The 144,179-nt window shown below is 34.0% G+C and overlaps 7 protein-coding genes, 2 long non-coding RNA genes and 1 pseudogene across 22 annotated transcripts in view; 6 read left to right on the top strand and 4 right to left on the bottom strand.

The window, feature by feature from the left end:
- LOC122274669 overlaps positions 1-674 on the bottom strand; it is a 1,270-nt gene extending 596 nt beyond the window's left edge. The window contains exons 1-2 of the mRNA XM_043083684.1: positions 450-674; positions 91-177 (exon numbers count right to left, since the gene is read on the bottom strand). Coding sequence (XP_042939618.1) covers positions 91-177; positions 450-674 — 312 coding nt within the window. The remainder of the gene's footprint in view (positions 1-90; positions 178-449) is intronic.
- Positions 675-6,639: 5,965 nt separating this feature from the next.
- LOC122318199 (protein BONZAI 3-like) lies at positions 6,640-13,266 on the top strand. Of its 3 annotated transcripts, XM_043135395.1 has the most exons (7): positions 6,640-6,879; positions 7,045-7,867; positions 9,102-9,149; positions 10,202-10,350; positions 10,481-10,529; positions 11,565-11,704; positions 12,355-13,266. In XM_043135395.1, the coding sequence occupies exons 2-7, from the start codon at positions 7,709-7,711 to the stop codon at positions 12,452-12,454; spliced, it is 645 nt and encodes a 214-aa protein (XP_042991329.1). In that variant the 5' UTR covers positions 6,640-6,879; positions 7,045-7,708; the 3' UTR covers positions 12,455-13,266. The 3 variants fall into 3 exon arrangements, with proteins under 3 accessions (XP_042991329.1, XP_042991328.1, XP_042991330.1); XM_043135394.1 differs by having other exon boundaries at positions 6,640-7,867; XM_043135396.1 differs by having other exon boundaries at positions 6,643-7,867; positions 11,565-11,729.
- Positions 13,267-36,053: 22,787 nt separating this feature from the next.
- Positions 36,054-36,719, top strand: LOC122274668. The gene has a single exon (XM_043083683.1). It carries the CDS (start codon positions 36,054-36,056, stop codon positions 36,717-36,719), a length of 666 nt encoding a protein of 221 aa, XP_042939617.1.
- A 3,662-nt stretch (positions 36,720-40,381) lies between these two features.
- On the top strand, positions 40,382-41,695 carry LOC122274667. Its single transcript, XM_043083681.1, has 2 exons — positions 40,382-40,941; positions 41,056-41,695. The coding sequence occupies exons 1-2, from the start codon at positions 40,382-40,384 to the stop codon at positions 41,693-41,695; spliced, it is 1,200 nt and encodes a 399-aa protein (XP_042939615.1).
- Positions 41,696-51,170: 9,475 nt separating this feature from the next.
- Positions 51,171-57,413, top strand: LOC122274666. Its single transcript, XM_043083680.1, has 6 exons — positions 51,171-51,624; positions 51,720-54,937; positions 55,598-55,868; positions 55,935-56,031; positions 57,091-57,211; positions 57,363-57,413. The coding sequence occupies exons 1-6, from the start codon at positions 51,171-51,173 to the stop codon at positions 57,411-57,413; spliced, it is 4,212 nt and encodes a 1,403-aa protein (XP_042939614.1).
- Positions 57,414-74,166: 16,753 nt separating this feature from the next.
- Positions 74,167-111,168, top strand: LOC122274265. 12 transcript variants are annotated; one of them, XM_043083288.1, is made up of 14 exons: positions 74,169-74,519; positions 75,317-75,374; positions 82,845-85,968; positions 87,156-87,578; positions 88,250-89,092; positions 90,323-90,745; positions 97,234-97,395; positions 98,202-98,273; positions 105,963-106,235; positions 106,908-107,330; positions 107,930-108,091; positions 108,850-109,338; positions 109,634-110,455; positions 110,850-111,168. In XM_043083288.1, the coding sequence occupies exons 2-14, from the start codon at positions 75,346-75,348 to the stop codon at positions 110,922-110,924; spliced, it is 7,320 nt and encodes a 2,439-aa protein (XP_042939222.1). In that variant the 5' UTR covers positions 74,169-74,519; positions 75,317-75,345; the 3' UTR covers positions 110,925-111,168. The 12 variants fall into 12 exon arrangements, with proteins under 12 accessions (XP_042939229.1, XP_042939226.1, XP_042939222.1 ...); XM_043083287.1 differs by having other exon boundaries at positions 74,170-74,519; positions 75,341-75,374; positions 108,784-109,338; XM_043083286.1 differs by having other exon boundaries at positions 74,171-74,519; positions 108,784-109,338.
- On the bottom strand, positions 74,638-75,476 carry LOC122274266. The gene is made up of 2 exons (XR_006228264.1): positions 75,024-75,476; positions 74,638-74,741 (listed from the first exon to the last, which is right to left on the bottom strand). It is a non-coding gene; the product is annotated as an uncharacterized LOC122274266 (long non-coding RNA).
- Positions 111,169-127,480: 16,312 nt separating the features above from the next.
- On the bottom strand, positions 127,481-131,536 carry LOC122274664 (annotated as a pseudogene).
- Positions 131,537-139,989: 8,453 nt separating this feature from the next.
- On the bottom strand, positions 139,990-140,760 carry LOC122274267. The gene is made up of 2 exons (XR_006228265.1): positions 140,383-140,760; positions 139,990-140,055 (listed from the first exon to the last, which is right to left on the bottom strand). It is a non-coding gene; the product is annotated as an uncharacterized LOC122274267 (long non-coding RNA).
- A 1,139-nt stretch (positions 140,761-141,899) lies between these two features.
- Positions 141,900-144,179, top strand: part of LOC122274663 (ent-kaurenoic acid oxidase 1-like) — a 4,058-nt gene continuing 1,778 nt past the window's right edge. Inside the window, exons 1-2 of the mRNA XM_043083679.1 lie at positions 141,900-141,907; positions 142,036-142,516. Coding sequence (XP_042939613.1) covers positions 141,900-141,907; positions 142,036-142,516 — 489 coding nt within the window. The remainder of the gene's footprint in view (positions 141,908-142,035; positions 142,517-144,179) is intronic.

Here is a 144,179-nt window from a genome sequence, read left to right as displayed (position 1 = left end):
CTCAGCATAGTGTTATTGGACAGTTATTCCTATAAAAACATAATGAACAAATGCAATGCACTGCCACACAATGAGAGAGAGGTATCTTACTTGAACAACCCTATTGTGGTACTTCTGACTAAATTTGTGCCCAATTGTATCAAGAACCAAGCTACCAACACCTCCATCAAAAGAGACCTAGAAACAACCAATATTGTAAGATTCTAGTATTAGTATGGTAAAGACAATTCTACCTTGCCTCCACTGTTAGTGATTTAAGCAACACGTGAGTGGGTGAGTCGGCCAATGAAATAATTTTAAGTGCCTCCAAGAATAACACAACATATTGGTACTCAACCAAAAACACACAATTTCATAATAAAACAAGTCCTTGGAACATAGTTTCAGGAAAGGGTCTTGGGTAGAGAGAGAGAGAGAGAGAGAGAGAGAGAGAGAGAGAATGGAATTACTGAATCCAGTGTCCATAGAAACAGCAGCCCTAGAAAAAAATATAGAACTTGTTGTGGGCTAAAGCCAAGCACATTCCAGGCAGCAGGCCCTCCTAGAGCGGCAGCAAGTTGTAGGTTTCTTTCTATTGAACCAAGTGTTGCATCCACTGGTGACAAAAGAGACGATGCTTCAATTCCATTCAGCCTCAATTCATCCAAGGAATAAAGTCTTAGAGGCACCTGCATCATTGACTCCCTTGTATGGTGAAGAACCAATCTTTATCAACTTTGGACAAGTACACAGGGAGAACAACTATCTACTAGCGATATGTAGATACATAAAACTCTATAACAATGAATTATTACAATTCTATTTCCGAATCATAAATCAGACTACATCTTCGCCAATTTGCAGCTAGACTCGTCCAAGATTGCAAAGACAATTTTCCTCTATTTTGCATCAAGACAATTCGATATTTTTCATTTGAATGTTTTATTTTTACGTTCGAATGTGAATGCCTGTGAGTTGACGTTTGAATGTTTCATTCGCACATTATTGGGTAATTGTTCGAACATAAAACATTAACCTTTTGGATGGTTAATATATATGTCAATGCAGAATTGGTAGATCCAATGGTTTGAAGTCAGTAGGGGCAGAGGACCCTTCATTCCCATTAATGTTAGTGAAATAAAACATAGTTTAATTATGGTTGCTTGTTGTATTATGCCTTCTTTACATTCAAATCTCTCTTCTATGTACTAGAGAATGCCAAAAAAGCAAAAAGAAAAAAGGATTGACATTGTATTGATTTGAATTATAATCTTCTGATTATAATTCGACCATTTGATCTCGGCCTTTTGATTATGAGTTTTATAATAGTATTGTGTTTTTCACCATTTTGGTTTCTACAGGATATAATATAGTTTGTTGTTAAGTCTATTTCTTTTACAAACTACTTGAGGTCATGTTTGGGAAGTGAGGAGGAATTCTCCTGCCTTCACTCTTGTGTGGAAGGTGTAGTTTTCTTGCCATTGGCCAGGCTGTTTTTGTGCACAAACTGTTGTCTGCTGTTGCTTAGAAGGAAAATTTTTCTGCATGAAGGCTGTTTCAATCCCCTACGTCGGAGTTGAAGTGGTGCTAAGGGATTGTTTAGGTTCTATTTTAGCGAGTTTGATGAAGCCTATATGTTATTGTGTAGATCCTACAATTGCAGAAGCTTGGGGCATAGTCACTGTTGTTTTATTCTGTCAAGATCTTGGCTTAGACTAGTTAATATTTGAAGGTGATTCTATTCAAGTGGTCCAAGGCAGCTTCATAGATGGAGGGGGCAAGGCAGGGAAGCTAAACTGCTTGAGCTCAGACATAAATACTCTTCATGTTAGATTTCATTGGATAATTCAGCATGTGAAGACATAAATACTCTCCCCCTTTTAAACAAAACACAAAACACAATATAATTTGTTCAAAATTTTAAAATAAAAATAATATTAAAAAATTACTTTTTAATATTTTTATTCCAGTTTTCCTCTTTCCTTTTTCAAAATCCAATAAAACATCTTAATTCAAATCATTTCACTACTATTTACAAACTATTTCATTATTATTCACAAAATTTTCATCTTAACCGATTACCTAAATATGCAAGTCTTTTGAAGTGTGACTTTTGGTCGTCCTCCTGCTGCATGTACAATAAATAAATTTGTTTAGAAGGTTTGTGTAAAACCAAGTGTTATTCTTATATTAAAAGATGTATTTTGGTACCTTTAGAAGTTGAAAATTAAGTGAAAATGAGTCAACGACACATTGTATTTTCCTTTGGGACATGGCTACCGATTTTATTTTATTTTATTCTTCAACTATCTTGACAGTTAAAATTGAATGAGATTTTATCAAACAAACAGAGTAAATGGTACAATGTATCAAGAATTATTATTATTTTGAGATCAAAGTATCAAGAATTATTATTATTATTATTATCCCAATCAATTCATGTGATACACTTTTTTAAACTTTTAAGCATCTTCAAATTCATTGTCCTAATTGAACTTATAATTTTCAAAACTTCTATTTGAAAAATATTGTAAGTTGATTTTTTCGGTTAGATTAAACGATAATTGAAAGCTAAGTAACAAGGTCTGTTCTATTTTTTATAAATAGAAATTATTTATGCAGTTTTAAAATTTATAAATCCTATGCACTCTTTTTTAAAAAAGTCTAAGAAATATATGATCCATATAAAAATTCAACTTTTTTTAATGTTGAATTTCACTTTTTTTATTTTAAATATGCGCGAGACTTATATATCTTATAACTATATATAGCATTGTTAAAAAAATATATAAAAAAAAGTGTGTTACTAGTTAAAAGATATCAAAAAATAATTTACTTGAGTTTTAAGTTTTACCTAACTCCTTTCGGCGATAAAAAACAATTGTAAGTATATTATTATCATTATTTTATTAACAAAAAAAATAAATATTTTAATCATTTAATTTTTTTTTTAAAAGAAAAGACACCATGGATATAGAGGATGGCAATATATTCATTTCATAAATAAAATAATATTGCATAAAAATATATATATAATATAATATTAATTAACACTTCTTCTTTACCAGATCTACTGTACCATTACCAAAAAAAGAGAGAGAGAGAGAGAGAGAGAGAAAGATCTACTGTACGGTTCTCTTTATCATTCCCCTCGTTCTTTACTGTCGCCCTCTCTCTTTCACTCTACTTCGCCAGGTACTCTCTTCCTATCCTCTCCGTCTCAGGGTTTTAATTGGAACTTCCTTTTTCTCTGTTTTTTGTCTTTTAATCTCATGGACATTATTAACTGGGTTTGTTTAAGAGAAAAGAAAAGCCATTTTATTTTCTAATACAATAACACATAATGCATTCTTGTTTTTTCAAGTTTTTGAATTTTTTTTTTAACCAATTTAATTGAATCCGAATGTCTGAAGAATTAAATACAAGTCCATGAAGCCTTGATATAAATGACCAGTTAACTAAAAGCATTTGACTTTCTTATTCTCATTTTCTTCTCTTTTTGTTTCCTCCTATCCTAATTGTTTAATCCGGTTTGCTTTTGGTTAGCAGATAACGAAGAAAAATCTTTTCATTGGCAACGTGCTTGCTGGGAAACATCTTGATCAGGCAGCATCTTGGTTTGTGGAATATTTTTTTTGATAAGTAAGATCGTGTAATATGGAACATGAAAGAAACAAGGAAGCAGAGACTCCTACAGAAGCACCCACTAAATCAGAATCTAACACGAAGAAATAAGAAGATAACGAAATTAGATCAGACTCACCTGTCGAGGCATCTATGAAACCAGATTATAAAAGGAAGGAAAAAGAGGCATCTACTGGGCCTAAGTCACCAAAAAAGAAAACTTTGAAATCATTAAAGGCCGAATCAAAAATTGCAAAGAAGCCTCTTAAGACTTAAACTCCAGAAAAGATAAAGGTTGTCCACAGACTCAATGGAAATGAAAAGAGAATAATAAGCGTGTATTGAAGGGCAACATAGAAAGCTGTAATAGTGGAGAAGAGGTTAAAGAACTGAATTCTAGAGAAAGCAATGAGAAGAACGTCGTTAATGAAGAGCATATGGAGAAGAGCCATTAGCCTGATAATAACCAAGAGAATATGATTGAGTTGGAAAACCACAATCAAAAAGAGAGAAACAAGGAGGCCTCGAATGTCATACGGTAGTACTGAGAGTCAAAAAGAACAAACAAAAACATGATGACACTGATTTACAAAATTTTCATTTTATTTTATTTCCAAACATCCTCTCAGATGATGAGAAGAACAAAGAAAAACTCAGCGGTTTGATGTTAAAAAAAAAAATGTCTCTATCTCGACGTAGAATGATTTTGAGAATTACCGGATTTACTGAAAGATGATTTCCGTTTAATTATTTGGGTGTTCTCATTGTTTCGGGAAGACTTATGGTGGCACATTTTGAAGGCTTGATTAAGAAAGTTAGAGATCGCATAGATGGTTGGAAGACCCAATTGCTTTCAAATGGCTCTCGGCTGTTGCTTTTAAAGCATGTTTTGCAAAGCATTCCTATCCATAGCCTTTCTATTTTACACACTCCGAAAGTAGTTTGGTTCATTGTTTCTTTTGAAATATTACCATTCAGAATTTTTGTAATTTTTCCCTTCAGGCTAGGAATCTTAAAAAACTTTTTTGATTGGCTAAAGTTCATTCAACTCATATGTTACCTATCTACTCTCCTTAAGTCGCTAGAGTTGGTGATAGGAAAGTTCATGAAAGAGTAAGAGAAGTGTGGCCCCGTTATCAGAAGGAAACACTTGCTAGGGATCCTTATACAAATGGTGATTCTAGCATATTTCAGTTGCCATCTTATGAAAGGGATCATCAGTGTCTTGTATATAGAGACATGGCAACTCTACCAAGAGAGGAGACTCCTCGGGACTTTTACTCGGTTGGAAAGGACTATCGAGCTTATGGTCCTGTGGGAGAGCACTTCTAAGACAACCTGGCCTTTTACATATAAATGTTGTCTCCACACAAAGAGAGACTATTCATGCCGATTCTCTCTACTTGAATGATAGAGAGTACCATGCTTATGGTCTTGGTGCTAGACGTGAAACACCGTCCATTGTACCTTTTGCAACTGCAACATTTGCTATTGGTTCAGGCCCCTATACAAAGGATCCATACCATGGTTATCATTATGGTGTTTCATCAAGTTCTTATCCTATTGGTGGTACGCACCCAATTGAGAGTGCCAATTTACATCGGACAGAAACTGATCAAATGGGTAGTTTATACTCTACATATGCTGCCGATGCTTTACTGCACAAAGACAAGACACGTCATTATCAGACGACCCGCCCAGCTAAAGCGGTGCCTGTGCCAGTTTCGTCTCGATACTCTTTTGCTGGTCCATCATTCCTACACCTCTGACTGAATTTGCATCTTGAACATATGCATCCATTTGTATTTGGACTCCTGTTTATTGACTCCTGATGTGCATATGAGGCAATCTTCAGTTGCATAATGTATGGATGAGGGAACATGGGCTCCAAATTTGTACGAAACTGAGTGTAAGCGGCATTTTGGTACCCATCAAAATTCTTTGGATACCTTTTATCTTGTCAAAGATTCAGAAGTGCTCTTTATTAATATATTATTATTTTCTCTTCTTTCCTTTTTATGATCACAATGATACTCTTTTTTTTTTTTTTAATCTTCTTGAACTCTATTTGTCAATTGCGATTACTTTTGAAACAGATAAAAAAAATGTAGGACAATCAAACTTAGTCGATTAGTTGGTCAATGTTCTTGGGCTACCAACTGCACATTGTATGACATCTATTCTTGAATTTCAAGGTAGCTAGAAACCTTGAATTTATTTGTAAATTGGTTTGTGAGTGCTCTTAACTTCATCCTATACATTTGCTCAGAAGTAAAGTCCTCTTGGAGAACCAATTGGATATTCAATGGAAGGAGGGAAGAAAGAAAGAATTCAAATTCAAAATAAGAAGATTCAACCCTTTAAATATCTATTCTATTCATTTGTCACATCGAATTAAAATGAAAATGACCATTACATTAATGACTTGGAAGGTACATAGAGATTAGAGAGGATCATGCGCATCTATTGGTGGATTCTCCAAGAAAAAGTTGCACACAATCATTCAACACGTAATTCGTACCCATATTCTAAAGTGAAAGTGTTATACGATTTTGAGATATAGGAAATGGTAAATGTACTACAAATTTTACTTAAGAAAAAGACTCAACAAACTTGGTGTGAATGGTGATGCAGGAATGTAATAAATATTAATTTGACTTTTTTAAGCAAGAAAACCTATGAATAGGCATTTAATAAGTAACTTTTATCCTTCCCTCAACAATTTGGTGGGTAAGTAGATTTTATTTTATTTTCATATCAATAACCTTTAGGTTACTCCCATATCAATAACCTTGAGAAATGTGTAGAATCGTGATAATGTTTAGAATTTTGATAATGGGTCTCCAACATTTTTTATTATTTTTATTTTATTTTACTTTATTTTATGATTAAATAAATATTTTTTATTAATATTATAATTTTTTTTTACACTCGTCGAATCCAAATTTAAATCCGAATCGGTGGCTCTGGTAGAGCCCCTCAGTTCTTTTACAAGTGCTATCATTATTTATTTATTTACTGTGATTAAACTATGCCCAGTCTTCATCGATTCGAAAAATCTGAACGTTTACAAGCTATTAACACTTCACCTTCACCAATTGTCAGTTCATCTATGCTATTTCTCCCTACTATGAAAGGCCATTTTCAACATGACTTATGCTCGATAATATATTACCTTGAAGATCCTGTCGTGAGTGGTGGACGACAGTGGCAGCTGGGTTTCCACTTCTCTACTTCTTCTTCTTCTTCTCTCTTATGATTGGATTTTCTGTAATGGTAAGACCGTAGGTGTTCTGTATAATTTGGTCTCCCAAAAAATCAGTGATTTGGAATCATCTCTTCCCTTCCGTTTCCTTTTGTTTATGGAGATTTACGCTTTCTTTCTCATTTATAGTCAACGCTTATCTTTTTTCCCTTTATGATGGCACCCATGCATTCCAGATGTTTATAGCTAGTGAATTCCCAACCTGTTTCATGGGCTGGAATCATTCCATGTGCTTATATTGGCCATCAAACTGAGTGGCGAGTGTTGTACTTGAAAAGAATGACAAGTGACAATGGAGGAGGGAGATGCGAAGGTTAGGGCTCAGAAACCCATATCGGGTCTCGGGAAGCTTCGGAGATGGAGGGAATCCGAATGTAGAATGCGAAACGCACCGTGTAGCAAACCCAATGAACGCCCCGTATCATTTTCCACATGGATTCCGTCAGTTTTTCGTGCGCAACTTCCTGCGCAAGTCCCCTGCATCCATCATTTTCCTTTTTCAGTTTTCCTCTGTTTTGGTTTGACCGCATAATTGCTCGAAGGGGAAAAAAAAGTTGTCAAGGGAATCAGCGTTTTGTTGAGTCCTACGAAAGAAAACTGTTGTGGTTGTGAAGAAAACACCTCCTACTTCGTAAAAGATGCTACAATTTCGTAGGTTCTTGCAAGGAAAGAAGGAAGGAAACACTCCATCGTATACGTAGGAAATTGCTTGTTCTCCCCTAATAAATATAGCAGAGCAGAGATAGGCAATCCTCCACAATCACAATCCAGGGTTTTAAAAAGAGAAGAGAGAACGAAAACAAAAAAGGAATCTCATTTGGGCTTGAGAGAGAGAGACAGATGGGGAACTGCTATTCGGACGTGGAAGGAGGAAAGCAAGCCGTGGGTGGGGTCCAACAGAGCCCCACAGCTACCAACAACAACAATGCCGGCCACAACGACGCCGTTGAGTTCTTCTACAGGTCTCGGGGTCTCCATCAACGCTTCACCCGAGTCGAGGTAGTGACTGCCATTCTAACGCCTATATATATATATATATTACACGCACACAGAACTGTATTATGCATTTGTATTAGCTGTGCTGCTCTCTACTATCTACCCCACATTGGCTCAGACTCTTGATAGTCTTTACTCTGTTTATCCCCACGTTGGCTGAAATTCGTATCGTTATTTATTTTCTATCCCAGATTGGCTTAGGTTCTTACTATTCTCATTTTACTTGATTATTATGTTGGCCATTGCCCATAAAATACAATGAGAACAAGAATAATATGAATACGATTATTATTTTTTTAAAATTGTGGTTACTTTTTCTTCTCCAGTAAAGTTTCTCCCCTGTAATACTATTCTCATACAAATGCAAGGTACAAAACTTGATTGAAAAAAGGTTATCCAGAAAGAGTAAATAATAAATATTTTGTATTCGTGTTAGTGTTATGGTTTTGTTTACAATACATATATGTTTAAAATTATCAAAGAAGCCGTTTTCGTTGCATGGTAGAGGATCGGTTTGTGTGTATTTCAAAGGTGCTGAAATGTTACATCCGTAACGCTCTTCAAGCTATGAGTTTCGCTTGATAAATGAAGCATGTGGGGCATGCAGCGCAATGTTGCCTCTGATATTCTGTCATTTAAATGTTTGGCCTATTACTAGTTTCTCAGAATCAGGAATGGATAGCATGGTCGGGGTGCCATGTGTTTTGGCGCTTACATAAAGGATGATGTTTTGATTGACTAAATTGATACCCCACATAGTAACCAACTTCTTAAATTTAAGACTGCAGTAAAACGAGCTTGATATTTTAACGGAATATTAGTAAATTGGAGACTAATGAAGTTGTATGCAGCAACATGTTGCCTTTTAGTATTGTGCAGGAGTTGAATATTTCTCTTTTTTAAGTGCCAAAGGTCGAAGTGCCACCTATATTCTTGAAAAGGGTTACCTGCCATTCTTTCATCTCCAACAGATGGAAATTGTGCAGTTCTGTTGCCCCTTACTAGAAAGAAATGGGTGGAACAACGGCAAGCTCCAAAGCAGTATATTGCCTGACAAAAATTTTACAGGGGATGGGATCAGTTATTAGTATTATAAGAGATTTCGACATCTGGAATTGTTATTTTATATGCATGCGTGGCTCTTTTGTTTTTAGTTTCTTTTTATTTATGTATGTACTATTAACTCATTTGTTCTGCCTTTTCAAAATGTATTCATGTATTTTAATCTATGCTGCAGTTATCCCTATCAGCAATTAACTTGCGAGATCGTGACATCATTTCAAAGGTATTCCTCTAAACATAACCATATGTTTGATAGTGATGTGTACTGAGGGTTTATACTAGAGTCTTTCCTTTGCCGAATCATTTCTTTAACTGCTCTAATGTCCAAACCACACTTCGAATTTGTATGAATTCAAGACTCTGGTATAATATTTCTGGAGTTAACATAATTCTATGAATTAATCAGTTCTAAATTTTGAGATAACTATCACAATTTTGGTTCATTATGTTGAAGTACATTTTACTATGTGACTTTCACTCCAAGATACAACCAAAACTGAGGGGATATGGGCATGTGAGCTTATCGTTACTTTATGTTAAGCTACTATTTTTATACTTTCTATGTACTTGGGCTATGTCTATTTACCTATAAAAAAAAGTTTGTTACTATTTTGACAGTATTTTGTTTACATAAGATATTTGTAGCCATACTCTTGTAATGAGCTGGATTACTATGTATGTGGATCGATAACTGTCTTGGTTGGTATGGGTAGTTACTAGATACTGATGAAAAACCTGGGTAAGAAAACTACAATGCTCAGTGATATAATTTAGTTTGTTCTGTTTTTGGTGTTCTTAATGATATATTAGTTTGTACTTGTGTCTTGTGTTTACTGATCAGGAGGATATATGTCTTCCATTAGGACTTTCTCAAACAAGAAATGGATTTCAAATTTGAAGGGTTTCTTGCTTCTTCTGTATCTCTTCAGCTTAACCTTTGGATGACTAAATCCTGGACACCATTTTTGTTTGCTCAAAATTGCTAGAAAATGAGTTAACACCCCAAGTTTCTGGTGTTTTTCTTTCTTCTCAAGTTTATGAATAGTTTTCATGGGATTCCCATCCTGGTAGTGTTTGGTTTACATTTACCGTAAGTAGTATTTACATGGGTAGCGAGCTGAACTAATACTTCATGTTGACTGTTTTTGGAAAAAAAGGTGTTTATTTAGCTTTCAAGGTTTGAGTTTTTCAATATACAGTAGTTTGTTTATATGTGTATTTTGGTCAGGATTGTCTTACTGTTGTTTGAGCTAAAAAAGATATTGTTCTATTCAGAGTGATCCCATGGCAGTGGTATATGCGAAGAATATAGATGGAAAACTAGAGGAGTTAGGCCGTACTGAGGTTATACTGAATAGCTTGAATCCCACGTGGATAGAAAAAGTTACAGTTGCATTCCAGTTTGAGATTGTACAGCCATTGGTGTAAGCTTTACAAATTCATTTTAAGTGCTTATCTTTTTTGTAGATATACTTCTTTTTTATTACGGAAACTCCTGTTTTGATTTGACTGCTTTTGACTCACTCGCATTTCCCTTCTTCATTTTTGCTCCAGATTTCATGTATGTGATGTTGATACCAAATTTCACAATATACCTGTGAAGGTACATTATAGTTTCTACTCTCGAGTATCTAATGTTTTAAATCTTTGTACGTTATGTTTTTCCAATTATAATTTGTACCAACAATATACAAGAAAAAGTGTACATGCTAAGTTTTTCTGTAGTATCTCTTCCAATACTTTTTAAGTGCTGAATACTGCAATTTGCAACTTAGAACTCTTTTACACTGGGACTAAGAGCTGGGTATTGGTTTGTCTGAGAAAATATGTGTTAGTTAGATGACATTATACTTTCACTAGCCTGTTTAGTTGTATTTTTGTTGATACATGGTTAAACACATTGAATTGGCAAAAAACATTAATTCGAAAACAATAATAAACGACTTTTGGATGCCAACTGTATGTTCATGTCAGCCTAAGTTATTTGGACAATAACTTATTGTTTCTTCGTCTCTGATGCAACATTTTGGTTTGCATGTATTGGCACTTCCACAAAACAATCACCATCTTGTTTGCCCTCCTACAATACTATAATGAATCCCTGATTTTTGTTTGTTTCAACTTGTTTATCTCATCATTGTTTGTTCTTAAAAAATTTAATATTTATCTTTTTTTCTTTGTTTGCTTTTTTTCTTCCTCTACCACTTCTAGTTATGAATAGTGTCATAGTCAACTTCAACCAAATAAGTAAGAACTTGGTAAAAGCATTAGTTGAAAAAACACCGAGTATAGATTAACCATAACACATGAAAAACTGTTATATACAATAATTTTAGATATGCAATTAATAGGCTTAGAAGTCTTTATGGTCCTTCAAAATATTTTGTAAGTAAATGAAAACGATGAAAATCAAATGGATCGAGTTATCACCCAATACTCTTCATAATATTATGTGTTACACTTTACGGTGCTTTTTTTCTTCCTTGTACAATTGTTAACATAATGAAAATGATATGTACCGTATAAGACTCATTGAAATCAAGTGATTTTTCATTGTTGCATAGCATACGTATCATCCTTATGAAAACTACATGTTCATACTCCTCAAGTAATGCATTTAGCTTCTAATTTTCAATAGGTCAAAGGAGTTGAAGGCATCATGTCTGCTTATGCAAGTGCTCTACATAATGTTACTCTGGCAGGACCAACGTTGTTTGGCCAAGTGATTAAAATAGCTGCTCAAATTGCAAGCCAATCCGTTTCATACAACAGCAAAAAGTACTTCGTCTTGCTCATTATTACGGTAAATAGAATAGTTAACTTCATAATTTGATGCCTCTTTCCACCTTCAATCCTTCGTTTGGTAATCAAATAAGAATGGGGAGAAGATTGAGGAAGGAAGGAGAGAAAGGGGAGGGAGAAGTTGGGAGGTACTTCGTTCCTCTCAGCGTGAGGTTGGGAGGGAGAGTTTTTTAGAGACAGTTAGAGCTTTTTTGTGGGGAGAGAGAGAGCAACAAAACCACATTTTTTATTGCAATGCCTAGCTAGATAATTATTCAATGATGGAGTGAAGAAAGGATTAAAGGGTGGGTTTGAACACTGAAATTGTGTCTGATAGAGATGTTGCATGAATTGCTGTTGCCATGCACCATTGTCCTGGTCCTTTATTTTCCGTGTATTTTTTTAACTCTTTATGGATTAAACATTGACCAACACCAAACAGCTTGGCTCCTTCATTAACAACCCAAAAGTCAGTTCTACTTCATTTTTCGGTTGACGTTTGTATAATCTGTTTGGGCCTATTGACTTTTGTATCAAATGACATGAATAGTTTCCTTTTATTTTTATCTTGTTGCAGCTGTTCTATTTTTGCTTCAACCCCATCTTATAACTTCAACTATAACCTACTCGTTGTGTGGTATGTGCAGGTGGGCAGATTTTTGTGGTCCAGGCTCTTTTGGAAGAGCTACCAGGACAGTTCTTGACGTACATGCGGTGCAGAGATATCAAGCCACGGCCTCTCCATGAAACCCAAGTGTTTGGTACTTAAGTATAAGTACCAACTCCACAAAAGGTCGATATATATATCGACGACACACACAGGTTGGATAAGGGTCTAATAAGGTATGATATATACCGCTGATCAATAACAACTGCCAAGGTTTTCTTAAGGTTGTCCCATCGATAGATTGACCTGCTTGAAAGTAGGTATTGTTTCCTTTTTCCTTCATGGGTGTGGGCAAGGAGTTACAATTTAAATGCCAAGAGCGAAATAGGAGGGTATATGAAATTGTTCGATGTCCCTCTCTCCACCCTCGAAAGAAACCCCCACCGAGAGCCTCTTCTTTTGCTCCAAATTTTTTTTTTAATCCGCTCAAGCCATTAAAGGCCAGATACATTGTATTTCATCCATTCCACAATCTCACTTGCACACCACCAATGGAAGCATCAGTTCTTCATCAACCTCTTCCACCATCCAAAAGAAGTCTTCCGCATGTGCATGGTTGTCAAAAGCCATTTGCTGCACATGTAACAATTACCACATGCATGCCGCCCATATGGTATTGATTTTGGCCTTTTTCTTAAAGCCACTCTCTTCTAGTTGGCCTCTAGTTGGCTTACTAGCATTTTTTCCCTTATTTTCTTGATTTTTCGTCTTTTATTTCAAGAACTTTGAACTTCAAATCTAGGCTTCGATTGCAGCCATGCATGCACCACCCAAATGTCTCCTCATTCCAAGTGTAGAAGTGTCAAGTTGTATCAAGGATAAGTCCAGGATCGTATTCCACAGGGACAATGGGTTATCAGAGCGAATAAGATATTTGTGAGTAACAATTGAATCAAGTATGAGAGATGAAAATAAAATTCAAATGCAATGCAAGAAGATAATTGAAGTTGAACTTAGAGTTTCTAAAACAAACAAATTAACGAACACTTGGGTTGGGTATGAGACTCTCTTTATTTCAGATTCTAGATAATTTTCTCGATTAACAATCCAGTCAAGGCATTGATAAACGGAAGATAAAAAGTTATGCTCAAGTTTTGCAATATTTTTTTTTCTAAGGGATTCTCTACTTTACTAGCCAAACACACATTAACAAACAACTGAGAGAGGCCTTGATAGTTTTCAAGCTTTTGTTGTGCCTTACGTCAACAACAAAACAAGAGCAAGAGCCGCAATCTGTTTTCAATTTAAATCTGATTAGTAATGTAGTAAAATCAACAATCATCAACAAAATATTGCATTGATCTAGAATCCAAAACAATTAAATCTCATTCCACAACCCAAGTTTAAGAAATTAGTTACACATGATATTTCTAGTAATAAAAAAATAAATCTAAGTTGAGTCATGACAAAATCTAAAAAAAATATACGAATAAGATAAATCCTAAAGATGTTGCCACTTCCTGCAGGAGAACAAATACTAAAATAAGAACTGAAACGTAAATTGCAGAAAATAGAATGAAGAGCAACCATGAAAAATAAAATGAAGAAGCAGCCGAATAAAAATAAAGATACCGTCTGAAATGAAAATGAAATAAAAATGAAACTGCTGCAACACCGAATGAAAATGAAAGAAAGTAATAAACTCCAAGCTAAGCTACTGTTGTAGCCGAATAAAAAAACAAAAGAAAGTGCAAGAAAACTAAACTCGCTGCGCAAAAACTAAAACAAAAGAAAGAAAATAAAAATACAAACTAAGCTACTCAACTCTTAGCTTAAACAAAAAAAGAAAACAAATGAAAGAAAATAAAAATCTAAGCTAAGCTACTCTACGAAATGAAAGAAAAAAAAACTTAAGAGTTCCTAAACTAAGCTACCGAATTCCCCTTTTTCAAACGAAGACAACTCCCCCTTTTATAGCCGTGTGATTGGCTGCTGCATGTGTGTTGCTGTTGATCTTTTGCTGTCCATATGATTTTCTGCTGCTGTGTTCCTGCATGTGTCCGAATGCTTGGTTCTGTTCTGCATGTGCATATGTTTTGAATGGTCTGTATGCTATGCTTGCTGTCATGTGTTCTGCATGTCCGAATGATTACTGCACTTTTCTGCATGTGTTTTGTGTCCAACGTGATGATGCTTGTGTGCTCCTGCTGTTGGCTGTCCGAGTGCTTGGTTCTGCTGCTGTGTTCCTGCTGCATGTGTGCTGTCCATGTGCCTTTCTGCTACTTGCTGTCTGCATGTGCATGGTCTGTCCGAAAGCTGCTGTCCATGTGTTCTCTGCTGTTGTATGTTTTCTGTCCAGGTTGCTGCACTTTGGTAAGCTGTCCGAAAGCTGCTTGTGTGAGGTGTCCGAGTGATGATTGTGTTTCTGCTGTTGGCTGTCCATGTGTCCAGGCATGTTCAGGTTGCTGTCCGAAAGCTGCTGTGTGATTGTCATGTGAGCTGCATGTGTGAGTGGTTGCTGCCCGAATGTGTGGTTGCTGTCCATGTGATTTTTCTTGTGTAAATGGTCTACATGTGCATTGTGAATGAGTGTTGTCCGAACCACATGCTGGACTCCAACATGTTTACTGCATGTGTGAGTGGTTGTCCTTTCCTTCTCTTCTCCAACCGACCCCACACATCTCACACTCACTATATCACTTTTCAGCACTTCTACTTCAGATTCAATCTCTCGGCTGCACCATCAACCAACATCTAGGGCCCACGTAATAAATTCCTATCAGCTAACACAATTCCCTTCCACTCATTACTCTCCCTCTCTACTCACTTTTTCTCCCTTTCCTATCTCTTCTTTCCCTCACTTAACTCTCTTCCCATGTGCCTTGTCGTCCTCTTGAATTCCACCGGTCCTCAAATCATGCACTGAATATTTAATTAATCCCACAACTACTCCACTTAGCCTCTTGAAGAATCATTTAAATATTGAATCAATTTCCTTCAATTCCGGTTCCCCACTAACTTTGTTGAAAATTCATACACACTCATCCACTCTCCTATCATTTTATTCCACAGCCTTTCTTCTTTCAACTTTTGCACCCGCTCTTTCCACACATATTTCTAGCAGATCATGCACCGAATATACACAATCATTGATTCTTCATTTTGTGCTTTTTCAGCTGCCAAGCTTCCTCTCAATTAGTATGCATTTTTTATCATAAGTTCCAACCGAATCTCTTTTGAATTTTATTTAAACTGAAAATAAGAAGAAAGAAATAACAGTCAAAAAAAACTAAATTATCAAAAACAGACTATATATGTGAAGAAATATTGTCTCATTAAATCATAATTAAGCATAAACATGATATCAATCAATTAAAATTCACAACTCGTATTTATGCTTATTAATCATTTTTTTATCTAAAACCAATAATAGTGTCACAAAGAATTTAAAATACATTGGTTTTAAATAGTTAAAACATGCAATATTTCGGCTCAATCATGTATCAATATTATTCGACTGTGAGCTTTTACACCAAGTTTTTCTCTTATAACATATAATTGTACACATGGCCATTTTCTTTTGGCTGTAAGAATCCCAATCTAGAGTTCAAAGAGCTAAGCTCAAATAGAAGATTTATGATTTCGTTTTTCTTATTTTAGACGTAAGACTTAGTTAATCATCAATCTACCCTAAATTGTTTGGGAGAAAGCAAATTTGGATGTTATAAATTAAAGGTCCTAGCTAGTTTGTTAAAGTGCCTAGTTGAAATTTGAATACCTATTTTCCTTTAATATATGATGATTTTGGGACTTTATTTTTGAAAAACTATAAACCTATGAAACAACATAATCTAAATAATTAAACTATTTATCCAAAACAAAATATTTAAACACATATCCATGTTGGAGTACATCTACAACTACAACAACAAGTCATCTTTAATTAGCACCAGATAATTTAACTGATATAAATATTAAATCTTGTTGTATTCTTTTCACATTATTTCACGGCACAAATGAGAGGGATTGATAGAATTACAAAGGTGGAGTCTTTTTTTTGGAAATAAAAAGGTCATTTGCTTTGTTGTTTTTGAACATGGCATCTCCTTCTCTTCAAAACAATATGGGGATGAAAGAGAAATGATAAGAAAAAATTTCAGTAACAACAATAATAATAACTAGAAGGAGAGAGGAGGCCAAAAATAAAATAAATAAGGGGAAAGAGGGAAGGAGCTCAAAAAAATCTCTTTACAATTAATTCAAGAGTGCATGAAAAGCAAGAGAATAGAAAGTTAAATAAATTAATGTTCCATGGTCATCTTCCTTGGCAAAATCAAGAACTTATAAGAGATGCAGCTTTTCTAATCTAATAGTGGGCTAGGCAGTCGGGGTTGGAGGCCGTAAATAATAAAAAGGAAAATTATTCGTGCCTCACTAGGGCAGTATATTCGTTTCCGATCTAGTCTTGAACTCGAAAGTCTGAGTGAATTTGGACGGTTATTTACCTAAAACCCGGTTACGGATATCAGTTATTGACTCGGGTATCCGTAATTAGCTTTAACTGAAATGAATTTAAGTAGGCAGATGCGGCTGTAGCTTAAGGTCGTAATATTAATTCCCCCTTCCCAAATGCTAGAGAAAACAAAATCACTTCTCTCTCTCTCTCTCTCTCTCTCTCTCTCTCTCTCTCTCTCTCTCTCTCTCTCTCTCTCTCTCTCTCTCTCTCTCAGTTTGTATAAAAATTTCCTCTCTTGTTGCCCACTTTGGCTAGATTCGAGTTTCTGTGTTTGTATATCACTTTCCTCTCTCGTTGGTCATTGCCCACTTTGTCTAAATCCGAGTTTCTGCGTTTGTAGATGTTTTTGTATTTGTAGATCTACCTTTTTGGGTTTCTTTATTTTTAAAATGTTCCAGCAAAACCTTAGTATTTTTTCAAGCATTCGGTGATTTCTTCTATTATGCACGTCCAAGCACTAAACATCCTTAAATAAAAGATATGTCAGAATGAAGTGAGGATGGAGTAGACTATAAAAGGAGTGAAGGAAGTACAAATGGTTCGCTTTTGCTTGGACATCAATAAATTTAGTTTTCGCTTTTGTTCTCAATAGAAGGCAAATTTTCTTTCATAAGATTTTCAGTGTTTATTTTACAAATAAAGGCTGATCCTTTCAAAATATAGATGGTGGCTTGGCTGCCAACAAGCTATTTATCATAACTGAACCTTGGATGACCCCATTGATTGATATGATTATGGGGTATGATGCAGATGCAATCCAAGTGTTTTCATTTTTCTTTTTAATTTCCATTTTCAAAATTTCTCTTCCTGTAAGGTGTATCTAGTATTTTCTTATTTATTTTCCCTAATGAATTCTTACATATTGAAAAATATCCTTGCTTGTACAAGTGCTCCCAATGTATGTGTTGGGACTCTATAAACAAAGAGTGAGGTTTTATTGGATATTGGGGAAGGCAGAATGATAGCTCTTGAACTTTGACAAGTTTTAAGAATTATCTGTCATATATACCGTAGGACTATAAAGAATTATTATAAAAATAAACTTATAAATTGACACGATTTGATAAAATAAATTATACGTATTATTTTTTTAACATCTAATTAAACTAATGTTGCTATAATGGGATCCGGTATTTCTTAATGTAATGAATCAAGATGTAACATCTTTTTGTAGATCCAGTTAAACTAGTTAGTGTTGTTATCACGGGATGGGGTATTTCTTAACCACTGTTCCGATGAATTTTACAGCTGACGTTCCGGAGCTTAGAGATATTGCATATTGTGAAAATGGACAAGTTGGAAACTATATGGCACGATCAAGTCGCTGCAAGTTCCTTTTCCAATCTTTCAATCTAATTACATCATTCCAAAGTCTAACTTCCCTACATATACTCGTCTAGTATGATACTTGTTAGTTTGCCAAAACTCAAGTGGTTTTTGGAATGGGGTTCAAGATTTGGAATTTCCATCATTGAAACAATTGAAAGTTTTGGGAGTAACATGCAACAGCCAATTTTCACTGAGGAGGTAACAATCCAATCAACTACTCTTGTAAGAATCCCTGAATGATTGAATTTTTCTACCAAATCATTAATTCTGCAATGACAACAACATGTTGGAGTGAGTTGTAATATATGGAAAGAAATTCTTTCCTTTCTACGAGAGCATGATTATAGGAACCTAATTTGTATAGCCTAGAATAGAAGATTTATTCTAGTCATATATAATTGTAATAAACGATTGTGTAAAATGATGATGATTGAATATACAGAGTAAATATTTTTTGACATGGTATCACAGCCTAATCTTGGGCCTTCTCGTTCTAGCAATCCCTAATACTTACCTTCCCTTACCTTGCCAACCATGTCGTCGGATTCTGATACAGAGCACCACACTCGTGCATCTCAGTCCAATTCCATGTTTACCGAATTCACAACAAAAATCACTGAAGCTCTTACCAACATCCAAACACCGACCCTGTCCATCGAACCCTCTGCTACTCCGACCGGCATCAAGTTGGATGGCACCAACAATGCCCTCTGGTCCCAACTTGTCGAGATGTATATCTCAGGCAAAGACAAGTTGGGATATATCAATGGCGATATTCCACAACCACCTTCGACGGATTCCTCCTTTCTCAAATGGCACACAGATAATGCCATTATCAAAGGCTGGCTAATTAACTCCATGGATCCCTCATTAATAGGGAATTTCATTCGGTTTCCTACTGCAAAAATAGTGTGGGACTCCATTGCTACCACGTATTTCGATGGTAGTGACACGTCCCAGGTCTATGACCTTCGACGTCGTGTGACGTAGCTTAAACAAGCTGGAGGTTCTCTGGAGCAATACTACAATGCTCTTCAAGGGTTATGGCGTGAGATTGACTTCCGGCATCCTAATCCGATGGAGTGTGCAGTTGATATTCACAAGTATAATACCATCCTTCAAGAAGAACAGGTGTATGTTTTCTTGGATGGTCTTGACAACCGCCTGGACAAGATTCAGGGTGACGTGCTGCAACTTCGCGCATTCCCTACCATGGAGCAAGCATATACTCACGTCTGCCGTGAAGCCATTCATTAGACTGTTATGCTCACTGGCAGTGCAAATGTTGTTCCTGGCGCTGTTCTCTCCACCAAAGGACTTCAACTTGTGCCTGCCAACCACACGTCTATCGTGCACAATGGGAAACAAAATATCGTGCATTGTCTGAGGGCTTGAAATGCACTCATTGTGGCAATCAGAAACATACACGTGAAACTTGCTTTAAGTTGCACGGGTATCCTAATTGGTGGAATGATCTCCAGGCTAAGAAACGTCATGACACGGCCAGCAAAGATGAGGGTCTTGGTACCGCAACTGTGGCTAATGCAGAGCCTCACTTATCTTTTACACCATAGGTTGCCCACGGTTCAGACATTTCCTCCTCTCTTGACTTTGGTTGTGTTTGTTATAGTTCGTATTGTGATGATGACCGTGGTGCATGGCTGTTGGACTCTGACGTCACTGACTACATGACATTTGACGTTAAGGATTTCACACAAACTTCCTTGTCGAGACGTACCAATATTGCCAATGCTAATGGCGTTATTTCCCTTGTCACTGGCACGGGCACCATGACATTAACCCCTACTCTGCAGCTGCCTAATACATTACTTGTTCCATCATTATCTCATAAGCTCCTCTCCATAAGCCAAGTGACATTTGATCTTAATTGTATTGTGCTTATGTATCCTACCTTTTGTCTTCTCCAGGACATTCTCACCAAGGAGAGCATTGGGCGTGGTACTAAGAGAGGAGGGCTCTATTATATGGAAGACTTTAGTGTGCGCAGTGCACATCATATGCAGCATTCTGTTGGGGTCAAAGAGAAGGAGATCTGGGTTTGGCACTGTCCTTTACGTACATGAAACATTTGTTTCTAGATTTGTTTTCTCAATTGAAGCATTTTGATTTTCAATGTGAAATTTACATTTTAGCAAAGCGTCATAGGGTTTCTTATCCTTTGAGTCCGAATAAAAGAAATACTCCTTTCGCCTTGATCCACTCCGATGTGTGGGGGTCCTTCCCCAATTACTACTGTGTCCGGGTTCCGATGGTTTGTGCTATTTGTTGATGATTGTACCCTCATGACTTGGCTTTATTTGCTAAAACATAAAGATGAAGTTTTGAGTGTGTTTAAGTCATTTCATGTTATGTTAAACACACAATTTTCTGCAAGTTCAAGTGTTTCGATCGGACAATGGTTGTGAATATGTTAATCACCACTTTCGTGATTATTTCCAACACCATGGCATTCTTCATGAAACTTCATGTCCCCAAACCCCTCAGCAAAACGGTATTGCAGCGAAAAAACCGACATGTTCTTGAGACTTCTCGAGCTCTCTTACTAGGTGCCCATGCTCCTCATGTATTGGACTCATGCAGTTACCACATCTGTGCACCTCCTAAATCAAATGCCCTCTAAGGTGTTGGGTTTCCACACACCATTACAAGCTCTTGCGGCTCATACCCCCCTACCCACAGAATTCATGCTTCTGCCTCGTGTGTTTGGATGCGTCGCTTACATCCATCTCCATAAGAACCAAAGGACTAAGCTAGACCCGTGTGCTCGTCGATGCTTATTTTTGGGGTATGCATTCATCAAAAAGGCTATAGATGCTATGACCCCACTTCTAATCGCACCTATGTATCCATGGATGTCACCTTCATGGAAACAGATACCTTTTTCCCACCCAATTCTCCTTTTTAGGGGAGACTGGACAGGAAGAGCCGAAATGGATGGAACTAGATTGGCCGGGCTTGTCCAAAACACATGTGGAGCCGATGCAATCAGTATGTATTCCTCAAGCTCTTGAACATCAAGAAGTTAATCACGAAGCTGCAGTTTCTTCCCCCTCTATAGTACCCGACGACCCAACTCCTGAGAATATTCCTGAGGTAAGCTCTTTTAACGCCAACATCATGGAATCTCCTGCCGATTACCTCACAGGCACAATCGTGGCAAACCACCAAGCCGCTATTCACCAGACATTGAGGAAAGAAGATCATGATATCCCATTGCCAATTATGTGTCCACAAAGGGGCTAACCGAACCTCTCAAGACCTTCGTGCATGACATTTCTGCTTATCATGTTTCAACAAGGATGGAAGAAGCCATGGAAGACCTGGAGTGGACTCAAGCAATCAAAGAAGAAATAGAAGCATTAATGAAGAATTAGACATGGAACCTAGTGCCATTACCGAGAGGAAAGAAAACAGTAGGGTGGAAGTGGGTGTTCTCTGGCAAACACAAAGCTGACAAATCTATAGAGAGATATAAGGCAAGGCTCGTGACAAAGGGTATACACAAACATATGGTGTAGACTACCAAGGAACTTTCTCACCGGTAGCCAAACTAAATATTGTTAGGGTGTTGTTATCTCTTGCAATGAACTTAGATTGGCCACTACATCAGTTTGACGAGAAGAAAGCATTTCTTCATGGTGATATTGAAGAAGAGGTTTATATGGATATTCTTCCAGGTTACTCAGTGACCACGGGAACTAATGAGGTGTACAAGTTGCAGTGAGCGTTGTATGGGTTAAAGCAATCACCGCAGGCGTGGTTTTGGAGATTTAGCTTGGCAATGAAGAAGTATGGTTTCAAACAAAGCAACTCAGATCATACTTTATTTCTCAAGAGACAACAGGGCAAGGTAACAGCTCTAATTGTCTATGTCGATGATATGATTATCATAGGAGATGATAGAGAAGAAATATCATGCCTCCAAGGGCAATTGGCTAGTGAGTTCGAAATGAAAAATCTAGGTGGGCTCAAGTGTTTTTTGGGAATAAAGGTTGCTAGCTCAAACAGCATCTTTCTATCCCAAAGAAAATATGTCCTAGATTTATTAACTGAGGTTGGATTGTTGAAGTGCAAACCAGTAGATACCCCAATTGTCCAGAATCACAAGCTTGGGTTATATCCGGACTAGAAACCAGCTGAGAAGGAAAGATACCAACGGTTAGTTGGCAAACTGATTTATTTATCACATACTCGTCCAAACATTGCATATGACGTGAGTGTGGTGAGTCAATTTATGAATTGTCCAAGTGAGGAACACATGGAGGCTGTAACTTGGATACTGAAATACTTGAAGTCTTCTTCAGGGAAAGGGCTCATGTTTTCTAAGAATGATCATTTGGAAGTCGAGGGCTATACAAATGCAGATTGGCCGGGAACATCATAGATAGGAAGTCAACCTCCAGGTATTTCACATTTGTTGGTGGAAACCTTGTGACATGGAGAAGTAAGAAACAAAAGGTGCTGGCACTCTCTAGTGCAGAAGCAGAATTCTGAGGGATGGCCAAGGGTTTGTGGGAACTTCTTTGGCTGAAAAGCTTGCTAACCGAGGTTGGGTTTGCTCCCACATCCAAAATGAGTCTTTTTTGTGACAATAAAGCTGTCATAGATATTTCTCATAATTTGTTTCAGCACAATAGAACTAAACATGTGGAGGTGGATCGGCATTTCATCAAACATAACATAGAGACTTAAGACAATTCGATTCCCATTCGTCAAGTCTAAAGACCAATTAGCAGACAATTCGATTCCCATTCGTCAAGTCTAAAGACCAACTAGCAGATATACTTACCAAAGCCATGTCCAGCAAAGATTTCTACAACTCACTAGTCAAGTTGTACATAAGGGATCCGTATGCATCAACTTGAGGGGGAGTGTTGGCGTGAGTTGTAATATATGGAAACAAATTATTTCCTTTACACGAGAGCAAGATTATAGGAACCTGATTTGTATAGCCTAGAATAGAAGATTTATTCTGGTCATATATAATTGTAATAAACGATTGTGTAAAATGATGATGATTGAATATACAGACGAAATATTTTTTGACACAGTAGATTCGTGTTTTACCCGGGAGAGACTGTGATAAAAAAAGGTGAAACATTAGTGACAAAAACTTTTTTCTAACCAATTTCTCCCGTGGGAGGCTCATGGAATATTATTGGTGAGGTAAGCCACTTTCTCCACTAATAGTATAATTCGTGGGAAAAAATGACTTTCTTAGGACGTGGTTTGTGGTGAAAACTTGTATTTCTCGACGGAAATTTCCCATGAAACAATGTGGTGGCTTGGTTTAATGTTTTTCCCATGAAAAATTTTTGTGCAAATTGTGTTTTGCAGCATGAACCATTTTCCTCCCAAAATTGTTTCACCCATGAAACATTTTTGTGCGAAATGTGGTTTGCAGCATGAAACATTTTCCTGCCAAATATGTTTTAACCCATGAACTCTATTCATCGCAAAATTGTATTTGCCATGAAGAGGTTCAATGGAGATAAATAGTTATCAAGTAAAAAAAAAATGGTTTTTAATGGGAAAAATGTTGTTTGCATGAACTATATTCGTCGGGAAAAACTAGCTAGCTTTTCATGGGAAATACTGAAACTAGTAAGTGGAAACAAACTTTTCATCAGCACAACAGCTCTTCTCAAAAAACCTGTTCCCACAAAATTGACGATAGAAAAGAGTGTTCCCTACAGTTTTTTCCCACAAAGTATTACAATCAAGGCACTCAAATTCTCTAGAAAAAAAATGACAAAAATATCACAAGATACTCGAATTGAAGAATTACAACTATACAACAAAAGGCCATTCACTTAAAAGAAAACCAGCACCTGAATAATTCACCAACGACATAATTTTCTTCAACATCCATATATAACAGAATTTAAATGATTGTTTTACACTTCTTTCCACTGGCTTAAGTACCAGTCAATCAAGGCCATGACTATATACATCAATGTTTGCAAATAGGGGGAGTGGTGCCCAAGGGAAGCCTACATGGTCAGTAATTAATATAACAAATCCTGTACAGGAGCCATTGAACCAGATTACATAACAAGTAGGGGGAGTAGTGCACATGTGCCTAACTACATGTATACATATTTTGCATTCTAAACACATTACTCTTGTTCTGTACACATCATCACTTCTCTTGTTTGTTCCTATTCATCTCCATTCATATGTACAGCTAAGCCTCTTAATCCAGAAATATCACAAGAGCATAGTGTCCTAAAATTAAAAACCATGTACTTAACTGTATTAGCCAATAGAAAACATTGCTTACCGCTACTAGGACATTACTTTAGCAAATCAATCAAAGGCTTATACGAACTATGAATCAGGGACATTATAATGGCTAATTAAATCTTAACTATAGAACAATCACTTTGATCCAAGTGCATTGCTCAGATTTAATGAGTAACATGATCCCACCAGTGACTTATGTGGAATTAAAGACACATTTAAATACTGTTTTCAGTGAACATATTTGAAACTTGGCCCCAAGTATGTGGTTTACTTGGACTCACCTTAGGAGCCATTGAACAAGATTACATACATACCTCAAACTAAAACTCTAGCATCAATTTTCACATAAAACACACTACACCACAATCTATGAGAATCAATCAAAAAATATTTTAACAAAGTATAGATAATCACCCCTTCATAATAACCACAAGTCTTTACGAAAATTCAAGGAAATACATACACTGTCGTGAAATTACTTCCCCATATCCAAAAGTCAGATCATACACACTTCCTAAAACCAGACCCATTCATGAGCTGAAACCACTATTTCCCTTCTACTTCCAAAAATTTCATTCCCTATGGAAAACTTCCCACACTACACATCAAGATATTTGCCCCTCTACAAACTGCCATGGCCATTGGATTGATACAATCCACAAAAAAACCCACAAAAAATCAGCCTACTTCCAGCAACAAAGATGCCCAAGCATCTCACTAAGTCTCTCTATGAGCCTAACTATTTCCCTCTGTTAAACCCAAGGTTTCAAGATTTGTGTAATTATATATTTACACATAGATTTTGATGATAACAAATGAATTCAAAGAATAAAGGAGTCTCAAGCTCAAGTTGTCTACACAATTGAGTCAAGCACATCAAGGAAACAAGCATGAGCAAGAAGGGAACAAGTTCACATTAAAGTCATAGAGTAATGTTGTAAATCTCTTAAAAATTTGAAATTAGGATTAAGATTCAAAATTAATATTTTATCATAAAACATTAAAATACATTTTTCACATGTGCATGAATATTTTGAAAATTAAATTTAAAAATTTTGAAAGATGATTGATTGTATCTTTCACATGTGCATTACATGATTAAAGGTTTGAACTTTGAAAATATTAAAGATGATTGATTGTCATCTTTCACATGTGCATGTTTTATTTGAATATTTTCAAAAGTGATTGATACTTTTTTTGACTTATGCAAAAAGTAGATGTTTTTGTTTGAAAAATTTGAAAGTAAAGTATGCTCCTTTTGTCATATGCAAAAAGTAAAAAGATTATATTTGAAGTTTTTGAAAAATGAATGATGTTGTCTTTGACAATTGAAAAGGAAGAACCTTTTATTTGAATTTTTTGAAAAAGTGAATGATGTTGTCTTTGACATGTGAATCTTTTTAAATTTGAATATGAAGTCTCATATGCCTATAAATAGATCATTTGAGAGCTTCACATTTACAACACCAAGAGCATACAACATTCATTCAAAGCTTTCATTCTCTCTTCTCTAAGCATTGAGCCTTAATCCTTGTTCATTTTGAGAGAAATATAGTTTGCACTTTATTGTTCTTATTTCACTCATTAAGGAGTGTTTTCTAATAACCTACCCACTATCAGCTCTTGTATCAGTAAAGGGGTGTGTATAACCCTTGTGCATGTAGAAAGTGTTCTACACAGGGAATAGTTGAATCACCACGTGTAAGGTGATTGCAAGTGTAGAGGGTGTTCTACACGGATCCTTTGTAACGGTGTTGTTCAAATGTGTAATAGGTTTCTATCTCCACCTGAAGGAGGTTGAATAGTACCCATAATTTGGTCTATTTTACTCTTATACATTTCTGCACAAGTCTTATTTCATTCATTCTCCTCGGCCACATGCATAAATGTCTTGTTCTTCGTCATTGAAGGAGAGGGGTAAGTAATGACCATGTGCCCCATCCCTTGTGTGTACCCAAATCTAAACCCTAAAACGTCTTTGAAAACAGCCAAGACCGCTTCATCAACTTCCTCTTCGGGGTCTTTCTCAGCCAATTTCTCCATCATTAGATTCTGAATATCATATGAAAGAAAATCAGTGTAGATATTTTAATGCAGTATATAGTCCAACAAAAATTAAATCAAACATGGGAAAGTTCACATAATTGTGTTCAGTTGTGGCATTGATAAATTTTCCCTTCTGTCTTGACTAGTGTGTTTCTTTATAGAAAGCGACCATATTTGGTGCCGTCTCCCACTGCCACACATCATTAACAGTTATAGCTCATTAGATACAGTTCCATAACTGGAATTATAAATCAGAAATTGCTCTTACCTTATCTTCCAAAATCCTAACAAATGATTTCCTTCCGCCTGTATATTTCACCTTAAGTTTTTTCCTATTTGTAGTGTTTCTTCGAGACTTCTTCTGTTACACATTTTATTGTTATATCAAGTCCCAAAATATTATCTTACTGCTCAGAATTAAAAAGGTAGCAAAATAAATCCCACCCGAATGTACATATAAACAAAAACAATTACAACTTAAATTGCCACTAGTTTTTATTAAAATACTAATACCCATGTACCTTGAATGTTCCACTGGCCCACCTTTCACATAGCCACTACCAAACAGGTTGCTCCACCATTGATGTCCCACCACATAGGGCCTCCTCATGCGATGCATATTTTAATTAGACTTTATGTAGTTCATAGTGATATGCATTGTACTTATCAGACAGATACATTACAACAATTTCATTATAGTTGTCTTTTGCCCAATCCAACACAAAGTCTGCTTGCAAGTTGAAAATCTAGGTTAAAACATCTACCAATCAAACTCACATTAAAAGCAACATGTTATAAACTACATGTATATGTAATAAAGCCATAACCTAACACGATCAATCAACACTTGCTTCTCCTCCTTAGGTATAGAACTCTAGCTTGCATGCCTCATTTTGGCATATAATTTGACAATCCATGTCACTCGACCAGTGAAGATGAAGGCATTCTCGCACGATGGGCCTCTACAGCCCTCCTTTATAAGCAAAGGAATCTTGCCCACCTTCTGGAGGTGTTCAAATTATGTGTCCCACGCAGGCCCTCGGCCCCGTTTCTTATTGGATGGAACTATATCTTGAAAAAAAAATAGGATGCAATTTGAATGAGTCTACCAACTAATAACAGGAATAAATGTACCAACTCTTGAAGAAAATATTAATTTTCATCAATTTTCTGTATTGGAGTAAGAAATGGCATGCATACCCATAGTATTATTCCCCTCTCCACCCTGTTCGACACCCATGGACTCTTGTACTCCCACACCTGCTACTACTTGAGTCGATTCATTTGAAAGTGGGTCCACCTCATCCCGTAAATTCCTTTTCGAAGGCAATTCTTGTGCATCCGGGCTGCTACATGCAGATGATTGTGCTCTTGAGTGTCCACCTCACCCTTTCCTTTCCCCCTTTACAGATTGCCACATGCTTACCTTTACTGGAATTCAAAGGACTTTTGAACATGCAACCACCAAATCAATATAGCTAGAATATTGTAACATTTAAATTTAGACACTATGCTAACTGGAAACTTACAGCAAATTAGTGTAGCTGGAATATTGTAAACCAAGTTATCAACTACCTAACATCTAGCCTTTTTCATAACACAAGTTAAACTCACAATAATTTCTAATCCTAAGTTATAAACTAGCCAACATCTCGGTTTTTTTCATAACACAAGTTAAACTCACAAAAGAAATTAATAGATGGTTATAAACTAGATAACATCTAGTTATACTCATAACACAAGTTAAACTCACAAAAGAAAATAATACTGAGTTATATACTACCTAACTTCTAGCTTTTTTTCATAACACAATGTAAACTCATTTATACAAATCTGTACTAAGTTATAAGCTAGCTAACATCTTAACCTTTTTAGAGTCACTCAAGTTAAACTTATAAATGAATTTAATACTCAATTATAAACTACCTAACATCTAGCTTTTTTTCATAAGACAAGTTAAACTCACAAATTTTTAATTCTAAGTTATAAACTAGCTAATAGCTCGGTTTTTTTCATAACACATCTTAAACTCACAACATTAATTTATAGATGGTTATAAACTAGCTAAAATCTAGTTATACTCATAACACAAGTTAAACTCACAAAAGAAATTAATAGTAAGATATAAACTAGCTAACATCTGGCTTTTTTTCATAACACGTTATACTCACAACAGAAATCTATACTCGTGCCAAAAGCTAGCTAACATCATTCTTTTTTCTCATAACTCAAGTTAAACTCACAAAAGAATTTAATACTAAGTTATAAACTTCACAAGATCTAGCTTTTGTTCATAACACAAGTTAAACTCACAAAAGAAATCTGTACTGAGTTATCAACTACCTAACATCTAGCTTTTTTTTCAGAACACAAGTTAAACTCACAATAATTTCTAATTCTAAGTTATAAACTAGCTAACATCTAGTTATACTCATAACACAAATTAAACTCACAAAAGAAATTACTACTATGTTATAAACTAGCTAACATCTAGTTTTTTTTTTCATAACACAAGTTAAACTCACAAAAGAAATTTGTACTAAGTTACTAACTAGCTAACATCTATCCGTTTTTGTGATTACACAAGTTATACTCACCAAAGAAATGACTACTAAGTTATAAACTACCTAACATCTAGCTTTTTTTTTTCTTAACACGGGTTATACTCAACAGAAATCTGTACTAAGTTGCAAACTAGCGAAAGTCTATTTAAGTTATAAACTAGCTAACATCTAGGTTTTAGTTGATTACACAAGTTATAAACTAGCTCACAGAAGTTATAAACTAGCTTTGAAACGGCCAAGAACCTCTACTGAAATGTCACAGGTCCATGAAAACACTTGAAGGAAAAGGTATTATTTAGCCCCATACAGGATGTACTCCTTGGAAACCTAGAATTCAAGCCTATAGAATTTGCCCTTCTAACACTGTCTTTGAAAGCCATTTGATTTTTAGAAATGGTTTTAGTCTAGGCAAATCTATGTTTTACAACTTGTGCAACTAAAGAAATAAATTTTATACCAATGTTGTAATATGCAGCTAAACGGGAAATGTTGGGAGATGAGGGTGTAAAACCATGTTAAAAGCTGTGAAAAATATGCAGTGACACAGGGAAAAGAGAGAAGGACTCCTCGCATGGGTAAGCACATACCTGGTCACCTTTGGGTTGCATGGCAGAGGTCAAGAGAACTTCTCTTATCAGTGGAAGGGAGCCCAGGTAGGACCTAACAACAGATAGTTGTTTATCAAGCTGGAAGAAAAGAGAAGCTGATGAAAAAAAGAGAAGGCTACAAGGTAGTGCCACTGGTTTTCTGATGGTAATGAAGAAGGCTTGAAGTGCTTCTACTTTCCTCCAGCAAACTACCTAATCTTCTATCGCCAACTCATTTGATCTAAAAACTAGCCAGGTCTGCTGATGGTACTATTGGAAGTGACCCCTGGCACCTGGAACAAATACTTTTGGTTTTACCGTCCCTCCCTTTAATTTGCCCATCCTGCCTCTTCCCTTGTGCGTTAAATCCAGCTCTGCCGTGATGGCCTCTCAAACTCTTCATTTTACGTACCATGAACTGCACCATGCACACAGGTAATAATTAGCACTTTAACATATAAAAATTGAATAATTCAACTTTTACCATTCTAAATTCTGGTATATAATGTTTTGGTTTAGAGCATCCCCATCCGCATCTGTATCCAGCAATAAACTCTATAATTTTCAAAAAGTTATTCGGTTTTCATCAAAAGTCTTACTCCATCCCAATCCCTAAAACGGGAATGAGGTTTACGAGTGCTACAGAAGTTCCCCATATTTGGGGAATGACTGTACATCCTCAAATATTATTTTCGTTCTCTAGCCATCGTTGTCCCGCGTCTTCTTCTCTCTCGACAGTTGGGTGATCTCGTCTATATTGCCCCTCTCTTGGAACGTAGCCACCATTGAGTGCATCCTCTCTATCGGCAATTTTTGTAAGTCATATCCCTCACTCGATTTCTTTTCATGGCTGGATTCCCTCCTTCTCTCTATGGATTCTAAATGTTGCTTCTTCTTTTTTTATCTAGACTCTCTATGAAACAATCGCCTCCCTCTCAGAAAACCCGTATGGTTTCTTAATCTTATTTTTTGGTCTCTCTCCATCTTCTCTCCTAAAAAAAACCCACACATTTTCAGACCCAATTTTTCTTTTTCCCTACACATTTTTGCACCACTTCAAGCAGGTTGTTTTGTGTTTTCCGTGTGGTGTTTGGCCATGGATGGAGGCTCTGGTTCGATAGAAGAGGAACTCGTCACATGCCCTGGCATGTGTTTGATCTGGGGCTTCAAACATTTGGTTTGAGTTTGATTTTCTGGAAGTTTACATTGATCTGATTTTATGGTTGTTGGATATCAATTTCAATGAATTTCTTGTCACTTTGATTTGATTTTATGGATGTTTACATTGAGCTGATGGGGCATTTTTATTTTGTAAATCAAATCTGCATTATTTGAAGTGTATTGGCATGTTGACAAAATTTAGATTATGCATACATTGTGGCTAATAGGTGGGGAGTTGTAGTTTGGTTGAGCTAGGAAATTATTAGAATGGAAAATCCAAGTTGGAATTTGCCTAAGCAACACTGCCACTGCAAAACAGGAAAGAACTAAAATGGAGTTTGCTCCACTATGGGAATGTAGAGGCCAGGGTGCTGACAGGTCATTGGCACCACGATAAACTGCTTTTGCCTATTAGTTTGTATGCACACTCATGGATATTAATATGTTGCCTCAGGTGTTAGTGGCACACTTATGTAGGGTTGATTGTTTGTCTTTGGTGGGTCATCCAAGTTGTATTTTTAAAAAAATCCAAACAATATAGATATAGCACTTGTGTAGCAGTTGTTTCTTTGTTCCCTCATCGTGGTTAAGCTCTGCTTTATCTTTTTTCTTTTGGATCTCTAGTGATTTGGCAGCTAGGCCATGATGTTTGTGCATTTCCCCAATGGACTTTCATGGCTCTTGGGCTCTATGCCTCTGCTTTTATTTGCTTTGGTGGGTGGCCTTGAATATGTTATTGGGGTGATTGCAAGTGGCCTTGGAACAAATTAGAGCCCCCATCAAATTTAGTACCAAGTCGTCAGTAAATTGCAAATAAATAGCATGTTTAGGTGCCGGATGAAATTAGCTTATAATTCCATTTTAACATTAGAGAATGATTTGTGTGCCCAGTCTTGTGAATAAGTTCTAACAGCCCGACAAACCTCATATTTAATTTGGTTTCTTAATATGTGAAATAAGACTGGAAATTTGTCAATCAACAAAAAATACAAACAAAAAATAAATATTCGCCACCAGTTGGGAATTCAAAGAATATGTCCATCATGCAAGTCCATCAAATAGGCGTGGTTGCTATGAGAACCAATCCATCTGCACACAATATTAAACCAGTTTTTCTCTTACTCCTATTGGAATACAAATATGTGGTTGACCCAATCCACTGCCTTCCACTTATGGACCGTAATCCCATGGTCAGGGGTACATTCAAACCACTTTATCAACATTTATTTGCCAACTTCCCCCCAACCCATCATTCCCAATTTAATAACATCTATTGTTGATGGGAGTCCAATCCAACACAGAGAAAACGGTGTTCAAATATAAATTGGAAGTCATTAATAGTTGCCTTACAACATCAAAACTAGTGGTTAAGTTTCCTTACAACATAAAAACAATCATTGAAGACTTTCACCCACTGTTTCCTCCCAATATAATTTTCTATTGTGAAAACCCAGTTATGGGCCCTCTTTGTTGGTTCTACCTCCAAGGATGAACTGACAAAGTCCAACCTATTTTTAGTACTAGACATCCAACCTCATTTGTGATGGTGAGCAACCATCATGTATACACATGGAAAAATATATCTGAACTAAAGAAATTTCATTTCTACTAGAGGCCCTTCTAATGGTAATGCTCTAGTCTCAATAGATTTCCTCAATCGTTAAACATAAGGCCAAGCTGCAAGATAAAGAGATATCGCCAAATCAAAATTAATGATCGATGATGGTGAAACTATTATTGTATCTACAATAAACAATTGTAGCTAGCTACTATAAATATGTATATGGTCTTGATCTTAATGAAGAGATCGAGAAAACCATTTTCAATCATTCTCATTGTTAGTTCGTGGTCTAGAAATTAGATATGGAAATACACTTTGTTTCTTTAATTCTTTTATGAAAAGCCGCTAGCTAGCGTACTTGGGTGGTGATTCATTATTAATGTCTGATATTGCTCTTATAATCTTCTATAATATATATGTTGTTTTCTCTCAAGCAAGGTTGAGAATTCTGAGGAAGAAAGAAAATCATCCATAATATATATGCAGCAGCTGGAATGTCGCTTTCCAACGTAGTGTTTGTGAAACCAATAATCACGTTTCTTTCTTTCTTTTGAAGTTAATTGGGCAGGGAGCTTTCATTCCCGTTGTTAGTGAAATAAAACATGAGTTCATCTTTGGAACGGAAATTACTATGTTGTGGGTTTAACGGAAAGTAATAATTTTTTGACACATCAGACTTCCTCATAATAAATTTCTGCACTGCATCATAGCATATCAAAAGAAAACTCCCTACCTCACCCGTGAAACTCCCTCATCTTGTATATGTAGTAGAAATAACCATCATTTAATTTTTTTTAATATTATGACTATATTTTAAAAGTTTAAAAATTGTAATTATCTAAAAGTTATACAGGTAAATTTTAGCCAAAAAAAAAAAACAACTTATTTTCTATTTTGGGTTCGGCTTGCTTCCAATTAATTATTAATAGCATGATATATTTTATTCTAGTATATAGAAAACACCTAATAAAATACATATATATCATAATTTGATTTGAAAATAAAGTTTAAAATTTGAGTCTTACAAATTAATTCTTACAATTCAAATAATATATAGATAATGTACTCTATACACCGACTTGATCATAGAATAACTCTAGTAGTTGATCTCTTGTCATCATTGCCACGCCATTGGCTTCTCAAATCATAGGTGAAGATTAATTACTTTCTCCGTTCAAGTTCTTAATTACCAAAAACTAGAGCTAAACGACTAATTACTTTTATAGTGATCAGGCAGCCACATAAAATTGAATTTAGTGGTGTGTTAATGAACTTTAGCAAATAAAAATTAGAAAGTTAATTAGGTGACTAAACGACACAATTGGAGATTAATGAACTTTAATCTCCATGAATTGAACTTTCTTATTTTCAAAATTATATATATGATATATAATTTATATCTATAGATCGGTTTTCAGACGCAAACAATTGAAATCTAACTATCTTGCTTGATTTTAAAAACACTCTCAACCCATCTCATCTCATCATTATAATTTTTATAAATTTTCACATAAAATACAATAAACAATTCTACATTTTCAAATTCTAAAACAATAATAATAAAAAGTAATATTCTAACAATATTTTATTTAACTTATATATATATATATATATATATATGTGTGTGTGTGTGTGTATGTATGTAGCGTCAAAAAAAGCCCTAAATTTTTATAGGATAAGAAAAAGAAAAAACAATCCTAGTTTTTGTGTACGTAGTAGTGTAACTACGATGAATGTGGAACTTGCATGAAGGACCTTTCGGGAAATTGAAAATCGAATGGTTTTTTATGCATTAAATGCTCATTTAAATAATAGGGAGAGTGTAAGAGTTGATGACTAGGTGAATCATAATAATGGACCAAGCTGTGGAAAAGTTAGTAATGTAATTAATAAGTAGAATAATAAAATAAAAGAAACAATAAAATATTCATCCGAGCAAAGGAAATGCTTCATAAATTATCAGAAATTGATAACAGCTTATGTTTATTTGCGAAATTGATTTTTAAGTTGATCTTAATTGCGCAGTACTACACGATCTATCTGCATATAATATATATATATATATATATATAGATTATTGCATTAGTAATTAATTAATACACTTTTCATTATATATTAACAAGTCTGTATTATATATTATTAGTCACTTCAGAATTAAGGGTTGTTTGAATATTAAGAATATTTTAAAATATTGTAAATAATAGTGTAATAGTTTATAAATAGTAATGAAATAATTTGAATTAAAATATTTTATTGGGTTTTGAAAAATGAGAGATAAAAAGATTAATAAAATTATTTTAAAGTTAAAATATTATTTGAATATAATTTTTAATAATATTCTTATTTTAAAATTTGAAAAAGTTGTATTGTTGTTTTATGTTTTATTTGATAATTTAAAAAGATTGTAATGATTAAGTAATAATTAGATAAAAAATTAAAAAATTAAAAAATATTTTATGTTTGTTCGATTTTTATGAAACTCCCCCATCTTGTATCTGTAGTAGAAATAAACATCATTTAATTTTTTTAAAATATTATGATCATATTTTAAAAGTTTGAAAATTGTAATTATCTAAAAGTTATATAGGTAGATTTTAGTAAAAAAAAAAAAAAAGAACAACTTATTTTCTATTTTGGGTTCAGCTTGCTTCCAATTAATTATTAATAGCATGATATATTTTATTCTAGTATATAGAACACACCTAATAAAATACATATATATCATAATTTGATTTTAAAATAAAGTTTAAAATTTGAGTCTTACAAATTAATTCTTACTATTCAAATAATATATAAATAATATGCTCTATACACCGGCTTGATCATAGAATAACTCTGACAGCTGATCTCTTGTCATCATTGCCACGCCATTGGCTTCTCAAATCATAGGTGAAGATTAATTACTTTCTCCGTTCAAGTTCTTACTAAAAACTAGAGCTAAATGACTAATTACTTTTGTATAGTGATTAGGCAGCCGCATAAAATTGAATTCAGTGGTGTATTAATGAACTTTAGCAAATAAAAATTAGAAAGTTAATTAGGTGACTAAAGGACACAATTGGAGATTAATGAACTTTAATCTCCATGAATTGAACTTTCTTATTTTCAAAATTATATATATGATATATAATTTATATCTATAGATCGGTTTTCAGACACAAACAATTGAAATCTAACTGTCTTGTTTGATTTTAAAAACACTCTCAACCCATTTCATCTCATCATTATAATTTTTATAAATTTTCACATAAAATATAATAAACAATTCTACATTTTCAAATTCCAAAACAATAATCATAAAAAATAATATTCTAACAATATTTTATTTAACTTTCAATTATTATCTCATTTTATTTCATCTCAACTCACTATCCAAATCTAAATTTCATATATATATATATATATATATATATATATATGTAGCGTCAAAAAAAGCCCTGAATTTTTATAGGATAAGAAAAAGAAAAAACAATCCTAGTTTTTGTGTACGTAGTAGTGTAACTACGATGAATGTGGAACTTGCATGAAGGACCTTTCGGGAAATTGAAAATCAAATGGTTTTTTATGCATTAAATGCTCATTTAAAAAATAGGAAGAGTGAGGAGTCTCTTCTCTGGTCTAGACTTTAGTCGACCCTAGAGGTGGTGAAGAAGTGGGTTATTCGTAGAGATCACCTAAGGTCAATCGGAAGAGAAGAAAGGGCCAAGAATGGAAGGTTTAGAGGATATGTGGGGGCACCTTAGCCTCACGGAGGAAGAGGAAGTGATTATAGAGGTTGATAATGGAAGTGGAGAAGAGATTCAAAGGAAAGGTGAGAGGAGTATGATTGGAAAGGTGTGTTTTGAGCGTTATGTAGGGAAAGATGTTATTGGAAACACTATGGCTAGGATTTGGAGAATCAGTAAAAGGGCTGTGTTTCAAGAAGTTGAGAGAAACACCTTCGTGGTAACCTTCGCCACACATGCTGATAAGGAAAGAGTCCTTGAGGGCAAACCGTGGCTTTTTGACAACGTTTTGTTTATCCTAGTGCCTTATGATGGGATCATGCAACCAAGGCGGATTGCCTTTGATCATGAAACGTTTTGGATACAGATTCACAGACTGCCTCTGGGTTGTATGTCGACGGAATGGGGGAAATGGATAGGAGACTCAGTAGGGAGATGCATGGAAGTTGATGTGGAGAGTGATGGAGTAGGGTGGGGGAAATGTTTGAGAGTGAAGGTAGAAATGCTACTGTGCAAAGCTATTGTAAGAGGAAGGTTCATTAACGTCCAGGGAAAGAAACTATGGATCCATTTTCGCTATGAGAAGTTACCAAAAATATGCTTCACATGTGGGTGGATTACACATGGGGAGGAAGGATGTTCTGTTTAAAAAGATGACAATGGGGGTGATGGTCCCAAAGGCATGAAGTTTGGGTCATGGCTTCGTGCTGAGAACACTGGTCTGCGGCGATGGTCCTCGTTGAGTAATGGTTACTCCGGCAAAGGAGAGTGGAAGAAGGGCCCTGAAATGGGAAGTGACGACGAGGATAGGGAGGCAGAGGCTTCTGGAAGTAACATGACTCGTAGGTGGCCAGAGCAAGGTTTTGTTAAAGGGCAGTTTAGACAAATTGCACCCTACGTAACTGAATCTGAGGCTGCAACAGAAAAAGTAATGGGTGCAGAAAGGGGAGTGGGAAAGGTACCTATGGAACAAAAGGAATGCCACGCGGGGGAATCTGACAGTGGGGACCATGAGTGTGTGAAGGAGACCCCTCTACAGATGCAACAAAAACAAAAGCACGAAGGGGCAAGCACAACTAATGGGACTATGAGAAACCAATGCGTGGAGGACAGTAATGACAATGGGCCTGGTGAGACTGAAGAACAAAGATATGAATCTGAAGGTGGGCCTGGTGCACTCGAGAGACATGCACATGATGGTGGGATTGGAGGGCAGAGGAATGAAACTGATTATGGGCCTCTATGTCTACAACCACCCTCTCTTGTAGGCATGCATGAGGTAGAAGTGGTTGAGGCCCCGATACTTTCCTTGAGTCTGAAGGAGAAGGGAGTGGGAGGCAGGTGGAAACGTAGATCCTCTAGCAACAAGAGAAAGGTGGAGGTGAGTGACGAAGCCATATGTTTCTTGACAAAAGCTAGAAAGATAGTTAATGGTGACATACAAGAAAATACTACACTATCACAGAAAATGGTGGAGGCTGCTAGTCAGCCCCACCAAGTGTTATGAAAACACTGAGTTGGAATTCCCGTGGGCTTGGGAACCCGCTTGGAATTCGAAAACCTTCGTGACCTTGTTATGAAGGAAGATCCCGACATTTTGTTCATTCAGGAAACTAGACTAAGAGTTTCTGAAATGGACAAGTGTAAGCATCGAATGGGCTTTGCAAACTGTTTAGCAGTTAGTTGTGAGGGAAGAAGGGGAGGGCTGGCTTTATTTTTGAAAATAGAAGTGGATCTAACTATACTACAATACTCAAAAAACCATATACATGCTATTGTTGTTGAAAAAGAACAAGAGGGAAGAAGGTGGTTTTTAACAGGAATCTATGGCTTTCCTGAGGTGGCCAATAGACACTTGACATGGGCCCTTATGCGATCACTGAATGGTGTTGACAACTTGGGGTGGTTATTAATTGGTGACTTTAATGAAATCATACACCAAGCTGAGAAGTGGGGGGGAGTGGACAAACCAGAATGGCAAATGAAGAATTTTAGAGATGCTATAGATGATTGTGGTGTTAAGGACTTGGGGTACCAAGGATGTCCATATACGTGGTCCAATAGAAGAGGGGACTCTGAGTGCATAAGTGCTTGACTCGACATGGCACTAGCTAATGAAGCTTGGTGTTCAAATAACCCTTTGGCAAGTGTGGTACACGGTTCAGTAGCCTATTCTGACCATATTCCTTTGTGGGTGGATACGACTGGACATCAAACAAATAGGAGGGGACACAAACCTTTCAGATTTGAATCAATGTGGTTAGGAGAGGAAGGCTGCTCCAAACTCATCAAGGATTCATGGAGGGATAGGAGTAAAGAAGATGGTATGAAGTCCTTGATGCAATGGACTCAAAAGGTAGGGGAGAAACTGAAAGTGTGGAACAAAAAAAGCTTTGGCAATGTACAAGTCAAAATTGCTGAGGCAAAAGAAAAACTAAGTTTGTTACAAGAAAAGGATCCTGCAAGTTTGAATTCTCAAGAAAACATAAGTGCCAGGGAAGAAGTGAACAAATGGTTAGGAAGGGAAGAGGAAATGTGGCATCAGAGATCTAAGGCATTGTGGATTCAGGCTGGGGACCAAAACTTAAGATACTTTCACTCTAAAGCATCACACAGGAAAAAGAAGAACACCATAAAGAAGTTGCAGGATGAGCAAGACCAGTGGAAAGAAGGAAGAGATATGGAAGAGTTAGTGGTAAACTATTTTCAACAGCTGTTTTCTAGCTCAGAGGAGAGGGATCACACTGAGTCTGTTGCTAAGGTGGAGGGCAAAGTGACATCTCTTATGAATGAAGAACTGATGAAACCCTTTACTGCAACAGAAGTCAATTTGGCCCTTTCTCAAATGCATCCAACAAAGGCCCCAGGACCCGATGGTATGCCCCCTATCTTCTATCAAAAATACTAGAGTACAATAGGCTCTTCTGTGACTGAGGCTGTGCTGGAGTCTTTAAATACTGGTGTGTTTCCAAAAGAGTTAAACCATACATTCATCTGTCTTATCCCTAGAAAACAGAACCCCACTAAAGTAGCTGATTTTCGACCTATTAGCTTGTGTAATGTTCTTTATAAACTCATGTCCAAAGTTATAGCTAATAGATTGAAAGCTTTACTCCCTCTACTAATATCCGCTTCACAGTCAGCTTTTGTACCAGGAAGATTAATTACAAATAATATGTTAGTGGCTTATGAAATTGTTTACTTTCTAAGACACAAAAGAGGGGGAAAGAAAGGCTATATGTCTATCAAACTGGATATGAGCAAAGCCTACGATCGAGTTGAGTGGGATTTTCTGGAAAGAATCATGGTTCATAAGGGGTTTGAAGCTAGGTGGATTAATTTAATAATGAACTGTGTGTCCTCAGTCTCTTTCTCAGTTATGCTAAATGGTGTTCCAAAAGGGTGCATTAAACCTACTCATGGGTTGAGACAAGGGGACCCCTTGTCCCCTTACCTCTTTCTCCTATGCACTGAGGGTTTAGTCTGTATGTTAAAGCAAGCAGCCTTGAATTCAATGATACCTGGTATCCGTATCTGCAGAGGGGCTCCAGCCATAAACCACTTACTTTTTGCTGATGATAGTGTCATCTTCTGTAAAGCTGATGTCCAAACAAATCTTGAATTACAAAGAGTCCTAAAGAGGTATGAACTGGCATATGGGCAGAAATTGAATATGGATAAGACAAGTATGGTTTTCAGCAGCAATGTAAGTGTCCCTATGCAATAGGAAATAAGGAACATGTGGGGGGGTAGAGCTATTCAGCAGTATAAAAAATACTTGGGATTGCCTCCAATGCTAGGTAGGAAGAAGTCTAATGCTTTCTCGGAAATTAAGTCAAGAGTATGGAAGAAATTGCAATGTTGGAAAGAAAAACAACTATCTCAAGGAGGAAAGGAAATCCTACTGAAGGCAGTAGCTTTGGCTATTCCTACTTATGGTATGAGTTGTTTCAAATTACCAGACTGCCTGTTTAGAGAACTTGAAAGCTTGATGGCCAGATTCTGGTGGGGTAGAACAGAAAACAACAAAAGAATCCACTGGGTGAGTTGGAAGAATATGTGCAAATCAAAGTTTCAAGGGGGGGTTGGGCTTTAAAGAACTAAAACTGTTTAATATAGCCCTTCTTGTAAAACAAGGCTAGAGGTTGGTCACTCACTTAGAATCCTTGATGTACCAAGTGTTTAAAGCAAAATATTTCCCAAGAGGAGAATTTTTGGATTCAAAGCTTGGTCATAATCCATCCTATGCATAGAGAGGAATTTGGGATACTAGAGTTTTCTTAAAGCAGGGATGTCAAAGGAGGGTAGGGGATGGAAAAACTATTAGGATTTGGCACGATCCCAGGGTACAGAGACTTGTTGCATGAACATATAGGAGGAGAGAGTCAGGACAGCAAAACTGAAACAGTGGACACTCTTATCAGTGGGGAAACCAGATGGTGGGACACTTCAAAAGTTCAAGCTCTATTCAATCCAATTATAGCAGAGAAGATACTGAAAATAGTAATCTGTCCAGAGGGTTATGAAGACAGATGGATGTGGACTGAAAAGAGAAGTGGGGAGTTCAGTGTTCGTAGTGCTTACAAGCTGTTACAAAAAGGCATTTATGATGCAGAAGGGCAGAGTTCAAATAGTAGTAGCTTGAATAGCCTATGGAGAGCAATATGGAAGATGAAGTTGCCTTTGAAAATAAGGATTTTTGCATGGAAATTATGCAAGAACTGCTTACCAACAGGATTGAACTTAATTAAGAGACATGTTGATATAGATCCTAAATGTTGTTTATGTGCTGAACAGGATGAAGACTTGGGCCATGCAATTGTTTTCTATCCCCAGTTAATAGAGTTCTGGAAAAGCCAGCTTCCTAAACTGTTTGATATCCAAAAACCTTTCCATTTCATTGACCTAATCAATCATGTGCATAAGACAGGCACTACAGAGGAGTTGTAGTTTTTCTGTCTGATAGCATGGAGTTTTTGGTATAGGAGAAACCGAAAGATACATGATGTGGTTGTTCTACCTATAAAACAAGTTGTGGACCATGCCCTCTCAATTCAGTCCAATTATGCTTCCTGTTCTCAACAGAAAAACCTAAACCATACTAAATTAAATGGTTTTTGGAGTCCCCCTCCAGAGGGGTTTCTGAAACTCAATATTGATGGTGCTCTATTTTTTTATCAAAAGAAAGCAAGAGTTGGGCCAGTGCTTCGAGATGGAAGAGGTGAAGTAATATTTGCAGCTAGCAAGATAGAATGCTTTATAGAAGGACCAAAAACTATTGAACTAGTGGCAGTTTTAAGGGGCCTTCAGTTATGCATTCAATCGGGTATATCAAAGTTGATGGTGGAGTCAGATTGTAAGCTGCTAGTGGAAAAGCTGCAACAAGAATCTCAACAGGATGCCTCACACCTAGGAAATTTGACATTTGAAGTTAAAAGATTAATGTCTCACTTAGATGTCCGTTTATGTAAACATGTGAGTTGTTTAGATAACAGTGTTGCTCATAAGCTAGCTAGAATGGCTTGGAATGTAGATGATTTGGTTGTATGGGGGGAATCCGTACCAGAATCTATTGCCCATGTTATTTGGGTGGATAAGTTTTCTTGTAATCCCTATGCAATATAGAAAAGCCATTTACTATAAAAAAAAATAATAATAATAGGGAGAGTGTAAGAGTTGATGACTAGGTGAATGCATGATAATAATGGACCAAGCTGTGGAAAAGTCAGTAATGTAAATAATAAGTAAAATAATAAAATTAAAGAAACAATCAAATATCCATCCGAGCAAAGGAAATGCTTCATAAATTATCAGAAATTGATAACAGCTTATGTTTATTTGCGAAATTGATTTTTAAGCTGATCTTAATTGCGCCGTACAAGATCTATCTGCATATAATATATATATATATATATCTATACTTATATTATAAGTGAGAATCGATTAGCTACAGTAATGCACAGTAATTTTCCCTTTCCGTTTTAATCTATGTATTTTATAGTATTTGTCTTTTTTGCCCTTTTCGTTGGTCTTGTGTGTGTCCGTGTATGTCCGTGTAGTTGGGGTTTTATTGTCATTTGGGGTTGGGGCTTTTTGGTCATTTCGCTCCATGGGTTTAATTGTTTGGCTTTTCATTTCTGTCATTCCGAGTGTCCTTCGTCCATTCGGTTCTTCTAAGTTCTTCGGTTTGCTCTTTTCTTCTCTCCTCTGTTTCATCTTCTCGGGCCGATTGTTTGATGCTGGTTCTGAGTGTCCTTTGTTGGCTTTTTGATGTTGGTTCTGATTGTGTTTTGTTTGGTGTGGATTTGGTTTCGGCTGTTTTGGGTTTTCTGGGTTTTCAGATTTCGTTCCGGGTGTGTTTATTTTCCGTTTGCTTAGTTTAGGTTTTTCGGTTCTTTTTTTGTTTCTTTGATCTGTTTTGCCTTCTCCGGTGGTTTATTTCGTGTTGCTTTTCGAGTTTTGTAGATTTTTTTTTGCATCTTTTCCGTCGGTTCTTGCCTTTTCTGGGTTTTTGTGGGTTTTTTCGATTCTCCTTTTGTTTTTGGTTGCGGGTGGGTCCGAAAGGGGAGAAAAATTGTATCTTTTGTTGGTGTTCGATGTTGATTTGTAGTTCTCATTGTTTGTGGTTTTTCGGAGACTTCGAAAAGGAAGAAAAATGGGGTTTTTTTCCTATTGTTTGGTTGTGGGTGCCTTCGGTTCGGTTGTTTTGGAAACGAAGAAAGATGATTTTTTCTTTACAATGTGCTTGTATCTGTTTGTTGTGGTGTTCCTTTGAGTTCCGTTCTTTTGGAATTTCGATTCTTTTTTTATTGTAGGTGTGTTCTGTTTCATCTTCTCCGATCGTTTGTTTGTGGCCTTTTTTGAATGTTCATTTTTGGATTTTTTATTTGTTATGTTCGGTGTGTTTATTCTGGTGCTCATTGTGCTTTTTCGGTTGTCATTGTTTGTGTTTTTCCTAAACGTTGGAAAAGGAAAAAAAAAATTTGCTGCTCTTTGATTTTCTATTTGTGCCGTTGTCATTAATCGTGTTTTGTTTTTGGTATTGTATTAAAGTTTGGACTTATTTTTTGGGTTTTTATGCCAAAAATTTTTTTCCTGCCATGTCGGTTTGCATACGTGTTTTTCATGCCGTGGTCGATGATGAATTCTTTATTCTTTGCCTTTTTACCTGTGGTCAATGATGTTATTTGCCTTTTTTTTCACGGTTTTTATGCGGTGGTCAATGATGGATTTAATATTTTGGATTTATTTTCATTGTTGTATTTTAAAGTTAGATTATAGTTTAGATCTCTTTTCTGATTTTTAAGATTTTTAATCCGCGGTCAATGATGCATTTCATATTTTTAAAAATTAAGACATATCTTTGTATGTACTTATAGATATGTACATAATGTATATGTGTACTTATATTATAAGCGAGAATCGATTAGCTACAACTGTCTACATTAACTTTTGCTTTCCGTTTTTAAATCCTTTGTTTTATAGCATTTGTCTTTTTTGCCCTTTATATTGTCCTTCTGCGTGTCTGTGTTTGGGATTTTATTGGTATTGTCGGTTGGGCCTTTATGGTCATTTCAGTTGGCTGATTAATGAATTTTGGTTTTATTCGATTTTTAGTATTTGTCTTTTCTGTAATCAATTTCCTTCATCTGTTTTGGATTCTCAATTCATTAATTTTATTTGAATATTTATTTTGATAGGATGGCAACTTAATGCTTCCGTAATATTGATGCGATGGAAACTGTAGTGTTTTTATTGTTTTGCCGCAGTTATGCTTTAGTTTAAATGCTGTCCTGTCCTGTCTTGTCCTATTCATGTTTCGTTTGGTTAATTTAGTCGGTTTCTAGCTATATTATTTTTTCAATCTGACGTGAATGTAATGAAGTTTTGTTGGTGATGTTTCTGTGGTCAATTTAGTATAAATATTTAAACATATTTAGATACTTTGAATCTGACTTCAAATTAATATAGCTGTATTTACTTTTTGATGATTTGCCGGCGTGGTAGAGATTTGTTTCAGAGATTTTTTTTGCCGGATTTGTCTTGTTACTTTGCTACTTTATTGGTAATTGCAAAACAGTGACTTATTTTATAAAAGCCTCTCATCTCTGTATCCAGATGTCAATAGTTGTTTTATTGCTCGTCCTTTCTTTTACTTTTTTTGTTTACGTCTTTAACCTGCTTATAAAGTTCCTTTCTTAATTTCATTTGTATCATTTATTTCTATCATGCTTCCATCTCTCCTCAAATGTCTGCCGAGCTTCTTTTGGTTTTATAAGCAAATCTTCTGTTGACCTCAGAAGTTCTACCTTTTCCGTCGAAGGTTATTTATCATTCAGTTTCTATTATTTCTTTAATGGTTCAGGTTCTTAAATGTTGTTTTCATCAATTTTTATGGTGTTCATGTGTAGGAAATTACCTTATTTATATTTTTGCAGTAATGTTTTTTATTTTCTTTTTATATTATATTGAAGTGTTGCCTTTTAAGTTCTGTGCGTGAATTTACTTCATTTTTAGCTACGCTAAACTACAGTAAGTTCTGCCTTCGCTTTTTAACTTCTGTGTTTTATAGTGTTGCTCTTTTTTGTCCTTTTTGTTGGTCTTGTGTGTGTCCATGTGGTTGGAGTTTTATTGTCATTTGCGATTGGGCCTTTTTGGTCATTTGGCTCCATCAGTTTAATTGTTTTGGCTCTTGCCTTTCGGTCATTTCAAGTGTCCATCTCTCTGCTTCGTCCGTTCGGTTCTTCGGTTCTCTCTTTCTTTCTCTTCTCTGTTTCATTTTTCTTTATTGATGTAAAGTTCATTTTTTGTGTTATTTTACATGTTATTGTATCTATCTGAGACAGCGGAATTTTTTACCTTTTGTTGTTTTCTGAAATGTTATGAGATCACCGTTTTTGCTCGTTGTGGAGCTGGTTTTTTAAGCATGATATGGTTAATACATTACAGCCTATTGTACGTGCGGCTTTAGATTTGAGTGTATCTATCTGAGACCACAGGATTTTCTTGATGTTGTTCTTTTGCCATTTCTCTGAGACCACGATTTTTTTTTTTTTGTTATATTTTATAATGCATTTTTTTGTTTGCTTTACTGACTTATTCATTTCTGATTTCAAAATTATGTATAGATTTGTTGAGTTTTTTGTGGCTGGAATTTTGGACACTGTATTTTGTTCACTACCGATTTGTATTGTCACGGTTGATTCGAATTTTTTTTTTTTTCGGGCATTTTGTTTGCTTATGTTGTGCATTTAATAGTTCTAATTTGTTTGTATTTGATGCAGGGAATCGGGATTTCTTGTTTTACAGTTCAGTTTCTTTAAGGTTTGTCTCTTATAGTTTTGTGTTAGATGTGTTTTTATTGTTTTGATTTGCTATTTACTTGTTATAGTTTTAGCTGTTATCTTGATGGCAGTTTTATTGTGTACTATTTTTTGTTCATATATTTCAAACTAAGTTATTGCATTACATCTTTTATGTTAATTGATGACTGACCAAATTATAATAAAGATATTGTTAGATAGCTTGTTGTTTTGATTTGTTAAGGTTTGTAGATTTTATAATTTTTTTAACTTTAATTTTGTGGAATCATCATTTTTATTACGTGTATTTTTTGAAGAATAAGATTTAAAACTTAAGTTGGCTGGCTGCTCAATTTTGTTATAGTATATTTTTGTGATTCATTCAAAGTTATGAATTGGACAATATCTTGGATATACAGATATTCAAAGTTTTCTTTTGTTTTTATTCTTTTTGGTTTAGATATTGTAATTTGTTTTTAGTAAATATAATTTTAGATTAAATATAATTTTAATTTGTTTTTAGTAAATTCTATAAGTATTCATGTTCTTGTATGTTAGGTTTTGTTGATAACATCAGGTATCAAATTTATATAGTTGTTCGAACATGGACTTATATATCTTTAGTTTTCTTTTTTAGTTATATTATATTTTGGAAGTATGAATAGATATTTAATTTAATTCCTTTATTCTTTTAGGTGCTTTGAAGTTTTGAAAACTTTCTGTTTTTGCACTGCTGTTTAATCCTTTAATTCCATATTTGTTGATATGTCTTTATTATATAATTGCTATCTCTAATTTTCCTGTTCATTACGAAATTGGTATCTCTAATTCCACATTTCTTCATGCGCGTTTATTATATAATTGACTAATTGTTTTGTTGAACTTTAAAAGAATTAATCCTAAGAGTATCTTTTAAAAGCGACTTTAGGCTTGTATATTTTGTTGCGTACTAAAACAAATGTTCTAAAAAAACATTATAAAGCGTTCATTTGCACACAATGTTTTTATCTAAGAAGAGAATGTAATTGATCTTATCCTGAACATTAACATGGTTTTTATTGAGTCACCGCTCAGTGTTATCAGTTCTGTTTTTAATCAATATTGAACACGAAAATTGAAGCTGAAAATGTGTACTCATTTTTTTAATATTCCAAAATTGTATCTTAAGTAAGGTGATTTTCAACGAAATTCAGAGTTATTTCACATCCACCATTAATATTCTTTTATGTTTTCTCAAAAGTGAAGCAAATTTGTTTAATTTGAAACGGAAATATGGTTTTATTAGCGATGCCAAAAGCCTCTTTTCTGTGTTTGGTTTAAATTTTCTGTACTTAATGTGAAGTTTTATTTTTTTTAAACCGATCCAAAAAATTGTGATCCCTGGTGAAAGACAAAAAATAAACCTTATTATCATTCATCACGAGAAACGTGTTTTTCTTTGTATTATTATTGGGACTATTTCTTTGGAAGATATCTGTGTATGTTACCAGACAATTGGACTATGTATTCGTTACAAAAGCGCTGTAATAATTCGTACTTTGATGTAAATTAGTACATTTTTAGTTTGATGTAAATATTTATATAATTTATTTGCATCAATAACCTCTAGAAATTGTTTTATATCTGTTTTGTAATATGTAGCAAATTTTTGCGTCATGACAATTAAATTCAAAACATTTAGAATATTCTTCCTTGCAAGTAAAAGTAAACAAATCTACTGTAATTTCTATATATATAGATATGTAAATGTTGCGGATTTAATTAAATTAAATTGCTAAATGAAAATTCATTTCCAAAATTTATTTAGATCCTTACATAATATTTGCTATATAATCTGAGCAATGCATTTATTTGTAATTATATAAACGAAAAGTATCCTCAGTGTTTTTTCTTGAAATTGTTATATTTAGTAAAACTTTTTAACATCTTAACATTATTCTGTTATCAAAATGTAAAAATAAAAATCGTTGTGTTTTTTAAATTTGTTGCTCACGTAAGGTTTATCACGTAAAGTAATAGTCCGAACGGCACTTAAATCAAAATTTATTATTTAACCTTAATTATGGTGATAGATATCCATTCGAAATCTCGATTAATTTCATTAATTTTGGATGACGTTAGATATCCATTTGAAATCTCGATTAATTTAGAAAGGAAATGACGTAAATAAATATTTAAGATGTAAAAAGAATTGAAATAATTAATTTAACTGTGAACTTTTATTTTATTGGTTCTTTAAATTTTAACCATATCCAAACGATGCATTATATATATCGAAAACAAACAATTGTTTTTATTCATCAATATTTTTTTGAGAAAATAGAAATAGATAAATTCAATATATTTATAAATATTATTTAAAATTTAAAATTACTTGTTAAATGTAAAATATGTAAATAGTGTCGTTTTATCTAAAATCGTTTACCTTTTTATGAAGAAGTTGATAGAAAAAACATAATTATCTGAAATGTTCATTGTAGTAAAATTATGAGTATATCATATTAGTAGAAAGGAGAGAGATAATATTGTAAAATTAAATTATAATGATTAAAATTTTTAATAAAAAATTGACAAATTTAATTTTAGGCCACCCATATCAAATTTTTTAAATAATATTTTTATAATTGTTTTTGTTCATTTTTTGTTTAAGTATGAAATTTGTTTAAATATCAAATTTAAGGAGTTATCGAGTGACATATTTTTAAAATGAATGTTAAAAGTTTTAAAAAAATTTATAAATTACGAATTTTGCAGTTTTGATAATATTTGGCAAAATAAATAATAATATTTTTATATAATAAATAAAATTTTTATGTGTACAACAATTTATTTAAGAATCTATAAATCAATAAAAAAATTTAAATATATCTAGATAATTTATTTATTTTTTGTGCATTTTAAATACATTTTTCATAATTTGTATTAATTTTTTGATGAATCAATTTTCTTTAAAAAGGTTTAATTTTTATCTATTTTGCAAAATATTTTTTCTATATATATCAATTCAAATATAATAATTATATATTTTGCAATTAATTTTTGTAATAAGTTTTTTTCAGAACACAAAAATAAATTGTTTAAACTAAAATTTAGTAATAATATTACGTATTGTTTAAAATTGGGTGAAGTTATTTAATCCTTCAATGAAAATTTTAGATAAAAAATAATATATATTTAAATTTGTAATTCAATTAATTACACCTTTTACTTAAAAAATTTATTTTGTATAGGAAAAAAAAAGGTGTATTTAAATTAAAATGTTTGCAATGATTTGAGAATAAAAAATATTTTTAATAAAAAGAAAAAAATATCACCTATTTATATAATTTTAGTACTAATGTCTGCAGAAAAAAAATAGAAATTTCATTTTTTTTTAAGATTTTTGTAATAAATTTAATGAAATGTTTAATATTTATTAAATTTGAAAATAAAACCTAAATTCTAAATCTTTTGGTGATTCTTTTGTATCAAAAATAAGAATTCCATTGTTATCTAAAGCTAAAAAGTACAAGGAAGACTAATCTTTCATCAAAAAATTGGTAAATCTTTTATTTTACTGTTAAAAAAATTCATCATGTATTTTTAACCATTTTTTTCTTTGTTTGTATTAATTTTTTGAAGAATCAATTTTCTATAAAAATGTTTAATTTATGTCTATTTCACAAAATATTTTTTCTATATATATCTCAATTCAAATATAATAATTATATATTTTGGAATTAAATTTTGTGATAAGTTTTTTTCAAAACAGAAAAATAAAATTTTTAAATTAAAATATAGTAATAATCTTACATATTGTTTAAAATTGGGTGAACTTATTTAATTTTTCAGCGAAAATTTTATATAAAAAATAATATATATTTAAATTTTTGATTCAATTAATTACAATTAAAAGCTTTTAGTTAAAAAATCTATTTTGTCTAGGAAAAGAAACGTCTGTTTAAATTAAAATATTTGCAATAAATTAAGAATAAAACATATTTTTAATAAAAATAAAAGCAAATCACCTATTTATAAAATTTTAGTGCTAATGTTTGTACAAAACAAATAGAAATTTCATTTTTTATTAACATTTTTATATAAATTTAATGAAATGTTTAAAATTTATTAAATTTGAAAATAAAAGCTAAATTCTAAATCTTTTGATGATTTTTTTGTGTCAAAAATAGGAATTGCACTATTGTCTAAAGCTGCAAAGTACAAGAAAGATTAATCTTTGATCAAAAAATTGGTAAGTATTTCATTTTATTATTAAAAAAATTCGTGGTGTATTTTTATAATTTTTGCATTTAAAAACCTTTTCTCTTAAATTTTACATCTTTTACTTGTCATCTTATATTGAAATATCTTTATTATTTATTATTATTATACTCATTTTAAAATTGTCTGTTATGCATAGGTTTAATATTAATTGTTGTTAGGCTTTAATTTATTTCGTTAATATATTTAGTTTTTAATTTTTGTCGAACAAATAATAGAATTTTCTTTAAATTCATAAGTTATTATTTCTTTTTATTGTAATGTAACAATTAAAATATTGTTATTGAAGCTTCTCAAAAACAATTAACAAAAAAGATGTTATATAAAGATTTGCCTGAAGACAAAAAAGCTGAAATTTGTCGAAAAGCTAGAGAAAGATATGCTCAGCAAAAAGCTGCGAAGATTAATTCAATTGAGCCAATACGTTTAGAACTATCATATATGGATCAAATCAATACATCTATTGATGGCACATCCAATGATTATCTGCCGCATATCAGGAATGTTCAAAATAGTAATTTTGAACAATCACAATCCAAAAGATGTCGTCTTTCTGATGTCAACAGCATTTATGAAATTTCTTCCTCACAAGGAGCATCTCATGGAATTTCTTCCTCACAAGGAGCATCTATTTCTAGAACTGTTGATCTCTCTACAACAAATTCACTTGAATCTATAGTTTTTAATACTATATCAGATTCTTCAATGTTTCCAAATTCATCTATGGATTTGCTGAGCGAAAGTTCTGCATTTACACGGATACAAACAGCACAAATATCTGAACATCTAACAAGCCAACAGGTTTACTATTTTTTTTTCTTTATGTTAACATCTGATTTTTTTTATCAAAAAATGATCTTCTTGCTCAAATAGGATCCTTATGTTTTGGAAGCACAGTCAACTCTTCAGACGACCTCTACAACAATATCTTTAGGTAAATTAAAAAAAACAAATTAAAATTATTTTAAACATTATATTATAGTATTTTTTCTCACTTCTAATATATTGGTAAATTCATTATTATTTTATTAACTGTAAATAATTTTATTATATTATATTTTTATTTCAATTTAATAGGTACAAGATGTCGTCGCTCTTCTACACATAGACAAATACTACAAAATATTCCTTTTGAAGCTTCTTCTTTACCAAACATGCCATCTTGCAGACATTGCAAAGCAAAGAAATTCTTCCATGAAACTAACAATTTTTGTTGTGCTGATGGATCAATTTCTCTGGCAACAAATGCTGTTCCTGAACAACTTTATACTTTGTTTGTCTCAAACAATCCTGAATCTATACAATTTCGGACATACGTTCGAACATATAACAACAAGTTTGCTTTTACATCTTTTGGAGTTAAATTTGACAGAAACTTAAGTCAAAGAAATAGAGGTATTTACACATTTCGAGTTCAAGGATAGATCTATCATTATCTTTCTGATTTACTTCCTTCAAATGGTCGGCCTTCAAATTTATAGTTATATTTCTATGATGCCGAACATGAATTTGAAAATCGGATTCTTGATTCAACTAGAATGGATCCATCAGTTATTGCACAGCTCATGGATATTCTTCGTGTCAATCCATATTCTAGATTTTTTCGCTCTCTTGGAGATTTACCAAGTTTGGAATGTCAAAAAATATGCATTAGATCAGATCCTGGTTTAGATCAACGTGTATATAATGCTCCTACATCATCAGAAGTTGCAGCAATTTGGATTGAAGATGATACTCTAGAACAAATAACACCTCGAGACATCTTTGTTTACAACCATGTTGGTGGAAGTCACATTGTTCAATATTACTATGGATGTTATGATCCACTTCAGTATCCATTGTTGTTTCCTTTTGGTGATATTGGATGGCATCAAGGTATACAAAGAATCAACAGACGAAGTGCATTTATGTCTAATCATAGTCATACTGCACAATCAATTGATCCACATCAATCAATATCTGCCGAAGAATTACTTAGACAAGAAGATCAAGGTTATACGTACAATTCCAAATGATTTATACATTTTATTTACAATTTACTTATTAAATATCGAAATTGTTAAATTTTTAGCCATAATTTTTTGTAGTGTTTAGAAGAAAGAGGAAAGATTCATTTGTTTCATGCCGCGAATACTATTGTTATAAGTTACAAATCAGGGAAAATATCAATTCTATTCTTTTGGTCTCTGGCCGACTGCTTCAACAATTTGTTGTTGATATGTATATTAAAATTGAGACGTCAAGATTAGATTATTTTCGTAACAATCAGCAACACATTCGATCTGAATTATATCAAAGCATTGTGGATAGCATCAACGTTGGAGAAACAAATGCTTCTAGAATTGGAAAGCGAATAATTTTACCATCATCTTTTATTGGAGGTCCAAGGGATATGCAAAAAAGATACATGGAGGCAATGACTTTAGTTCAAAGGTATGGCAAACCAGATATCTTTCTGACAATTACATGCAACCCAAATTGGAAAGAAATCTCTGCTGAATTGAAACCACATGAAGAAACTCAAAATCGTCCTAATTTAATTGCCCAAGTCTTCAAAGCAAAGTTAGAAGAATTGAAGGATCAATTATTCAAGCGGGAAATATTTGGAAAAGTTTCAGCATATGTTTATGTTATTGAACATCAAAAAAGAGGACTTCCCCATGCACATTTTTTGATCATCCTACATCGAGATTGGAAATTATATGCACCTGAATCTTTCGATCAAATTGTTTCTGCAGAATTACCTGACAAAAACAAGAACTTACATCTTTATACAGCTGTTACAAAGCATATGATGCATGGACCGTGTGGAATTTTGAATCCTGCAAATGTCTGCATGAAAAGAAATGGTCATTGCAAAAATAGTTACCCAAGACAGTTTGTCAAAAATACAACTATTGGAAATGATTGTTTTCCAATATACAGACGAGCTGATGACAAAAAAGTAGTCAAAATCAGAGGTCATGATTTGGATAATCGATGGGTTGTTCCATACAATCCTTACTTGCTTGCAATGTTTGACTGCCATATCAATGTCAAAATATGTTCTACAATAAAGGCAGTTAAATACCTTTATAAGTATGTTTACAAAGGTCATGACCGTGTTGCCTTTAATTTGGTTTCTGAACAAACCAATCAACAAATTGATGAAATTCAACAATTTCAATCAGCCCGATGGATTGCTCCGCCAGAGGCAATGTGGAGAATATATGGATTTATTATCAATGAGGTGCATCCAGCAGTCTACAACTTACATTTACATCTTGAAAATCAGCACCAAGTAACTTTCCGAGCACATGAAAACTTGACAAACGTTATTAATTCTGATCTTTCTGCAAAGTCAATGTTGACAGAATTTTTCTCTACAAATCAAGTTGACCAAAATGCCAGAAGATTGTTATATAAAGAATTTCCAGAATTTTATGTTTGGAGTCAACAATACAAAATGTGGACTGTTCGAAAGAAACAAGTTGTTATAGGCCGAATCGTGACAGCAAATCCTTCTGAAGGTGAAAGATATTATTTGCGAATTTTATTGAATCATATAAGAGGTCCATTATCATTTGATGATCTCAAGACAGTTAATGGTGTTTTAGCTCCCACATTTCGTGAAGCAGCTACAATGCACGGTTTATTACAAAGAGATAACAGCATCGAAGAATGTTTACAAGAAGCATCTCTTTATCAAACACCTTCTAATTTGCGGCGACTATTTGCAACCATTTTGGTCTATTGTAATCCAGCAAATCCAAGATATCTTTGGGAACTTTTTGAGCAAGACATGTCAGCTGATTTTCAAACAACTGAACATTCTCTATTAAATGTGAGAATGCAGGTTTTACACTCCATCTCCACAACACTTGAATCAATGGGTAGAGATATTAATTCATTTCAACTTCTTGATCAAAACATTCATTTTGATGAAGATGAATTTTTGTCTAGAGAAATTGATGATGAATTAGCTGTTTCAATTCCAGAAGAAGATATACTTGCATCAACATTGCTCAATACAGAACAACAAGTTGTTTACAAGTTAGTTCTAGAAAAAGTTTTCTCAGATCAAAATGCTGCATTCTTTATAGATGGACCTGGCGGAACAGGAAAGACTTTTTTGTATAAAGCACTTCTTGCAGAAATAAGATCAAAAGATTTAATTGCTATTGCAACTGCTTCATCTGGTGTTGCTGCATCAATTTTACCTGGAGGTCGAACAGCACATTCACGATTTAAAATGCCTCTAGATAGTAACAAAAATTCTATATGCAGCGTCAGCAAACAAAGTGGACTTGCAAAATTGCTACAAGTAACAAAATTGATTATATGGGATGAAGCTCCAATGTCAAGAAAGGAAGCTATAGAGGCATTAGATAGAATGTTAAAAGATGTCAACGATTCAGAACTACCTTTTGGTGGAAAAGTTGTTATATTTGGAGGAGATTTTCGTCAAATTTTACCCGTTGTTCCTAAAGGCACAAGACAACAACACATTGATGCTAGCTTGGTTTCTTCTTATCTATGGCCCATATTAACAAAGATTCATTTGACTGAAAATATGCGTGCCAGATTAGATCCAGATTTTTCAAACTACATATTGGAATTGGGCAATGGAATGCCACCAATTACAATTGACGAATATGTCAAGATTCCTACAACAATGTTAATCCCATATCAAGACGATAGTACTTCTTTGGATCAACTGTTGGATGCTATTTTTGATGATATTTCAGAATATTCAATGAATATTTCAAACATGATGAATCGTGCCATATTAGCACCAAAGAACAGCTATGTAGATGAGATAAACAATTTATTGATACAAAGATTTCCAGGAGAGATGAAACAGTATTACAGCTTTGACGAAACAATAGATGCATCTGAACAAGCAGTCATGGAAGATTTCTTAAATACATTAACTCCAAATGGATTCCCTCCACATCAATTGTTGCTGAAACAGAATTGTCCGATCATGTTGCTTAGAAATATTAATCCTTCAGAAGGATTATGCAATGGAACACGACTGATTTGTCGTAATTTTGATCATAATGTGATTCATGCAGAAATTGCAATTGGCCATCAGAGTGGCAAAAAAGTTTTTATTCCTAGAATTCCATTTTTGCCAAGACCAGATGAGAACAGTGGTTTCCCTTTCAAGAGAACTCAATTTCCTATCAGATTAAGCTTTGCAATGAGTATAAACAAATCACAAGGACAAACATTAGATCTTGTTGGGATATACTTGCCTCAACCAGTTTTTTCACATGGACAATTATATGTGGCTTTATCAAGAGCAAAGACTATTTCTGCAGTCAAAATTTTAATACGACCAATCTCAATAGAAGAACCAGAAAATAATTCAACAAAAAATATTGTATATACAGAATTGTTAACAATTGCTACTGCTACTTGAAATCATGCAGGTAATTAAATATAAGTTTTTTAATAGATTTTAATCTCTAAAACAAAACTATAAATTTACTACAATTTTTTTTTAACATTTTATTAATTCCTTGTTTTTATTTTACATTTTTGTTAACTTCATTTTCTATATACTACCTTTTTATTCTATTACTTACACTTTATTTTTTTAACTTGCAGCCTTTGAAGATGCGGCCAATTTTTACATCAATCAAAGATATCACTCCAGCCACAAAAAAATAGAAAATCAAAATGATTGTCGCAGAAAAATCTCCTAAAAGAACTGCACAACACTCATCAGTCAAATATCAAAATTTGACCTTAATTGATCAAGAGGTATAATATCTATTTTTACAATTTCTATTTCATTAAAAAAATTAGATTAAATTTTAAAATATTTATATTTCCTGTTATTTACATTTTCTTTATATTTAGTTCCATTTTATTTTCAAAATTACTTCATTTTTAAAAAAAAAAATCAATTCTTTCAAAATTATTTTAAAAAAAATATTATAAAATATTCTCACTTAAATTTTTTCAAACAACGCAGGGAAATCGTGTTCAAGCAACCATGTTTGGTAATGATATTGATTCAAGAAAAAACTCTCTGCATATCTTCCAATCTTATTACATCATAGATGCATTTGTTAAGCCGTTAGATCCAAAATTCAGAACAGAATCATACGAGTTTCAGTGGATTTTAAATTCTAAGACAATCATCGAAGAAGTACCAAATGATGAAATCCATTTAGAGCTACCGAAGTACAATTTCATTTCTATTGATCAGTTGGATCCCTACAAAGACTCAGTTGCAGAAATAGGTAATTTATTATTTGTCTTAAATTTTTTGATATAAATCAATTAACAGTTTAAATCTTTTTTATCAGATCTATTAGCAGTTGCCATTCAGATGAAACCATCCAAAGAAATAACATTAACAAATGGACCAATTGCTATTCAAGAAATTTATGTCATAGATCAAAGGTAAAACAATCTCTTAATTTTATGCTTCAAGCATTCTTTTTTATTTTGACTCTAATAAATTTTCTGTTAATTTCTATATTTTATGTATTATAGCTTAAATCCAGTCAGCTTAACTATGTGGGGCCGATTCGTCAAAGATGAATGTCAAAAAATTTCTGAAATAATTCAAACAAAATCAATCATACTTGCAACAAAACTGAAAGTTCGTTCATACAATGGTATCTTAAATAATTTTTATTATTATCTTTTTTCATAAAAAATATATTTATGAAATAATAATAATCAATATTTATGATACAGGTTTGTCCTTATCATCACGGCCAACAAGCATCTTTACAATCAATCCTCTTCTCCCTGAAGCAGAACAATTACGAAAATGGTAATTAATATTTAAATAATTTTATTTATTTTTCATTTTCTTACTTATATTTACTTTTCATCCATAAATTAAAAAACAAATAATCAAATTTATATTTATTTTTGTTACATATTTTTAATACATACATGTTAAATATTTAAATTATTTTTTTTCATCCTTTTACTAATTTGCATTTTCTTTTTAAATTTTAAGGGCAACAATCAATGATGCACCACTTGATAAAATTATTGCAAGATCATTAACATATCCACCTGTACCATTATCGTCAATTGATCTGCGAGAAATAACAAAAAATTGTGATGTTGCTGCATTAATGAAAAGTTTACAGCCAATGGAGGTAAAACATTTTTTTTTTGCTTTATCATTTCAAATTTTTATTCTTATATATTATCTAACATATTGTTTATTATATGCTACAGAAAGCAAAATTCTGGATCAAAGCAAATATAAACATTATCGATTTTCGCCAGATATTTTTTTATATGTTTTGCATCAATTGTCATAAAGGAACTGGACATAACCATAATGAAACTTTCCACTGCTATCACTGCAAACACCAAACCGTTGCTCAACCACGGTATATATTTTCAAACAATATTATTTAATAATTCTTTTTAAAAATTTCTCATGTATATCTTTTTGTCAATATTAACAAAAAATAATGGTCTAATTATATGTAGCTGTCGAGCATACATTGAAGTTGATGATGGAACAGGAAAATTGGCTGCAGTGATATTTGGCGAAATTGCTGAAGAAGTATTAGGCTACTCTGCAATCGATTTCATGAATCACAACGGAGAGGTAAATTTTTCATTTCTGCAATTTTTATATTTAACAAAAAAAAATTACTTATTACAATAAAATACTCATTATTTCTTTATATTAACTTTTTCTAAATTAATTATATACACATTTATTCACTTTTTAATCCTATAAAATTTTTAACATATAGGAACATCTACCATTTATAGAAACAGTTGCAGCACAAGTTTCAGAAAAATAATGGATGATTCAACTTGGTGCAGATCCAGAAATATTCAATCAACAAAAACACAAAAATTTCAATGTTCTCTCTGTTGGCCCTGTTCAATATGGCCCAGAATTGCAATGATCATTGCAAAAAAAACAAAATTCTGTCTATATTTTTGATCTTTTGTTTAAATGTACACTGAAAACTTTTTTGTAAGAGACAATAAAAAAAAAACAACTAAGCAAACGTGCACAACACGTTTCCCTCCACTAGTATATATATATATATATATATTATTCCATTAGTAATTAATTAATACACTTTTCATTATATATTAACAAGTCTGTATTATATATTATTACTTACTTAAGAATTAAGGGTTGTTTGAATATTAAGAATATTTCAAAATATTGTAAATAATAGTGTAATAATTTATAAATAGTAATGAAGTAATTTGAATTAAAATATTTTATGGGTTTTGAAAAATAAGAGATAAAAAGTTGAATAAAAATATTATAAAGTTAAAATATTATTTGAATATAATTTTTAATAATATTCTTATTTTAAAATTTGAAAAAATTGTATTGTTGTTTTATGTTTTATTTGATAATTTAAAAAGATTGTAATGATTAAGTAATTATTAGATAAAAAATTAAAAATTAAAAAATATTTTATGTTTGATCGATTTTTGAGAATATGTAAAAATAATAATCTTTTATACAAACGGAGCCTAGCTAAGTAGTTTGTTTCTCAGAGCTTGCCAGCTAATGGATTGGATCTATAGATTCTAAAAAGAGAGAACCTTACAGCCAGTCGGTGTAAGTTTTCTTTTTACACCCACCAAAGAAAAGCTTACAGTCGGTCGAGTAATCATAATATTCCATTGTTTGATTGCAGGGCCGGCTCCATTAGGCAACTTAGGCGATTGCCTAAGCCTTAGTGGAAGAAGGTCTAAAAATAAATTTTAAGTAAAATTAATTAAAAAGAGAAAAAAAGATGTAACTAAAAAAAAAATTAACTCAATAAAAAAATCAAAAGTATCAAATAAATATTACGTCATTACTAGTTTTAAAAATATCTTCATGTAATAATTATCTCTCATACTCTCTTTGTAAAAATGCACTTCTCTTTTGTCAATATTAATTTAATATATAATATAAAAATTATAAATAGGAAAATCCAATTTTCGAGTACTATTCATATAATGTTTTTATATTATCCTTTAAAGAGGTAAGGGTCAAAATTTTTCTAAATGCGTAGATTGTTTATAAAACTTTATTGAAATAATGATTATAAATGTTTCTAAGGTCCCGATTTGAAAAGTATTTTATCTCACCTTATTTCATCATTATATTTTTTTCAAATTTTTGCACAAAATATAATAAACAATTCAATTTTTTCAAATTTCAAAACAATAATAATATTAAAAAATAATATTCTAACAATATTTTATTCAACTTTCATTTTTCATCTAAAACCATCTCATCTCATCTCTGAATCTAAACTAGAGTCTAAAGCGCGTCTTGTAAAATTAAATTAGATCAAATTCTCTCTAAACAGATAAATTTTCTAATAAAAATTAAGTCGATCTTTAGTTGAAAATGTGATATAAAATTATAATAAGTAATTTATTTTGCAAAAAGATAGGAATAATTTTTAAATAAAAAATAATGTAAAAATTAAATTTAAAATTATTTATTTTAAAATAAAAATTCCTCGCTCAAAATTTCCGCCTTAGGCCAACATCATATTGGGCCGCCCCTGTTTGATTGATCGAATTTTGGAGTAGAGATTAGAGAAAATGCTGAAGGATAACGTGAGAGACCATGGTTCCTTCTCTGAGTTGATGTACCTCTGTGGAAAGGTTCAGAATATTCTGTTGAATAAGAAACAAGTTTTTATTTTTTTTTAACCATGGCTCTTGGTTTTGATGTTGCTCTTCCCTGTTCTTGCAATAAAATACACTATGTTTTGTGCCTGAAGAAACCGAAGTAGGAACCTGAAATTTATTGGATTGCTTACGTGGCTATTCATGATTGGCGGGTGTGAAAACAAAATTCACCCCGAACCGGCTGGCAGCGCTACTCTTATAAAAAAGTAAAGCGGAATATATAAAGTGTTATGATTTACGTTTCTCCAATCTCTTTTTATCTTTTTTTTCTAAAATACTTTTAACGTTTCTCACTTTCTTAGAGCTTTACAGCTAATCAGAATATTTTAAAATAAAAAAATAAAGCTGAATTTAAATGATACATTCACTGTCACGCACCAAACAAATTATTAAGTGCCTTTTGCTTTTTTGATTAAAAAATAAGTGCCTTTGCTTTTTAAACGCTAAAGCCAACACTAATACATAAAGCAACATAATTATGGGGGGCTTTCTATAATATATATATATATATATATCGTTTTCTCTCAAGAAAGATTGAGAATTCTAACAAAGAAAGAAAATCATCCATAATATATACACAGCAGCTGGAATATCGCTTTCCAATGTAGAGTTTGTGAAACCGATAATCACGTGTCTTTCTTTCTTTTGAAATCATTGGGCAGGGAGCTTTCATTCCTGTTGTTAGTGAAATAAAACATATATAGTTAATTTATGGTGTTTGCTTGTTGATCTAATATTATATAGCTTCTATTTAAAAACAATTTAACATATATAATACGTCTTGGTTTGATTTACTGTTTCTATATCTATCTTTGATCAAATTTCATAATTTATTCTACCAACAATTTTTAATACCACAATTTAACTCAATCCTTTAATCTCCCTTGCTTTTTTATTGGTGTCTGATTTGATTGGACTATATTTTTTTGTTGTCACAATGTTTTTTATCTATGACGAATTGACCACCTATCTAATTTAGATAGCTAAGAATTACAGAGTAATAATTTAATATTTCTATAGTACATTTGACAATAATGTTGTCCATAAAAAGGTTTAATCAAGTCTCGAAGAAAAAAACATGCATCTACAACTAATCAATAAAGTAGGACGGAAAAATGAGCAAATGATAAAAATAAGTGTTTATGAGAACCATCAAAGTAGCGATAAGGTTTGCATATAAATTATGACCACTATAGAATCTTTGAAGTAAGACCTAGATCTACGATATAATATATCTTCAGAATTTATTGTAGAGTTTTGCAGAAGAAGAATTCTAAGAAATTATGAAATAAAAATTTTATATGCAGTCACTTTTATATATATTTTTTGTGCATTTTAATAATATGATTAATTATATATTAAAAATATTTAATCTAGTTAATTATATCAATAGAATGTGTGAGGAATACATAAAAATAATTGTATATAATGTTATTTGTAAAGAAAAAAATAAACAGAAAAATGCCTGAAATCATACCACCAAACAAATTAAATGCGTTAATTTTTCTTTAGAGTAAAGCTCAATTAATTTATGACTGGACTGAAGAGCATAAAATATCATAAAAGACAATAGAGAATAAGAAATGGGGACAAGGACGGACCATAAGAGAGAGAATGGAAAATGCTAAGTTGTCCCTTCCCATGCCCCTCAAAGTGACCGCTGGTCATAAATATTTTTTTTTTATAATTTTTTTTTTACTTAGTGATTAAGGAAGTGATTTTAAGTGTATTGATATTTTTTTATATTTTTTAAAAATGTTTAAATATATTAAAAAAATCTGAAAAGAAAAAAGAAAAAAAAAAAAAAAAACTACTGTGCGGTCAAAAGGAGAGGTGCACTCTGGGCGGCAGATAGCACCGTCCGAGAGAATATATGAAAGAAAAGCAGGAAATGATGGGAGGGGAATGGAAAAAGCAGCAAAAGCACAAAGTCAAAGTGGAGGACCCTCACCAGGATCGAGGTGCACGCCAGAGGAGGTCAAATAAAAAAAAAGTGCAAACGATTTCACCTCCTCTTGAAGAAGGAAGCTCTAGCAAGGAATATTTTTCAGTAAATATATTTAAGATTTTTATTATACAGTAAAAAATTAGAGATTATGAAAGAGAGTAAACATGCATATTATGGTATATTTTTTTCTCTTAAATACTTGTAAAAGTAGATATTATGTCTAATAACATAAATTTTTATATCACAATCTCTTATTTTTTTGTATTTATTTATTATATACAGTCATGATATACATACTGACACCATACGACTACACCAAACCCCTATTTGGAGCACTAATCACCAGACTATACTGATCAAAACTCGAATCGTTATAACAAATAAGAAATAACTCTTTCTCCTATTCTGAATTATGCAATTTTTTATGCATAACATTTGAAGTATTGATTTAAGATATTAGGAAAGTTACCGTTCTTCTACCCATCTTCTAGCAATGATCTCTTTTCTCATAGAAAAAGGGTAGTGGTCAAAGTCATGAATTCTTAAAATATAGCCCTTGAAAAACAATCCGCCAAAAAATACTTTATATTTGCTTCATAAAAGTTCAAAGGAGAGACAAACGAATAAGAATATATATATATATATATATATTTATATATCTTTGTATATGAGAAATTATAGAAAACATTAGATATTATTACATTAACATGCTGTAATGGGTACTGTTCATTCTATAAATATTTTTATTATTTAAATTTTATTTACTATCTTATTTTTTTTATTTTGATTTTTACCATGTAAGTAAATTCTTTTTATTGTTTATCATTTAAAACTCATCTATTTCATTTTCCCCTAACAAATATATTGGAAATATTTTTTATCCAATTTTTTCATATTTTGATATTAATTTAAATTTTTATTTGGCTTATATGTTTTTATTTTGTGTGTATAGGATTGAATTATATTACATTGTATATAAAAACATATTGCAAATATAAGAAAATATATGATTTTGCAAATTTATTGGTAGAAAAGAAATATTTAAAAATAATAATAAAATATTATTTAAATTATAAGAAAAAAATAGATAAATTAATATATAATATACTGTAAAAGTCAATATGTCAAATAAAAAAAATGAAATTTGCTTATATATTTAAAAGAATAAAATAAAGAAACTAATGTAAATGCTCTTGCCACCTTGTTGGAAGAATATAATTTTCCTCCAACTATAGATTTTCTTTAACCCATTTATAGAAATAACAAAAGTCTATTAAACACGTGAAAAGTACATATTTTTTTAATATTCAAAGTTCAAATTTACATGCGCCCTTAATTTTTTTTTTTTTTTAAAAGGAGCGTGTGTTCCTAGTTACATGCTAGAAGACAAATAATCATTTTGTTTATATTAATTCGAAGACGTTTTCTTCAATCCAATTTGGAAGAAAATTGTATCCTATTTAAAATAAAAACTCGTAATCAGTTAATATGAACGATCCTTATTAAATATATATATATTTATATCCGATCCTTATTAAATATATATATATATCCTAATTAAATATATATATATATATATTTAAATGGATCATGAAGAGAATAGAGATGTGAATACTTGAACTCAAGGTAGTAATATTTGTCAAATAACATGACCCTACAACGGTCCCACCGATGGACACCGACGGCTTGTGACTGAAAAATCAAATCAAAACACGCTTAGTTTGGTGGGTCCTTATCATTTTATTGTCTTTCATACTTTTTTTGAGCTTTTTTCTTTTCTCTGTCATACTTTTTTTTAATTGGTCGTAAGTTTTTATTTTCTCCTCCATTAAGGTCGGTTTGGACAACCTATCTCGTTTTATTTTATTATTATAATTTTAATAAATTTTTACATAAAATATAATAAAAAATTTTAATTTTTAAAATTTTAAAATAAAAATAATATTTTATTTAACTTTTTAATTTTTATTTCAACTCATCTAATTTCTACATACTATTCAAACTCTATAGTAAATGTGAAGAGATATATGTGTAGAGTTAGGTCCTACAAGATTACACTTTGGTCCTCATCCATGTGTAAATTAAAATTAACACAATACATTTGGTGGGTCTCATGATGACTTATTGTTGTCATTCGGTTACTCATTTTTCCGCCAATCTTTATTGATTGGCTATAAGTATGTGCTAATTTTTTTTCAAAGATTCTCGATCCACCCCTTTCCAGACAGCATTATTGTCATATTTGGTTTACTGTTCTTGTATCTATCTCATTTGATCGAATTTCATAATTTGTTCCTCTAACAATTTTTAATATCACAATTTAACCAAATCCTTCCCTTTATGACTCAAGATATATGTATTTATTTTTATCATTTAGTTACTGATTTTTCTGCCCATCTTTATTTATTAGTTATAAGTACATGTTTTTTTCTCAGAGCTTCTCAATACACCCCTTTCCGGATAGCATGATTGTCATCTTTAATTTATTGATCTTGTGTCTATCTTATTTGATCGAATTAATTTGTTCTACCGACGATTTTTAATACCATAATTTAACCAAATCCTTTAATCTCCATTGGTTTTTTATTCTTCATTTGATTTGATGGCACTAAATTTTTTTGTTGTCACAATACTTTTCATATGCAATAAATTAACCACCTATCTAATTTGGATAGCCAAGAATTGTAGACAAATGAGTTAATATTTCTATTCAACATGTCAAAATATATTACATACTTATTTATTAATTAAATTATTTATAGAGTTGATATGGCAGATTCATAATAATTGCAAATTCCCGTATAGAAATAGTAGGGGTGTTGTTTTGCAAATATGTATGTTTTTTTTAGTCATTTGTAATATTTCCAACTTTTGGCACATGCAAAATTTTTTGGCTTAACCAACCTAACTTTATATGTGCAGGTGTAGGTCCTACCTACAAAATTTTTTCATTTTTCCAAACTATATATGTGCAGATGGAGGTCCTACTTACAAAATTTCATATTAGTAGTGATCCATGTGTAAAAATGAATACACTTTTTTAATAGATCTCATGATATATTTATTTTTATCATTTGCTCATATTATATCGCCTACTTTTTTGACTGGGTTGGCAGGTCTTTTTTCCTTCGAGATTCTCGATCCATCCTTTTTATGGAGGGCATTATTGTCATATTTGATTTATTGTTATTGTGCCTATCGATCGACTTTCATAATTTGTTCTACCGACAATTTTTAATACCAATGTTTTAACTTAATCACAACGCTCTTCATGATTTATTTAAGACTTGTAGAGAAATATTTCCTATGGCAATTTTTCCTTACTAATTTAAGAATATTTTCCCAACCCGCAGGTTTAGAAGAATATCCTATTTAAAATAAAAACTTCTAGATGGAGTTTGGATAGTAAATGAAATAATTTTAGATAAAAATTAAAATTAAAATAAAATATTATTGAAATATTATTTTTTAATATTATTATTATTTTAAATTTTAAAAAAATTGAATAATTTATTATATTTTATATACAAATTTGAGAAAATTATAATAATAAAATGAGATGAAATAAAACATTAGTGTGTTTGGTAGTAATGTGATCTCAAATAATTTATAAATAATAATGAAAAATTATAAAAAAAATAAAGATAAAATATTAAATAATAATAAATAATAATCAAAAGTAAGTGAAAAATAATTAAAAAAATAGTAAGATCACTCTACTATCCAAACCCAACCAACCTTAAATGGAGCTGAGGAGAATAGTGAATAGAATGCAAGGCATTTTGTAAAATTTGGACAATTGAAATAAGCCGGCGGATTGATTATTTTAACTAATTTGTAAAATATTAAAATCTTATAATCACTTAGTTTATTTTAAATAAAAAAATTTTGTCAAATAACACACCCACAATGGACAATCACGGACGGACTGTGACAGTGAAAAATCAAATCAAAATGCAGTTTTTCAATTTGGTGGGTCCTTTATCATTTATCATCATCTGTCGTAGTGCTTCTTTTTCAGCTTTTGTTTTTATCTTTTTTACTGTTCCTTACTTTTTTTTAGATTAGTCGTTGTAAGTGTTTGCTTTTTCTTCCATTATAAAGGCAGTCATATTTCCGACTTATGCCACGCTCTATTATTCAATCGACCGACAGGGAGTATTTTCTTTCTTTTAATAAGACTTTGTTTCAACGCTAAACTGAAGTAAAATGAATTGAATTATTTAGAATATTGGCAATAATTTATACATATTTATATTTATCTTTATATTTATATAATATTTTTTTTTAAATTTATTTATATTAAATTATGCATCTTTAAAATTTTATATAATTATAAATAATATTATTTTATTATTTTTTCTCTCTCCTACCCATTAAAGTCAAATTTATAGAATTTGTATTAAGATAATTTTGATATATGAAATTTGTATTAAGTTGATGATATAAATTGTTTTTTAGTACATATTAATATTTATTGATAAAATTGATCATTTTAATATATGAAATTGGTAATATTTAGATAAATGTAATTAGTATTTTTTAGCACATTGTGCTAATTGTAAAATAAATAAAAATAATAAATTTAAGAAAAAAATAAAAATATTTTTTCTATTATTTAGTTCAAAGATACATAATCTAATATGAGAGTTTTTCTCGATATGCAAAATCAATCTTGAAAAGATGTGATTTTAAAAATGCATATATAGAAACCAATACTAATACTCTTATACATAGTAATGAATTGAAATGATGGAGTGTATTTTATGAAACTCACTTAAAATGAGTTTAAATATATTTATGAAAAATTAAAAAAGGTTGTAGGCTCCGCATGTAAAGATGTATTGAGTTGAAAAAAATTGTGAGTCTCATATGTAAAGAAGTTTTGAGTTGAGATGAATTTAGTGATTTGAGAGTTTAGTATTTAGATGTTATACTCGACTTAAAATTAAACTGAATTGAGTTGATCTTATTTCAATTAAAATTCTAAACTGGGCCTAACTCTTATTCATCATCTTTATATTACATATTATATATAATTTTTTTTATATAGTACAAGAATGATAAATAGAAAATTTTATTTATTTTAATAGAAATAAAACACAAAAAATTTTAGAAAGACAAAAAAAAAAATTAAAACAAAATGTAATATATGACTTAAGATGATGACTAACAAAATCCATAAAAAAAAAAAAAGGTCAGTATACTACTCTCCCACATAAAGATCGAGATTTTGCCGAATCAAAATGATGATGAAACTTCTATTGTAACTACAATAAAGAATTTTACACTTCTATATATAAATCATAAATATACAGCTATAACATCTTTAATCAAAAGAGTAAACTATTTTATTCTACTTCGACTGTACGTACTGCTTTTTCTATTGATATTATCGATTTCCTTTTCACTGACAGCATTATTGTCAGCTTTGATTTACTTTGCCCTAAGGGTTGGAATCACATGTTTGAAATTACTTCTTTTTTTTTTAAATATTTTTAAACAAAGATAACATGTTTAAAAGAATTTTTTTAAATATATTTATCAAACAATAAATAACTTTTTAATATTAGTTTTTATTACTTAAGTTATAAATTATAAACCTTAAAATTATAAGTTATATATTTCACTACAATCCTAAAGATACACTAAGAGCATTATAATTTATAATTGACTTTATCGAATTTGGAATTTTAAATAAGAATATGATTAAATAATAATGGTAATGCAAATTGTTTTTACACCTCTTAAATATTTTAAAAAAAATTTACAAACTCATTAAAAAATATTTTCTTAATCATTAAATAAAAAAATATAATCAATGAGTTGTGTATGTGGCTTCTCTCGGTGGAAATATCATTTTCCAAGTAATAAACTATATATAGCAGTTTTTTTTAATAAACATATATAGAGAGCAATTGTATCCTATATATCTTAGTGCTTAAGCAAGTAGATCTACCAATTTTATTTGGAGTACTTATGAGTTAAATTTTGCGAAACGAAGTATACTATTAGGTTCATATAATTATTTATCATTTTGTGATGTAATGTTTAACTTTGTATTTTTTAAAATGAATAATAATACTCGATGTGACATGCATTTTAGTCAATTATCAAATCACTTTATAGATTGTCTAAAATCAATCTTGACAAAATCGTAGACACATTTGGTGAAAAGTATAGAATACGAGACACTAAGAAGAATTATGAGATAGAAATATTGTGAATGAATTGAAGAAAAATCAATATTGTGATCATGCCACCTAAGTTGAATATGAATCTGAAAAGATATATATGCAGGTCTAGGTTCTACAAGATTACATTTTGGTCCTCATCTATATTCTGCAAGTTGAAATTAAAGCACTACTTTTGGTGGGTCTCAATGACACATTTATTTTTATCACTTAATTATCGATAAAAACTTCTAATAAGTCTAGTGAGCAATATTGGATGGAATTGCAAGTGACAATTAAAATAAGAAAGAATATTATTTTAGCTAATTTCAGCTAAAGTTCATAAATTCCAATGTTAAAACTCTGTACCAGGAAGTAACATTTCTCAAATTACAGACATAGACACCCACGTACAGATTGTGACAGTGAAAAGTCCAATCAAAATGCAATTATATCGGTGGGTCCTTATAAATATCATTTTCGATATGTCATGCATTGTTTTTTTTTTTTTTAACGGTTTTGCTATTTATAGGTTTCACACTGCATATCACTTTTTTTTTAAAAGTAATTTAAAAAAAAATTATTTTATTCTTCTTAAAATAATTGAATTTATCTACTTATCATTTATATAATATACATTTAATAAGAAAAAATTTTAAAAAGAAAAAAAAATGATGTATAGTATATAAAATTTATAAATAGAATTTTTCTTTTCTTTTAATTCGGATGATGGTGACGCTGTACAGACTAGGATACTGATGCTCTATTAAAAAAATTTAACAATTTAGTGAATATGTATATATTTATATATGAGAAATTATAGAAAAAAATTAGATATTACTTTTTAAGCTTTTTTATTTTATTTTTATGAATAAGAATACAGGGGCGTTGTTTTTCAATTTTGTATGTCTTTTTTAGTCACTTCTAATATTCTAAACTTTTGGCACTTCCAAGAATTTTTGCATTAACCCCAATGGAATGGACCAGAGTATTCTCAATGACTTATATATACTATACAAGAAATATAAATTATTTAAAAATTTATTTAAAAAAGGAGTTCCTTACAATTATGTAAAAGAATATTTAAAATATAATTTGTTAAGGTAATCCACTACATGTAATGGATACTGTAAATATTTTTTATTATTTATATTTCATTTACTATTTCATTTTCTTTTACTTTGATTTTCACCATGTAAGTAAATTCTTTTTTTTTGTTTATCATTTAAAACACATTTATTTCATTTTCTTCTCGCAAATATATTGGAAATATTTTTTTATCCAATTTTTTATATTTTGATATTATTTTTATTTTTTTATTTGGCTTATATGTTTTTATTTGGTGTGTATAGAATTGAATTATATTATACTGTATATAAAACTATATTGCAAATATAAAAAATATATGGATTTTGCAAATTTATTGGTAGAAAGGAAATATTTAAAAATAATAATAAAATATTATTTAAATTATAAGAAAAAAATAAATAAATTGATATACAATATATTGTAAAAGTTTGAATGTAAAATAAAAAAAATGAAATTTGCTTATATATTTAAAAGAATAAAATAAAGAAACTAATGTAAATACTCTTGCCACCTTGTTGGAAGAACATAATTTTCCTCCAACTATAGATTTTCTTTAACCCATTTATAGAAATAACAAAAGTCTATTAAACACATGAAAAGCACATATTTTTTAAATAGTCAAAGACTCAAAGTTCAAATTTACCCTTAATTTGAAAAAAAAAAAAAAAAAAGAGTGTGTTCCTAGTTACATGCTAGAAGACACATAACCATTTTGTTTATATCATTTCGAAGAAGTTTATAATTTGGAATAAAATCTTATCTTATTTAAAATAAAAACTCGTGATCAGTTCATATTAATAATCCTTACTAAAAAAAAGGAATATTTAATGGATCTTGAAGAGAATAGAAATGTGAATTCTTCCTTCAAGGTTGTAATATTTGTCAAATGAGTAATGCTACATACAGTTGTGAAATATGCAAATGCCTCGCAATCGTTTTGAAAAATAGTGGAGTCCATGATTAAAAAGTTAGTTTTTTTTTTTATTTTTTTTTATTTTTATATAAGTCCCGTATTAATTTATTTTTTTTAAAAATGTTATATGACATTTGTACCACAATTATAAATATTATTTATCTTGTCAAATAATATGACAATTGATACTCACAACGATCCCACCAATGGACACCTCCGACTTGTGACAGTGAAAAATAAAATAAAAACGCACTTAGTTTGGTGGATCCTTCTCATTTATCGTCTACTTTTTTTGAGCTTTTTTTTCTTCTCTCTATCTCTTTGTCTTACTTTTTTATTTAAGAAAAATCTAGTTGCTTGTACGTAGCGTAAGCGACTTTGCTTTTATTTAATTGGTCGTACGTTCTTGTTTTTTCTTCTGTTAAGCTCGGTTTGAATTGAGAGATATTCTAAGCTATTTTATTTTATCTGATTATTATAATTTTTACAAACTTTTTATATAAAATATAATGAGCAATTATTCTCATCTAATTTCTCTAAATTTAGTAGGAAAACAGTTGAAGGTTTTTTTAAGTCCCGTTTGGATGTTGAAATTCTTCATGTCATTTTATCTTATCTTAATATTCAAATATTATTTAAAAATATACTTTTTAATTTAAAATCATTAACTTTTTTCAAGTCTAAAGATAAAATAATATTAAAAAATTATATTCTAATAATATTTTAATTTAATTTATTTATATATTCTTAAAATCTCGCAAAAATCTTAATTCAAACTATTTTACTATTATATACAAAATATTTTATTACTATTTATAAATTTTTTATATAATCTTTCCAAACTTTATAATGTCTTCTGAAGAGATATATGTGCAGATGTAGATACTACCTACAAGATTCCATATTGATCATGATCCATGTGCAAACTGCTCTATTGGGACTCATGACACAATTATTTTTATCATTTGGTTACTAATTTTTTCACCCTATTATTTTTACTGACTGTACCTAAGTGTTTTTTTCTCCTATATTCCCGATCCATCCTCTTTGCAGACAGCATCAATATTTCATATTTGATTTACTGTTCTTGTGCCTATCTTCATTAATTTGATTGACTTTTATAACGTGTTTCATCGACCATTTTTAATACCACAATTTTATCCTAATCATTTAATCCCTTTTAAAAATTAAAAGCACAAATATAAATTAAAGAGTAAAGAGAGTTTAAAATTTTACACATTAAGCATTAGAGTGGACAAGAATCATTCGATCACATTATTATTATCATTTATGACGTAACAATATATTTGTTAAAGATCTGTATATTTTAATACTATATTTAGTATCGCTCTACTTTCTTACTATGTATTAATCAGATGAAATTAAGAACGTAGATTCAAAATTTTTTTTTTTCTTTTTCTAGCTTAGAATTTTTTTTTTTCTTTTGTAAAATAAATGGAGCATTTCTGAAATTTCAATTATTTTTCTTTCGAGGCTTCAGGTTTTTGTTGGGTGTCTCATTCCTTGTCACTTTAAAAGGTCACTTTCATAAATTTAATTGAGGGCGGTGGGGTGGTTAGCCCCATTACTGCCCCAATTGAATATTCTGGCCGGTGGAACGAAATTAACGAGGAAAATGTTACGATGTACCTATCTTTCTGTACAAACTTCCCTACAAATTCTTTAAAAAAAAAAAAAAAAAAAAAACACAATGTACGCATGTTATATTGATCATGATAAAAATTAATCTTATTAAAAATCATTAATAAGAAATAAATTATAAAATACTTCTAACACATAAAAACTTATTAAGCAAATAAAACAAAAATTTGTAAGAAGTAAACTTTTTTAATCGTTCATTTTTTTAATCATTTTTAAAGTTTATATATGTAAAATGAAATTGTTCATAAAAAGCTTCCGGATCTTATTTTTGCCACTCTTCTTCTCTTATTTCTTTATCTATCCACTTTCTCTGTCAAGGTAGTTCTCTTCTTAGTTTATTTTGTTTCCTTAAAGGCCAAAAATGACAAATCTTCAATATTTTTTGCAACTCTTAAGAAACACGAGCAGTACAAGAAAACTTTCAAACTACAAATCATTCGAATGATAGTGGCAATTTTACGAAAATCACTGTGCGTAGTATTCACGCGCCTCTAACAACTGCGTGTGGTGCTCATGTGTCACCCATTTCAGTAGCTTTAATCGCCACACGCGCTAGATCATTAAAGTCGCCACTATAAGATTTTTCAGATTTGACTTTTGTAGTTTAGAAAATACAAGTATGTTGTCTTCATATACCATCATAAATTCTAAAATCTACTAGAGTTGGCCCAAACTGTAATCTATACTCAACTCTTTGCATACGCAAAAAATTTTGGCTTAACCTGACCTAACTCTACATTTTTTGAATAGTAATATTTTTTCACAAATTAAGTTGGTGGATTTTCTCCTCCCATTTTTAGAAATGACAAAAGCCTATTAATCAAGTGACAAATCATTTTTTTTAATAATTAAAGCTAAAATAAACATGTGCATCTTCACTAAAAAAAAAAATAACATGTATTTCTTATATTCTCAAAAGATGCATGACAATTTTTTCTCATTACTTTAAATAACTATGTTCAAAATGAGAGATATTTTTGTAAATTAAAGCATCTTATGATAATAACATTATTATACAAAAATACCCTCATCTTATCACATTATTATGAAATATATTATGAAAATGTATTTTGTGTGCATCGTTATTCTTAATTTAAAGAGATTTTGTCACCCCAATTTAGAGGAAAACCTTATCTTTTTTGAAACAAAAACTTCTAATTAGTCCAGATCATGAGCAATCCTAACCTCGTTAAAAAAAAGGAGAATATTGAATAGATTGTAATGTATTTTGTAAAATTTGGACAATTGAAATAAGAAAGTAAATTATTTTAACTAATTTTAGCTAAAGTTCATAAATTTTAATATAGTTTGGGATGATGTGTAGCATTACTTGTTGTAAAAGGGTGACTCTACAGCCATAGTTGGTAGTTCCTAAGAGTTATCATTAGTTGATTTTGTGTGTGTATGTTTTTTTTAACATATATTTTGTAATATTTTAAATTTTTTTTAAATTATAACATTCTTAAAAAATATTTACTTAATTATTAAAAAAAAAAAAAAAATTCAGTAGCAACGCAGAGCTACCAGCGAGCTCTCAACATTTTCATTTGTCAAATCAAATCGCACTAAGTTTGGTGGGTCCCTTATTATCACTTCTCATCTGTAATGCTAAAGCCAAAACTAATTTATAAAGCTCCGTTAATTACAGGATGGAGCTTTTTTCTATATTTTATTATTATTATTGAGATGTTGTACGACATTTTACCTGTATATTTTATATATTTTAAATTTATTTTATTTTATTTTATTAATAAACTAGTTAAATTATTTTATTCATCATCCATATACCATAAAATTATTATTAAAAAAATAAAAAAAAAGAAATGTGATATATAATATCTATAGAAATAATAAATAAAATTATTATTCACATTCTTAAGTAAGTAGCGAAGATGTCGCATATCATTAAAAGCATTGCGGCAACAAAAGGTTAGCTCGATCAAATCAACTAACAATTAAAAAGTTTGATTTTATACAAATTTTATAATCGAATTAGTATATACTAGTTGTACATTTTTTATAACTGATTTCAGACTGGTTATCTTCCTAAACTGATATTTTCAGTTTTATCGGTTCCAGTTTTGATTGGTTCTATTTTTTTATTTTAATCAAGTGCTAATGTAGTTATATATTATATATAAAAATTATATATATTTAAGATTAAAATTTTATGTTAAAAATTATAATATAAAATTATTTCTTATATAATTATATAGAAAAGCTATATATATATATATAATATTTTATATAATATTAAAAATTATTATTTTTATATATTTTATAAACCGGTCCGGTCTAGTTTTGAAAAATCAAGAACCAAAACCAGACCGGGTTTATCTATTTTTAAAATGCAGGAATTGGTTCCAAACTGAATCGACTTAAAACTAGACCAACCGGTTGGGTCTGGTTCGGGTCAATTCTCCAATTTTTCGGTTCGAATATTTACCCCTAACCATACGTAGAATGTCCAACTATTATTCATATAATTTACGAATGATTTCCTATTTTACTTGGAATATTTAAATAGAGCAAGGAGAGAATAGAAAATAAGAAGTAAGGTGTTTCTCAAAATTGGATAATTAAAATTAAGAAAGAAGGTTATTTTAGTAAATTTCAGCAAAATTTTCGTAGGTACCAATGTGAATGGCACTGGTAATTTGGTAATTCTTTTATAGAATTAATCTTTTCGTAAGTTCCATGTAAAATTTTTTAAATAAAATTATTATTTGAGTCTGGTTGGGTACAAGCAATTTTGACACACCAAATCATATACTACCTAATTTTCTATTAAATTTTTTTGTAAAAAAAAATTAAAATAAAAAAGTCCTCTATCTCATAATTTTTTTTATTTTTATTTTCACTTTACACTATTTTATTAAATGGATAACTTACGTATTAATATTATAATAATATTATATACAGTCTCCATTTAGGTCTATAGATAATTTTATTTTAAATTATTTTAAAATTATTAATATATCTCTCTTAAAATAATTTTTGTTCTCTTTAATAAAAATCTGCAGATACAATTCTCAAACTACAAATAAAATTTCTCTTAACATTAAACATTAACGTGTGATTTAACGTGCAACTCGCTTGTAAAAAGATTTTCTTTTTATTATTTTATCAATTCCGTATCGACGTAGCATGTGGAGGCCCGGTACACGGCGCTGATGGCTTATATTGGGAGAAGGAGAAGAGAACCTACGGCCTCTTCCCAGAACCAAGCACTTCCTCTTCCCAGATCCAAGCACATCCTTTTCCTCTCTCTTCTCTTCCTTTCTGTCAGACGGCAGAACCCTTCGTCCAAAATCTTCGACGGCCGAACCCTTCGTTCTTAGATCTCTTCCTCTCTCTCAGATTTGAGAATCACCGTCTGCCAGTTCTCTTCCTCTCTCTCAGATCGGCGTTTCGGACGGAGTCACTGAGCTCGGCCGCTACCCACTTTTCGGCGTCGAACCAGGTAATACTACTTTGCAAGTTAACAGCTTTTCAATATCAATCGTCGGCCGCTACCCATACTGTGTTGTTCTCGCTCAGTACCCACGCACATGCTTTTATAGTGCGCATTAATCATTTTGCTTCAGTGGAAGGAGTAGTCAGCATGTTAACAAACAAAACCAAACATCGATCTTTTCTACTTACTTGGCTAGCTTTTGATGCTCTGTGTGCTGTTGGTGAAGTCCTTCAGTGGAAGAGAGTAAAATCATATTGTATTAGAAAATCATTAAATCGTGCTCCATTACCACACCGACCAAGATCAACAATGGCATGTACTAAAATGACAAGAAAACAAGGCAATATACCAGTAGTCCACTGTCAAAACACCCAAAACACTAACTCAGAAAAAACAGATATAAAAAAAACTACCAGAAACCCAATTGAAATAGATAATAACCCGTGGAAAAAAATGAGAATGAAAATTGAAATATAAATAAGCGAATCAGAAAGTGAAATGCTTGCTTACCTTGCATTGTTTTCTCAATCTTGTGAAAGTCTCAGAGAGCCCAACGGTTTGGTTAGTGCTAACAGCAGCCATTGGAGTGAATCTTGTACTTGAGACTGCTAATCTATGAGAGGGAGAGCGGATAAAAGACTGGGTGTCAGGGCTCTTCTTCAACTGAAAGAAGCTGGGGACTTGAAAGAAACGGCCATGGCCAAGATAAAACAAAAGAGGAAAAAAGTTTTTCGCTTCCACGATTTCCTTGTGACTTTTTCTACTTCTTAAAACGGTGTATTCACGTTTTAAGTAATTTGCAGTGACCTTCTTTGAGTAATTTGCAGTCTTGATGCGGGATGGAGGAGGACAAAAAGTGAGGTACGTACGTGCTTGCTTCTTGGTCTATCCCAAGATTTATATATGTTATATATATATATTACCATCACAATTAATTAGCCGAATCTGTTTAAAACCATTGAATTTATGGTTGAATTTAAATATTGGTAAGAGTAGCATTGAATTTATGGTTTATAGCGTCTTCCCATTTTATTTTCTTGTACTTCTTTATTGGAGCAATTTTTTTCATTTTTACCCCTGCTTTTATGGCATATTTCCTTCTCTATCCCTGCCTTTATGACATATTTGCATTTTCTTTTCTTCTACTTCTTTTGGGAGCATTTTCTTTCCCTTCAAATTACTATAAACTCACCAAATAAATTATACGCACACTAAAGGAAATTAAATCTAAAAACAATATCTAAAACGTATACATCTAAAGAAAATAACAAAATTTCCTCATGCCATTGGAGAAATTTACAATCAGATTTATAAAAAAGAAACAAAATCTGTTCAAATTTGTAACGATTCAGAAATGATTTCATACCCATATGACAGCAATGAAAACGATTCACAAAGAAAAGTTGTAAGAAACAAAAAGACAGAGAGAAAGAGGAAACCAACATAGATCCAAACAAAATGCCTCCAAGACAATCATACCCATATGCACGAAAGGTAACCAAATCCAAGAACAATTCTTTAAAATTTGTAAAAATTCAATAAATAAATCATGCCCATATACCCGAAAGAAAACCAAATCTAATACAGTATAGATCTAAATTTCTCTACTGCCTTCAATAGCTCCAGACTCAGTTTACTCTCAGCCCAAGCTCGAGGGATCTTGGAGCCCTTGTACAATCCTTAAAAATCCTCCAATCCTTCGACAATCACTTTCACAACTTCCTCTACACTCTTAACAAATTTAAAAAAAGAAAATAGAAATAAAATGAAGAGATGAAAACACAATCGAAGTTCTTTAGTTCCAGATTTTTACAAAAACAAATAGAATGAGAAACCAAATCGTACCCATTTACACAGTCTGACGCCAATCAAACAAAGCATTTAAGGTTTTTCCCAATACAAGGCACGGATGGGCTTCGTATATGTGGATGGGTTTTGGGCTTCTATATTAATTTCTGGGCTTGCTATCTGGAAAAAAAAATGCTACTTTAAAAATGGGTTCATTTAAAATAATATTACAAAAAATACAAATTCTAAGTAAAATTGTTAAAAAAAAATAGTGATGTCTTAAAGAAATAAACATTAATCTTCAGCGGCATTTTTTTTCCTTCAATTTTATATTATGTGATTATTGAATTTATTTGTTACATTTTAGTACCTCACATTATATTATTTTTACTTATGACTATTTTACAAATGATTAGTTACAAATTTAGAAAAAAAAATGCTCATTTTTTTATTTATTAATGTTTCAAAAAAAGGTTTTCTCAAAACTTTGGACACCAATTAAATTTATACAATTTTTTCTTCTGAAACTAAAAATGAAACTGTCTTTTAATAACATATATTTTTATTTCATTCAATAAAAACTCATATATTTTAGTAACATATATGTATGTTTTTTTAGTCATTTTTAATATCCCCAACTTTTGACACATGCAAACATTTTTAGCTTAACTCAAGCATTTTTGGAAAAACATAATTTCTTTCTAATTAAGCTATGTTGGAGGCTAGATTTTCTTCGACTCATTTTAATTTAGAAATGAAAAAAATCTATTAAGTACGTAATTAGTATATATTTTTTTAATAATCAAAGCTAAAATTGACATGTGCATGCCCCTTAATTAAAACAAAAAAAAGACATGTATTTCTTATATGCTCACAAAACACTTGACAATTTGTCCATATTAATTTAAGAAGATTTTTCCAACCTGCGGATTTAGAGGAAAACCTTTTTCTATTTAAAATAAAAACTTCTAATAAATCTAGATGAGCAATATTGGATAGAATTGTTCATCTAAACTTATTCGCTCGGTGGATCCTTATAAATATCATTTCTGATCTGTGATGCTTTGTTTTAGCTTTGTTTTTTTTTTTTTTTTAACTCCGTTACGATGAGTCAATCATATTTTCGACTTTGCCGCTCTATTATTAATTCGACTGGTGATGCTGTGCAGACTAGGATACTGATGCTCTGTTAAAAAAAAAAAAATTATACTAAATAAGCAATTTGTGTTATCGACACGTTCTTGTAAATAAAAACTTTATATTCATTCACATTATTATTTCTCGTAAAATAATATATTTTTTAAAGATTTACAATACGGTATCATTTGTCTAATTTTAGTCGGAAAACGGTTGGAATTCTTTTAAGTCCCGACGTGGAGATATTTCAACTCCTATTATCATTCTAACATCACTTAAATATATATTTTTAAATTTTAAATCATCATCTTTTTTATTTAACTATTATCTAATTATTATAATTTTTTTAAATTTTTAAATAAAATAATATTAAAAATTATATTCTAATAATATTTTAATTTTTTATTATTTATATTTAATTTTTTATTATTTTTTAAAATTTCATAAAATATATTAATAGAATTATTTTATTATTATTTATAAATTTTTCGTATATCTTATAAAAGAAATGTTTGAAATCTCGGTAATAGATTCCGAGCAATATTTATCCGACGCATTTTTTTGTATTTAATGATTAAATAAATATTTTTTTATTGATATTATAATTTTTTTTTTAAAATATATTTAAGAATAATTTAAAAATACATAATAAATAATAAATTATTTTATCGGAATCAAATTGGTACGAAATTAAGAATCGGTGGCTGTACAGCCACTCAACCCTATAATGACTTCTGCAGCGATGTACATCTGTAGATATATAGGTCCTGTCTAAAAGATTTCATATTGGTCATAGAAATATAACAGATAGTACAATCATTTATCATCTGTCTGTCTGTCATGACTCATGATACTTCTTTTTCAGTTTTGCTTTTGCTTTTTCTTTTAAACCGTGTCTTACTTTTTTTTTATTGGTCATTGTAAAGTGTTTGATTTTTCCTGCATGATCAGACAGTCGTCTTCTATTTAAATATAAAATTATCAAAAATATTATAAATTTAATATTCTCTTTATAATTTACAATATCTATATCACACTTACTTTTTTTTTTTTTAATGACAGTATTTTTTAAATTCAAAAAAATAAAAAATGCTCAATTTTATAAATTAAATTTATTTTTAATTAAATTATATAATTACGTTCATTGATTAAATTTAACTTGTTTACGTTATGCAATAAAGTTATGTTTAGTTATAAAAAATATCTTATCTCATTTTTACAATTTTTATAAATTCTCACATAAAATATGATAAATAATTTAATTTTTTTAAATTTTAAAATAAAATTAATATTAAAAAAATTATATTATAATAATATTTTATTTAAATTTTAATAAAATATTTCGTCTCATTTTATAACGATACCTAAAGAGTAAAGAAAAAAAAAAATAGTTATGTAGTATCTCTACCTTGTTACCAAATGACAACAATAAGTGTGTCGTGAGACCCAGCAAGCATGGAAGAAAAAGACTTAGATCTGCACACTATATATCTCTTCAGAATTTATTGTAAAGTATGGAAGAAAAAGAATTCTAAAGAAACTACAAAAATTTTATACTTCAGTCTTCCGTAAGAAAGCAGAGCTTTCCAGCAAGCTAGAAATAATGATTGCGTTTATGAGTTTCTTTCTAACAGCTTTTCTAAGGGATCTTTAGACGAAAACCAAAAGGGAAGTGGAAAAATGCCTGAAATCATACTACCTACTTAACAAATTAAGGATGGTAAACTATCTCAACTTAATTCATCTTATTATTATAATTTTTTAAAATTTTTATATAAAATAAAATTAAAAATTTTCAAATCCTTAAACAAAAATAAAATAAAATTAAAAGAAATGTGATATATAATATCTATGGAAATAATAAATAAAATTATTTTAGGTAGGTGGTGAAGTTGTCGCAGATCATGAAAAGCGTTGTGGCAACAAAAGGGTAGCTCGATCAAATCAACCAACATGTAAAAAGTCTGGTTTTATACAAATTTTTGAATCGAACTGGTATAAATTAGTTTTACATTTTCAAGAACTGATCACAGACTGGTTACACTTTTGAATCGGTATTTTCGATTTTACAGGTTCCAATCCTGTTTGGTCCGATTTTTTGGTTTTAATAAGTGTCAATGTAATTATATATATTATATATAAAAATTATATATATTTAAGATTAAATTTTACGTTAAAAATTAAAATATAAAATTATTTCATATATAATTATATATATTTTATATAAAATTAATTAATTTTTTAATATATTTTATAAACCGGTTCGGTTCGGTTTCGGAAAGCCAAGAACCAAATTAGATCGAGTTTGTTTGGTTTTTAAAATATAGGAACTGGTCTTGAACTGAACCGATTCAAAACTGGACCAATCGGTTGAATTCGGTTTTCCAATTTTTCAGTTCAAATTTTCATCTTGAATCGTACTAGTAGAATGTCCAACTATTATTCATATAATTTATGAAGAATTTCCTAATTTGTTCGGAATATTTAAATTGAGTAGGGAGAGAATAAAAAATAGGAAGCAAGGTATTTCTCAAAATTGGATAATTAAAATTAAGAAATAAGATTATTTTAGGAAATTTTAGCTAAATTTCGTAAGTCCCAATGTGAATGGCGCTGGTAATTTGGTGATTCTTTTATAGAATTTTTCGTAGGTTTCCATGTAAAATTTTTTAAATAAAGTTATTATTTTATCAATTCTACTACGTATAGACGTAGATGTGGACTGTGGAGGCCCGGTACACGGCGCTGACGTGGCTTATATTTGAAAGACTATAAAACACGGAAGAAGAAGAAGAAAACGCATACGGCCTTTTCCCAGAACCGAGCACGTCCTTTTCCTCTCTCCTCTTCCTTTCTTTCAGACGGCAGAACCCTTCGTCCAAAATCTTCGACGGCCGAACCCTTTGCTCTTAGATCTCTTCCTCTCTCTCAGGTTTGAGAATCAACGTCTGCCAGTTCTCTTCCTCTCTCTCAGATCGGCGTTTTGGACAGAGTCACTGAGCTCGGCCGCTACCCATTTTTCGGCGTCGAACCAGGTAACACTACTTTGCAAGTTAACAGCTTTTCAATATCACTCGTCGGCCGCTACCCATACTTTGTTGTTCTCGCTCAGTACCCACGCACATGCTTTTATGGTGCGCATTAATCATTTTGCTTCAGTGGAAGAAGTAGTCAGCATGTTAACAAACAAAACCAATCATCGATCTTTTCTACTTACATGGCTAGCTTTTGATGCTCTGTGTGCTGTTGGTGAAGTCCTTCAGTGGAAGAGAGTAAAATCATATTGTATTAGTAAATCATTAAATCGTGCTCCATTACCACACCGACCAAGATCAACAATTTCAATAAATTAATCATATACCCATAACGTAAAAGGGAATGTCATTGAACTATCAAGAGTAATAATAATAGATGAGTTGTAAAATTAAAAATTTTCATAAATAATTATATTATAATTTCATAATAATTTTAAAATATAATATGTTATTATAAATATTTTACTCTAAAAGTGGGAGAATGTAAAATCAATTAATGTTTTGCATTTTTATTATTTTTATTATTTTTTTTATTTTTTCATAGTGACTTTCAGTAATGAAATAGATTAATAAATATTTTTTAAAAATAATATATATATTTTTAACTTCTCATAAATATATCTAAATTCGTCCTAACATTTAGATAGGTCCTAACATTTTAAGTGGGTCCCCTAAATGCACACTACCACTTCAACTCACTAATATTCGTAACGAACTCAACTCATCTCAATTCAGCTTAACATTCAAATAGGGAAATTTAACTTGTCCTCTTCCCATTTCACAAATTACTAGATCTGATAAAAGCTTCATTGCAAAACTTCCAACTTTCTTTCTTGCCACAAGAATTTTTGAAGGCTGCCTCATTGTGTTTTCATTTATAGTTGCTTTTCATTCTTCTATTTGGCAAGTTATCTTTTCTCGATCTGTTGATCATCAACATGCTGAAACTCTCGATCGAGTTCTACGGAGTCCGAAATCACGATCATAATTTTCCAGATCAAAAGTATGAATTTATGAGTCATGGCTTGATTAAATTCTTTCAAATATATTGTACTTTAGATGTTGCATCGGAATTATTCATCTGTTGTGTTCCTAATATACATGAACAAATGGAAATTATTTTATTTTATTTTTCCACATTGTTTGTTTTAACAATTTTGCACAGTTCATTAATTAGTTTAGATACTATATATGATGATCTAGTTCTTTTTTCAATTGTTTGAGACTCGGACTAGAAAAATTATACAATATTTCGAGACAAATACTGATCTTGTTTTCACACGAATGAGTGGCTTTGACCCCAAAAACAAATATCTGTGGGATATTTCTTCCATAATATTTGCATTTTAACACTTGTAATTATGTTAAAAAAAATTTGAACTTTCAGCACAGGGCGTGACTGGAGGGCTTGATGAGCAATGAAGAAAGTGATGCATTTGTGAAAGGCTAATCGAGAGTTGTTGAACATCCTTTCTCTGTTCCTACCTTTTGGCATATTGATAATTGCCATTTCTTTTCTTTTCTTTTTTCTGGTTTTTGGTGAAAAGCTTTCTCATTTGGTTCTTGGGTTGTCGTTCAGTGATTCATTTTAGTACCGATCCATTTTTACTCAATATACCATTGACTCTTTGCTCTAGCTTCCAGTCCATCAATGACCTAAGGAGAGGTACTCGTATCCATAAATCACACTATCATATATATCATATATATATTTAATAAGAGAAAAAATAATATATAATAGGTGATGCGAGAATAACAAATAGAATTTTTCTTTATCAAATAGCATGACACGCACCCACAAGAGCAAAACGATGCCACCTATGGATACCAACAACTTATGATGGTGAAAAAGCAAATCAAAACTCGTTTTTCTTTTCTTTCTCTGTCTCATTTTATTTATTGGTTGGAAAGGTTTGCTTTTTCTACCATTATCTGTCAGTCATATTTCCAGTTTGGTTTTCAAAATTTATTATAGTGACAGCTTTTATAATCTTACCAGCTCCTATTGCGTACACAAATTTGAATGCTCATCACACAACTTACTGCCTGGAGGATTTGTCATCGACTTTGGGTGACCACATTATTTCTCTATTCTTCATGAAGGTGTATTGCTTGCTACTAATATTCACTCATCATCTTGTGGAATGAATAGCCTCGCCCCTCCTTAGGCTGTTAGACTCTTTTGCCTCTGAAGTACTCTCATTGCCGAAGTCTGATCTATCTTGATATCCTATTCTCTCCTCTCCGTCTTTGCTTTTCATATCTCTCATAGGTACAATAGTTATTTCGTTGCTTTTCTACTTGCACAAAAATCCAAAAAACCATAAAAAGAAAAAAGAAAAAAGAATGGAGATTTTTATTTCAATTGCAGAGAAAATAGCAGAGTACACTGTTGCACCTGTTGGACAGTGGCTATGCTATTCATTCCACTACAACAGCAACATAGAGAATATGAAGAATCAGAAGAGAATTTGCGGGATGCTAAAGACAGGGTGCAACACTCGGTTGAAGCTGCTTTAAGAAATGAAGAGAAAATTTATCCTGATGTTAGAAAGTGGTTGACAGATGTAGATCGTATTACAGAATTGGCCACCAGGAGACTTCGTGAAAGTGAAGAAGAAGCAAGCATGAGGAGCTCTAATGGGGCATGCCTAAACTTAAAACATCGGCATCAATTAAGTCGGGAAGCAAAGAAGATCGTGGAAAATATTGCCCAACTTTTTGCCAAACTTCATAACAATAGAAACTTTGAAATAGTTTCGTATCCTACTCTTCCTTCAGAAGGAATGGACTACAACAACATCATAGAGAATATGACGAATCAGGAAGAGAAGCTGCAACATGCTCGAGAAAGGGTGCAACACCCAGTTGATGCTGCTTTAAGAAATGGTGAGGAAATTTATTTTGATGTTAGCAAGTGGTTGACAGATGTAGAATTGGCCACCAGGAAACTTCATGAAATCAAAGAAGAAGCAGGTGTGAGGAGCTCTAATGCGGCATGCCTAAACTTGGAACATCAACATCAATTAAGTCGGGAAGCAAAGAAGATCATGGAAAATATTGCCGAACTTCTTAAAAATGGAAACTTCGATAGGGTTTCTTATCCTCCCACTTCGCAAGAAATGGTGACTCTAAGAAACATGGATTACGTAACCTTGGATTCAAGGATGTCAATTATGAAGAGAATTATGAAGGCATTGAGAGATGCTAATATCAACAAGATTGGCGTGTGGGGGTCGCCTGGAGTTGGAAAGAGTACACTTATGAAAGAAATCTTCAAGAAAGCCAAGGAAGAAAGCTTATTCCATGAGGTGGCTCTGGCAAATGTGACGGACAACCCAGACCTAAGTCGAATACAAGGAGAAATTGCAGAGATGCTAGATCTAGAGCTTGATCCTAATAAAAGTGTAATAGTAAGAGCAGGCCGTCTACGGGCGAGGTTAGAAAAAGAAAAGGAGAAGAAGATACTTGTTATCCTGGATGATATATGGAAACAACTTGATCTGGAGGAAATAGGAATTACTCCTTCTGAAAGATGCAAAGTACTACTTACATCCAGAGATCGGCAGATACTTGCATCTGAGATGGTCACCGAAGAGAACAACTTTAAACTCGACATTTTAGGAGAACAAGAAGCATGGAAATTATTTGAAAAGATGGCGGGTGATTCTATCAAAGATGATCATGATTTGCAAAACGAAGCAATTAAGGTAGCTAAAGCGTGTGCAGGTCTTCCTATTGCACTTGTAACAGTTTCTAGGGCATTAAAGAATCATAAGAATTTGAGAATCTGGAAGGATGCCCTGATGCAACTAACAAGACCCACTCCAGAACATGACACAAAAATATGGTCACCCGTATATTCTTGTATAGAGCTAAGCTATAAACATCTTGTTGGTGGAGAGGTCAAATCCCTCTTTTTGCTTTGTGCTCGACAAGATTACTACATTTCCTATCAGGATTTGTTGAGATATGGTTTCGGTCTGTGTTTATTCCATGGCATTGATACATTGGAAGAAGCAAGAAATAGACTAGAATATTTAGTTGGTAATCTCCAAGATTCTTGTTTGCTACTACAAAGTCCACATAGCTCCAAGGTATTTTACATGCATGATCTTGTTCGTGAAGTTGCTACAATAATTGCGTCAAAGAATCATAATATGTTTGTCATGAGAGATGATGGTGGGCAAAAAGCATGGCCGGATGTGGAGGCACTAAATAGATGTGAGGCGCTCTCTATTCATGGTGGAGAAATCCATAAGCTTCCCAATAAAATGGAATGTCCTAAATTAAGATTCTTTCATGTCGACTGTAAAGACTCACTTAATTTGAAAATCCCAGACATTTTCTTCCAAGGGTTGGACAAGCTCGAAGTTCTGAGTTTGAAAAGAATGCGACTTTCATCACTCTTTCCACTTACAAACTTACAAACATTGTGTCTAAAAGGATGTGTGTTGGGAGATATTCATGGGATTGGAGAACTCAAGACTTTAGTAATTCTTAGTCTTGCTGATTCTAACATTTCAAATCTGCCAAGAGAAATAGGGTCGTTGACTTGTTTGCGGCTATTGGATTTGAGCGATTGTTGGGGACTTAAAGTGATTCCTCCTAATGTCTTGTCAAGCTTGGTCAACTTAGAAGAGTTGTATATGCAAAGAATCATCGTCCAATGGGAGGTTGAAGGACCCGGCAATGAAGGAAAAAATGCTAGCCTTGCAGAGCTAATGAAATTGTCACACTTGACCACCTTAGAGATAGATATTCCGAATGCCAACAATCTACCGAAAGATTTGTTTACTGAAAAGCTTGAGAGATACGAGATATGCATTGGAGTTCAAAGCTACTATGGAAATATTATGAGGGAGGTAGCCTTGTCAAGAGTTTTAAAACTCAAACTGAATTTGAGCTTTCAATTGGACGTTGGGATCAAAATGCTAATGAAGAGAACGGAATATCTTTATTTAGACGAGGCGAACAGTTCTAAGAGTGTCTTATATGAAGTAGATAGAGAAGATTTTCAACAATTGAAGCATCTCCATATCCAAAACAATGGTAATATTAAGCATATCCCTGAGTTGAGGACCTTTACTATCCTGGAGGCATTTGTTTTGAAAAATATGTTCAGCTTGGAAGAAATTTGTCAGGGCAAACTTCCATTGTCATCTTTCAAAAACTTGAAAGTTTTAAAGGTGGAGAACTGTGAGAAATTAAGATTTATCTTCTCATCATCTATAGCCAGAGGCCTTTCACTACTTGAAGAATTGAACATAACAAGATGCAACAACATGGGTGCAATATTCGTGAAAGAAGAAGAAGATGGAATAGAAGATCAGGGAGATATGATGTTGTTCGGTCGACTTCAAACCTTGGTGCTAAGGAATCTTCCAAAGCTCGTGGGCTTCCTAAGCACAAAAGATTCATTCATGGCTGATTGTAGAGAAACCAATTCAGAGGGCAACCATGATCTTCAGTTGCCACTTCTACATCATGATCAGGTACATTACACGAGTACTACTTAATTACCGGAAAAGTATTCAGATCCACACATTGCACAAGTCCATATAAATCATGTGTCAAGCACACCGCGTTATCAATCATAAGTATAAACATTTATAATAATAATATTATAAAATTATATTTTAACAATAAATTTTATAATATTTTTTTTATATAACTCTTTCTCACTTCTTTTCAAAATCTAAAAAATATCCAACTCAAACGATCTCACAGTAATTCACAAACTATCTTTTTAATATTCATAAAAGTTTTATTTCATTTCACCCCTCAAACGAACCCTAACAAAAATAGAAAGCGATAAATTCTACAACTGATTGATTAACAAAATTATTAAAGTTTTAATGCATGTTTGTTTGGACTTTTTCAAAGTGGCACTGGTGTTTTAAAAATATTTTAAAAAGATTCTAATCTCTTTCTGTCAAAGTGAGTCGTCGCAAGTTCACCAAAATTACAGTGCCAAAATTGCCCCCCTGTCCACCAAAATTTTGTTAAAATAGAAACAGAAAGTGTCGACGATGTAGCTATAGTTTGCCACACCATAATGAATAATAGAATAATACATGTTATATATACATTCAGCATTCTAAATGATTAAAAATTATATATATTAAAAACACTTTAAGAAAATATAAATGCATATAAACTAAAAGAATAAAAATAAGAATATGAAAACTTTAATAATAACTCTATTTGAAGGCTTTTACAAATCATCTTAAATAAGAAACAAGAATACATTAATATATATATTTATATCAAGCGGCCTGTGCGTTTTGAATTAAGTGTTCAACCATTACCCAAAGACAGATCATATCAAGCGTCATACTTCAATTATGCAAAATATGAGAAAATAAGATGGGACTTTTTTAAAACAATTTTCAAATAAAAAAGCTCATTGGGTAAATATGGGATTTGTCATATTTATGTTAACTATTATAGCATCACAAATGAGTATTTACAATTAATGGTATGATATGATGACTTTGTATCCTTGGGAGCTCTATTGAGAATTTTATAGGTGGACTACATTGATTTTTTACGGGATCATTGTTTCCAAATTTGTGCTATTTTATTTTCTTTCTCCAATTTAATTTACATATTTTCAAAATCGATGCATAAAACTACATATTTAGCATCTTTAATTGATACAAAGAACATAATCCGACAGGTTTCCTTTCCAAGCCTGAAAACACTATGTATGGAGGGTCTACCCAAAATAAAGTACGTATGGAGCTGTGGTCAAGAACCCAAAACAGTCATAAGATGTCTTGAACAATTGCAAGTACTTGAGATTAAGGATTGTGGGGTGGAGGAAATTGTTGCAGTTGAAAGAGGAGGAGAAGCAGTAGCAATTAGGACTTTGGTGTTCCCTCAAGTAACTCGGTTGAAGTTTAGAAATTTACCGAGACTCAAGTGGTTTTGCAAAGGAGTTCATGTTTCAAAATGGCCGATGCTGAAAGAGATGACAATTCAAGGATGCCATAAAGTTGAGATTTTTGCTTCAGAAGTTGTGAGTTTTGAAAAAGCAGTTGAAGATCAGAGGCAGTCTGAGATGTCCAATATTAAACAACCCCTTTTCTCGGTGGATGAGGTAATTAAAGAAATTAAATGTATTGGCTCTCTTAAGATTTCCACATGTACATCCCAATATTATAAAATCATTTTGATCCCTCCTTAAGTTCATAAATTTAATTAATTAATCTTTAGGAACTATAAATTTAATTACAATAATATTAATCATTATTAAAGAATACTTAAATTTAATTGATTATTCTGTATAAATTAAATGACAAAAACATAAACTCGTATATATGTTTTTTAATGCATTTATAAAAGTGCATGTTAAAGTCCCATTGTTTGGACTTTTTCAAAGTGGTACTTAAATTTTTAAATATATTCGAATCTTTTTGCGTCAAAATAGTCATCACAAGTTCATCGAAAGTTTTAAATCCCCGTTGCGGGAAACTTTAAATAAAGGTGTTGAAGTATTACCAACAAACAAAACATATGAAACCTCATATTTAAGACTGGAAATTGTTTTTATATTATTATATTTGTTTTTTACAATATGATATTTCTTTCATTAAATTAGATGATGTATTATTAGTATGATCAAACTGCATGCAGACATATCGATGCTCACTTTTACAAATACATCAAATATATTTAATTCCACTCGATCTGAAATATATTTCTTATAGTTTCTGTTATGTTGGATGGGGTATATGTTAACCACTGTTGTTGTTCTAATATATTTTATAGCTCTCGTTTCCGAGCTTGAAGAAGTTGGATATTTCGAGCATGGATAAGTTGGAAATTGTATGGCAGGATCAAGTTGCCGCGACTTCTTTTCCCAATATTCCGAATGCCAACAATCTACCGGCAAATTTGTTTTCTGAAAAGCTTGAGAGATACAGGATATGCATTGGAGTTCAAAGCTACTCTCGGGATTTTAAGAGGGAGGTAGCCTTCTCAAGAGTTTTAAAACTCAAACTGAATTTGAGCTTTCAATTGGACGTTGGGATCAAAATGCTACTGAAGAGATCGGAATATCTTTATTTAGACGAGGAGAACAGTTCTAAGAGTGTCTTATATGAAGTAGATAGAGAAGATTTTCAACAATTGAAGCATCTCCATATCCAAAATAATGATAATATTAAGCATATCCTTGAGTCGGGGACATCGGTTGTTGCCTTTCCTATACTGGAGACATTTGTTTTGAAAAATATGATAAGCTTGGTAGAAATTTTTCAGGGTAACCTTCCATTGGAATCCTTCAAAAACTTGAAAGTTTTAAAGGTGGATAACTGTGAAAAATTAATATTTATCTTCTCATCATCGATAGCCAGAGGCCTTTCACTACTTGAAGAATTGAATATAACAAGATGCAACAACATGGTTGCAATATTCGTGAAAGAAGAAGAAGACGGAATAGAAGATCAGGGAGATATGATGTTGTTCGGTCGACTTCAAACCTTGGTGCTAAGGGATCTTCCAAAGCTCGTAGGCTTCCTAAGCTCAAAAGATTCATTCATGGCTGATTGTAGAGAAACCAATTCAGAGGGCAGCCATGATCTTCAGTTGCCACTTCTACATCATGATCAGGTACATTACACGAGTATTACTTAATTACCGGAAAAGTATTCAGATCCACACATTGCACAAGTCCATATAAATCATGTGTCAAGCACACCGCATTATCAATCATAAGTATACAAATTTATAAAAATAATATTATAAAATTATATTTTAACAATAAATTTTATTACATTTCTTTTATATAAGTCTTTCTCTCTTCTTTTCAAAATCTAAAAAAATCCAACTCGAACGACCTCACAGTAATTCACAAACTATCTTACTAATATTCATAAAATTTTTATTTCATTTCACCCCTCAAACAAACCCCAACAAAAATAGAAAGCGATAAATATTACAACTGATTGATTAATATATTTATCTGATTGATTAACAAAATTATAATCTTTACAAAATAAATTACAATAAATTACTTACAAGGTTTTTAATGCATGTTTGTTTGGACTTTTAAAAAGATTCTAATCTCTTTCTGTCAAAATCAGTCGTCGCAAGTACACCAAAATTACAGTGCCAAAATTGCCCCCCTGTCCACCAAAATTCTGTTAAATTAGAAACAGAAAGTGTCGACGATGTAACTATAGTTTGCCACACCATAATGAATAATAGAATAATACATGTTATATATACGTTCAGCATTCTAAATGATTAAAAAATATATATATTAAAAACACTTTAAGAAAATATAAATGCAAATAAACTAAAAGAATAAAAATAAGAATATGAAAACTTTAATAATAACTCTATTTGAAGGCTTTTACAAATCATCTTAAATAAGAAACAAGAATACATTAATATATATATATATATATATATATATATATTTATATCAAGCGGCCTGTGCGTTTTGAATTAAGTGTTCAACAATTTCCCAAAGACAGATCATATCAAGCGTCATACTTCTATTATGCAAAATATGAGAAAATAGGATGGGACTTTTTTAAAACAATTTTCAAATAAAAAAGCTCATTGTGTAAATATGGGATTTGTCATGTTTTTGTTAACTATTATAGCATCACAAATGAGTATTTACAATTAATGGTATGATATGATGACTTTGTATCCTTGGGAGCTCTATTGAGAATTTTATAGATGGACTACATTGATTTTTTAAGGGATCATTGTTTCCAAATTTGTGCTATTTTACTTTCTTTCTCCAATTTAATTTACATATTTTCAAAATCGATGCATAAAACTACATATTTAGCATCTTTAATTGATACAAAGAACATAATCCAACAGGTTTCCTTTCCAAGCTTGCAAAAACTAAGTATGACGGGTCTACCCAAAATAAAGTACGTATGGAGCTGTGGTCAAGAACCCAAAATAGTTTTCACAGGTCTCGAGCAATTGCAAGTAGTTGAGATTAATGATTGTGGGGTGGAGGAAATTGTTGCAGTTGAAAGAGGAGGAGAAGCAGTAGCAATTAGGACTTTGATGTTCCCTCAAGTATATACGTTGGCTTTTAGAAATTTACCGAGACTCAAGAGGTTTTGCCAAGGAGTGTATGTTACAAAATGGCCGAAGCTAAAATGGATGACAATTAAAGGATGCGACAAAGTGGAGATATTTGCTTCAGAAGTTGTGAGCTTTGAAAAAACAGTTCAAGATCAGAGGCAGTCTGAGATGTCCAATATTAAACAATCCCTTTTCTCGGTGGATGAGGTAATTAAAGAAATTAAATTTATTGGCTCTCTTAAGATTTCCTCATATACATCTCAATATTATAAAATCATTTTAATCCTTCCTTAAGTTCATAAATTTAATTAATTAATCTTTAGGAACTATAAATTTAATTACAATATTAATCATTATAAAAGAATACTTAAATTAATTTATTTGATTATTCTGTATAAATTAAATGACAAAAACATAAACTCGTATATATGTTTTTTAATGCATTTATAAAAGTGCATGTTAAAGTCCCATTGTTAGGACTTTTTCAAACTGGTACCGGCCGTGTTTTAATTTAAAAAAAAAAAAATAGATTCGAATCTTTTTCCGTCAAAATAGTCATTGCAAGTTCATCAAAATTACAGTGCCAAAAATGCCACTCTTTCCACCATAATCAATAATACATGCAGTTATATATGCATTCAACATTCTAAAAGATTATAAAATTCCAGTCACTCTTTTTCTCTCTGAAAAAGGAGTGGAAGGTGTGAGTGCGTAGTGCTGGAGGCAGTTATAACGGAAAAAGGAATCTGGAGGTGGCCCCGGCTAACTCTGGAGGTTTGTGGAAGCAGAGTGCGGCTGAGGTGCGGAGAGGCATTGGAGGTCAAGGTGGTTAGGGAAGCAGATTATTCAGGCGTAAGTGAAGGTGACGACGTGATGGAAGACCTAGAGGAAAAATGGAAGGAACTACGGTTGAGAGAAGAGGAAAAAATGGTAATAGAGATTGATGATGAGGTATCGGGAGATCTGCTGATGAAAGAACAGAGGTCTTTACTCGGAAAACTTTGTTCGAACCGGCTGATTAGTAAGGAGGTGATGGAAAGCACACTGGCAAAAATTTGGAGAATCAGCAAGAAGGCACAATTCACTGAGGTGAGTCCGAATAATTTTGCTATAGTGTTTGGTAACATAGCTGATAAACAGAAGGTCTGGTCAGGTAGACCATGGCTGTTTGACAACCAGTTAGTGGTGTTGAAGGAGTTCGATGGCTTTACGCCATTGAAACAAGTGAACTTTACCTCAGAAAGCTTTTGGGTAAGGTTTCACAACTTACCGTTATCTTGTATGACGGAAGTCCGAGGTGAACAGATTGGGAGTACAGTGGGAAGGGTGGAAAGGGTGGATGTGCAGGGAGATGGCAGCGGATGGGGGAAGTTTCTGAGAGTTCAGATCCATATGGATCTCAATCAACCTCTAGCAAGAGGGAGAACTCTGATGGTTAAAGGCAATGAGATCTGGATCCCATTTAGTTACGAAAAGATGCCTAGAATATGTTTCTCCTGTGGTTGTATAGAGCATGGTCTAAATGAGTGTAAAGAAGGAGGCAGGATAGTAGGGGATGAAAATCAGTATGGTCAATGGTTGAGGGCCAAGCAAGATTATAGAAATAATTTCTTTGTGAAAATGCAAAAAAATGAGGAAAGGAATGGGTGGTGGAAGGAGAAGGAGAATATGCCTTATGCTGAAGGTAGTGGGGGAAGTAATAAAGAGGGGGGCAGTAGAGTTAGGGAAGAAAGTGTAGAAGGAATTGAGGTGAATGAAAAAGGGAAGGAAAGGGGATTAAAGGGGAATGAAAAAACTAAGGAAGGGGAGGACAGTGGGGATTTAGGTAGTAGTAATGGGGTCGAGGGAGTAAAGGAAAGGGATGAATCAACCATGCTAATTACTATGCATGGTCAAAAAGAAAATATGGAAACGGGGTTGCAGGATGTTGCAGTGCAGTTTGAGACCATGGGGAAGGAAGTTGGTAGTGAGTTGAGGAGCAAGGAAGTGGGTGAAAGGGTGGAAGGAAGCAGGCCAGAAAAAATAGGTGTATGGAAGAGGAGAGCTCGAGAAAAACACAAAACAGAAGAGTTAGTTAAAAAAGAAAAAACCAAAAAGAAAAGGGGAATGTTTGATGAAGAAGGAGGGGGTGCAAACAAGAAAGGGAAGTGGAGTGGCAATTTTGATGTCCCTATTGGAATGGCGGAGGCTGAAATTCAGCCCCGCCAATTATTATGAAAATGATAAGCTGGAACTGCCGAGGATTGGGGAATCCTTGGACAGTTCAGGACCTCTGCTTAATGGTAGAGAGTAATAAACCCAACTTAGTTTTCTTAATGGAAACTAAGCTTAGAAAGATGAAATGTGAGAAAATAAAAAGAAGATTGGGATTTGAAGGTTGTTTTGAAGTTGAGGCAGTGGGAAATGGGGGTGGTATGGTTCTGTTATGGAATGAAAATATGCAGCTGGATATTGTGAATTATTCACAAAGACATATTAGTGCTTGGGTAATAGAGGAGGGGGTAAGTAAATGGCTTCTTACGTGCTTCTATGGAGCACCTGAAACAGCTAAAAGAAAAGACACATGGGTCATGCTTAAGAGTTTGAAACCAAAGGGTGGTGAGGGCTGGTTGATAGTAGGGGACTTCAATGAAATTTTAACTGCTGATGAGAAGTGGGGAGGAAAGGTTAGGCCAGATGGACAAATGGAGTTATTCAGGGAGGTGATGAGTGAAGGAGATTTGCATGATCTGGGGTGGAGGGGAGACAAGTACACGTGGAGCAACTCACATGCTGACTCAACTTTTACTAAAGAAAGGTTAGATAGAGCTGTGGCAAACCCCAAATGGATGGACATCTACTCTGAAGCTTGGGTGGAAGTGTTAGTGGCTAGAACTTCGGATCATAAGCCACTGTTAGTGCACTTAAATAGACAAGATCAAAGGGTAGTGGCACAACTCAGGCAAAAGAAAAGAGGTTTTAAATATGAGGCTTGCTGGGCTTTAGAGAAGGAATGTGAGGTGGTCTTAAGGAAAGCTTGGGGAGAAGATGGACCACATAACCAAACTGTTATGGGTTTACTGAATAATAGTAGAAAGGCTCTTCAGTTATGGAGTAAGTCAAAGAGGCAGAGGAGTGGGAAAGAAATAGAAGAAAAAACAAAGTATTTAAAGAGACTACAAGCTGAGGAAAGCAGGGGTAATGTGGAAGAGATCAGGAAGACTACTACATATCTGCATCTGCTGTTAGAAAAGGAGGATCTCTGGTGGAAACAAAGGGCTAAAACAAATTGGTACAAGCATGGAGATCGAAACACTAAGTATTTCCATGCTTGTGCTAATCAAAGGAAAAAAAGAAATTTTATTAAAGAAATAGAAGATCCAAGTAACAATATGGTTTGTGGATTCAAACAGGTGGAAGAAACATTCAGAAATTACTTTGGCACTGTTTTTCAGTCTATAAAGCCAAGCAAGGTTGAGATTGAAGCATGTTTAGTGGGTATGGGTGGAAGGGTGACTGAGAGGATGAATGAGAAACTGTCAAGAAGATTCACAGCAGTGGAAGTGGAGAAAGCAGTGAAACAAATGGCCCCTCTGAAGGCACCTGGACCAGATGGTTTTGGACCTTGCTTCTATCAAAATCATTGGGGAATAGTTTCTGAAGAAGTAAACAAAGCAGCCTTGGCAATTCTGAATGGTAGTCCTTTGGATCCTACTCTCAATTACACTTACTTAGCCTTGATCCCAAAGACAAAGTCCCCTAGAAAAGTGACTGAGTATCGACCCATCAGTTTGTGTAATGTTTTGTACAAAATAGTCTCTAAAACTATCACAAACAGATTCAAAGGGGTTTTAGCTGAAATAATTTCCCCTAAACAAAGTGCTTTCCTGCCTGGAAGAATGATCAATGACAACATTATGATAGCCTATGAGTTATTACACTCAATGAGAAATAGGAAGAATGGGAAGGTGGGAAGCATGGCCATGAACCTAGACATGTCAAAGGCCTATGACCGAGTGAAATGGGAGTTTTTGGAGGCTGTGCTGTATAAACTTGGTTTCTGTACTCAATGGGTAGATTTAGTGATGAAATGTGTAAGAACAGCTTCATACTCAGTGCTCATTAATGGAATCCCTGGATTAAAATTTTGGCCTTCAAGAGGGTTGAGACAAGGGGATCCTTTGTCACCCTATCTATTCATTATATGTGTTGAGGGATTAAGTAGTCTGTTAGACTATTATGAGAAGAATCATTGGATCAAAGGGGTGCAAGTGGCTCGAGGAGGGACAAGCATCAATCATCTCCTCTTCGCAGATGATTGCATCTTATTTGGCAAAGCAAAAATTGTAGAATGGAGAAGATTACAAGAAGTGCTACAAGTTTATGAAAGGGCATCGGGTCAGTTCCTCAACAAAGATAAAACTGCTGTGTTCTTTAGTAACAACTCACAGCTAGCTGAAATACAGGCAATAAAGGAAGCAGGCCAGAATTATGTTTGTGGAACATATGAAAAATATTTGGGGCTCCCTACTATTGTAGGAAGATCTAAATTCAACACTTTTAGAAGCCTAAAAGAGAGGATCTGGCAGAGAATTGTCAGTTGGGAAAATAGATTTCTGTCCCAAGCTGGGAAAGAAGTTCTTATTAAAGCTGTATTGCAATCCATCCCAACTTATACTATGGGGGTTTTCAAACTTCCTAGTAGGTTGTGCAAAGATATTAATGGGATGTTATCCAAGTTTTGGTGGGGAAAAAAGCAGGAAGGTAGAGGGCTGATATGGAGGAAATGGGAAAGGCTGAGTGAGCAGAAACTGAAAGGGGGAATGGGTTTTAGGGACTTGGAGAGTTTTAACTCTGCCCTTCTTGCAAAACAAGGGTGGAGAATCCTCAAGTATCCTCTTAGTTTGGCTGCAGTGATTTTTAGAGAAAAATACTTTAGAAATGGGAGCTTTATGGAGGCAAAATTGGGATCACAACCATCTCTCATATGGAGAAGCATATGCTCAGCTAGGACCATTTTGAAAGAAGGGTTGAGGTGGAGAGTAGGGGATGGAAAGGAGATTAAAATATGGGGTTCGAAGTGGTTGACAAGCCCTACTTCTTATGCTGTTCAATCTCCAGTGAAGGTGCTGCAGGAAGATGCTAAAGTTGAGGAGTTGATTGATACTCAGAAAGGTGAATGGGATGAAGCCAAGATTAGAGAAATTTTTGTAACAGAGGAAGCTGAAATAATACTAAGTATGCCCTTAAGTAGTAGAGGAACAAAAGACAGATTGGTATGGGGTCCATCTCAGAAAGGCCTTTTCTCAGTGAAGAGTGCATATTACTTACAGCTGGAGTTATGGGGAAGAAACCAAGGGGAAAGCTCAGTAGAAGAGAAGAGGGACGATAGATGGAACAGAATATGGGACTTGAAGGTACCAGGAGTGACCAAGTTATTCATTTGGAGGGCTGCAAATAACTTGCTGCCCACAAAAGAAAATCTGTACAAGAGAAAGGTGATTGAGGAAAAAAGGTGCCCTTTGTGTGATGCAGAGGAGGAAACAATTATGCATGCTTTATGGGAGTGCCCTGCAGCCAATAACTTGTGGGGAAATGATGAAAGCTGTGTCAAAAAGTGGGCCAGAACTGAATGGAACTTTATGTCTCTATGGGAGAAATTTATGGACAGACTCACAAAGGACCAGATGGAGGAGATGGCTGTATTGTTGAGGAAGGTGTGGCTGAGAAGAAATGATTGGGTGTTTGAAAGGAGAATGGCATGTCCTAAGAACTCGTTCAGTGCTACAAAGGCAGCTTTGCATGAGTTTCAGGCCTCTCAGTTGGCTTCAAATCAGAATGAGATGGTACAGAAAACAGACACAGGAAGGGTAAAATGGGAGAAACCAAAGAGGGATTTTGTAAAGGTCAATTGGGATGCATCTTTGGACTTGAAGAGAAGGAAAATGGGAATAGGAGTCATGATAAGAGATGAACAAGGTGAGGCTTTGGTAACTGTCTGTGATCAGAAGCTGAATGTGGTAGAAGCAGCAGTAGCAGAAAGCTATGCCTTGAGGAAAGCAGTTGAGGTATGTTCTGAACTTAATATCCAAAGGGCCATTTTCGAGGGAGATGCAAAGGTAGTGGTTCATGCTGTGATTGACAAGGATGATGTTTCTTTTAATTTTAGTCCTATTGTGGAAGACATACGATTATACTTTAGCAACAGACCACATTGGTCTATACAGTTTGTGTCTAGAGTTAAGAATACGACTGCTCATAGCTTAGCTAAAAGAGCTTTAGTTATGAAAGGGGAACAAGTTTGGATAGAGGAGGTCCCAGGCTTTATTGTGGGATGTCTGAAGAATGATAAAGATGTAACACAGGAAGATGAATGAAAGTTTTACAGAGGTTCTTTTCAAAAAAAAAAAAAAAAAAAAAAACATTCTAAAAGATTAATATATTTATATATTAAAAATATAATTGTAAAATGGTCAAATTTTGCTTTACTATTAAGTTTTAAGTGGGGGAATTAAATTCAGATAAAGTTTGAATTCCTTGACTTGCGAACTTTGATTAATAGATTTTATATAACTTCAATTAATGTTAATGCTTAGTTATTCCTTAATTGGTTATAGCTTTTGTTTTAATTGGTTATAGCTGGTTCTGTTATGACGTTGGGTTAATACGGGATATCATGTCTTAACTAATTACTCTTTATCCCATGAATTTTACAGCTCTCATTCCCCAGCTTGAAGACACTGCAGATTTTGGAAATGGATTCGTTAGAAATTATATTTGGAAAGCTGGAGGGGCAAAATGGTAAAGAACCACAAGTTTTAATATCCCCAGCATCAGGGACAGAAGAAAGTGGAGCAGCCACACACTTTGTGTCGACTGTACGTATACACTCTATATACATAGTTGAAATATATATAGTATCAATCATAAACACTCCCAACGGCCTCCCCTGCATGCCCCCAAATTATAATTGCATCCTTCTACTGAGGTTGTATTGTGAAATTATTTTGATCTCTCTCATTATAAAGTTGATAAAATTAATTAATTAGTCTTTCTAAAATACAGATTTAATTACAGTATTAATCATTATTAAAGAATACTCAAATCTCATTATTCTGTATATCAAGTCCATAAAGAAATAATTAAATAACGAAAACAGAAAGAATTATAAGTATTACAACTGATTTATTAACAAAATTATAATCTCTACAAAATAAATTACTTATATGATTTTTAATGCATCAATTAAAATTTGAAATAACTTAAATTCATATTTTTATAAGAAAAAGTTACTGTTTAGGTCCCACTTTTAAAAGTTTTAAATCCACGAATTAGAGGCTCGCTGCGGGAAACATGAAATAAAGTAAAGGTGTTGAAGTATTACCAACAAACAAAACGTATGAAACCTCATATTTAAGACTGGAAATTGTTTTGAGTCATAAATGTTAGATTTGAAAAAAATAAGATGTGACTTTTCTAAAACAATTTTCAAATAAAAATGCTCATTGCGTACGTAAATATGGAATTTGGCATATTTTTGTTAACTGTTATAGCATGTCAAATTGAGTATTTATAATGGCATGATATAATGACTTTGTATCCTTGGGAACTCTATTGAGAATTTTTTAGATGGACTATATTGATTTTTTAAGACATCATTGTTTCCAAATTTGTACTCTGTCAGGGCAAACTTCCATTGATATACTTCAAAAACTTGAAAGTTTTAGAGGTAGAGAACTGTCAGAAATTAAGATTTCTCTTTGAAAAAGCAGTGGTTCTACACAACACTACACCTAGAGGGGGGGGTGAATAGGTGTAATCTAATTTTTATGGCCTTTTGAAAATTAATCAAACAAGCAGATAATAAATGAAACAAATAACACAAATAATCAACACATGATTTTGTTCACGGAGTGGAAACTCATTTGAAGAACCTCTTCAAAATCTAAAACCACTCCGGGTGTAAGACACCACCTCAAATCCACTATAGAAACTTTAGTTTGTTACAACCAATTTAGAACACTCACAAAACCTTTGTAGTAGCTAAACTTGGCTTGCAACACCACGAGTGACCCACTCGATCTCTACACGCATGTAGTGTCGGAACTCCGACCTTCCTATAGCTTCCCACGAGAACCTCTCGATCTCTGCATCAACGGCAGCTCCGGACTCTTCCGGCCAACAGCAATGTCCACTTCAATGGACTCAAATAAGAGTTGATTTTGAATGTGTTATGATGGAGTAATATTTTTCCAAGAGAGAATCAACCAAATGGGGGAGAGGTTGCTCTAAGAAGTTCTTGGAGGCCCTTAGGGTTTTTGCTCTGATTCTCCACCCATAGAACAGAAGCTAACATGTTCTATTTATAGTTCCCATCAAATGAGGCGTTCAAAACCCTACATTGTAAGTGATCTGGAACATTGGCTCGAGCGAAGTGTCGAGCGAAGGTCGAGCGCCGAAATCTGCCTGAGTTCGCTCGAGCGCCATGTCGAGCGAGTATCGAGCGGTCGACTCTGCCTGAGTTCGCTCGAGCTCAGTGTCGAGCGAGGGTCGAGCGACACACTCTGCCTGGGTTCGCTTGAGCTCAGTGTCGAGCGAGGGTCGAGCGGTTGAATCTGCCTGAGTTCGCTCGAGCTGTATGTCGAGCGATGGTCGAGCGGTTGAATCTGCCTGAGTTCGCTCGAGCCATATGTCGAGCGATGGTCGAGCGGTTGAATCTGCCTGAGTTCGCTCGAGCGCTATGTCGAGCGAGGGTCGAGCGAAGTCGCTTCTTTTGACCAATAATGAGCACACTTCAAGCCCACTTCAATCCTTCCGCAACAACACTTGTTACAACACTATTTTACACAGGTTTTCACAAGAATATGCCAACACGCTCATTTTTCCCTCAACAATCTCCCCCTTTGGCATTTCTGTGACAAAACCTCTAACCTATACATATGACCTAATCTTAGCACACCCAATTAGATCCATATTCTTGAACATGTTGAAAAATTTCTGCACACGCTTAGCAAACGGTTAAACATACCCATTCACATATGCACAAAAACGTATTTGCAATTCTCAAATCATAATTCATGTCAAGTACAGGTTTTAGAAGAGAAATATTTCATTAAACAACAAATCATAGATTGAGTTCAAGAAACATTTGTCAGACAATCAGCAGCTAACAAGAAATATAAATCAACAGAAATAACCAAAAGCTGCTGTTCCCCCAAAACAAAAAAATGTGTTAGTACAAGTAACACTCCCCCTGAGTTAATACTGTACTACTCCCCCTCAACAATATCTCCAAATATCTCCCCCTCAACAATCAATCTCCCCCTTTTTGTCACAAGAAGCCAAGGGTCTCAATCATCACCATCGACATCCTCATCATCCTCATTGAGCTGCCTCTCGATGTCATTGAAGCGTTGAGTCACAAGTTGTTGCAGGTTGTCAACTTTCACCTCAAGACTGTCGAACCGGGCGTCAAGGCGAGCTAGATACTCAAGTACCTGCTGAAGACTGGGCTCCGACGAACCGGGGGCTGAGGAAGATGGCTGAGAGCTGGATGGGGCCGAGGTAGACGGCTGAGAACTAGATGGTCGAGAGCTCGAAGGCTGAGAGGAGGGAGCGGGAGGGTGCTCAACACGGATAGGCTGTGGAGTTGTGTGAGTACGACTCAGCTGAACCGTCCTACGACCAATAGGAGCCTTAAGAGCAATTCTAGGCTCCTGAGGATGGAAAGCAACAGATTGGGAGAGAGCTATTCGGGTGATCAAACACAGTAAGGGCAAACCAGTCCGTGTTTTGGAGGACCGATACGCCTCAACAATAACCCGACACAAAAGACTTCCTAGATCAATGGAGACACCATTGATCAAGGCATACAGCAGACGGGCACGGTCAAGACCCACATCACTATTATGACCAGTAGGATCTAAGTTTGTAAGAACAATCCTACTAAGAATGAGGTGATCGGGGGTAAAACGAGCAGTTGAAATAGGGGTTGTCCCTTCCCAACTACTAGGTCGGCCACAAAGACAAGTAGCAATGACTTGTGGACTTGGAGGAGATGTCCGTGAGTAGGGAAATTCAGGATAGAGCTCACGAGGGGCATTTAGCAGAGTCGCTATCATGCCCGGAGTGACTCGGAAAACAACATTCCTGAGACTGACTTCAAATGAGTCATCAACAGATATGTCATGAATATTGGAGTAAAACTCCCTAACCAACTCCACAGAAGGAGTGGGATGACCAGTGGTCAATGCCTGCCACTGACGAGACTCAAAAATACGGGGAATTATAGTCTCGGTAAGCTCACCTAATGTCACTTCACGCTCGACTATGGGAGTACGATGCGAGAAGTTCTGAGAGTATAACTCTTGGGCTCGGGCACTATGGAATTGGGCTTGAACGGGTGCAGGAGGGTTTTGGCGAGGACGAACACGTCGAGACATGGTGTCGGCTGTAGACAGAGTCAAAGACGTTAGACAAGGCTAAGGCAATGCAAAGACGTGATGGATGCATGCATGCTGACGTAACAATGCCAACTAACAATGCAAGACTCGGTGCATGCCCGATGTCACTCCTCATTTTTCAAAACAATAACAAATGCCTAGGTCAAAGTGTCCCATATGCATGCTAATGCCTACTCATGTGAAAGACCAACATGCATGCTAATGCCAACCACATTCATGACACATATGCAATGACAACTCAAGCCATTTACAAGCTAATGCCAACCCATGTGCATGACTCATGTTAAACGATGCCAAACCTCATGCATGACCCATGTGCAAACCAATGCCAATTCTAAACCAAAACACCTTCAAAACATAATGCAATCCTAGTTAAACGATGTCTCAAACCTAGGATAGACATGAAATAGATATGGGAGCAATGCTATGCCAATGCATGATGAAAAACCAAAAACACACTTCATTGAGACATTTTATCGAACACTTGGAGTGCATCCAAGTGAGAAACTCGGGTATAGACCCATGGGAGTTTCAAAAACCTCCTAAATACAACCAATCCCAACAATGTCTATACAATAGCCTCAATAAAACAAGATAAAAGAAAAACAATCGAAAAAAGACTCTCAAACACCCAATCCGAAACCCAAATGCATAACAACACACGGAAAAACCCTAAAATAAAAGCATCAAATCACGAAAATACAAGAGAGAAAAGGATTTACCTTGGTTTGAAGATGATTTCGGAAGGTAAGAACTTGATTAAACGAAGAAGATTGAGAAAAAGAAGAAGAAAAGCACATGGGAGGTGAAAAACTGAAAACAGTAAACTGTGCTCGAGCGGCTCGAGCAGCGCTGGGTTTTTATACCAGGCTTTCGCTCGAGCGAACTTAAAACCCTCGAGCGGCTGTCGAGCGGTTGTTGCTCGAGCGGGGTCGAGCGAGGGTCGAGCGAGACCTTCAGAAAAACACATTTTGCCCAGTTTTGAAGCACATAACACTCACATGACTTGGATAAATATTGGGAATGTCAATTTTCACACCAAGAGTACTTATCTAATGTAGAGAAGCATCATATTCCCATAAAACACGCAATTTAAAACAAAGTATCATAAGTAATATAGACGTGCGTGTTTAAAGCGGTCCTTGCTCAATCAAGAAATTTCAACCGTAAGGCGTGAGTGGGGCTAGGCTGAACATGAAACCATAGGTGCTTGGGAAGCTCATTCAAGACACAGAAAGTCAAACCTAATGCTGCTAGGACCTAAATCTTTCTGTTTAAATACTTGTCTCAGTATGTTCAAGAAAACAGAAAACTTATTCTGTTTTTCACCCTCCTTTTTCTTTTCCCCTTTTTTTTTTTTTTTTTTTTTTTTATTTCAACTTCACTTTTTCTTTTCCTTTTGAGATACATATTTTTGCACAAATGAACCATGATGAGGTCATCTAGCCCGTGGTCAATTCTGTATGAAGATAGAGCTTCCTACCACTTTTGATTGCCTCCCCAATAAACTCACAAGTGGTGAAATGTCAATTGACCGAGTTTGGAGTGAAGTGTGTGATGCCAGTCACAGATTACACGAGATACTCATGTTCCAAATCTTTGTAAAATATAGAAATATGATACAAATCTCAAAAGACACATGCACTTAGATTTTAGAATTAACAACCCCACTATCATATAGCCCAATCATGAAGTGCATGTAGGGGCAGCAAACAACGACAAAGAAACTAGACAACAACAAACAAGAAAAATAAACAACAACAAAATAAAACAAAAATGCATGTAATGTATGTAATGCATGCCTGTCAGTCTACAACACCAAAACCATGTGTGGCTCGCGTCTTTCCCTTTTGGATGATCCACCTTGGTATCCATTTCTTTGAGAAAGGCTTTTCAATTTTCTTGGTGTGCCTCTTAAGCTCAAAACAGTTTGGTCGGATGTGACCAATCTTACCACAATGATGACACACGGGGCTTGCTTTGTGAGCTCTTTGTCTCAAGAAGGTTGAGACATTCTTAGAGTCATTCATGTAATTCTTACCCCTTCCAGAAGGATAAGCAGTTCTACTATTAACAAATGCAGGAGCATGCACAAAATGACTCATTAATTTAAAACAGTTTGGTCTAATATGGCCTAGCTTCCCACAATGATGACATATGGGGCTCATGTTGCGAGCTCCTTGTCTTTTGGGAGGAGGAACAGACTTTTGCACTTGCACAGGCTTCTTGCCCTTTTCAGATGGATGAGCCTTCTTTTTCTCAGTCATTTCAGGAACAAACACTGTGGTTCTCACATTTTTACCGAAAGCTTTTGAGCTTGAAGGAGCATCAGGATTCTCTTCAAAATAGCCTAAACCACTTTTATCACTAGATGACTTTCCTAAACCTAGGATTTTGTCAAGCTGGTTTGTCCCAATGGAGAATTTTTGCAACTTAGTATTTAACAAAGTTAGCTCATTTTCATGAGTTGTCACTTTATCTTCCAAAGTCACATTTCTCTTTTGCAACTCATCTGTTAGACCAATGGCTTCTCTCAGTTTGCCCTGAAGCCCTTCATTTTCTCTTTTGCATAAATCTATTTCCTCAATATGTGCTTTATTGAGTTTCCTCAATTTCACACATTCCTTGTACAACTTCTCATAGATTTCCTGCAAGTCATCTTCATCCCCGGATTCATTTTCAGAAACACTCTCAATTTCAACCACAGATTCACTGTTATGACTTTTTCCTGCAACAGAGGAAGTGAAAGCCATGTAGTTGAAATTTTTCTTCCTGGCAGAACTCTCTTGTGAGTCACTTGACTCAGACTCACTATCAGTCAAGGAAGCAGCATTCGCTTTCTCTTTGGCCCTTTTGTAATTTGCACACTCAAGTCGAATGTGACCAAAACCATGACATTCATGGCACTGAATATTGTCATTGACAGCTCTAGTTTCTCTCTTATACCTCCCTTCTCGGTTTTCTGAACTAGAACCTCCATTGATACCCTTGAACCTTCTCTTTTCTTGTCTTGGGTTTTTCTGGGCAAACATCTTCCTGAATTTTTTAGCATAAAATGCTATCTCCTTGTCACTCATGGCAAGTTCATCAGAAGATTCACCAGACTCTTCTCTAATAGCTTTGAGGGCTATGGACTTGTTTTTCTTATCCATAGGAAGAGTATGTTCATAGGTTTGTAAGGAACCCACCAACTCTTCAACTCTCATGTTGTCCAAGTCTTTGCTTTCTTCTATAGCAGTGACTTTGGGACGAAACCTCTCAGGAAGAGATCTAAGGACTTTTCTCACAATTCTGTCCTCAGGAATTCTATCCCCTAAATTAAAACGAGAATTGACAATATCATTAAGTTTGCTATAGAAGACATCAAAAGTTTCATCATCCTTCATCCTAAGTTCTTCAAAGTTGGTGGTCAGCATTTGAAGTTTAGAATTTTTTACAGCCTTGGTACCTTCATGGGTAACCTCAAGAATGTCCCATGCCTCTTTGCAATTTTCACACATGGAGATTCTTTTGAACTCCTCCTGGGACACGGCCATGAATATCGCATTTAGGCCTTTGCTATTCCAACTACACTCGTTGACTTCATCCCTAGAGTAATTTTCCACACCCTTGGGGGTTTCGACTCCCTCAATGAATACAACCGGTTGTTTCCATCCCTTTGTTACAGAGGTCCACACTCGTTCATCCACAGACTTAAGGAAAGCTCTCATTCGAACCTTCCAATACGCATAGTTACTTCCATCAAAAAATGGTGGAGATGTGAGTGATTGAGACCTATCCATATAAACCACTACAGCAGGATCACACTCAGGAACTAAATCCTAGCGGAGTGAACCCGCTCTGATACCAATTGAAAAAGCAGTGGTTCTACACAACACTACACCTAGAGGGGGGGTGAATAGGTGTAATCTAATTTTTATGGCCTTTTGAAAATTAATCAAACAAGCAGATAATAAATGAAACAAATAACACAAATAATCAACACATGATTTTGTTCACGGAGTGGAAACTCATTTGAAGAACCTCTTCAAAATCTAAAACCACTCCGGGTGTAAGACACCACCTCAAATCCACTATAGAAACTTTAGTTTGTTACAACCAATTTAGAACACTCACAAAACCTTTGTAGTAGCTAAACTTGGCTTGCAACACCACGAGTGACCCACTCGATCTCTACACGCATGTAGTGTCGGAACTCCGACCTTCCTATAGCTTCCCACGAGAACCTCTCGATCTCTGCATCAACGGCAGCTCCGGACTCTTCCGGCCAACAGCAATGTCCACTTCAATGGACTCAAATAAGAGTTGATTTTGAATGTGTTATGATGGAGTAATATTTTTCCAAGAGAGAATCAACCAAATGGGGGAGAGGTTGCTCTAAGAAGTTCTTGGAGGCCCTTAGGGTTTTTGCTCTGATTCTCCACCCATAGAACAGAAGCTAACATGTTCTATTTATAGTTCCCATCAAATGAGGCGTTCAAAACCCTACATTGTAAGTGATCTGGAACATTGGCTCGAGCGAAGTGTCGAGCGAAGGTCGAGCGCCGAAATCTGCCTGAGTTCGCTCGAGCGCCATGTCGAGCGAGTATCGAGCGGTCGACTCTGCCTGAGTTCGCTCGAGCTCAGTGTCGAGCGAGGGTCGAGCGACACACTCTGCCTGGGTTCGCTTGAGCTCAGTGTCGAGCGAGGGTCGAGCGGTTGAATCTGCCTGAGTTCGCTCGAGCTGTATGTCGAGCGATGGTCGAGCGGTTGAATCTGCCTGAGTTCGCTCGAGCCGTATGTCGAGCGATGGTCGAGCGGTTGAATCTGCCTGAGTTCGCTCGAGCGCTATGTCGAGCGAGGGTCGAGCGAAGTCGCTTCTTTTGACCAATAATGAGCACACTTCAAGCCCACTTCAATCCTTCCGCAACAACACTTGTTACAACACTATTTTACACAGGTTTTCACAAGAATATGCCAACACGCTCATTTTTCCCTCAACACTCTTCTCATCATCCATAGCCAGAGGCCTTTCACTACTTGAAAAATTGAAAATAAAAGGATGCAACAACATGGGTGCAATAGTTGTGACAGAAGAAAAAGACGGAACAGAAGATGGAGATGTAATATTGTTCCATCAACTGCAAACCTTGGTGCTAGAGGACCTTCCAGAGCTCGTGAGCTTCTTAAGCACAAAAAGTTCATTCATGACTGATTGTGGGCAGATCATTGCAGAGGGCAACCACAATCTTCACATGCCACTTCTACATCATCAGGTACAAGAGACACTAATTACCAAAACAAGATTTCATACATCGACACGAGTCCGTATAAATGTGTCAAGGCATATATACTATACTATAAATCATAAACATTCCCAATGCTAGTGGCTTGCAAACCAATTGGCATCCCCTGCCCCAGAAATATTTATAGTAAAAACACTTTAAGAAAATATAAATGCAAATAAACTAAAAGAATAAAAATAAAAATATGAAAACTTTAATAATAACTCTATTTGAAGGCTTTTACAAATCATCTTAAATAAGAAACAAGAATACATTAATATATATATATATATATATATATATTTATATCAAGCGTCATACTTCTATTATGCAAAATATGAGAAAATAAGATGGGACTTTTTTAAAACAATTTTCAAATAAAAAAGCTCATTGCGTAAATATGGGATTTGTCATATTTTTGTTAACTATTATAGCATCACAAATGAGTATTTACAATTAATGGTATGATATGATGACTTTGTATCCTTGGGAGCTCTATTGAGAATTTTATAGATGGACTACATTGATTTTTTAAGGGATCATTGTTTCCAAATTTGTGCTATTTTATTTTCTATCTCCAATTTAATTTACATATATTCAAAATCGATGCATAAAACTACATATTTAGCATCTTTAATTGATACAAAGAATATAATCCGACAGGTTTCATTTCCAAGCTTGCAAACACTGCGTATGTGGGGTCTACCCAAAATAAAATACGCATGGAGCTGTGGTCAAGAACCCAAAACAGTTTTCAGATGTCTCGAGCAATTGCAAGTACTTGAGATTATTGATTGTGGGGTGGAGGAAATTGTTGCAGTTGAAAAAGGAGGAGAAGCAGTAGCAATTAGGACTTTGGTGTTCCCTCAAGTGACCCAGTTGAAGTTTAGCGATTTACCGAGACTCAAGTGGTTTTGCCAAGGAGTGTATGTTACAAAATGGCCGATGCTGAAAAAGATGAAAATTGAAAGATGCGACGAAGTGGAGATTTTTGCTTCAGAAGTTGTGAGCTTTGAAAAAACAATTAAAGATCAGAGGCAGTCTGAGATGTCCAATATTAAACAATCCCTTTTCTCGGTGGATGAGGTAATTAAAGAAATTAAATTTATTGGCTCTCTTAAGATTTCCACGTGTACATCCCAATATTATAAAATCATTTTGATCCCTCCTTAAGTTCATAAATTTAATTAATTAATCTTTAGGAACTATAAATTTAATTACAATATTAATCATTATTAAATAATACTTAAATTTAATTGATTATTCTGTATAAATTAAATGACAAAAACACTCGTATATATGTTTTAATTAAAAAAAAAAAAAAAAGATTTGAATCTTTTGCCGTCAAAGTAGTCATCGCAAGTTCATCAAAATTACAGTGCCAAAATGCCACTCTTTCCACCATAATCAATAATAGAATAATACATGCAGTTATATATACATTCAACATTCTAAAAGATTAAATTCTTTACTACTTTTAAGTGGGGGGATTAAATTCTTGTGTTGTTACTAAGATGAAAACTGCATGCATTCAGATATAACTTGAATTCCATGACTTGCGAACTTCAATTAATGTTAAGCCATACGTTATTCCTTAATTGGTTATAGCTGATTCTGTTATGACGTTCGGTTAATATGGGATATCATGTCTTAACTAATTACTCTTTATCCCATGAATTTTACAGCACTCATTCCCCAGCTTGGAGACACTGGAATTTTGGAACATGGGTTCGTTAGAAATTATATTTGGAAAGCTGGAGGGGCAAAATGGTAAAGAACCACAAGTTTTAATATCCCCAGCATCAGGGACAGAAGAAAGTGGAGCAACCACACACTTTGCGTCGACCGTACGTATACACTCTATATACATAGTCGAAATATATATATACACTCTATGCCCCCAAATTATAATTGCATCCCTCTACTGAGGTTGTATTGTGAAATCATTTTGATCTCTCTCCTTATAAAGTTGATAAAATTAATTAATTAGTCTTTCTAAAATATAGATTTAATTACAGTATTAATCATTAAATAATGAAAACAGAAAGAATTTTAATTAAGTATTAGAACTGATTTATTAACAAAATTATAATCTCTACAGAATAAATTACTTATATGATTTTTTAATGCATTAATTGAAATTTGAAATAACTTAAATTCATATTTTTATAAGAAAAAGTTTCTGTTTAGGTCTCAATTTTAAAAGTTTTAAACCCACGAATTAGAGTCTCGTTGCTGGAAACATTAAATGAAGGTGTTGAAGTATTACCAACAAACAAAACATATGAAACCTCATATTTAAGACTGGAAATTGTTTTTATCTTATTATATTTGTTTTTAACAATATGATATTTCTTTCATTAAATTAGATGATGTATTATTAGTATGATCAAACTGCATGCAGACATATCGATGTTCACTTTTACAAATACATCAAATATATTTAATTCCACTCGAGCTGAAATATATTTCTTATAGTTTCTGTTATGTTGGATGGGGTATGTGTTAACCACTGTTGCTGTTCTAATTTATTTTATAGCTCTCGTTTCCGAGCTTGAAGAAGTTGTACATTTCGAGGATGGATAAGTTGGAAATTATATGGCAGGATCAAGTCGCCGCGACTTCTTTTCCCAATATTCAAGAATTGTCAATTGATTTTTGTCACAAGTTGTTGCACGTCTTTCAATCTAATTTGCATGCAACAACAACAACATTGATGCAAAGTCTGACTCGTCTAAATATAACATACTGCAGTTCATTAGAAAGTATATTTGGAAATATGGAGGGGCAAAATGGTAAAGAATCACAAGTTTTAATGGCTCCAAGTTCAGGTACAGAAGACGGAATAGCCGGACATATTGAGTTCCCCATACTAACTCAATTGTTACTATTTGAATTGCCAAAACTCAAGTGGATTTTTGAAGGAGTGCATACTAATTTGGAATCATGGCCTTCATTGAAACACCTATCCCTGTGGGAATGTGGTGAACAAGTGAACAAAATGATTTGGGCTTCAAAATTTGCAAGCAGCAGTAGTAGTCAAGAGAACCAACTCCTGACTTGCATTCAACAACCCATGTTCGTCTTTGAGGAGGTTAACAATCCTATCCTATCAACTACTCTACTCTACTCTCTCTCTCTCTCTCTCTCTCTCTCTCTCTCTCTCTCCAAAGTACTAAATGTTTAATTTTCATATACAGAGAATTTTTCCCTTGCAATAAGTTCACACAATCTTGTTAACCTAGCAATTAGAATTTTTCGTAGCCCTTACAATATAAACTCTAGCAATTAGTTAACCTATACATGATCATGAAGGAATTGAAGAACAATACCAACTCATCTTTATGATCTCTTTAATTTGTTTAATGCACGTTTTGATTCCTTTACAGGGTACGTTCCGCAACTTGGAGTATTTCCCCGACTTGGAGTATTTGGCATTTTACTTCGGTGGAAGAACTAAATGTCCCAGCAGATTTTCAGATTTTCTCGATCCATCTTCTCTTCTAACAGGACTGCCAAATCTATTGAAACTTTACGTATTCGATCGTGTCCGTGAGGAATATTATGAACTTGTTGTTCAAAAAATACGATTAAGAATACTAAGGCTCTGTCGTCTATGGATGCTTACACATTTGTGGAAAGAACACAGTACCCGGCCATGCAAACTCTTTCATAATCTGGAATACCTTGATGTGTCACGATGCGGCAAATTGAAAAACATAGTGCCATCATCTGTATCTCTTCACAATTTGACAGGATTGGAAATATCAAGTTGTCACGGATTGATCAATTTATTAACATCCTCAACTGCCAAAACTCTGGTGCAACTCAAAAGAATGACTGTGTTTGATTGCAAAAGGATTATAGAACTTGTAGCAATGGAGGATATTGGTGAAGCAAATGTGGCGATTACTTTCAACAAGTTAAGATACTTAGAACTTCGTGGCTTACCAAACTTCACACACTTTTGCTCTGGACCTTATTCCTTTGGGTTCCCATCTTTGGATGAAGTAATTGTGAGATGTTGTCCTGAGATGAAGACTTTCAGTCACGGAGTCTTAAGTACACCAAAGCTAACAGCAGTATATGATGATCATAACCGTTCGTTTTCGAAACCGAATTTGTATTGGGAGGATGACCTGAATACCACCACACGTTGTCTTTGGGAGGAGTCAAATCAATATGATACTCGATTGTTATTCAGAGAAAGGGTAAGTATATTCCCAACTTACAAAATCATGAATTTTTTTTTTTTAATCTTTGGTGTTTTTAGCACACTTAATGCTTATTGAAATAGATAATTTAGTATATATATTTTTCCATTAGGTTAAATTTTTGAAACAAGTAAAATTGGTGGTTTAACATTCATAAATCACAATAATTTCTCATTCGTTATAGGTACCATTAAACATAGAGAAAACAAAGTTTTCTTTTATTTATTTATTTATTTAAAAAAAAAAAGGTGGGGAAAGCCAAGTGAATGGCGGGATGGCTTTGATATTTCTTTGATTTTTTTTCTTTATTTTTATGAAAAGCTTTGTTTATGATAATTTGATATTTGAAACTTTTATCTTTATAAATATGTTGTTTTCTGTCAATGGGAAGGTTGAGAATTCTGAAGAAGATGAAGATCATCCTTCAGAAGATGAAGATCATTCTGAGACTACTGAAGAATGGTGATGTTTCTTTCTTTTGATGAAGTTAGTGCGAGCAGAGGACCCTTCATTCCCATTAATGTTTAATTATGGTTTGCTTGTTTTATTATGTCTTCTTTATTTTTAAATCTCTCTTATATGTACGAGAGAATGCCAAATAAAAAAAGTTTGACAATGTATTGATTTGATATAACTCCTCATGAAGTACTGTAGTTAACAACTCTGATGTTGCCAACAAATAAACTTGAATTATAATCTTAATTTGACCATTTGATCTCTGCCTTTTGATTATCATTTTTTATTTCAGTACTGTGCTTTTCACCATTTTGGTTTGTACAAGATAAGTCTATTTCTTTTACGAACTACGTAAGGTCATGTTTGGGAAATGAGATATATTGTATCTCAAAACTTCCTATTATTTATTTTTCAAATATTACTGAAATACAAAATATTTTTTAATTTAAATTTTTCAATATTTTTATTTAATTATTATCTAATAATTATAATTTTCTTAAACTTCCAAACAAACACAAAAAATAATACAATTGGTTCAAATTTCAGAACAAAAATAATATCAAAACATTATAATATATTTATTTAACTTTTTATCTCTCATTTTTCAAAATATCTTAACTCAAACTATTTTATTACTATTTATGAACTATTTCATTATTATTTACAAAATTTTCATCTCATCTCACTACCTAAACATGTAAATTTGAAGTATGACTTTTGGTCGTCCTCATGCTGCATGTTCAATATATAAACTTGTTTAGAAGGTTTGTATTTTCCTTTGGGATATGGATACTGATATTGTGAAATATGAACTATTTCATCAAACAATGATAGAATATTAAATGGTGCAATGTATCAAGATTTTTTTTTTTGTTATTATTATCCCTATCAATTCATATGATGCGCTTTTTTGAACCTTTAACCATCTTCAAATTCATTGTCCTAATTGAACTTATAATTTTAAAAAATTCTGATTTGAAAATACTGTTAGTTGGTTTTCGGTTAGATTAATAGACAATATTTGAAAGCTAAGTAAGAAGGCATGTTCTAATTTTCCTTATATCTTTTTTAAATAAAAAATAGAAATAATTTCTACAATCTTAAAATATATAGACCCTACGCTCTTCTTTGAAAAAAAATTGGAGAAATTTATAATCTACATTGAAAAAAAAAAAATCAACCTTTTATGGTGAATTTCAATATTTTTATTTAAAAAAAAAAAAAAGTCCACGAGCTTTATACGTCCTATAACTATATCTAGCATTGTTCAAAAAATATAAATAAAGAAGTGTGTTACTAATAAAAATATTTAAAAAAATTTACTTGAATTTTAAGTTTTACGTATCTCTTTTCCATCGCAAAAGAAAAATTGTAAGTATATTACTATCAGTATTCTATTCACAAAATATAAATATTTTAACATGGAGAAAGGGAAAATTAATCAATTAATTTCTCAAAAACACTTATATTTACTAAGAAGAAAGAAAAGAGAAGGAAATGACAAGAAGTGTTAATTAAGATTATATCATATATGAATTGAATACATTGGCATCCTCTATATCCATGGTGTCTTTTCTTCTTTTTGAAAAATTAATTGATTAATTTTCCCTTTCTCCATGTTAAAATATTTATAATTTTGTGAATAGAATACTGATAATAATATACTTACAATTTTTCTTTTACGATGGAAATGAGTTATGTAAAACTTAAAATTCAAGTAAATTGAGTTATCAACTCATAACAAACAAGTAAAAACCACGTTAACCAAATACAGCTGCATCATAAACACTTATATTTATTGAGAAGAAAGAAAAGAGAAGCAAATGACAATGACACAAAAGGAAATGAACAACAATAACCATTTTATTCCATACTTTAGTTGCGGACAAGCAATAAAAGGAAGTCCTGGGAAAGAAATAATTACCACCTGCAGAGGCTTAATAGAGGAAGGAAGTAGTTTTGGTTTTTTGAAGGGAAGAGTGTTCAAGCAATGTCTCAATGATATAAGTGTTCAAGTCATGGATAGCTAAAGTATGAGCTAAATGTCTCTAGCAAATTTACCAAAATATAAGTGTTCAAGTCATGCTAGAGACATTGAGACACTTATATCATTGAGACATCTAAAGTGCAAGTGTTCAAGTCATGGATAAACTCTTCTCTTCTAGAAGTTGAAGAGAAGAGTGTTCAAGCAATAATTTCAATTATATTTTATTTTGCTTCGAGAAATTCTTGTTTGGTAAGTTTGACACAGTCTATTTTTTCTTTTCATCAAAGAGTATAAATTGTATTGATGGAAGCTCTATAACAAAGACTGAATACATGTAGCAACCTCTAGCAAATTTAGCTTAAGTATGAGTTATATAACATTTAATTGAATATATTTTCAAACGATTTTATTGTTTTACAGGAGATGACTGGAAAATATAAACATTAAAAAAGAAAAAGAGAGCAAAGAGAGAGGAGATGAATACCACGTTAGTTCACACTACCTCTATGTGACAAATCTGGGCTGCTTCACACTACCTCTATGTGACAAATTACATGCTAAGTGAGCAGAAACATATAGTATGGCTCCACTAATTGTTACCTATAAACAAAAGCCAAAATGCCTCAATACCATTTTGGAACACACTAATGATCTGCTTTTTACTATAAGAAAAGAATTCCATTGATATATTAAAGAAATTAAAAACATTAATGATATATAAATAAGATATGATATGAATAACTATGGACGCACAACCATTATGATAAATAAAGAAAATCATGGAAATATTGTTTGGATTAGATAGGTAGATAAGACTGAGTAGCCATAAAGATCCCATTACAGTAGAAAATCGTGTCACTGGAGTTTTTGAAGTTTTTTATTTCATGGAGGTTCTAAACTTGCTCTGCGCAAGGTCCCCACGTTTAACTAGTTTGTCATCACCGGCAGAAAACATATAAGTATGCTTGCTGCTAGCAAGGCCTGCAAAAGGAAACACACATTTTACCCATCTTGTGCCCAATAATATAGCCATTAACCATACCAAAATTGGGCACTAAAGTTTCTATAACATCAATAATTTGTTAGGAGCTGAGCTCGTATTTGTTCAATGTGTCTTGTTAGTGTGAGTTTTAGCCTTCCACTTCCCACATTCCATATCTGGTTGGGCAAAAATAACAACGAAAACACTCAGTTGTCGTTCCTTACAAAGAAATGTCACAAGTGAATAGCATTAGGGTAGTTGCATAATCATAATCTTTGGTTTTCAAATCACAGAAGAGATTGTATGACCAGAGTCAGTTTGGAAATAAGAGACACTCTATCTCCTTATCCACCTCGCAATAACTGAGCTTTGGAATAGAGCAGTTTTTTAGTTTAATTGGCTCAATAGTTGAATCCTATTTTCCATTTTCCTTTATCTGAGTTTAAAGGATTCAGGCCTATCTTAAACTTGCGTCTTATGACTCTATCCCACCCAAATCACCAGATCTGTGCCTACGAAAAAATAGAACAAAAAAATCGATCGCCGAAGGAGGATTGACGTTGGAGCCCCTTAATCGAGTCATTGGAGTTCGTTGGTCTAGTCTGTGGTGGTGGCGGAGGTAGAGAGACAGGTTTGACAGTCGTAGTACCCTAAACTGCACTGAAGGGGGAAAAAAAAGGAACAAACTCTCAGTCTTCGAAGGAGGACCCACGTCGAAGGCTCCTTGATGGAGTCACCGGAGTATGTTGGTCAAGCCTATGGCGATGAAGGAAGCACATGCACAGGTGACGGTTGATGACGCCTCCAAGAAAGAAAAATAGCAAAAAAACCAATTTTTCAAAAGAAGGACCGACGCCAGATGTCCCTCAACGAGGATGCCGGGGCCCATCGGCCTTGTTTGTGATGGTGGTGAGGTGTCACTTGCCAGTCGAGGGTGGGTGAGGGGTGGCGGCAGGATGGATGCCTTAGGTTTACATCAACCACATCATGACCACCAGACCATCATCATGTGTTTCCAACTAGACTTTGAAACTGCTTTCTGACTCCTATGGAACTCTGGTCCATGAAGTCTTTGATCCCTTCGAAATTAGAATTCCCTTACTTCACCTCTTTCTCTATGTGGCAATTCCCGATTGTGGGAGTAGAAAACGAAGATGACAACTAACAATTATGTTTTAGATAACAATTGATGTGGATGGACATAGTTTGATTTACCCTTTTCTTGATATAATAATTTGCAGAACCCAAGCCTTCACAGATGAGAGGAAGCTAGTATGTAAAGATGGTAAATTACTTTTTTTTTTTTTTTTTTTTTTTTATTTTATTGTGTTGACCTTATTTTGATTGACGTGGCTAATAATTTATCGAGCTTGCACATAAATTGATGCTTCTGGGGATCTCTCTCTCTCTCTCTCTCTCTCTCTCTCTCTCTCTCTCTCTCTCTGATTTCTTTTCACTAACAATTTTGCCGTACACTAATACATAATGCATTCTTGTTTTTTCAAGTTTTTAAATTTTACTTTTACCAATTTAATTTAAACACTTGTGAATTTCTTATTCTCATTTTCTTCTCATTTTTGTTTCATCCTATCCTAATTGTTTAATCTAGTTTGCTTAAAGTTAACTGAAAACAAAGACAAAGCTTTTTATTGGCAACGTGCTTGCTGGGAAACATCTTGATCAGGCAGCCTCTTGGTTAATGGAATATGGAATAGGAAAAAAATGACGAAGCAAAGACTCTTGCAGAGGCACCTACTGAACCAAAGTCTATCATGAAGGAAAAAGAAGATAACAAAAACGAATCAGACTCTCTTGTTGAGGCACCTATGAAACCAGATTATAAAAAGAAGGAAACAGAGGCATCTACTAGACCAGAGTCATCAAAAAAGAAAACCCTGAAATCATTAAAGGCTGAATCAAAAATTGCAAAGAAGCCTCTTGGAAGTAAATCCTTGAACTCCAAAGAAGATAAAAGTGGTCCACAGGCTCAGTGGAAACAAAGAAAGAATAATAAGCATGTATTGAAGGGTAACATAGAAATCAACAATGGCGGAGGAGAGGTTAAAAGGCTGAATTCTAGAGTAGAAGGCAACGAGAAGAACGTCAATGATGAAGAGCATAAGGAGAAGAGCCATCAGCCTGAAAATAACCAAGAGAAGATCATTGAGTTGGAAAAGCACAAACAAAAAGAGAGTAAAGAAGGAAGGCATTTGGTTGTTTCACCTCTTGCCAGTGGTTGTTTCCCTAGATGCTTTCACCAAGGCCCTCTCTGCCTCATCTCTTAAATCTAAGTTTCTTAGTGCTTCTGTCATGACCAGCAGCAATAACTCTAACCTTTGGCATTGTCGCCTTGGTCATATTTCAAATGCTAAAATGGTTTTAATTGATGATCCAAATGTAAGAGACGGCTTCAATGTTAGTAAAATTTCCCCTTGTTTAGTTTGTCCTATTGCTAAAGAACACAGAACTCCCTTTCCTATTAGCCATCACAAGTCAAATTCCATTTTTGATTTGGTGCATGTAGACATTTGGGGGCCATGTTCCATACCTACTTATGATGGAATTAGGTATTTTTTGACCATTGTAGATGACTTGTCACGGGCTACTTGGGTTTATTTATTGCATGCAAAATCAGAAACTAGAGCTTGTACTGAATCCTTTTATAACATGGGAGCAACTCAGTTTAACACTAAGATCAAAGTCATTATAAGTGATAATGGGGTTGAGTTTCAAATGATTGAATTTTTTAATCAAAGAGGAATTATACACCAACGTTCTTGTGTTGAAACACCTCAACAAAATGACATTGTTGAGAGAAAAATCAACACATTCTTAATATTGCAAAAGCACTGAGTTTTCAATCAGTCTCCCTTTACATTTCTGGAATGATTGCATTTTAACAGCTGTCTATCTTATAAATAGAACACCTACCCCTCTCCTTGGCAATAAAACTCCATATGAGCTCTTATTTTCAACTAAACCTACATACCATCATCTAAAAGTTTTTGGATGCTTCTTTTTTGCAACTACCTTATCCCATGGTCGTAAGAAGTTTGATCGAAGGGACAGAAAATGCATTTTCCTAGGCTATCCTTTCGGCGTTTAGGGGTATAAGTTGCTTGACCTTGAGTCACACACCACCTTTGTTTCTAGAAATGTTATTTTTTATGAGGAATCATTTCCTTGTCTTTATGCTTCTCACCCTGATGAACCTCCCTCTATTTCTCAACCTTCATCTATTCTTCCTTTTTCTCTTTCAGAACCCACTTCAAAACCTATCCATAGTTCTTCCTCTTTCCCTGCTACACATTCCCCATCCATTGATTCTCCCTCACCTTCAATCAACATACATGTTGAGTCACCCATCACCAACACTTCTCCCTCACCTTCAACCAACATACCTGTTGAGTCATCCATCACCAACACTTCTCCCTCACCTCCATCCAATTCTACCTACATTCCTCCTGCACCTGTTTTAGGCTTAGCTTCTCCCACTACATCACCTTGTCTTCAAAGGTCAGTAAGAATTAGGATTGCACCTACTTATCTGAGGGACTTCCACTGTCAACAGGCTGCCTTGTCTTCAAGATCACAATCAATGGCTCAGGTAAACTCTTCTTCTTCTTATTGTTTATTTCCCTTACATAACTATCTCACTTATGAACATTTCACCCCTTCCTTCCAAGCCTTTTTCTTCATCCCTTTATGTTATGTGTGAGCCAACCTCCTATTCCCAAGCAGTTAGGGATCCAGATTGGTGCAAAACCATGGATGATGAATTAGATGCTTTGGAGCAAAACAATACTTGGGTTCTTTTAGACCTCCCTCTCAGTAAACAGCCCATAGACTGCAGATATGTGCACAAAGTTAAACTTAACTCAGATGGTGGTGTTGAAAGATTAAAGGCACAATTGGTAGCAAAAGGCTACATTCAACAAGAGGAAATTATCTATACTGAAACATTCTCACCAGTTTCCAAAATGGTAACTATTCATTATCTTCTCTCCATAGCTGCAATTCGAGGGTGGCATTTACATCAATTTGATGTAAACAATACCTTCCTCCATAGGGAAATCTTCATGAACAAACAACCAAGCTATACTAAAGGAGGACCTAACAAGGTTTTGCAAACTTCAGAAAATCATTTTTGGCCTAAAACAAGCTTCAAGGCATTGGTATGCAAAACTCACTGCTTGGTCATTGAATTTTGGTTTTTCCCAATCAAGAGCTGATTATAGTTTGTTCATTCAAGCTACTGACTACTCCTTTACAGCTCTTTTATTATACGTCAATGATATTTTGGTGGCCACTGATTCACTCAATTCCATAGCTACTCTCAAAGTTTTCCTCAATGACAATTTCAAGATTAAGGACCCTGGATCTCTCAGATTTTTTCTTGGAATTGAGGTGGCAAGATCTTCAAAGGGAATTCATATTTCTCAACGTAAATATGCATTGAAAATCCTTGTAGATTCTTGTACTTTGGGATCCAAACCAGTCAAAATTCCAATGGATCAAAACCTCAAACTTAGCAAGGACTCGAGTATTGAGTTACAGGATCCCTCTATCTATTGTAGATTAGTTGGAAGGCTTCTATACTTGACAATTACTTGCCCTGACCTCAGTTTGCTATCCACACACTTAGTCAATTCATGTCCAAGCCAACATGTCAGCTGCTCACAAAGTTTTAAGGTACCTTAAAGCATCTCCTGGTCAAGGCCTTCTTTTAGCTACAAGGAAATCTAAAAAGCAAGGAGTAGTTTCAAGGTCCGCAGCAAAGGCCAAGTACAAGTCTATGGCTAGAACCTGTGCTGAGATTACCTGGCTCAAATTCCTCCTTGCTGACCTCCAAGTTCCCCATCCACAAGCTACACACATTTTCTGTGATAATCAAGTAGCCATACACATTGTTGCAAATCAGCTTTTCATAAGTGAACCAAGCATATCGAATTAGATTGTCATCTAATTCGAGATAAGATTATTGATGGAACCATCACTACTTCTCATGTTCCTACTCACCTCCAACTTGCAGACCTTCTCACCAAGGCTCTTCCTTCTACTCTTCTCAACTCTCATTTACTCAAGATAAGAATAGCAAATTTGTATTGTCCCTCTTGTGGGGGGTATTGCAGCACTCTGCTCATACTGCTACTACAAGTCATGAAGCTAGAACAGAAGCTACAGGCTGTCTACCTCCAACTACCTGTCGTGAACATCATGAAGATCTAGAAGATATATTTGTTCCTACATGTTTTTTGTCTACTCTAGATGATGTGCATGGAGACGCACCAGATTAATCCTTCCTTTCTCTTCCACTTTTTTTTTTGTCTTATTTGTTGAGCTGTACAAATACTATTTGTTTTGCCATTTTATTTTTAGCAGTGGAACAGGTGATATGTTTTGTTGCTGTCTATAGGCAGCTGGTCATGTAGCTGTATATATGGTTGTCTTTTGTACAAAACATTTTCATTCATTCATTCTGAATTGAATAGAACACATAGGACTTTTCTCTTCCATTGTTTGCCCTTTCCTTTTTCTTACAGTGCTAGATGTGTAACGCCATCCACTGTACCTTTTGCAATTGCAACATATGCTACTACTTCAAGCCCCTATACAAAGGATCTATACCATTGTTATCATTATAGGGCTTCATCAGGTTCTTATCATATTGGTGGAATGCACCCAATTGAGAGTGCCAATTTACGCAGAACAGAAATTGATCGAGTGGGTAGTTTATACTCCACATATGTTGCTGATGCTTTACTGCATAGAGACAAGACACATCATTATCAAGCTACCTAGCCTAAAGCGGTGCCTGTTCCAGTTTCATCTCGGTACTCATTTACTTGTTTATCATTCCTACACCGCTAACTAAATTTGCATCTTGAACATATGTATCCATCAAAATTCTTTGGGTACCTTCTATCTTGTCAGGGACTCAGAAGTATTCTTTATTGATTTATTATTATTATTATTTTATTTTCTTTCTTTTTTATGATCATAGTGATACTCCTTTTTTTTTTCATCTTGAACTCTATTTGTCAATTGCGATTACTTTTTAAACAGATAAAAAATGTGGGACTCTCAAACTTGGTTGATTAGTTGGTCAATGTTCTTGGGCTACCAACTGCACATTGTATGACATCTACTCCTGAATTACAAGGTAGAGACCTTAAATTTATTTGCAAATTGGTTTGCAAGTGCTCTTTAGTCTTACTTTCATCCTATACATTTGCTTGGAAGTAAACCCCTCTTGGGCAACCAATTCAATATTCTATGAAAGGAGGCAACAAAGAAAGAATTCAGATTCAAAATAAGAAGATTCAGCCCTTCAAATATAAATTCTATTCATTTGTCGCATCAAATTAAAATTAAAAGGACCATTACATTAATGACTTGGAAGGTACATAGATAATAGAGAGAATCGGAGTCTTGTTGATTTTTATTACTTTTTGTTAATGTATGAGTTTGCAGGAGGGAAAGAAACATGCGCATTCGTTGGTTGATTCTCAAAGAAAAAGTTGCACACAATCGTTCAACACACAATCTGATTCAATTACATCGTACCCATATTCTAAAGTGAAAGTGTTATACGATTTTGAAAAATACTCAACAAACTCGATATGAATAGTATTTGAATAGTAATGCAGCAATGTAATAATTATTAATTTGACTTTTTTATTTTATATTATTTTGACTTTTGATTAATGACATATAAGCAAGAAAACCTATGAATAGGCATTTCATAAGTTAATTTTATCCTTCCCTAAACAAAAGGCAGTATTACTTCTTGTTGCGCAATGTCTTTGTGCCAACTTGCCAAACAAACAATAAATACGTAGCAGAGAGCTGCTACAGGGAAGCCCCCTGTATAGCACAAAATAGCACGAATTGTGCTAAGTGGATAAGTACAAGGAAAATAAAGTAAAAAAAAAAAAAAACAATAAAAGGTCAAATCTCTTTCACACTAAAGATGTTGGAAAGACACTTGTATCTCCTACGAAAAGCCCCTCTACCTCCCATGTCTCCCCCATCTGGTTCACTACTGACTTCTTTGGGTCAACCCCCACCCTACAGCTCCCCATTTGATGCGCTGAACATAGCGGAGTTGAAAGCCCTTTCAACTGCCTTGAACTTTCGTCTTTCACAAACTTCTCAAAATCATGTGAACTAGCTTTCTTCACATTTAAGGTCTTTCCTTTGTAGTTATGGGTTCCTATTTCTTCAGCTCTGGTAGCTGCCAATATCCTCAGTACCTTCTCTAGCCCTTTCTTTAGGTTCTCTTCGTCACTTTTTTCCATTTGGTAACTGATTGAATTTGGAGAAATCACTCTTTGCATTTTATCTTGATTTGTATGTTTACTTAGTAATTTTTAACTAAATTGATAGCATTCACTTTATCTTCATTTGTATAAGTATACTTTAGCCTTCTACAATTTAAAAAAATTTGGCTGCAAACATGGTCAAGATTTGCAGTGTTTTTTTTTTTTTACCTTAAATAAATCATTTTTATATACAACCTCAAATTTTTCTTAAAGATTTACACCATTGAATAAAAGTCACGCATGCGCACAGGAAGACAAAACAAGAAAATGATGTGCGTTATTATCAACGACATGTAGTTGGAGACAAAAGCTTCACACCAACTTTCCTAGCTTTTAATTAGTGTGCAAAGGGATTTTTTATGAAGGGTAAAATGGAGTTTTCAGACTTTTGTGCTTTTCGTGTCTCTACCCTTCGTGCATTCTAGCATCCTGGTATAGCCACCGCTAGGTTGAATTTTTTTTAATTATTTTTTAATATTTTAAAAAAATATAAAAAATTTATAATAATATTAAGCAATTTTTTCTTAATCATTAAAAAAAAGATAAAATAAAAATGTCCAGCAGTGGCCAAATCATTTCCCTTTTTCATAGGTAGGATCCCTCTTCCGGTCTTCAAAACTTTGAATTCAACCCCTTGAAATTCGGAAAGTTCAATAGAACATTGAATTCAACCTACCATAGTCAGTCAAGTTTCTTTTAAAAGTTCTATCATTATTTATTTATTTCCTACCATTAAACTATGTCCAGTGTTCATCGATTCGAAAACTCTGAACGTTGCTTCCAATGAAAAACTTTGAACCTTTAAAAAACAGCCCTTCAATGAAAAAATGACACGTATGAGTCCCATTTTATCAACATTGTAACCGCACCACAGACTAATTTTATCCCATCAGAAATCTTCTTCCCTTCTCTAGGCGAAATGCTCCTCTGCCTCCGCCCCCTCTCGCAACCACCCGGCACTGGCCTCGGGCCCTTTCTCCATCACCTCGCGCCGGCGTCGAGCCCTGCCCCCACCCTCTCTTGGAACCCCTCACCCACGGAACCTCCCTGAGGCGAACCCATCCCACTAGCCCCTCTTCCAGCATAATCTGCTCCTCAAACTTCTCCCCTTTCGCAGCCCTGGTGTCGACTGAAAAATTGAGGTAGGTGATGCATGTGGAGCTAAGCCCATCGATGGCACTCCAGTCGATCACACCCTGCGAAGTAGATCTCTTTCAGAAACTCAACCCAGTCGAATGACCCCTCACAAATTTTAGATCCGTCGCCGCCAGTTCCGTCAGCCACTAGTTTCGGCGCCAACAGTTCCGTCAGCCACCATCTCCGGTTATACATATCCCACCACACCACAAAAATGATTCTACAATTACACGAAGAGCAGCCTTTTGATTCTGAAGATGTCGGTTTTCAATCGCATTTTTCTCACCGAGTTTTGTTCTGATATCTTCTAATGATTTTCACCTATTATTGATCATATTTGTATCAAATTTTCATACGCAATTTGTATTGAATTGACTCTTAGTTTGCTTTAAAAAATTGGAGGGTTTCGTGCAAAGTGGTGAACCGCGGCTTGCCACCGGTGGTGCCTAACAATGGGAAGTAGTGTCGTGTTCAAAAAAGCCTAGACAGAATCGATTCGAGGTGAGAGAGAGAGAGAGAGAGAGAGAGAGAGAGAGAGAGAGAGAGAGAGAGAGAGAGAGAGAGAGAGAGAGAGAGAGAGAGAGAGAGAGAGAGAGAGAGAGAGAGAGAGAGAGAGAGAGAGAGTAGTGATGTTGTGGTTGTTCTTGAATGGCTTCAGACTCCAGTGAGGATGCATCGCTGTTTTGATGCTCAGGTTTTTTGTTCAAAACAAATGGTGATTTTAATTGGTTTTGTGATTATTTGATGCATGTTTGGGTCTGTGATTTGAGTTGCTTTGTGTGAAAATCCAATTTCTTTTAGTTGATTTGGTGAATGGGCGAAGGAGGATGAACAAAGATAGTGAAATAAGGAATTATCGAGTGCTTTGATTTTATTTTCGTTAGTGTAAACTTACTGACGTGTTGCCCTTTAATTGAGGGCTGTTAAAGGCTCAAAACTAGCCGGACCGTTCCAAAGCGGAACTCATAAACAATTTAATTTCTTCTGGGTTCGTCCCTCTTTTTGTTTTCTCTGTTTTGGTTTTTAACGCAAAATTGCTAGAAGGGGGGAAAAAAGTTGTCAAGGAAACCGCGTTTCGTTGAGTCCTAAGAAAGAAACAACTGTTGTGTTTGTGCCAAGATAATAATAGAACTTGTATATTTTCCTTACTGTTTACAATGAGGCTTGCCTCCTTTTATACATAAGTTTAGCAGAAAGAGTATTCTATGTAACGGTAATATTACAGCTAGCAAAGTTTGTACAGATAGTGGGACATGCTACAATGGATGATTTGTTGCAGGCAGCTGAGTGGATGCAGCACAGGGGTTATCGTCGTACGTTGTAGGTGCTGTACGTATTGCATGCAGCTGGGTGGATGCAGCTAGTGGAGCAGGGTAGAGGTTGCCGTCGTACGTTGCAGGTGCTGCACGTAATGCATGTGCATGCTTATTCGTTGCTTTAACAGACCCCCTCAAGTCAAGCGGGAGATCTCTTAAGCGCAGACTTGAACAGAGATGATGAAAACGTGCAGCTGGAAGCGGTTTTGTAAGCACATCGGCTAACTGATCCTTGCCTGAGATGAACGACACAATGAGAGACTTATTTAGGACCCGATCCCTGACAAAATGGAAGTCAATTTCCACATGCTTAGTTCTAGCATGGAACACTGGGTTTGATGAGAGATATGTTGCGCCTAAGTTATCACAGTAGAGAGTTGGAGCAGTGCTGAGAGTTAGGCCAAGGTCTCGGTACAGATGTTGTAGCCATATGAGCTCGGCAGTGGCATTTGCAATGGCTTTAAACTCAGCTTCGGTAGAAGATCTTGCGATTGTTGGCTGCTTCTTAGAGGACCAGGAGATGAGGTTTGGTCCGGAATAAATGAGGTATGCACTGTTAGAGCGTCTGTCTTCTATACATCCTGCCCAGTCGGCATTTGTGAATGCACTTAGGTTCATGGTTGCCGATTTAGAGAAAAGTAAACCAGTGTGAGGAGTATGCTTGAGATACCTCAAAATTCTTTTTACAGCTTTCCAGTGGGGTATTCTTAGTGTATGCATGTACTGACATACTTTGCTTGTGGCAAAGGCAAGATCGGGTCTAGTGAATGAGAGATACTGTAATGAGCCAACAATACTTCTATAAAGAGATGGATCATCAAATAAGTTTCCCTCATGCATACTCAATTTTTCGGATGCTGCCATAGGGGTCTTTACTGGTTTTGCCGATTCCATGTTGGTTCTTTTGAGTAAATCTGCAATGTATTTGGCTTGAGAGAGTAGTAGACCATCACGTGTATAAGTAGCTTCGATCCCTAAGAAAAAGTTGAGTCTACTGAGATCAGTGATTGGAAACTCAAGTCGCAAGGTTTGCACAAGGTCAGTAATAAGTTTCATGTCAGGTCCTGTGATGAGTAGATCATCGACATACACAAGAACATAGATTGGCTTATGGCAGGAAATGCGAATGAATAGAGAGGAATCAGCAGAGGAGATGATAAAACCAAGATCCACTAACTTTTGACTGAGCCGAGAATACCAAGCACGTGGAGACTGTTTCAAGCCATAGATGGCTTTCCGAAGCTTGCATACATGGTTTGGGAACTGAGGATTAGTAAATCCGGGAGGCTGTGCCATGAAGACGGTTTCAGATAATGGTCCGTGAAGAAATGCATTTTGAACATCATATTGATGGATGGGCCACTCATTTGACATGGCAGTAGCAAGGACAAGGCGAATGGTTGTGGCTTTGACGACTGGGCTGAAAGTTTCGTCATAGTCGATGCCCGATTGTTGCAAGAAGCCCTTAGCAACTAGTCGTGCTTTCCGTCGCTCGATTATTCCATCAGCAAACTTCTTGGTGCGGAAAACCCATTTGCACGAAATTAAGTTGGTGGCTTGAGCTGCTGGAACTAGGGACCATGTAGAATTATCAATGAGTGCATTGAATTCTTTGGACATTGCAGTCCGCCATGCAGCATACTTGTTGGCGATGGAGAAGCAGGAGGGATTTTCAGGAATTTCAAGGGTAGTAGTGAGGTGGGCTCAAGGTGGCGGCCAAGATATTGTACCATCCGTGAACTGTCTGGGACGGCTTGAACCAGTCTGTGAGCGTGTCATCATTTGTCTTGCATGCTGCAGAGCAGGAGGTGATGAAGCCAGTTCGGGAGGAGATGAGTCAGAGGATGGAATGGGACCAAGAATTGATGAAGATGGAACGGGTTGACTCATATTGAATGTGGGAAGTTGAATGTGGGTTGGTTCGGTGTTGGAAATGGGCTTAGACACATGTGCAAAGGGAAAGTGAGACTCGTTGAACCTGACGTCTTTGGAGATGTAAACTCGTTGGGTTGATATATGGTAACAAATGGATCCATGATGAGATGGACTTTGGCCTAAGTAAACACATTCCATTGCTCGATAAGTAAATTTACGTGGACTGAAGGCTCGGGTAAGGGGCCAACAGGCAGAGCCGAAAACATGTAGGAACTTTAAGTGGGGTTCAGTTTTATGAAGTGTGTAAAAGGGAGAGACATGCGCAAGTGATGTGGAAGGGAGGAGATTTATAAGGTGTACTGCATGTTGAAATGCATACGGCCAAAACAGGAGAGGAACTGAGGCGTGAGCTAGCAAAGCTAAGCCATAGTCCACTATATGGCGATGCTTCCTTTCAACGACACCGTTTTGAGTGTGTGCATGCGGACAGGTTTTTCTATGGTTTATTCCTGAGGTGGAGAGGAGGTTAGAGAAGGACCTAAATTCCCCTCCCCAGTCGGTTTGCAGCTGTTTTAGTTTGGCATTAAATTGTAATTCAATGTAGGCCTTAAATTTTACAAAGGTGGAAAGTGCATCAGATTTGTTTTGCAAAGGAAACAACCAAGTGTATCTAGAAAAGTCATCGACAAATGATATGTAATAACGAAAACCTTCATTAGAAACATAAGGGGAGGGACCCCACAAATCACTAAAAACGAGTTCAAATGGTTGTGTAGAATGATGGATTCGGGTAGGAGCTGGTATGCGATGGTGTTTAGCCATGGCACACGCATTACAAAAGGAAGGTAGTGAGAGTGGATCAAACGGTATGCCGTGTTGTTGTAGTGTAGACCGGACGATTTTGAATGAGGGGTGAACAAGTCTTGAGTGCCACAGAGGAAGGGAGGAGGCATCATGAACTAAGGTGCTTGAATGAGCTTGAGGTGAGATCGGTGTGAAAGTGTAGAGACCATTACTGGTTCGGCCTTGAAGAAGAAGCCTCCCCGAGTTGTAATCCTTAACATGAAAATAATCGGAGTGAAATTGAAAGTAAACGTTATTGTTGAGACAAAATTGTCTTATTGAGATGAGGTTTTTAGTAAAAGAAGGTGCACATAACAGCTTGTTTAAAATAAAAGGAGATGATGAGAATGGAAATCGAGCAGAACCAGAGTGGGAAACAGGGACTTGAGAGCCATCGCCAACATGAATATGGTCATCTCCAAAGTGCTCTGCAGCATGCAAGTTTAGATTGGCAAGTTCACTAGTGACATGGTTAGTTGCTGCCGTATCCGGGTACCACGTGCAGTCAGTCAACTGATTTGAGGAGCTGTAGTTGGCACTGTAGTTTCCGGAAGGTGCAGTTGATGCTGTGTAAGCTTGATTGAATCGGTAGAGGCAAGAGAGTGCTATGTGTCCGACTCTGTTACATACTTGGCAGATGGGACGAGCATCAGTAGAAGGAGATGAAGAAGAGTTGAATGTATTACCTGAATACCCAGAGGAACCACGAGACCGATTTGGAGGATATCTGCCTCCACGCCCACGAGTGCCATCGTTACGGCCACGACCATTGTTGCGACCACGTCCATTGTTGAAAGAACGGGCTGAAAAATTTGCAGACATTTCCTGAGGAGAAAAGAGAGAAATATTGGCTGCATGGTGTTGAAGTCTTGCTTCATGGGCAAGAAGATGGCTGAAGAGTTCCTCTGTTGAAATGGGATCTATGCGAGTGGTAACAGAGGAGACTATGGCATCATAGTCTGGACCAAGTCTAGCTAGGAGATAGGGAACGAAATCTGAGGAGGGTAGAGGACGTCCTGATGCAGCCATGGTGTCTGCGAGAGTTTTCGCACGTCAAAAATAGATTGAGATGGAATCAGCTCCCTTCTTAAGTGATGCTAGTTAAAACTGTGTTTGAACAACACGGGCTTGAGAGGTGGAAGCATATGATTTTTCAAGAGAGGTCCAAACTTCTCGTGCAGAGAGGCAGCCCACTACCTGAGCTATAACAGATTCAGATAGAGAGGAGATTAATGCAGACATGACCATTTGGTCATGTTGCACCCAGATATCATATTCTGGATTAGGGGAGTCATTGGGCAGCTTGGGTAGGGGAGCTAGATGAGTACCATCTACAAACTTGAACAGTCTTTGGCCTTTTAGATATGGAATGATTTGAACCTTCCACAGAAGGTAGTTTTCGAGAGTAAGTTTGACAGCAATAATGTGGGACAGATTTGGTGAGGAGAGGGAGGGAGAAGAAGAAAGAGGAGGAGAAGGGGGATTAGAATCACTCATAGTGGACGATTAGTCCTAGTATAGCTCTGATACCATGCCAAGATAATAATAGAACTTGTATATTTTCCTTACTGTTTACAATGAGGCTTGCCTCCTTTTATACATAAGTTTAGCAGATAGAGTATTCTATGTAACGGTAATATTACAGCTAGCAAAGTTTGTATAGATAGTGGGACGTGCTACAAGGGGTGATTTGTTGCAGGCAGCTGAGTGGATGCAGCACAGGGGTTATCGTCGTACGTTGCAGGTGCTGTACGTATTGCATGCAGCTGGGTGGATGCAGCTAGTGGAGCAGGGCAGAGGTTGCCGTCGTACGTTGCAGGTGCTGCACGTAATGCATGTGCATGCGTATTCGTTGCTTTAACAGTTTGTGAAGAAAACACCACCTACTTTGTAAAAGATGCTGCAATTTCGTAGGTTCCTGCAAGGAAGGGAGTAAGGAAACATTCCATCGTATTCGTAGGAAACTGCTTGTTCTCCATTAATAATAAATAGAGCAGAGCAGATAGAGACAATCCTCCACAATCACACACACGATTTCTCTAAAGTGGGTTGCGATCCAAACACATAAAAAATATTCCTTTCTGTATGTTTTGATACAAAGGACAGGTTGAGTTTGAAGAGCTCTGAAAATTTTTCTAAGGATAAGTAAATAATTTATCCAGGGTTTTAAATAGAGAAGACAAAACAAAAACAAAAAAGGAATCTCATTTGGGATTGAGAGAGAGAGACAGAGATAGATAGGGAACTGCTTTTCGGATGTGGAAGGAGGAAAGCAAGCGGATGTGGAAGGAGGAAACCAAGCCGTGGGTGGGGTCCAACATAGCTCCACAGCTACCAACGACAACAATGCTGGCCACAACGACGCCGTTGAATTCTTCTATAGGTCTCGGGGGCTCCAGCAATGCTTCACCCGAGTCGAGGTAGTGACTGTTCATTCCCTGTAATACTATTCTTATACAAATGCAAGATACAAAACTTGATTAAAAAAAGGTTATATAGAAAGAGTAAATAATAAAATAATAAATATTTTGTATTCGTGTTTAGTGTTGTTGTTTTGTTTTCAATACATATATGTTTAAAATTATCAAAGAAGTAGTTTTCGTTGCATGGTAGAGGATCGGTTTGTGTGTATTTCAAAGGTTCTGAAATGTTACATCCTTGACGCTTTTAAAGCTATGAGTTTCGCTTGATAAATGAAGCATGTGGGGGCATGCAGGGCAATGTTGCCTCTGATATTCTATCATTTAAATGTTTGGCCTATTACTAGTTTCTCAGAATCAGGAATGGATGGCATGGTCGGGGTGCCATGTGTTTTGGCGTATAGATAAACGATGATGTTTTGATTCACTAAATTGATACCCCACATAGTAACCAACTTCTTAAATTTAAGACTGCAGTAAACGTTTTAGTCAAGCTAGATATTTTAACGGAATATTAGTAAATTGGAGACTAATGAGGTTGTATGAAGCGACATGTTGCCTTTTAGTATTGTGTAGGAGTTTAATATTTCTCATTTTTAAGTGCCAAAGGTAGAAGTGCCACCTATATTCTTGAAAAGGGTTACCTGCCATTTCTTTCATCTCCAACAGATGGAAATTGTGCAGTTCTGTTGCCCCTTACTAGAAAGAAATGGGTGGAATAACGGCAAGCTCCAAAAGTAGGGCTGTATTCAGTACAGACCATCTGACTTTGGAATCCGCTTTCTTCTGTGTGAAGGCCAAGCTTTTGAGTAGCATGTCCAACTGTTCCATCATTGACGATCAAGTTCAATTAATAATATGTATAATTTGCTTACTATGTCAAATAAGTAAGAACTAGTACAAACCTTGTAAATGTCAGCAAGGCCTCCCTCAGCAATTCCATATAAAAGATACTCGGCCGCCACACCCGCCAGTGCTATACATGAGAATCTGTTCAGTGTCTGAAAAACAAAAGGATTTGTTTCCAGGGAGATAAAACTCATTATTTTCAATCAAAAAGACTAATTATTTTTTAAGAGTAACATTAAATGAAATATGTTACAGGCATGTCTATATATATATGCTGTAAGAATGCATGACATGGAAGGGGAGGTAACATTCAGTAACAAGATGGCAACACTGTTTATATTGGTAATAAAGATTTCTTTTTTATTCTAGAAAAAATGCCACAATCTCTGTATCTAAAGTTCTATTATTTATTGTTTGATCAATGATACCATGACAGCATCCAACATACTTGTTACTATTAGGTATACCGCCAATTGTGTAAGGGACACAACTCCATTACCTCGATGGCTACAAGATCTTATCAATGCCCATGAAGGATAAATTATATATCAAATTGCCGAAATGGAAAGACTGGATGTTATCATATAACTTTGTGTCGACAAAGTTAACGAGTTGAGTAGTAGGCTCGACCTGCTGACAATAACTCCCTCAAGTCAACTTGTGACAAGACCCAAAAGAGCTTTGAGCTCTGCTACAAAGTCAGATCCGATTCATAGCAATTGGTTCTGGATAAAAGCAGCAGAGCCATGGCATCATCAGGTGCCTTTAGTTGTGAAGGAACATGAAATGAAACCTGACCTTCCATAAAATAAGTATGTAACTTAATAGAACCAAAAACAGCAGCGAGACAGAAAATAGAATAGGAACATAAGAAATTGTGTAAGTAAAATCAGATTAAAGAAAACAAACTCACTTCTTCAACAAATTCAAAATCCACAAAAGCGGTCCCAGCTTGAACATTTAGAGATCCTTCCTTCTTCAAAGCTTCCAAACTAGTTAGTGTGTATCCTTTGGGAAGAATGCCCAGCTTCATGCTGCACATGAGGTCCATATTGACATAGCCAACAGTTCTAAAACTTATCTGAAGATAGGTAATACCGTAATGAACATACAACACGATAATCTTACAGAACAAAGCAGTCCTGAACATGTTATGGCCTTTGAAACAAGAACATAGCATGAATGTCATCACCAAATAAATGTAGAATGGTCTCAGCATAGTATTATTGGACAGTTATTCCTATAAAAAACATAATGAACAAATGCAATGCACTGCCACACAATGAGAGAGAGGTATCTTACTTGAACAACCCTATTGTGGTACTTCTGACTAAATTTGTGCCCAATTGTATCAAGAACCAAGCTACCAACACCTCCATCAAAAGAGACCTAGAAACAACCAATATTGTAAGATTCTAGTATTAGTATGGTAAAGACAATTCGACCTTGCCTCCACTGTTAGTGATTTAAGCAACACGTGAGTGGGTGAGTCGGCCAATGAAATAATTTTAAGTGCCTCCAAGAATAACACAACATATTGGTACTCAACCAAAAACACACAATTTCATAATAAAACAAGTCCTTGGAACATAGTTTCAGAAAAGGGTCTTGGGTAGAGAGAGAGAGAGAGAGAGAGAGAGAGAGAGAGAGAGAACGGAACTACTGAATCCAGTGTCCATAGAAACAGCAGCCCCAGAGAAAAATATAGAACTTGTTGTGGGCTAAAGCCAAGCACATTCCAGGCAACAGGTCCTCCTAGAGCAGCAGCCAGTTGCAAGTTTCTTTCTATTGAACCAAGTGTTGCATCCATTGGTGACAAAAGAGACGATGCTTCGATTCCATTCAGTCTCAATTCATCCAAGGAATAAAATCTTAGAGGCACCTGCATCATTGACTCCCTTGTATGGTGAAGAACCAATCTTTATCAACTTTGGACAAGTACAAAGGGAGAACAACTATCTACTAGCGATATGCAGATACATAAAACTCTATAACAATGAATTATTACAATTCTGTTTCCGAATCATAAATCAGACTACATCTTCGCCAATTTGCAGCTAGACTCGTCCAAGATTGCAAAGACAATTTTCCTCTATTTTGCATCAAGACAATTCGATATTTTTCATTTGAACGTTTTATTTTTACGTTCGAACGTGAACGCTTGTGAGTTGACGTTTGAATGTTTCATTCGCACATTATTGGGTAATTGTTCGAACATAAAAAATTAACCTTTTGGATGGTTAATATATACGTCAACGCAGAATTGGTAGATCCAATGGTTTGAAGTCAGTGGGGGCAGAGGACCCTTCATTCCCATTAATGTTAGTGAAATAAAACATAGTTTAATTATGGTTGCTCGTTGTATTATGCCTTCTTTACATTCAAATCTCTCTTCTATGTACGAGAGAATGCCAAAAAAAAAAAAAGGATTGACATTGTATTGATTTGAATTATAATCTTCTGATTATAATTTGACCATTTGATCTCGGCCTTTTGATTATGAGTTTTATAATAGTACTGTGTTTTTCACCATTTTGGTTCCTACAGGATATAATATAGTTTGTTGTTAAGTCTATTTCTTTTATAAACTACTTGAGGTCATGTTTGGGAAGTGAGGAGGAATTCTCCTGCCTTCACTCTTGTGTGGAAGGTGCAGTTTTCTTGCCATTGGCCAGGCTGTTTTTGTGCAAAAACTGTTGTCTGCTGTTGCTTAGAAGGAATATTTTTCTGCATGAAGGCTGTTTCAATCCCCTACATCGGAGTTGAAGTGGTGCTAAGGGATTTTTTAGGTTCTATTTAGCGAGTTTGATGAAGCCTATATGTTATTGTGTAGATCCTACAATTGCAGAAGCTTGGGCCATAGTCACTGTTGTTTTATTCTGTCAAGATCTTGGCTTAGACTAGTTAATATTTGAAGGTGATTCTATTCAAGTGGTCCAAGGCAGCTTCATCGATGGAGGGGGCAGGGAAGGGAAGCTAAACTGCTTGAGCTCATACATAAATACTCTTCATGTTAGATTTCATTGGATAATTCAGCAAGTGAAGACATAAATACTCTCCCCCTTTTAAACAAAACACAAAACACAATATAATTTGTTCAAATTTTTAAAATAAAAATAATATTAAAAAATTACTTTATAATATTTTTATTCAAGTTTTCCCCTTTCCTTTTTCAAAATCCAATAAAACATCTTAATTCAAATCATTTCACTACTATTTACAAACTATTTCATTATTATTCACAAAATTTTCATCTTAACCGATTACGTAAACATGCAAGTCTTTTGAAGTGTGACTTTTGGTCGTCCTCCTGCTGCATGTATAATAAATAAATTTGTTTAGAAGGTTTGTGTAAAACCAAGTGCTATTCTTACTTTAAAAGATGTATTTTGGGACCTCTAGAAGTTGAAAATTAAGTGAAAATGAGTCAATGACACATTGTATTTTCCTTTGGGACATGGCTACCGATTTTATTTTATTTTATTCTTCAACTATCTTGACAGTTAAAATTGAATGAGATTTTATCAAACAAACAGAGTAAATGGTACAATGTATCAAGAATTATTATTATTATTATTATTGTTTGAGATCAAAGTATCAATAATCTTCAAATTCATTGTCCTAATTGAATTTATTATTTTCAAAACTTCTATTTGAAAAATATTGTAAGTTGATTTTTCGATTAGATTAAACGATAACTGAAAGCTAAGTAACAAGGTCTATTCTAAAAATGATTTATGCAGTCTTAAAATTTATAAGTCCTATGCACTCTTTTTTAAAAGAGTTTAAGAAATATATGATCCATATAAAAATTCAACTTCTTTTAACGTTGAATTTCACTTCTTTTTTTTAAAAGAAATATGCGCGAGACTTATATATCTTATATATAAAAAAAAAGTGTGTTACGAATAAAAAGATATCAAAAAATAATTTACTTGAGTTTTAAGTTTTACCTAATTCCTTTCCACGAAAAAAAAAATGTAAGTATATTATTATCAGTATTCTATTAACAAAAAAAAAAAAATATTTTAATAATTTAATTTTTCAAAAAGAAAAAGAAAAAGAAAAGACACCATGGATATAGAGGATGGCAATATATTCATTTCATAAATAAAATAATATTGCATAAAAAATATATATATATATATATAATATAATATAATATAATATTAATTAACACTTCTTCTTCTTTACCAGATCTACTGTACCATTACCAAAAAAAGAAAGAAAGATCTACTGTAGGGTTCTCTTTATCATTCCTCTCGTTCTTTACTGTCGCCCTGTCTCTTTCTCTCTGCTTCGCCAGGTACTCTCTTCCTATCCTCTCTGTCTCAAGGTTTTAATTGGAACTTCTCTTTTCTCTGTTTTTTGTCTTTTAATCTCATGGAAATTATTAACTGGGTTTGTTTAAAAGAAAACGTAGGGAAGGTAGAAATTAGAAAATAAAATGTAGAGTTTTTAATCTCGCTAAAGTGATAGTTTCCACCCATTGTGGTATTACTATTAGACTAAGAACTGAATTCTGGTTTTTTAGGTAGATGCATTTTCGTTATTTTGTGCATGTATTTATCAAATGATCCATTGCGAGAATCTTGGCAGAACACTCTGATTTCTTTTCACTGGGAATCTTGGCAGAACACATGTACAATAACACATAATGCATTCTTGTTTTTTCAAGTTTTTGAACTTTTTTTTTTTTTTTTTTTTTTACCAATTTAATTGAATCCGAATGTCTGAAGAATTAAATACAAGTCCATGAAGCCTTGATAAAAATGACCAGTTAACTAAAAGCATTTGACTTTCTTATTCTCATTTTCTTCTCTTTTTGTTTCCTCCTATCCTAATTGTTTAATCCGGTTTGCTTCTGGTTAGCAGATAACGAAGAAAAATCTTTTCATTGGCAACGTGCTTGCTGGGAAACATCTTGATCAGGCAGCATCTTGGTTTGTGGAATATTTTTTTTGATAAGTAAGATCGTGTAATATGGAACATGAAAGAAACAAGGAAGCAGAGACTCCTACAGAAGCACCCACTGAATCAGAATCTAACACGAAGAAATAAGAAGATAACGAAAATAGATCAGACTCACCTGTCGAGGCACCTATGAAACCAGATTATAAAAGGAAGGAAACAGAGGCATCTACTGGACCTGAGTCACCAAAAAAGAAAACTTTGAAATCATTAAAGGCCGAATCAAAAATTGCAAAGAAGCCTCTTAAACTCCAGAAAAGATAAATGTTGTCCACAGACTCAATGGAAATGAAAAGAGAATAATAAGCGTGTATTGAAGGGCAACATAGAAAGCTGTAAAAATGGAGAAGAGGTTAACGAACTGAATTCTAGAGAAGGCAATGAGAAGAACGTCACTAATGAAGAGCATATGGAGAAGAGCCATTAGCCTGATAATAACCAAGAGAATATGATTGACTTGGAAAACCACAATCAAAAAGAGAGAAAAAAGGAGGCCTCGAATGTCAGACGGTAGTACTGAGAGTCAAAAAGAACAAACAACGATAGATTTGCCAACATTTTTTTTTGGCTTTTTTTCCTTATTAAGTTTCAAATTTTCTTTCAACTTATGTTTTTATGTTAAATACAAAAGAAATGAAAACATAATTAGACAGCATGCTTAGTGATTCACGTTACACTTCAAATAAACAGATCATGCCACATGGTTTGATGTTTGGAAAACACTATAGACATAATTAAGGGATCCCACAAACTCCACGCCAGTTCAATTTTTTTATCCTTGTACTCCCCTGTTCCCCACCCCACAGCCCCGATTGAGACGAGAGAGAGATTTTGTACCTGCCCATGAGGGGCAACAGTGACAACGTTCCGACATCGATGATGAGGCGAGGAAGATGATTGAGGGGCAGGAAAGGTGAAGGGCAAGGGCGGGGCTGTCAGTGAGGGGTTGCTCCGAGGAAGAGGGGAGAGGAGGAAAAAAGAAAGATCAGCATGGCACACTAATAGTAGTATGACACATCAATTTGTGGAATCCCTTTGTATCTCTAACAGCTCTCATGATGTTTACTCAACATGGTATTATATAGTGGAAGAGAATAGTGCAAGGGAGTGGTTGGTAACCGGTAACCTTTTCTCAATTAAAAAGTTGCCTTTTAACTTATTTAAAAAGGGGCAAAAAATATTGTAGGCTTTGCTAATTATAGTATATAAGGAAAATGATTTGTAAAGTCTTACAATATACAAGTTTCACCTGTTACTTTTTCAAAAAGTAGGCAAATTTTGAATACACATGAAAAAATTTATATTTTAATACTAGATTTTACATTTTATTTTAAAATAAAATGTGTGTAAAATTTGAATTCCTTAAAATTATATCTAACATTTCTCATAATAGCAAACAGATCCACATCTTATCAAAACTCCAGCCCCTTTGTAGAGTTTTCATCTTGCATCACCAAAATGGGGTGTGCGTTTCTTTTTTCTGTCTCAAATACTGTACTTAAGGAGTCGAAAACAGATGATGTAGTTTATAGACTTGAAAAAGTAATAATTTGAGTCCACTCTTTTCTTCTTTTCCTTTCATTATCAAGATTAGTGCTTGTCTATTCAGCAAGATGATTGACAAATATAACACTTCGTAGACATGTTAAAAGGGAAATCCACTAACATAAAAAGAACACGTACACATGATCTAGAGTCAAATCTTGGTGTTGGCTGCTGTGTCAAGTTGAGCACCAGAGACTATAGCTAGTTAGAGTTGAAAGTTCTTGAATGAATTCAAAGAAACTTTAGATAATAATTCTCTCCATTTCAAATATTCATTAATGTCAAATGATCAAAATATCTCTCGATTTATACCAAATTTAAGTGCCACAGAGGGAATCTATCTTTTAACAGGGGTTATGATCATAAGCACTCTAGTGCTATATATATAAATGTATGCATGAGATCTGCACTGGGCAGGGTATATCCTTCTTGATATCTTTATGGGATCCTAGAAATTGATGCCATTCCATAACAGCGTTGTCCTGCAGGTACATTTTCTTTTTCTTTTTCAGGAACAACAAAAGTGAATTGTGGCTGAATGTGGTGGGTTCTCATAATTATGTGACAGGAAAATTGATTATAATTGTTAAGTTTAAGATGAAATCAAGATCATGAACTCGAGACAAGAGAGAAAACTTGAAACTGAGATTTGTATTAACTGAATTGAATGATTACAAAATGAAACTCTGTTTATATAAGTGCAGAAAGAAAGTAAAATGACTAACTAACTAACTAACTAACTAACTCTTCTTCCTCTTTTAACTTAACACGTGCTGCTGCTGCTGCTGCTTTAGACTTCAATTCCATTTGTTCAATCTTGGATGCTATACTCCAACACCCCCCCTCAAGATGAACATGGATATTAATGATGTTCATCTTGCGTAATGTGTGATGAAAAAGTAGAGAGCCAAGGGGTTTTGTCAATATGTCTGCCAGCTGCAATCTTGAAGGAATATGAAATAGCTTGATGACTTTTTGCTGCAATTTTTCTCTGATAAGGTGACAATCGATTTCTATGTGCTTTGTCCTCTCATGCTGAACAGGATTTGTTGCTATGGATAAGGCTGCCTTGCTGTCTGTATAGAGCATTGTTGATTGAGAATGATTAATTCCCAAATCTTGCAAGGCATAAATGAGCCATTGAATCTCACAGGTGGTTGATGCAATGGCCCGATACTCTGCCTCTGCAGATGACCTGCTTATTGTTGCCTGTTTCTTGCTTTTCCATGAAACCAGTGAGTTGCCTAAAAAAATAGCAAACCCTGTGACACTTTTTCAAGCGTCAATACACCTTGCCTAGTCACTGTCTGAAAAGGCTTTCAGTTGCAAGTCTGATGATGAGGGAAAAAATAATCCTTGTCCTGGTGTTGCTTTCAAATATCTAAGAACTCTAGTGGCTGCCTGATAATGACTGATTGCTGGCTTGGAAAGGAACTGACTTAAGACTTGAACTGAATAAGTAAGATCAGGTCTGGTGAGAGTTAAATATAACAATCTTCCAATCATTCTTCTGTAAGCTGATAGATCATCATACAAGACAGAATCTGTTGCAGTGAGCTTTAGACTGGATTCCATTGGGAATGTAGCAGGCTTGGCAGCAAGCATGCCAGTATCTTGAAGTATATCAAGAGCATATTTCCTTTGGCAAATTGAGATTCCATTCTTGGACCTTGCCACCTCCAAGCCAAGGAAATATTTGAGTTCTCCCAAGTCTTTAATTGTGAACTGGTGATGTAAGAAATCTTTGAGTAGTTGAATTTCAATCAAACTATCACTAGCCAGTAAGACATCATCCACATAGACCAGTATAGCTAGGAAGGATGATTCAGATTTCTTGATGAACAAAGAAGAATCTGAAGTACCTTGAACAAAACCATATTGAAGCAAAGCCTTGGACAATTTTTCAAACCATTGTCTACTAGCTTGTTTTAAGCCTTAAAGACTTTTGAGAAGCTTGCAAACTTTGTTTTCTCCCTTTTGAGCCATACCAGGAGGTAATTCCATATAAACCTCCTCATATAAGTCACCATGTAAAAAAGCATTATTTACATCTAGTTGGTGAAGATGCCAATTTTTAATGGCAGCTATGGCTAGGATTAATCGAATGGAAGTAATCTTTGCTACTGGAGAAAAAGTGTCAAAAAAAATCCAATCCCTCTTGTTGATTGTAGCCTTTAGCAACCAATCTAGCCTTGTGTCTCTCTATAGTGCCATCTGCTTTATATTTAATTCGAAAAACCCACTTGCAGCTATGGTCTGTTTATTTTTAGGAAGAGTAACAAGTTCCCAAGTTTTATTTAACTCTAAGGCATTTATTTCTTTTTGCATAGCAGCTTGCCATTCAGGTATTTGGACAGCTTGTTTAAAGGTTTTGGGTTCTTGAGAAGCAGAAATTGAGGCTAAGAATGCTTTATGAGATGAAGACAGTCTAGTTGTGGATATAAACTCAGAGATAGGGTAGAGAATACCTTTGTTAGAAGAACAAGCAGCATGAGGAGATAAGGAGTTTGCTTGTACAACATTTTGGACAGAACCACAAAAATAATCCTGAAAATAGATAGGTGTTTGTTTCATTCTTGAAGATTTTCTGAGCTGCTGAGAGTGATCAATGTTGTGAGAATGTTGACCACTGAAAGATTCAGTACTGAGAGTTGGGTCAATATTGAGAGTTGATTCAATATTGAGAGTTGGTTCAATATTGAGAGTTGATTCAGTATGCAACATAGGATTCTGACTATTTGGTACAGTCAGTGTTTCTGTGCTTTCCATTTGTTGAATTGTGGGATTTGATGTATTTGAAAATGGATTTGAGGGAGTATTAGGAAAAAGGGAAGAAAAATCTGAAACAGAAGTATTTGGTGGAAATAGAAAAGAATGAGCCTCGGAATTAGATGGTAAGGCTTTAAAAGGAAAATGACTTTCATGGAATATGACATTCCTTGAAATGAATGTTCTGTTTGTGTTTAGATCTACCAATTTGTATCCTTTGACATCAGAAGCATATCCTAAGAATAAGCATTTTAAAGCCCTTGAATCAAATTTATGCCTGTGATTTGAAAGAGTTGATGCAAAGCAAAGACATTCGAATACTTTTAAATGGGAAAGATTAGGAGCTTTATTGAAGAGCATTTCAAAAGGTGTTTTATTTCTAAGGAGAGGAGTAGGGATTCTATTTATGATGTGTGCTGCTGTCAACACACAATCACTCCAAAAAGTTAGAGGGAGATTTGCTTGGAACATTAGAGCTCGAGCAGTGTTTAGTAGGTGTTGATGCTTTCTCTCCACAACACCATTTTGTTGTGGAGTTTCTACACAGCTCTTTTGATGTAATATACCTTTATCATGATAGAATTGAGAAATAAGAAATTCAGACCCATTGTCTGATCTGAGAGCTTTGACAGAAACATTAAATTGTGTTTCTACCATTGTACAGAACGTTTTTAAGATGGAAGGAACTTCAGACTTAGCTTTGAACATATATACCCAAACACATCGTGTGTAATCATCAACTATTGTAAGGAAAAATCTGAAGCCAGAATAAGATACAACACCAAAGGGACCCTAGATGTCACAATGTATCAAATCAAAAATTTTATTTGAATGTGTCTGAGAAACAGGGAAAGAGAGCTTTCTTTGCTTTGCAAAATGACATGTATCACAAACATTATTTGAATCAAGAGATATAGAAGGTTCTAATTGTCTAAGAAAAGGTAATCTAGAGATAGAAACATGTCCTAATCTGTTATGCCAGATATCTAAATGTTGTTGGGTAATAGCTGAAGCAAATGGTAGAGAATGAAACTTATTCTTGGTGCAGGTAGTAACTTGTTTGAAGTGGTAAAGTCCATGTTTTTCATGAGCAATCCCAATCATCCTCTTTGCTGATTGGTCCTGTAAAAGGCAATAAGAGTTAAAGAAGGAAACAGAGATATTAGTATCTTTGGTTAGTTTTGAGATAGAAAGCAAGTTGAAAGAAAAACTAGGAACACATAACACATTATTTAAAGATAATGTATCAGAGAGGCAAATGGTGCCAATATAATTGGCAGAAACTGATTGGCCATTAGGTAGGTTAATGAGTATTAATAGGCTTAGGTGTAAAAGAATATAGAAGAGGTGAACAGATCATATGATCTGTTGCACCAGTGTCTAATATCCATGAAATTTCATGTTCTTGGATTGAAGAAACAGAAAAACAAGAAGATTTTAGAAAGTTACCAGAGAAATGAGAAGTGGCAAGATTCACAGCTGGTGTGAGGTTTGTTTGAGGCAGTGAAGGATTTGAATTAGCAAGTGCTAAAAGCTTGGTAAATTCCTCATGAGTTAAAGAAAACTTTTGGTTCTCATTGCTGTTGGTAATATAGACCTCTTCATTTGAGATAGCTGCATTTACAGTAGGTGAATATCGCTTGCCTTTGGGTCCAGTCCAACCAGGGGGATATCCATGCAACTGGAAACACTTCTCCACAGTGTGTCCATTGTACCCACAGTGAGTACAGTATAGAGAGGACCTCTTTGACTTGTCTTTCAAGAACTTAGGCTGGTGATTAACTTGTTTGACCAACAGAGCATGAGTTTCATGATCAACAGAATTATTCAACTGTCGCTGACTTTCTTCTTGAATCAGCAAAGAAAATACCTTTGCCATGCTTGGCAATGGAGAACAGAGAAGTAATTGACTCCTTATTGAGGCATAAGAGTCATTGAGACCAACTAAAAACTTTAAGACATAATCAGACTGTTGTCTCATAAGAAGAAAATCAAATAGGTTGCAGGTGCATGAAGCCATCTTTCCACAGCTACAAGTAGGAAAGGGTCTGTAGTTGAGATATTCATCCCAAAGTGTCTTAAATGAACTGAAGTACTCAGTAATTGTTAAAGATCCTTGAGTGATGGAACTGAGAGATTTTTCAAGATGAAAAACTCTAGGACCATCACTTCTCAAATATCTGGTTTTCAATTCATTCCATAAATCGACAGCAGAAGCAACATAAAGAAGACTACTTCTGATTTCTTTCGATATGGAGTTCATAAGCCAAGAAAGTACCAGATTATTGGCTCTAAGCCAAGCAGTGTGGAGAACACGTTGATCAGCAGGAGGAGCAAGGATTGATCCATCAATAAACGCAGCTTTGTTCTTGACAGTTAAGGCAATGATGATAGCTCGACTCCAGGCAATGTAATTATTGCCAACAAATATTTCTGAAACCAGCAATGCACCAGGATTATCACTTGGATGCAAGTAGTATGGACTAGAGGAATCATCCAAAGGATTTTGACGAAGATGAGAAGAATGAACAGATAAATCATCGTCAGAATTCATTCTTGGAAATTTCCAAGAAATGCAAGAAAATTATGATTTAGAGATTACAAAGATTTCAGGATGAAGATGTTTGTAATCGTATCAGGAAGTGAAATTTGAGATGAAATCTGATACAAAGATTGCGGAAGCAAGAGTATTTTCAATCTGATACCATGTTAAGTTTCAGATGAAATCAAGATCATGAACTCGAGACAAGAGAGAAAACTTGAAACTGAGATTTGTATTAACTGAATTGAATGATTACAAAATGAAACTCTGTTTATATAAGTGCAGAAAGAAAGTAAAATGACTAACTAACTAACTAACTAACTAACTCTTCTTCCTCTTTTAACTTAACACGTGCTGCTGCTGCTGCTGCTTTAGACTTCAATTCCATTTGTTCAATCTTGGATGCTATACTCCAACAATAATCATGGTACTGTATGTGTTATAATAATTACAGGATATTTTGTTGTGGTTTCAGATGGATATGGATGTTTGTTCAAAGGTTTAGATCCTCTGATCTGAGTTTTGCATGCATGCACGTTTTCTTTCTACAAACAATGCAGATTTGGACGTACTGGAATGTACAAGGCTTTCATGTTTGGGAGCCCCAGCGTGATAGTTACAACACCTGAAACATGCAGGAGAGTTTTGACTGTTGATGATGATAGCTTTAAGCCAGGTTGGCCTCAATCCACCGTTCAACTCATTGGAAACAAGTCATTTATCGGAATTTCCTACGAAGAACACAAGCGTCTTCGGTTGTTAACAGCTGCTCTGGTCAATGGTTACGAGGCATTGTCCACGTATGCTAAATATATCGAAGAAAATGTCGTGTCTTCCTTGAACAAGTGGACAACGATGGGAGAATTTGAGTTTCTGACCCAGCTTCGGAAGCTTACTTTCAGGATAATTATGTACATTTTTCTTAGCTCTGAGAGTGAGCCTGTGATGGAGGCTTTGGAGAGGGAATACACAGCTCTTAACTATGGAGTTAGAGCCATGGCAATTAATCTTCCAGGATTTTCTTACCATAAAGCACTCAAGGTTGTTTTTTTTTTGCTCCTTTGTTTAGTCCCACACCGGTGGGAAATAATGAAGGAGCAAATCCTCATGCTTATAAATAAGGGGCTTAGCCTCTTAGTTTAAGTGCACCAGTCGAATGCTTAGCTAGTAAATTTTGAATCTAGTTAAATTCCTCTGTTGTCCATTTTTGTAAAATGGGAAGAGGTGTGAGTTAGAGTTTTTCTAGTGGGGAAAGCTTTGTGGGTGTGTTTGGGGTAAGGAGAAAAATTGTGTGATTGTAACAATTTTTCACATAGTGTATTTTCTTCTCTGGGTTTGGTGGTTTTTCTCCTGTTTTGGAGTTTCCACGTAAATTTCTTATGTTGTTATTATTTCTCTATTTTTCCTTGTTACTCCTGCAAAGGGTAGATCCTAGGGGGGTGAATTTGGGAGGTCCAAATTCCCAACAATTGGTATCAGAGCCACTAGGTTCTTTTTGTGGGGTGGAGTTTTGGTGTGGTAGTGTGGATATGTACAATCTAAGGAGGTTCTGTCTAGGAGATTGAAAATTTTAAGTGTGTCCATTGTGACCCTCCAATCTTTCCTGGGAACTGACTTAGTGAGGTACTATTCATTTCTACAGTAAATTCATCAAAGCAATGTTAGGAAGTAGGGCTTCAAATCTTGTTAGATTTGAGGTGGAGAAATTGGTTTACACAAGGTGTGGAAAACAGATCAACCCCTGAAGTCAGCAGTGATTCTAGCGACTGATGAAACGGCTAGTACAAGGAGCTGGTTCGACAAGTGGCTCCAAGTCAGTAAATGGAGATACTGGTACTGATGCTAATGTTGTGTCTCTCTCCATGAAAAATGAGACATGTACATCCTTATGGCATGCTGCTAATTCCCAAAGTTGCCATGATAGAGGATGTGTTAATATTAGCAAGTCCACAAGTTTGCACACGGGCATTGGCTTGGCATTAATGCAGGGTGTGTGGTGGAAATTCATGTCGATGGCTGATGAACTTCAAGGAGAGTCAAACGTGGAAGTTACACCATAATTTTCAGCAAGGTTGTTTTCGACATGGGCCGAAGTGAAATGCTTGGAATTGGTTTATTCTGAGTGTGTATGCTTTTATGGTGAAGCATGATAGCGGAAGTTATGAAGATCTTCATTGAGGTGGAGTTTGGCTGTGGGACTAGTCAAAGTCGCAAGGTGGAGATTGTTGTTTTTTGCTCCTTTGTTTAGTCCCACACCGGTGGGAAATAATGAAGGAGCAAATCCTCATGCTTATAAATAAGGGGCTTAGCCTCTTAGTTTAAGTGCACCAGTCAAATGTTTAGTTAGTAAATTTTGACTCTAGTTAAATTCCTCTGTTGTCCATTTTTGTAAAATGGGAAGAGGTGTGAGTTAGAGTTTTTCTAGTGGGGAAAGCTTTGTGGGTGTGTTTGGGGTGAGGAGAAAAATTGTGTGATTGTAACAATTTTTCACATAATGTATTTTCTTCTCTGGGTCTGGTGGTTTTTCTCCTGTTTTGGAGTTTCCACGTAAATTTCTTGTGTTGTTATTATTTCTCTATTTTTCCTTGTTACTCCTGCAAAGGGTAGATCCTAGGGGGGGTGAATTTGGGAGGTCCAAATTCCCAACAAAGGTGATCAGTATCTTAGTTGTATTTTCTCAGCTTTGTTTTCAGGATTTGTTTAC

This window comes from Carya illinoinensis, chromosome 8, assembly GCF_018687715.1.
Source record: "Carya illinoinensis cultivar Pawnee chromosome 8, C.illinoinensisPawnee_v1, whole genome shotgun sequence".
NCBI lineage: Eukaryota > Viridiplantae > Streptophyta > Magnoliopsida > Fagales > Juglandaceae > Carya > Carya illinoinensis.
Note: the sequence above shows the minus strand (reverse complement) of the source record. Positions and strands in the feature narration are given on the sequence as shown.

Coding starts and splice junctions, on each gene's coding strand:
- LOC122274265 (XM_043083287.1), top strand. CDS start 75,346: ATGCGGGATGGAGGAGGACAAAAAGTGAG. Junction 85,969..87,155: donor CACTTCTACATCATGATCAG/GTACATTACACG, acceptor ATAATCCGACAG/GTTTCCTTTCCAAGCCTGAA. Junction 106,236..106,907: donor TGCCACTTCTACATCATCAG/GTACAAGAGACA, acceptor ATAATCCGACAG/GTTTCATTTCCAAGCTTGCA.
- LOC122274668 (XM_043083683.1), top strand. CDS start 36,054: ATGGAAGGTTTAGAGGATATGTGGGGGCACCTTAGCCTCACGGAGGAA.
- LOC122318199 (XM_043135395.1), top strand. CDS start 7,709: ATGGGGAACTGCTATTCGGACGTGGAAGGAGGAAAGCAAGCCGTGGGT. Junction 9,150..10,201: donor ATCGTGACATCATTTCAAAG/GTATTCCTCTAA, acceptor TGTTCTATTCAG/AGTGATCCCATGGCAGTGGT. Junction 10,530..11,564: donor TTCACAATATACCTGTGAAG/GTACATTATAGT, acceptor AATTTTCAATAG/GTCAAAGGAGTTGAAGGCAT.
- LOC122274666 (XM_043083680.1), top strand. CDS start 51,171: ATGGATCCATCAGTTATTGCACAGCTCATGGATATTCTTCGTGTCAAT. Junction 54,938..55,597: donor GAGCAAAGACTATTTCTGCA/GTCAAAATTTTA, acceptor CAAACAACGCAG/GGAAATCGTGTTCAAGCAAC. Junction 55,869..55,934: donor AGACTCAGTTGCAGAAATAG/GTAATTTATTAT, acceptor CTTTTTTATCAG/ATCTATTAGCAGTTGCCATT.
- LOC122274667 (XM_043083681.1), top strand. CDS start 40,382: ATGGAAAAACTATTAGGATTTGGCACGATCCCAGGGTACAGAGACTTG. Junction 40,942..41,055: donor AAAAGCCAGCTTCCTAAACT/GTTTGATATCCA, acceptor TTTTTGGTATAG/GAGAAACCGAAAGATACATG.